This window comes from Cervus elaphus, chromosome 15 (assembly GCF_910594005.1).
Source record: "Cervus elaphus chromosome 15, mCerEla1.1, whole genome shotgun sequence".
Lineage (NCBI taxonomy): Eukaryota > Metazoa > Chordata > Mammalia > Artiodactyla > Cervidae > Cervus > Cervus elaphus.
Window position 1 is genome coordinate 35,609,735 of NC_057829.1, and position 124,385 is coordinate 35,734,119.

Consider the following 124,385-nt stretch of genomic DNA (forward strand, 5'->3'; position numbering starts at 1 on the left):
CTGCTGGTTGGTGTGCAGAAGTAACTTAAATCACTAATCACAGAATCCTCTTTGGCGAAAACTGTAGTAAAACCTGGCTGATTCATTGAAACTTTCCTCTCTGGGTTTGTTTCCACAGTGAGAATGCCTATCTCAGGATAGTAGGGGGAGAGCCAAGCCATTCTTCTTAATAACAGTTGCCAAGTCCTTGTCTGGGAGTGTGGCTGTGATGAACAGTCTCTACCCTCGAGGTCCTACTCCAGTGGGGAAGGCAGGGAGAGGTAGGCAGTGTGGGAACAGAAATAAGAACAATCCGCAGGAGCCCAGAAGAGTGGAATTAACTCAGACAGAGTGAGAGGAAAGCACTGCACAGATGACAACTGACCTGGGTGTTGAAGAACAAGGAGGAGTTTTACAGGCAGGAAAGCATAAGGAAGAGCAGTTTAGACTGGGGAAACAGCACACACGCAAAGATATCTTGATGTTCGGAAACGCATAAGAATGGCAGGATGGCTGAATAGCAGAGTTGAGGCTGAGGCTGAGGCTTGAGAAGCCTTCTTGATGAAGTGTGAGAACCCTAGAAGAGGGCCGCTGTACCCCTGTTGGGTGGATCCAGTCCCATTCCTGGTCTTTCTGGCTGCCCACAGTGTCTGACCATGGAGAAGGCACAGCTTACACTGTGCAGCTGTGTGCCCAGAACCAAGGATGGAGAAGGCATTGATTCATGGGTGGCACAAGCCTTGCTTTAATGGCCATTTGCAGGGAGGAGGCATTCAATCAGCAAAGAGGAGACTTTGCATGCTTAGAGGGGAGGCTTCCTGTGGTGAGGCTGAGGAGCTTGTAAGGAATATTCACCTCTTGGCTCTTTCCTGCAGCAGCCCTGGCCATCCCAGTCACTGACCTGATGCTCATTAACATTCCTGGGAGGCAGAAACAGCATCCGCTGGCTCCAGCCAGGTCCCTGGGTGTCTTGGCAGCGTGCCAATGAGGGGAAGCTGGTGACACTTTGAGATATTGCAAGAGAACATAAGGCAAGATGACTGCAGGCGGGGAGGAAGCTTTCATCCTCTCCCAGAAGGATTGGCTGGTGGCAACCTACTATTGTCCAAAACTGGTTATCTGCGGTTTGGGAGACAATGTTTTTTATCATCTCAACCATGGTTCTTCTTTCTGGGACATAGGCTATACTGAATGAGACACTAAGAAAAGAGACAAAAATTAGACAGTGTTAAGCCAACCTAGACTCCTTCTGGGATGCTCTTCCTTCTAAATGTGTTTAGGAAGAAACTGAGTCTCCCTGGAGAAACTCTAATGAATATGGAGCAGCCTGTCTTGCTACACAGGATTCTTTTTGCCTGGGAGTTCTGAGTATCTTCTCTAGTGTCCAGAAAGTAGAGGTGATTTTTTAAAATAATAATTAATAATTCAATGAGACACGGGAAGAGCTAGGAAGAACTATAGAAAGCTCCTAGAGCAGAAGAATGCCCAAAATGTGGAGTACAATGAAACTTTTTTTTTTTAGCAGTGTAGCTATTTTCCTTTTAATTATATTGCTTTAAAAATACCAACATAAGCCTACATGTTGAAAAGTAAATCTTTCTCCTTTCCAGAATGGAGCCATTGTTATGAGTTTGTGAGGTTTCCTTCTAGAACTTGTGCTAGACACATACAGCATCAGAGTGTATCAAAACAGACCTACATGTAGCTAGATGAAGAGTCAGAGAGACAGGACCAGACTGGGATACAGATAGGGACAAACACACAGCTGATGTCAGGTGTTCCTTCCTGTTCATCAGGAACAGGGAATAAGAAGAGCCTAACTCTTGGGAACAGAGTGAGGAATAGAAGTTTTCTGTTTCTAGTCAGTTAAGCAGAGTTACATCGGGAGAAACAAGCCAATACTTGGGAATAAGGAGAGGCCAGAGAAGCCAGATCCAGATTTATAAGACTAAAGGAAGAGATGGAATCAGGGTTACCCAACATGACGGAGGGCCTGAGCCCTCTCTGCCCCCAGATTGCTTCAGGATCTTTGTAGAGACTGGACTGTATTCTCTAAAGCATTGAAGAGTGGCTTCAAGGGTCTAATAGCAAGTGTGCTGTCAGTGGAGAAAACTACAGGGGTTGATTGAAAGTACCAAATTTGGTGAGGATGTGGAGCAGTTGGAACTCTTACACACTGCTGGTGGGAATGAAAATCATACAGGCAGTTTAGAAAACAGTTTGAGACTGTCTTATAAAGTTAAACATACACTGACCATATGACCACTCCTAGACATTGATCCAAGAGAAATGATAACAGATGTCCAGAGGTTGCAGACAAATGTTCCCAGCAGCTTTATTCATAGCGGACAAAAAGCCAGAAACAACCCAAGTATATCCATCAACTGGTGAATGGAAAAACAAAGTCTGGCATACATATACAATGGAATACTTCTTAGCAACAGGAAGGGATGAAGTACTGGTATGTGTGTGTTAGTTGCTCAGTCATGTCCAACTCTTTGTGGCCCATAGACTGTAGTCTGGCAGACTTCTCTGTCCATGGAATTCTCCAGGCAAGAATACTGGTGTGGATTGCCATTCCCTTCTCCAGGGGATCTTTCTGACCCAGGGTTCAAACCCGGGTCTCCCGCATTGAGGGCAGATTCTTTACCATCTGAGCCACCAGGGAAGCCACAAAGTCCTGGCGTACATAGCAACAAACGCTCAAAAGCATTATTCTAAGAGAAAGAAGCCAAATAAAATACAATGCATTGTATGATTCCATTTACACGAGATTCTACAAAAAACAAAACTATAGTGATAGAAAGCAGATCAGTGACCTCCTGAGGCTAGCAGTCTGGGGAAGGGATTGACCACAAAGGGACATGAAAGAACTATTGATTGTGGGTAACAGAAATGTTCCATACGATGATTGTGCAGGTGGTCGTAGACGACTGTATATGTGGGTTTCAACAGTTAAAACTGGCGAATTTTATCTCAATTCTTTAATAAAAAATCGTACTTTACTAAAGCTGATAAAACTGTTTTTAAAGAAAATTTTTGTGATTTTATTATATCATGAGGCATTGAAACACCTGAACAAATCAGTATCTGGGCGGTGAGGCAGCTGCTTTCTCCTTCATTTCTTTGGGTTACTAGAGCTTGTCAGTAGATTAGAAAGAAAAAAAAAAGACAATTTTTTTTTCCATTTATTTTTATTAGTTGGAGGCTAATTACTTTACAATATTGTAGTGGGTTTTGTCATACATTGACATGAATCAGCCATGGATTTACATGTATTCCCCATCCCGATCTCCCCTCCCACCTCCCTCTCTACCTGATCCCTCTGGGTCCTCCCAGTGCACCAGGCCCGAGCACTTGTCTCATGCATCCAGCTTGGGCTGGTGATCTGTTTCACTATAGATAATATATATGTTTCGATGCTGTTCTCTTGAAACATCCCACCCTCACCTTCTCCCACAGAGTCCAAAAGTCTGATCGATACATCTGTGTCTCTTTTTCTGTTTTGCATATAGGGTTATCATTACCATTTTTCTAAATTCCATATATATGTGTTAGTATGCTGTAATGTTCTTTATCTTTCTGGCTTACTTCACTCTGTATAATAGGCTCCAGTTTCATCCATCTCATTAGAACTGATTCAAATGAATTCTTTTTAATGCTGAGTAATATGCCATGGTGTATATGTACCACAGCTTCCTTATCCATTCGTCTGCTTATGGGCATCTAGGTTGCTTCCATGTCCTGGCTATTTTAAACAGTGCTGCGATGAACATTGGGGTGCACGTGTCTCTTTCAGATTTGGTTTCCTCGGTGTGTATGCCCAGAAGTGGGATTGCTGGGTCATATGCCAGTTCTATTTCCAGTTTTTTAAGAAATCTCCACACTGTTCTCCATAGCGGCTGTACTAGTTTGCCCACCAACAGCGTAAGAGGGTTCCCTTTTCTCCACACCCTCTCCAGCATTTATTGCTTGTAGACTTTTGGATAGCAGCCATCCTGACTGGCATGTAATGGTACCTCATTGAGGTTTTGATTTGCATTTCTCTGATAATAAGTGATGTTGAGCATCTTTTCATGTGTTTGTTAGCCATCTGTATGTCTTCTTTGGAGAAATGTCTCTTTAGTTCTTTGGCCCATTTTTTGATTGGGTCATTTATTTTTCTGGAATTGAGCTGCAGGAGTTGCTTGTATATTTTTGAGATTAATCCTTTGTCTATTGCTTCGTTTGCTATTATTTTCTCCCAATCTGAGGGCTGTCTTTTCACTTTGCTTATAGTTTCCTTTGTTGTGCAAAAGCTTTTAATTTTAATTAGGTCCCATTTGTTTATTTTTGTTTTTATTTCCAATATTCTGGGAGGTGAGTCATAGAGGATCCTGCTGTGATTTATGTCGGAGAGTGTTTTGCCTATGTTCTCCTCTAGGAGTTGTATAGTTTCTTTATAGGATCTTTAATCCATTTTGAGTTTATTTTTGTCTATGGTGTTAGAAAGTGTTCTAGTTTCATTCTTTTACAAGTGGTTGACCAGTTTTCCCAGCACCACTTGTTAAAGAGGTTGTCTTTTTTCCATTGTATATCCTTGCCTCCTTTGTTGAAGATAAGGTGTCCATAGGTTTGTGGATTTATCTCTGGGCTTTCTATTCTGTTCCATTGATCTATATTTCTGTCTTTGTGCCAGTACCATACTGTCTTGATGACTGTGGCTTTGTAGTAGAGTCTGAAGTCAGGCAGGTTGATTCCTCCAGTTCCATTCTTCTTTCTCAAGATTACTTTGGCTATTCGAGGTAAAAAAAAGACAATCTTTTGAATTATTTAAGTCTTTCCAAGGCATGCGCTGGTACAACACAAATCTCTCCTGTCAGATGCAACTAATTTTTTTTTTAATTCAAACAACAATAAGGAAGGAAACTGATAACTGGATTGAGAAATGGGATCTAACTAGAGGAAAAGCAGAGTTCTTTTAGAATATCATTAGGAAGAGAAGTGAAGTGAAAGTCACTTAGTTGTGCCCGACTCTGTGATCCCACAGACTGGGGTCAACTTTAAATACATATATCTTAAAATTTAGTTGAAATGGACAATGATTCAGAAAAATATAACTTAATAAAGTGAATCAATAGAAAAGTTCTTAGCTGGGTTTTACATAACCCAGATGCCACTGAAACTATCAAGGACAGTGAGGAGTTTGAGGGAGCAAGACTTCTTTTTTTTAAATATATATTTTTTATTAAAAAATTTTTTTATATTGGAGTATAGCTGATTAACCATGTTGTGAGTTTCAGGTGGACAGTAAGGGACTCAGCCATATGTATATATGTGTCCATTTGAGGGAGTAAGACTTTTGACACCAACTTCATGTTTAGTGTTCTTGAAACCACACTTAGGTTTGATAATTCACTTGGGGAACCTGTAGAACTCACTGAAAGCTGTTATGTTTACAGTTATATTTTATTATAGGGAAAAGATATAGATTAAAATTAGCCAAGGGAAGAAGTGCATAGGGCCAAGTCTAAGAAAGTGCCAAACTCAGAGCTTCCGGTCATCCTCTAACTGTGGAGTCACGAAAAGTGTTACTTTTCCAGCAGTGATGTGTGACAATATTCAGAGTACTGGTGACCAGGGAAGCTCACCTGGACTTTAGTGTCCAGCAAAAAAAAAAAAAAAAAGTGAGAAGGAAATTAATAGCAGGATGGAAAACTGGGATATAACTACAGACAAAGCAGAGGTTTTAGAAAACACTGTATTCACCTGAATGGTTTTATGGTGTATTTTGATACTTAGTAAGGTATATTTTGTCTCATTGTTCTTTCATGTAACTTTCACAACTACTTTCAGGCATTTGGGCTTCCCTCATAATTCAGTTGGTAAAGAATCTGACTACAATGCAGGAGACCCTTGTTTGATCCCTGGGTTGGGAAGATTCCCTGGAGAAGGGAAAGGCTACCCACTCCAGTATTCTGGTCTGGAGAATTCTATGGACTGTACAGTCCATGAGGTCGCAAAGAGTCAGACATGACTGAGTGACTTTCACTTCACTTCACTTCACTTCAGCCATTTATGTTTCCTTATAAAACTTGGATGTTATATTAGTTAAGCTGCATTGAGTTACAAGTGCAGGCTATTTATACTCCATGAGTTGAGTTTAATTGCTGTATAAAAATCTTCTAAGAGACTACATCATGACTTGGCACTAGAGTGAAAAAGTCGTTGTGAACACAGAAATTCATGGAAATAGCAAGTGAAAAATAAACTTATATTAGTAAAGGAAATTTTGTTATCAAAGGAATGACTTCATTTTTCTGTTTTCCTGCAAAGCAACAATCAAAATAAAAGAGGTTTACAGAGCCAAGAAATAAAGCTATCCCTCAATCACCCCTCACACACATATGAGGTCTATTATATTTCACAAGATCTATGCCAAAGGATTATAAGGCAAAGGAAAATTAACCAAATATCTTGATATAGATAAAAGAAATTCCAAAGCAATAAGAGATTATTATCACAATTCATGTGTTTTGAAGGACTGCCATTAAGATGTAAAACATCTATTTATCAAAACTTCCTGTTGATTTTGAGCAGAAGACAATAGTGGAACTCTTTTTAAGAAATGCTGCATCATCAGGGTTTCTAATAGCCCAAGGATAATCAGTTCAGTTCAGTCGCTCAGTCGTGTCCAACTCGTTGCGACTCCATGAACCACAGCATGCCAGGCCTCTCTGTCCATCACCAACTCCCAGAGTCCACCCAAACCCATGTCCATTGAGTTGGTGATGCCATCCAACCATCTCATCCTCTGTTACCCCCTTCTCCTCCTGCCCTCAATATTAATTTCCCAGCATCAGGGTCCTTTCAAATGAGTCAGTTCTTTGCATCAGGTGGCCAAAGTATTGGAGTTTCAGCTTCAGCATCAGTCCTTCCAATGAACACCCAGGGCTGATCTCCTTTAGGATGGACTGGTTGGGTCTCCTTGCTGTCCAAGGGACTCTCAAGAATCTTCTCCAACACCACAGTTCAAATGCATCAATTCCTCAGTGCTCGGCTTTCTTTATAGTCCAACTCTCACTGGAAAAACCATAGCTTTGACTAGATGGACCTTTGTTGATAAAGTAATGTCTCTGCTTTTTCATATGCTATCTAGGTTGGTCATAACTTTCTTTCCAAGGAGTAAACGTCTTTTAATTTCATGACTGCAGTCACCATCTGCAGTGATTTTGGAGCCCCCCAAAATAAAGTCTGACACTGTTTCCACTGTTTCCCCATCTATTTCCCATGAAGTGATAGGACCGAATGCCATGATCTTAGTTTTCCGAATGTTGAGCTTTAAGCCAGCTTTTTCACTCTCCTCTTTCACTTTCATCAAGAGGCTCTTTAGTTCCTCTTCACTTTCTGCCATAAGGGTGGTGTCATCTGCATATCTGAGGTTATTGATATTTCTCCCAGCAATCTTGATTCCAGCTTGTGCTTCCTCCAGTCCAGCATTTCTCATGATGTACTCTGCATATAAGTTAAATAAGCAGGTGACAATATACAGCCTTGTACTCCTTTTCCTATTTGGAACCAGTCTGTTGTTCCATGCCCAGTTCTAACTGTTGCTTCCTGACCTGCATACAGGTTTCTCAAGAGGCAGGTCAGGTGGTCTGGTATGCCCATCTCTTTCAGAATTTTCCACAGTTTATTGTGATCCACACAGTCAAAGACTTTGGCATAATCAATAAAGCAAAAGTAGATGTTTTTCTGGAACTCTCTTGCTTTTTCGATGATCCATCAGATGTTGGCAATTTGATCTCTGGTTCCTCTGCTTTTTCTAAAACCAGCTTGAACATCTGGAAGTTCACAGATCACATATTCCTGAAGCCAGGCTTGGAGAATTTTGAGCATTACTTTACTAGTGTTTGAGATGAGTGCAATTGTGCAGTAGTTTGAGCATTCTTTGGCATTGCCTTTCTTTGGGATTGGAATGAAAACTGACCTTTTCCAGTCCTGTGGCCATTGTTGAGTTTTCCAAATTTGCTGGCATATTGAATGCAGCACTTTCACAGCATCATCTTTCAGGATTTGAAATAGCTCAGCTGGAATTCCATCACCACCACTAGCTTTGTTTGTAGTGATGCTTCCTAAGGTCCACTTGACTTCACATTCCAGGATGTCTGGCTCTAGGTGAGTGTGAGTGATCACACCATCGTGATTATCTGGGTCCTGAAGATCTTTTTTGTACAGTTCTTCTGTGTATTATTGCCATCTCTTCTTAATAGCTTCTGCTTCTGTTAGATCCATACCATTTCTGTCCTTTATTGAGCCCATCTTTGCATGAAATGTTCCCTTGGTATCTCTCATTTTCTTGAAGAGATCTCTAGTCTTTCCCATTCTATTGGTTTCCTCTATTTCTTTGCATTGATTGCTGAGGAAGGCTTTCTTATCTCTCCTTTCTAGTCTTTGGAACTCTGCATTCAAATGGATACATCTTTCCTTTTCTCCTCTGCTTTTCGCTTCTCTTCTTAACTATTTGTAAGGCCTCCTCAGACAGCCACTTTGGTTTTTTTCATTTCTTTTTCTTGGGGATGGTATTGATTCCTGTCTCCTGTACAAGGTCATGAACCTCCATCTGTCTGTCAGATCTAGTCCCTTAAATCTATTTCTCACTTCCACTGTATAGTCATAAGGGATTTGATTTAGATCATACCTGAATGGTTTATGGTTTTCCCCACTTTCTTCAATTTAAGTCTAAATTTGGCAATAAGGAGTTCATGATCTGAGCCACAGTTAGCTCCAAGTCTTGTTTTTGCTGTCTGTATAGAGCTTCTCCATCTTTAGCTGCAAAGAATATAATCAATCTGATTTTGGTGTTGACCATCTAGTGATGTCCATGTGTAGAGTCTTCTCTTATGTTGTTGGAAGAGGGAGTTTGCTATGACCAGTGCATTCTCTTGGCAGAACTCTATTAGCCTTTTCCCTGCTTCATTCTGTACTCCAAGGCCAAATTTGCCTGTTACTCCAGGTGTTTCTTGACTTCCTACTTTTGCATTCCCGTCCTCTATAATGAAAAGGACATCTTTTTTGGGTGTTAGTTCTAGAAGGTCTTATAGGTCTTCACAGAACCGTTCAACTTCAGCTTCATCAGTGTTACTGGTCAGGGCATAGACTTGGATTACTGTGATACTGAATGGTTTGCCTTGGAAACAAACAGAGGTCATTCTGTTGTTTTTGAGATTGTATCCAAGTACTGCATTTTGGACTCTTTTGTTGACTATGAGGGCTACTCCATTTCTTCTAAGGGATTCCTGTTCACAGTAGTAGATATAATGGTCATCTGAGTTAAATTCACCCATTCCAGTCCATCTTAGTTTGCTGATTCCTAGAATGTTGACTTTCACTCTTGCCATCTCCTCTTTGACCATTTCCTATTTGCCTTGATTCATTGATGTAACATTCCAGGTTCCTATGCAATATTGCTCTTTACAGCATCAAACCTTGCTTCTATCACCAGTCCCATCCACAACTGGGTGTTGTTTTTGCTTTGGCTCCATCCCTTCGTTCTTTCTGGAGTTATTTCTCCACTGATCTCCAGTAGCATATTGGGCACCTACGGACCTGGGGAGTTCGTCTCTCAGTGTCCTATCTTTTTGCCTTTTCATACTATTTATGGGGTTCTCAAGGCAAGAATACTGAAGTGGTTTGCCATTCCCTTCTCTGTGACAAAAGCAGACATCAATGATTCTGAGTCTAAAAATGCAGAAGAGTTAAACTTTTGATGTGAAGATGTTTTAGGAATACCTTAACACATTAATTTCACTTCTATTTATCCTTTAAAGTGTGCATGCAGTGATGTATGAGATAAGCACTAACCCAGACTTAGACCAATCAGAGCACAGAAATACCCTGTCTACCATGACTGGCCAATCAGAGTGAGGCTCTCGACTTTGTTCCCTTCTTTGCCTAACTGGCCCCTCCCCATGCTGGGTTTCAGAAAGCATCCTTTGACCATAAGAGGAAACAGGCTTAACATGAACAAACTCAAGGCTAACAGAGCAAAGAAGCAAAAGGACCTGGATACTTGATGGCTATACTGAACCACAGGAGCACCTCAGGGCAGCATGAGTTGGGGTCTGTCACTTGCAAACTAAAGCTGTCTAATTGAATAAATGTGGATGGAGCAAATATCATAAGTGAGGACACCCATGGCAGCCCTGCTTTGTCAACCTAGGGACAGAATGATCGAGCATACCATCCAGCTCTGGGTTATTCATTGATCCATCTGGTGAACCAGGTATTGTCTACTGAGGGCTCCAGAGAGGTTTTGCTGGGAGGCACACTGTGGAGGAAGAGCATCTTTATAATACTTTTTAAAAAATAAGGAAGAGTGGAATTTGGAGCTATTGGCAAGTAGAAAGCTGGAGCTGATCCACACACATCTGTTTCTGTGGTTCATACATGTTTCCAGATTTGATTTGACTTTTATGCATCCACAGATTGAGAACCTGGCCTGAGAAGATGAAATCAAGCACCCATTTTTACTTTACTTTCATGTTGATGCTAGCTGCTTCCAGAACTGTTCCCAATGAGGCAGACACACGGCAGGACCACCAACTTAGAGCATCATGTTATGCTGTTGGCCTGGATTACTGCTGAGTGAACAGATGAAGATAGATCAGTCTACAGGCAGCTGTGACATTGCAATCACAAATTTTTACTTACAAATCTCTGCCCCCTGTTAGCAATGCTTTCTGCCTGCCCCAGGGGATTTGTGAAGGCTGGAACAGTTTCCCTGTCCCTATTGAGAGGGTAACACAGCTAAGTTGTCACAAAGCTTCTAGTCAACCTTCAGTTCTACTCCCCTAAATTCAAAATCTAGGTTATTTTCATGGTTCAGGACACCAGAACTACTTTTCTCTTTAAAGCTTGGCAGATTAGTGTTGGTGTTTTTGTTTTTAATCCTTGAGTTTTGTGAGTTTTCCTGTGCCTACTTGCCCATAACTTATTCTTCTGGTCTGATGACCACTTTTTAATGAGTTCAGCCTGTGCCTTCTCAGACCAGTTGGGAGTGTGAGGAGTGTGTTAATTAGCTATCAGATCTAGCTTGGCTTTTGAAATCCATAGCTTTGGAATGCTACAAAAGTGTAAATATAATCCTGGCTTCTTGCATTTGATAATTATCCAGAGCTGCAGCCTCAGGGAGCCTTCCACCTCAGGATTCTGCTACCCACAACCCCTGGATGGTTCTGTCATTAATGGTTAGTCTCCAGGGACCCATATACCCAAGGGAAGTTGTTTCCTGTTTTGCTCTAAGTGGCTCTTCTTCCCTGCAACCTTTCTCCCTGTTGATCAAATATCCTATTTCAGGATGGCTACAATAAGCCTTTTCCCTCTCCCCTTCATGGGATAAGAAGGTATTTATTATCAGGAGTGAGAAAGGCCCTCTGGGGGTAAATTGTCTTCTTATGACTACACTTAAATTGTACCAAATTATACCAAATATTTTCAGGCCTTCAAATACCTACTCCTGCAAGAAATCTGCAAGATCACTCAAACTGATCTCTCTCACCTCCAACCTAGAAACACCCTCTTTTTTACAACACTTCCCATCTATACCTCTGTGCTGGCCTTGGGCCAGGCTCTGGGTTTCTAAAGATGAAGAAAAGGAATTCACCATCTGCTGAAGGACAGGTCTCTTAAAGCAAGGATCTCCATCCTCTAGGATCTGACGATCTGAGGTGGGACTGATATAATAATAATAGAAATAAGTGAAGTTGCTCAGTCCTGTCCGACTCTTTGCAATCCCATGGACTGTAGCCTGCCAGGTTCCTCTGTCTATGGAATTTTCCAGACAAAAATACTGGAGTGGGTTGCCATTTCCTTCAATAATAGAAATAAAGTGCACAATAAAAGTAATGTGCTTGAATCATCCTGAAACCACCACCACCCCATCCCCATATCTGTGGAAAAATTATCTTCCATGAAACTGGTCCCTGGTGCCAAAAAGGTTGGGGACTGTAGACTTAAATGGCCCATAAATTTGCAAGATATTTAGAGTCTGAATTGGGAAGGCTGGGAAGGTGAACCAGACCTCTGGACTTTGCACACCAGTAGGCAGTGCCAGGTGAACGCAGGGGGCAAAATGCAGTGGGTGTGTCAGCCCTGCTATGCTGTTTCATTGTGCTACCTTGTGACTGATCAGTGGTCCCAGTGATACTTTAAGTGTTGTCCTGTGAATCAGTTCTTCCTGTCTCTGAAAAGGTGTTCTCTCAATCGCAGACTTTTATAAAATAGTGTGGACATTTAACACCTAACAAGTAAATGAATGTGTGGAAGAACCATTTGGGTCAGACTAGACCCTGACTTCAGAATCTGTGAGGTCTGGCAACATCCCAGGAGCCAGTGCGCCAGGCCGCCACTCACCACCCTCTACCCAACAGACAGCACTCTGAGCGCGAATGAGGCTACGGGATGGGAGTCAGAGGCTGGCAACTGTGAATTTGTTCCTAAAACTTGAAGGGACACTCACCACAATGAGTCCAACCTAAAGCTTCTCGCTCCCTATGCAAAACAAACAAACAAAAAAACCCCAAAGACAGAAAAGCCTCGAAAAATTAACTGCTCAAAAACGGTGAGGACTGAAACTCCAACACTCTGGCCACCTGATGCAAAGAACTGACTCACTGGAAAAGACCCTGATGCTGGGAAAGACTGAAGGCAGGAGGAGAAGGGGAAGACAGAGGATGAGATGGTTGGATAGCATCACAGACTCTTTGGACACGAGTTTGAGTAAACTCCGCGAGCTGGCGATGGACAGGGAAGCCTGGCGTGCTGCAGCCCATGGGGTCGCAAAAAGTCGGACACGACTAAGCGACTGAACTGACTGAAAGGGTCTGTCCTCGGGCTACAGGACTTCCAGATCCAAATAGGGCAGTCGAGAGCCTTCTTTTGCTCCAGAAGGCGCTCCTGACAAATGAGTCAGGAGTCTAGGGTCACTGCTCGCGAAGGACTGAGCTAAGCTGGAGCTGTGAGAACGAGGGGCCGTAGGAGAGCGGGTCTCGAGAGCCACAGAGGGTTGGACCGCGTTCGGGGTGCGAGACAGCGCCACAGCGTGGCTGGCACTGAGCCGCGGTGGGCGGGGCGGGCCACGTGGGCGTGGCGCGCGCGGCGGCGCAGGCGCGAACCTGCGCAGGCGCGGGGGCCACCCCTGGGACCCTTTGGGCCCGGGAGGGTTTTGTCAGTCAGCCCACCCGGCATCGACATTAGAGGAGGCGGGAGGCCGGGGAGCGAGAGTCCTACGTGCGGCGCTCTAGGGGGCTGCGAGACTCGTGACGTCCGCGAAGGCAGGTGAGGAAACCGAGGTAGGACGGGGCGAGCGAGGCCGGTTGGCGCGCGCAGGTTAGCTGGATGCCGGACTCGTTAGGTCCGCCCGGCGATCAGCTTTGGGGCCCACGGGAAGCTGCTTGCGAGCCGGCCGAGTGCGGCCGCACCTGCTGAGCCCCAGGGGGCCCCCACTCCCACGGAGGACGACGCCCCTCCCACCCCAGTGCCCCGCGCTCCGCGAAAAAAACCCAGCGTTTGCTGTCAGAAAACCAGGTTTCGGGACCGGCGCTGATCCGTTCCCCCCACAATCACCCATTTCACCGCCCCCAGGCTTTTAGAGAGGCTGATGGCACCGGCCTGCCTAGACTGTTGGGACAAAGAACTGAGAAACGGACTCTCTGTCTTGGCGCGTCTGTCCTGTGGGGCCGAGGCAGGATGGGCCTGGGGTTGTTGCCCAAGGGGTGGCGGGCGGACCGGCTGACAATGTGCAGGTGGAGGCCAAGAACCTGGTCATGTGGGGCTCTGTGTTTTAAGGGACAGCGGTTTCTCATTTTTTCATTATCTCAGAGGCACCTGTTTTGCCTCCCTCCCACAAAGGCAACTTTGAAAAGAGCCCAACCGTACGGATTTTAAAACATTGTGCTGAAGTCTGGGAATGAAAAATCAAGGCACTGATGATCAGACAGTCGCGCCCGGAAGTTGTTGCAGGGATCAGAGCTGAAGCAGTTGGAGAAGGTGGTTAAGGCCCAGCCTGGCCAGGGTCGTGGGGAGACAGCACCCCTAGGGAGGCCAGAAGCCAGCTTGGGATTTAGCCCCAGCTGACTCTGGGCTTCTTTTTCTTTACACAGGAGGCTATTTCCACAACCCAGCTCCCTACCCCTCCGTTTAGTTTTTTTTTTTTTTTTTAATGTATTTTCCTTTGAACTTGGCAGATGATTAAAAACAGAAAATAATTACTTCAGATTTATTTAGCTAAGCCTTGTCTGGGAGCCAGCTTGGGAAGTCTTGGATGCTCCTGTTTCGGCTCAGTCAGGCAGATGAGAAACCCTGTCTCCTTGTAACGTAACTGGCCATTAGGAACCCTCCATCTCATGTACAGACAACATTTTAGGGGCAATCACTGACTAATCTAGAAATGAGTAAGAATTACACCTCACATTCTGTCACTCTTTGTAAGATAGCTTACAAAGCACCACGCATACATTTTATCCTTCAGTTCTACAACTCTGTAGGTTACCTTTTGTAATTTGGGAATCATTCCTGTCTTACTAATTCAGAGCCTTGTCCAGGTTCTTACAGCGTGCAGCAATTTGAATTAGGTTTGAGTTATTCCTGGTGTGAACCTTCCTATATTGCCCTTCTTTATAAAGGCTTGCCACTTATTTGAGATCTCATGCAGTGTTCCTGAGGTGAATGAAGACATTTCTTACTTCATCTGCTCCTGTCACTTAAAGAGTGCTTGGAAAGTCTGGTGAGGACTGGAATTCTGGGGCTTGAAGCCCCAGGATCTGTTAGTATCCCAGAAATAAGGCAGCTGTCCTGCCAGCTGGGTACTTGCCTTTTTGTGAAATGTTGAGCAGAGACACTCCAAATGTCCCTCCGCTGAGGCGTGTGTGGCAAGAACTGTCTGGAGGGAACCAGCCTCACCCCTGAGCTCAGCAGCCTCTGGCCCAGGGAGATTACAGCTGGGCAGGGCCCTTTGCCTTTTCTGGTGCTGGCGGGCTGTAGAAGGGCAGCCCGGAGTATGCATTAGAGAGTGGGCAGAGGGGCCAGAGAAAAGCCAGGGTTCCCTCCAGACCCAGAACTTAGGCCCAGGAGGCAGGCCTGCAGTGACACAGCTAGAGCAGCTGTTCAGTGTTTGCTGTCTGTTCTGCTTCAGATCTCCTGCCCTTGTAGGAGAATGAGTGAATCTGAGCCCTGCAAAGAAGAGAATAGTGCTGCCTTGCAATTCATTCGTCATTGCTCTTCTCATATTTTCTTTCTGAAAGTGCCCTTATTTTAAAGAAGACACTGAGATTCAGAGGGACAACGTGAACTCTCAGAATCAAAGAGTAAGAAATAGGATTTTTGTCCTGAAGCCCAGTGTCTTTCATGGTATTGTGCTTGCCTTCCCATCCACACTCATATAACTGAGCCCAGACTGGAGGCTATGCAAGCAGAGGGCAGAATGGCCAGGGGGTGGGAGGAGACTTTCTAGCCTCAAGATACTGATGAGAGGAAAAGATGTCTCCCAGTCCTCACATTCCTCACACTGGCAGGTTTCCCAGTAGCTGAGATGTCCTCTTGTTCTGCATTCAGCATCTGATCAGAACTTTTTGAATCTGGCATCTGGGAGACAGTCACCCCAAGGAGCAGAGCAGGAAGTTGGAGACTGAGGCAAGTAGGTAAGAGCTCCTTGGACCTGGCTAGTTCCCTGGTGCTTGATGACAAGGGTGGGTGGGAGTGCATCCCCTATTGCTCCTGGGGCCTTAGGTGCCATGATACCAGGCTGCCAAATTGTCATTTTCAAGGCTATCTTTTTATCATCCAGAATTAAGAGGACCTTGTGACTGTGGGGAGGAGAGGTACAGAATGGCTTCTCAGCCAAGAATGGGCAGTGTGACCCTCAAGAAAACATTTGACTTTGAATTATAAACTGCTCGCAAAGTACTGGACTTGGGAGAGATTAGCGCTGTCTATGGCCGCATGATTTCCCAGGCTCTGTTCAGGAGCAGTTTTGCTTTCAGCCTTTTTCAGACCAGTGAGCCCACTTGAAGATCTGTGGGTCCCTTTCCTGAGCCCCACACTGTTCCAGCCTCTGCAGGTGTGTCTAATGCAAGCTAAATAGCCATGAACTGGGAGTTGGGAGCCCTGAGACCCAGCACAGCCACTAACCAGTCTTCCCCAGAAGTGACCTGGGACTAGCTTGTTCCATCTCTGGGCCTTAATTTCTTCTTTTACATAGTGAAAGAGGGACTGAACTAGAACTCTGAAGGAACGTGCATTAGCAAGAGCAAAGAAAAGAAGATGAAGCATACTTTCCAGCCTCCTAGTTTCTTCTGTCTTCCTGAGAACCCCTTTCTTCCTCCTGCTCTGTCTCTGCCTCAAGCCAGCTCATTCTGAGTAGGGAAGATTCCCTGGGTGGGGCTTGGCTGGGCAGGTGTACCCTTAATGTTTGGAATATGATGCTGCCTCTACTTGTTTTGGGCATGAATTAACCCACCCAGTGCTGATACCTTGTTTTAGTAAGACTTTTATCAGTTCCTGCCCAGAGGCAGCTCCTTGAACAGGCAGAATGAGGCCTGGGGAAGCGGAGGCTGAGACTGTACACACCCAGCAGCAGAGCAGTAGTGGCACGTGTCCCCATAACTTTCTGGATGTCAGAACCCTGGAGGTGCAGTCATGCAGTACTTCAGAGTCTTTGGATGTCAGAACTGAGACAACCTCATAAATTTTCTAGTTCCCTCCTCTGTATGGATGAGTAGACCCAGGCCCAGAGCATCTTCAGAGCTTGCGTCAGATCACCCTGCCAATGAGCAGAGGAGCTAGGAACCAACCTAAGGTCACCTAAGCCCCAGGCTCAAGTATTTTCTTTAAGGTCAAACGAGCTACAAAGTAGTTCCAACTCTGCCTCACTGTGGAATTCAAAGGGTAAAATTGAGATCATTGCATCCAGACATTTAATGCCTAGTAATTGACAGGATTTATGTTAAATGCTGAATTTGCAGGAATGGATAAAGATGGCAGCTCCTGCCCTCAGATTGATCTACCATATTGTGTAGATAGACTTGTAAATAACTAAATACACTAAATCCATCTGCTTGTGCAATGTGCAAAAGTTATGTGTATATTTGCACACATGCATGTAGTCTAACCAGAGGTGAGGGAGCAGTCAATTGTCAAGGCTTTCAGGAAAGGCTCTGGAGAGAAAGTGTTAATATGTACTGTGCCTTTACCTAGTTGGCCCGGGTGGGGAGGGCATTCTGGATAACAGAAACAACACGAGCTGCAGTGCGGAGGCCTAACAAGGCATGTTATAGTCCTTGCACATTGAGTGACCCAGGAGGGTGCGGAAATGGCTGGGAGTGAGGCAAGAATGGTGGCCTGAAGCTGAACTGTGAAGAGCCCTGGTGGTGGGTTGCAGAGTTTGTTGCCAGTGATAATCTGAAAGCAAGGGAAGAGTGTGATCAGGCTGGGAAGTGTAACAGTTGATCTGCCTACTGCATGGAGAATAAGCAGAAGAGGGCCTGGAGCCAGCCAACCTCAGATCTGTAGTTACTGAGGCCAGGTGCAAAGTAATAAGGGCTTCACTCTGGACAGCAGCAATGAAGGTGAGAAGAGGATGGGTAGTGAACCCATTGCATAAGATGGACAGAACTTCCTGACTGATTTTGTGTCAGTGACTAGGGAGAATGAAGAAGAAAATGCAATTCACATTTTCTGGATTGCACAGTTGGCTCCATGATTGTGTCATTCACTGAGCTAGGGAAAAGGAACTCTGGAAGAGAAACTGACTTTAATGAATGTCAGCTTTTGGTCACAGAGATAAACTATAGAACTCTCAAGTGGAAACTTCGAGTCCAGAGCAGCACTTGGAACATGGAAGTCAATCCCAAGGTGGTGGGTGAAGCACTGGCCATAGGTGAGGTCACTGAGGCACGGAGTGTGGGTTCCGAGGTGTCTCAAAGTGGCAAGAAAAGAAGGGAAGGCAGAGGGAGGTGAAGAAGAGACAGTAGGTAAGTGGCCTCAGTGGTGTAGGGTGGAGGATGGGGCGAGGGAGCAGTCTGCCTAACTTGTACTGCTCACTGCACAACAGGCCAGTAAATTGGGAGACAAGGTGTCAGGGGAAAGAATAATGATTTTATTCAGAAAGCCAGTAGACCAAGAAGACAGTGGACTGGTGTTCCAAAGAATCATGTTACCTGAGTTAGAATTCAGGCTTCTTTTATACTGAAAGGGGAGGGCTGATTGTTGCAGGAATTCTTTGTTCTTGCAGCTGTCAGAGTAGGTCTGGTCACAGTATTCCTATAAACCATCAACAAGACAATTGTTATTTTTAAAGATCAAAGCCTTGAGAATAGGCTTTCATGTATATTTCAGGTTCTAGGCAATGTTCTTTCACAAAGGTGCAGCTGACTAAGCACAGAGTACAAGGGTTAGAGCTAAAGGAATAGATCCAGCATGGAGTCGGCTTGTTTGTCTGTTACACAAGCAGCCATGGAGAAAGGGACATGTCCTTTTATTTCAGTTACTGTGACCCCAGGACTGCGTTAAGGGCTGCGTTAAGGACTTTGCTTCGTTAGCCTGCTCCAGAAAGCAGAGGAGGGAGTCTGTTGAGGGAGTCTGTTGGCACTTGATAAATGTTATAATCTGCATGACTGCAAATGACTCAACATTTGCTCAGTGTTTTGAAGGACTAGGGGGTCTTGGCAGCTGTCCATATTGATGTTTTCTGGAGATTGACTATTGGCAGCTGAAGGTGCCCCAGGGTTTCTGGGTGGCCTGGGTCCTGCCTTTGGAGTGAGTGAGCTTAGGGCCATAGGCGGGACTCCAGAGCCCCGCCTCCCGCCTTCTCCTGCCGCCTGCTCCCTGCCTACTCCTAGTGGGTCAGCAGAAACCGGGGTGTGCACACTGCGGATGGTGGATGGTGAGTGCCTGGTTCCCAGGTTTGAAAGGTTGGGGGTAAGGGACCATATGTGGGCGAGGGGAGGTGCCTTGTGAAGCTCTGGGCATCGGGGAAGAAATACTCTGAACTTGAGACGGGAGAGGGGGTGGAGGTACGATCAGGAACCCAGAATGCACAAGCTCCAAAGAGAGCTGTTCCTCATAGAATCTTGCATGTCACTGGGTGCTTTAGAAGCTTTGCCATTCACCTTATCCAACCCCCTCATTTTGGAGTTGAGGAAAAGGAGACTGGGGGAGGGATCAAGCCAGCAGGGCCTCAGGAACCCGGCTGTGTCTCCTGCTCCCACGCTCATCCCAGCCCAGCGCTGCCACTCCGAGCTACCCCAGCTGTTGTTGTCGTCTTATCAGGCTTCACCTTCTTCTGTGGGAGAGCCCGGATCAGATAAGTCCCACAGTGGGGAACCGAATACTGTGGTGGTGTCAGGTGGGTGCCGGCTCTTCTGTAAACAGCCTCGCTATTATCTTTCAGAGAAGCACTGACCCTTTCCTTAACAGAAGGGGGATAGACAGGGGAGGAAAGAGAAGAGACATCTGTCACATGGTGAATTTCCTTTCAACATGTTGTTTGACTGTATGTGATGAATGAAAAAATAAGTTGATCTTTTAAAATTCTAGGACAAAAGAAACCAGGCCCCCTGACCTCCAGAAACCCCACCAGTGAATGCTTTGAGAGGCCTGGGTAGTAGAAACATTTGGGGTCTTAGTGGTCTGGATCCAGGAGACAGTACTGCTGCCTGCTAGCTCTGTGACTGGAAGAAGGTACTGAACTTCTCTAAACTTGAGTGTTGTCAGCTGCATAACGGGAGACTATGTGCATCATAAGACTGTAGAGAGAGTGAAATTAAGGCACTCATTTTGGGTGGTACTAAGTAAGTGCTGCTTTACCGGCCACCCTCTCTCTCCAGTTAGTAGCCATGTTAGGTTAGGTTCTCTCTAGTTAGGTTCCTGTGATTAGTCATTGTTCCATGCAGATATTAAGCTTCCCTCTACCTCCAGGCTTTTTTTTGTGAGTGGAAATAGCTGTGATTCAGGTTTCAGAGCCAGCGAGTTGCATGGCACATGCTCCAAGGCCTGTTGGGTTGGGAATTGTTTTGCAACTTAGGGGAGCTTGGCTGGGAGGTGGATCTATACACTCTATAGGTAGAAGTCAATTTTCACAACTTTCCTCTGGCAGAAGGCCAGCTGCTAGAGGCCCATTGGGAGCATATGTTCATGGAAAGGCCCACCTCTCCCCTCTGGTGCTGATAACACTCTCACATCTTAGTGCTTTGGGGCCTGAGGTTGAGGATGGAGCTCTCCAAAGGGGTGACTGTGCTCATGCTTTCCAGATTATAGCTAGAGGTGCAGATGGGGTGCTGAACAAAGCTCCTGGGAGTTTTGAAGCCCATATCTTGTGTTCCAGCTCATGGACTTGAGGTAGGGAGTCAGGGGCCTGTAGGACATTCACACCCAGCCAGTCTGCTGTTTCCCAGGCTTATTGAGTCCCAGCCTGGCCTAGTTCTTCCATCCTGCTCTCTGAGTCTCTCCAAAGCCACTTCCTTCTAGATGCATCTGTGGCTACCCAGACCAGATAGAAGCGTTTTCATGCCTGCACTGCCCTAGCCCAGTGTTGATACCTTGCCTGAGGTGTTGTCTCTCATCTTTTTTTTTTCCCCTCACCTTTCCACTCTGTTACCGGTGTACTAGGCCTGTAGCTCCTAGAGGACTGGTTATCATTTAGTTAAAATTCCCAAATTGCCACTTATTAAACAGATCAGTGCTGAATAAATGTTTGGAAATAAATGTTGAGTCTATTTGAACCTGATTCCCTTGTACTCAGGAGCAAATAGGCTCAATGATGATTAATGGGCAGTGAAGAGATGGAGCCTGTTTGTCTCCAGGAACAGCAGTGGTGTGTTAGAAGGATGCAGAGCTGACCGTGAGGGTCCCCGGACTTCCTAGAATGCAATGATGTGTCCCAGGAATTGAAGCGAGTCCTTTGGAAGGGTAGGTGTAAGCTGGCCTTTGTGAACCGATGCAGAAATGGTATCAAATCTGTGATCAGAGACCGTGCCATGTGGATCTGAATCATACACACTTATCAGTAGTCCAAGGAGGCTTTGGAAATGCGTCAAGGTACAGAAATTGTACCACGCTCTGGAGAATCTCCTGTTTATAGCAGGCAGGTGAGAGCTGTGGTTTTCCCCCTGATTGTTCTATGAACCGTAATCCAGTAATGTATAACTTTGCCACGTAAAAAAAAAATTGGAAGTCGGCCTGTGGAATGTTCTTTCCTGCTTGGCCCAAGTGCTTTGGTCGTCCATAAATCACCATTTCCATCACTCAATCTTGTCAAATTCATTTCAGCACACATTTATAAAAAACCCACTGTGGACCACAAACAGTCCCTGTGCTGGCCACTGGGAATTCAGAGCTAAATTGAGGAACAGAGTCAAAAGAGAGACAGCTTGAAAACAGGTCCAAATGAGTGTGTTGAACACATTAGAAGGACCATGGTGCAATGTGGACGTGGGTTAGGGAGAATAATCCCCTCTAGAGGGAAAGTGGGGGTAAGCAGAGCATCCAGGAAGACCTCTGGAAGAGGTATTTGAGTCTTAGAAGAACAGAATGAATGAGGCAGGACATGCCGGGCAGAGGCGAGGAGACATGTCCTGGCTTTTGACTCTCATTGTCACTGTGGCTGCCCTCCCACAATGAGCTGAGGGAACAGAAGCTGGCCCTTGAGGAAGGCCCAGCTCTCCAAGGCCAGCCTGCCTTCAGAACTGCACTTTGTTCTGTGGCTTATGTCCAGCCAAGCACAAAACCTGAATTCTTTGTTCTAAGACAATGCATCTCACACTCCAATGTGCCTGTGAATTGCCTGCCACATCTGATGAAGATGCAGGTTATGATTCTTTAGTTCTGAGGTAAGACTGGAAATTCTTCAGTTCTCCCTGATGCCAATGCTGCCAGCCCGTAAGAGCACATTTTGAGGTTATACGATATGCTTCTCTCCCAGCTCACTCAGTCCCTCCGCCAACACACACACACACACACGCACGCACGCACGCACGCACACACACACACACAGCCTCCCCTTTTTCCTCTTCCCTCTGGTACAGATGCCAGATTCCTTTTTCTTAAAGGCTGTTTTCATTGGTTATTCCCAGTTCACACCCCACACCCACTGCCTGGAAGTCCCCTTTTATGTCTGAACTCAAGTCTGAACTTTGCAGGCTGGTCTAAACACTAATCTGGCCTACCCATTTCTGCCCAAAGCCCTCGTTATTCCCAACCTCACCTCTTGTTAGTGGATCCCTCCCAGCCCCCTCCTTTGGCTGTGACACGCGAATTTCTGGGCCTTTGCTTAAACCTTTGGAGAAATCCTCTCCTGAGTAGAGTCTTACAGCGGGGAGTCAAGTCTTTGGTCAGGTGGGCCACAGTGTCACAGACATATAGATACACACCTCAGGAGGGTACCCCGTGATCCTAGCAGATAAAGTCATGCTAGTACTTAGGGAGGAAGGCTCCTATAAGTCAGATTCTGGGATGGCTAGGGGGCCAAATGGAAAGACAGATACTGTAAGTGGTTGTCTGGAAAAGAAGGCTGGATAGGATATCTGCCACTCTTACAGACGTGGGTTGCTTCGAGGAGCTTGCACCCAGAAGCACAAGGCTTCCCAACTAGAGGAAGTCCTCGTGCAGCCCCTGAGCATGAGCTGAGGATGAGGTTAGATTCCATAGGACCTGCCTGTGCCTCCATTTCAACCGCCGAGCCCCCTGCCTGGTGCAGACATCTGTTGCCCAGCCCTCTGGAACAGCACCCCCAGCACCATGCTCTTACATGATGCCTACTCTCTCAGACTCTGACCCCGTTCCTTCAGCAGACATCTGTGTAGTTCTGTTCACAGGGGGAAGTGTCAGATTAATAGTAGCCATCTCTATTAAACTATACAGTAAGTGGTAGATGTTTAGAGAACATTTGCTTTGTTGTTAACTATGGTTTTATGTAATGCTCCTTTTTTGTTATTTGCTTGTTTTCACTTCGAGCCTGTTTTATTTGTATAATGAGCAGAAAATAAAGGTCTTCTCAGTTGGGAGAAATGTACTCAGATTGCCTGTCTGCCTTGAGTGAGGCCCTGCTGGGCACTCTTGGGGGCTGGATGAAATAGGAGGACTGGTCTCTCTGTGTCTGAGGGATTCACAGCGAGGAGAAAGTATAGGGTAACAACAAGGGGACTGGCACTCTTAAGTAATCTAATTACACGAGAAGCTGCTCCCTCCCCAGGGAGGTGGGAGCTGTGACTCCTGGACTGAAAGCATTGACAGGCATTGATGAGGAGGGACAGAAGTGCTGGGGGATGCAGCCTGGAGGAACACCATCAGACCAGGAGGTGACAGCTTTGGGCATGGGAAAGGGAGCAGCAAGAGAGGCTGTCACTTTCTTGTTCTGGCTCCTGACCTGGAAGTGAGCTCCCTGGGGCAGGAACCTCCACGTGTCCGTCATAACCCCCCAGGCTCCCATGGTGGCAGATCCTTTGATAGCAGCCCTTGTCCAGTTCCATCTCTGATGCTGCAGCTCCCCCTCCCTTGGCCTCTGGCACCCTGATTAGCTGCCCAGCCGGAGCCCTGTCCCGGAGATCAGATTACAGCTGTCCTGTGGGAGCAGTAACATCTTCTTCCTTCCTCTCAATCCCTAGAAATGTCTTTCCTCCAGGATCCCAGTTTCTTCAGCATGGGAATGTGGTCCATTGGTGCGGGGGCCATTGGAGCTGCTGCCTTGGCACTGCTCCTGGCCAACACAGACATGTTTCTGGCCAAGCCCCAGAAAGCAGCATTGGAGTATCTGGAGGACATAGACCTGAAAACACTGGAGAAGGGTAAGTGGTGACCCCACCAGCGTCAGTACTTTCCCAGGGCACTGAGATGCAGGCCTACTTATTTTTTTTCCTCTCTAAAGTAGTTCCTTCTTTTTATTTTCACTGAGAAGGCAGTGTAACATTAGGAAAAATTTAATAACACTTTTAAAATTACTGATAATTTAAATTTTAAATTACCATTACCCTAACACAATAATCTTTTTTATTTTTGCACATTCTTTTCCAGGTACACATGTTGTAATATGTAGTTATGATCTTAGTGTACATGATTTCTTTTACAATTTAGCTTTTTCTTATCAAAAGCATTGTTCATTTTCTCATGTTGTCTCTCTAAGTTTAATAATTGTTCCGTAATATTTAGTAACACTGCACCACGGTCAACTCAATCAAACCTTCCAGAGTGTGTTCTGAGGAATTCAAGGCGCCTGGGGCTTCCCAGGTGGTGCTAGTGGTAAAGAATCCACCTGCTAATTCAGGAGAAGTGAGACGTGTGTTTGATCCCTGGGTTGGGAAGATCCCCTGGAGGAGGGCATGACAGCCCACTCTAGCATTCTTGCCTGGAGAATCCCATGGACAGAGGAGCCTGGTGGGCTACAGTCCATAGGGTTGCAAAGAGTCAGACACGACTGAAGTGACTTAGCATGCTCACAGGCATGGATCTTTGAAAACAGGAGCTCCTGAGTCCAATAAGTTTGAAAAATTAAAAAAAAAGAAAGAAAAATATTGTGTGTCCAGTTCCATGTTCCTGATGCGAGCTCAGGGCTTTGCTTACTGAAATGAGGTGTCTGGATTGTCACAGGTACAGATGTGGGCAGCCTCGCCTGTGGCACCTGGGGAAGCACAGTCACATTTTAAAATAGACCCGCCTGTCTCCTTCTTCTTGGGGAGCCCACTGGAGTCCCTGCTGGATGGCTGAGAGCCACACGTGATGACTCGGCTGCCTTCCTGTGCTCTTGGCTTGGACCCGAAGTTCAGGGGGTGTCAGTCATGCCCATAGTGTGGGTTCAGTGGGCATGAGAGTTAGGTGCAAGTCAGGGCTCACTGACTGGGTTGTCTCCGGGTTGACCCCTCAAAGGGAGACCATTGATTCTGCTCAGTAAGTGAGGAAGCTTGTGAAGGGAAGGCAGGAACTGTGATTGCAGATTTATGATGTAGGTCCCCTTGGTAAAGGACTAAGAAGCCCTGCAGATGGAGAGCTCTGTTTCACTATGTTCAACCCTGAATTTCCCTGTATGATTTGGTTTCAACCCTCTCCCACCTTTATTTTGCTATGTAACATTTCACAGGCACATGGATTCCTCACCAAAATAATAAGGGATAGTGCTTACTCAGCCCTCACTGACTCTATTATGAGATGCTGCAGTGAGCTCTTTTATATCCATGTTTTAATACTCCCTGTGGCCCAAAGTGGAGCTGCTAGGCATCTGCATTTATAGATAGGGAAAGGAAGGTTCAAGGAGGAGACAGAGCCTGCCTGGGCTCACACCTAGATGCGACTCAGTCTGACCAGAGCCGGGCTTGAGCTGCACCACTCTGCTACCCAAAGCATCTCCTTGTTGGCCATTTTCTGCCCTCTCCTGTGGATAACACTGGAGTTAACATATTGAGGTTAAATTAAAAAAAAAAAAAATTCACTTGATGTAATTTCTTCAAATACTTCCTTCAGAGTTGGGATTTTCTTGGCCAAGTGCAAGATCTTGTTCAAGTTTTAGCCATGTATTATCCCTAAAGCATTGTTACAAGGTCCACTGAGACCAGCAAAGGAATACACTACTTTTCCAGAAATATTCCAGTTTGGGATATTCAAGTTCACAACTAGATTTTTATGGGGGAGGGGGCTTCTGATTAGGGAGTAGGACTCTTACACTAGATTCATTTTCCTCCAAAAGATGAATATTGCCTGTCTGTATTTCCTGTTTGATTTTTTTCTCAACGTGTGAAGTACTTTTCCAGGTCCTCTGTTAGGCCTGTTGCTGTTTATGAGGTGCTTAGAGGTTGGGGGCAGGTGAGAGGAAATGATACTGAATTCTCTTTTCTTCTCTTCAGATGCAGTAACTTTTAAAGCGAAGGCACTCTGGGAGAAGAATGGAGCTGTGATTATGGCTGTGCGGAGGCCAGGCTGCTTCCTCTGTCGGGAGGTGAGTGCATTTGAGGACCTGTTCATAGGAAGGGATCCTAGCAAGTGGGGACCAGGGCATTTCATCCAGGATCAACACTGGCCCAGTCTGTTATTTATTCCAGGTTTTTTTTTTTTTGGTCTAATTCTGTTTCTCTTCATGTAAGAGCTCACCTTACTTGACTTTCCTTTGGTAATCCCAAGGCTTGTCAGTCTTGTACTGTGTCCTGTACTAGCTCCAGTTCCCGTGTTCCTGATGCTCAGCACAGGGCTTTGCTTACTGAAATGAGCTGTCTGGATTGTCACTGGTACAGATGTGGGCAGTCTCACCTATGGTGCAGCTTTGGCACCCGGGGAAGCATGGCCACACTTTCAGACTAGACCCACTGTCTCCTTCTTCTTGGGGAGCCGCTGTCATTCCTGCTTGATGGCTGAGGGCTGGAGGTGGTGACTTCACTGCCTCCCTCAGCCTTGGATCCAAAACTCGGGGATTTCAGTCTTGCTGATCATGTGAGTACAGTGGGCATGAGAGTCTGTTCTCCTGCATTTGGCGCATATGTCTTTGCTACACTCTGGGCATGTAGGAGACAGTGTTGGCTGGCCCACACCGTCCCAGGAGTTCGTGCCCCTGACCTTTCCATTTTTCTGCAGGAGGCTGCAGATTTGTCCTCCCTGAAGTCCAGGTTGGACGAGCTGGACGTCCCCCTCTATGCAGTGGTAAAGGAGCACATCAAGAATGAAGTTAAGGACTTCCAGCCTTATTTCAAAGGAGAAATCTTCCTGGATGAAGAGGTATGTGTGGTGTGAGCCAGTCAGACACAGACTGCTGGGGATGGTGCTCGGTTTGGTGGCTCCAAGCCTGTCTGGCCAGGAGCTGAAGTTGGCCTCCATTTCAGCTGCCCCCAGCCCTCTGAGCAGAGCACGAGTGAAAAAAAAACACTTAAAAATTGTCCTTCAGATTTTACTTGAGCCCTTCCTGACTTGTGACCTGGGAATGGGAGCCTTGAAAATAGCTAAAAGCTCCACTGGGTCCCCCACCCTGTAGGGGGCTGCCCAGCACCAACCCCTGTCCCATAATTCACTGTGGCCCTTATTCTTTCCCCTACACCCCCCTCTGCAGAGTGTAGGACTGTTATCTCTTGGTCAGGCCCAAGAAGCCTGTACGTCTGTAGCAAGAGATTAGAGTCAGAGTTGCAAGCTGCAGGGTTCTGTTTGGTCCTGGGCAGTTTAGAGCACTCTTGGGTGGGAGCGGTGTGTGTGTCAGGTGGAGGATGTGAACCAGCAGAAGGCAGGAAGGCAGGCATACGGGCTACTCACATGGGGTCTGTCTTCCTCAATCCTGCAGAAAAAGTTCTATGGCCCACAGAGACGAAAGATGGTGTTCATGGGATTTGTCCGTCTGGGCGTCTGGAGAAACTTCTTCCGGGCCTGGAATGGAGGCTTTTCTGGGAACCTTGAAGGCGAGGGCTTCATCCTTGGGGGAGTCTTTGTGATGGGACCAGGAAAGCAGGTAAATTCCTAGCGTTCACTTGGGGGTCTATGAGTACAAGACACCGATCTATTGGTGGGAGGGTGATTTTCCCTAATCGGAGTCTCCCAGCCTTCCTTCCAGAAAGCCAGGGAGCATGAGGACGGGGAAGGGAGGGAAATAGTCCTGTATCACCCTCCTGCTCTCTCGGCACCTCACACGGGAGCCCCCTCCCCTGTCACAGTAACATCACAACATAGTCCGAACCTTGCAGGTGAGTAACTTGTGAGGGGGGTGAGTGAGCGCACCAACGAGGACAGCTCCTCAGTGGCACTGTGGGGGCCTGGACCGACCCAGGTTTTCTGATGTCGAGTTCTGTTTTCCACGTTAGAACAAAAGCAGAATCTTTATTCTGTGAAAAATTTACTCCCTTGCAGTGTTCCCTGTCATTTAGGATGGATAGTAAAGGGACGAGAGAAGGAATGGAAACAGACCTCGTTGGGGGAGCAGCTGGGAGCTGTGGTGGGAGAGGTGCTTTCCGCATGGGGTCCTAGTGGCAGGGCACACTTCTCTGTAAACTCTGGCTTGGGTCCCAGCTGTGGGGATCCAAAACAGGGGCCTAGGAGAAGGTGTAGAGAGATGAAGACTCTGTGGCCAAAGAGGTGGTGGGTAGATGTTCCATGTCAGACTCAGGGCAGTGCCAGCAGAGGCCGAGTAGGTACAGAGCCAGGACAGGGTTCAGTGGGTGCCAGCTCCAGGGCCTGGCAGGAGGACCCAGAGACTCAAGGTCTGACTTCTAAACTTCTAGGCCTGTCTCACCAACTTTAGGCATGACATTAATACTTGGGCTTATCTGTAAAAAAAAAAAAACGACAGGGTTGGGAATTCCCTGGCAGTCCAGTGGTTAGGAGTCAGCATTTCCACTGCAGGGGGAACAGGTTCAATTCCTAGTTGGGGAACTTAAGATCCTGCAAGCCTCGTGGCACAGCCAAAAAGACAGGGTTGGTCTTCATGGTGGAGATCCCTACTGACATTGCTAACTGCATACTTTTACCAGGTAGGGAGAAATAAGCTAGTGGGAACAGAAAGCCTTCAATTAAAAAAAAAACAAAAAAAAGCAACTTTTTATTTTGTATTGGGGTGTAGCCGATTAACAAAGGAGTATAGTCGATCAATCGTATCTCTTTGTGACCACATGGACTCCAGCACACCAGGCCTCTGTGTCCTTCACCATTTCCCAGAGCTTGCTTAAACCATGCCCATTGAGTTGGTGGTGCTGTCCAACCATCTCATCCTCTGTTGTCCCCTTCTCCTCCTGCCTTCTATCTTTCCCAGCATCAGGGTGTTTTCCAATGAGTGGGCTCTTCGGATCAGGTGTCCAAAGTATTGGAGCTTCAGCTTCAGCATCAGTCCTTCCAATGAATATTCAGGATTTATTCCCTTTAGGATTGACTGGTTTGATCTCCTCGCATTCCGAGGGATTCTCAAGAGTCTTCAACACCACAGTTCGAAAGCATGAACAAACAGTGTTGTGATATTAATAGTTTCAGGTGAACAGCAAAAGGATTCAGCCATACATACACATATATACATTCTCCTCCAAACTCCCCTTCCATCCAGGCTACCACGTAACATTGAGCAGAGTTCCATATGCTATATAGTAGGTCCTTGTTCGTTATCCATTTAAAATATATCAGTGTGTACATGTTGATCCCAAACTCCCTAATTATTCCTTCCGCCCATCCCCCCACCTGCACAACCATAAGTTCATTCTCTAAGTCTGTGAGTCTCTTTCTGTTTGGTAAGTAAGTTCCTTTGTATCGTTTCTTTTTAGATTCCACATAAGGGATATCAGACAATATTTCTCCAGAAAGCATTCAATTTTAAGCTGTATTTCATGTCTTTTTCTTTTTAACCTTGGTATCTGCAATTGCTTATCTGAGAATCGAGCATGATCTGGTGTCTGGTATAACATAAACCTGTTTGCTAACTTTCCGGTAAATGTATCAGCGTGTCTTAGTGACGGGGACTGCCATTGAGTACCTACCTTGTGCCAGGTGCTCCTCTACATGATCTCATGTCCTCTCTGCAGTCAGTCTGGGGTAGTCGGTATTTTTGTTCTCATCTACATGTAAGAGAATGGGCGTATGAAATAACGCAGCCAAAGATACACAGCTAGTATGTGGTACAGAGGAAATGAATCTCTCCTGCAGCAGAGACGCCGCCCTTCCCTTGCCCATAGCTCCTCCTTGCAGATGGTTCCCAAAGATCCCTTCCAGTACCCTTGCACTTGGGCAGGCCACTTCCTTAGGATCCTTCAGCCTCTCCCCACTCTGGACTCCTAGGATTCCTTCTCTTGCTATCTCTGCCTCTCAGCCCCCAGGGCAGGGCCCGGCTCCCCTGCCAGCCTCCTCTTGCCTGGCAGTGACTCAGCTGGTGCTCACAGGCTCCCTAAGCCTGGCTGGCTCGCTCTGATGTTGCTAGGTGCGTTGTTTGACTTTGTTAGTGCCCTTGGAGCTCCTGCCTTCTTCCTTCCAGGTGGAAGGTTGACCAGGCTGGCCCAGCTTCAGGACTCACCTCCGTGTTTCTTGAGAGCAGAGTTTTTGCAGTTCCACTGTGCCAAGTGCCACTCAGTAGGGATTTTCTCTGTAATAATCTTTAAAGCATACTTACTTTTAAAATAATGTGTTTTCAACGTAGGAAATCTGAAAATGGAGAAGATGGGGACAGCTCAGTTACCAGGGTCAACTTGTTAGAACAGAGCTGAGCTGAGGGGCCTTTTATTTTTTTTAGAAAATGATATCTTTCTAAATTAGATGTTCTTTTTTAACTTAACAGTATATTGTGAACATTTCCTCATGTCAATATATGTTCTTCCTGTGTTTCTAATGTCTGCAAACTGCTCTGATGAGCAAGTAAATATAATTTAATTTCCTGATCTCCTTCCCTGTAGTGGAAGGACATCACCCTTCCCACGGGGTGGTGGTACTTTTTTTTTTTAAAGTCTTTATGAATAATGGTACAAAGAACATGTAAAACTGTAAGTGTTTACTTTTCAAATTCAATCTGAGTTTAATTTATTAGTGTCAGAGAACTCTCTAACAAGGCTTCCTTGATGCTGATCTCAGCATATTGTTTTATCTTTTTTACCACTTTAGGGTACTTTAGGGCATACTGTGTCTTAGCGCATTACGCCTCACTAAATGCACTAAGACTTGTAGGTACACTGAAGAGAGGGTCACCCTTTTCAGGTCGTCACTGAGTGCCCATCAAGGTCTGACCTCGGAGTTCCACTTCCATACCATCAGGCTTTTCTGGGCAAGCTCATTCTGTTCTCTTCTGCCTGGAATGTCCTTTTACCTGCACCTCTCCCTTCACCGTCCACGTTGTAGTGTCTGTGAAGCCTTCCTTGATCGCCCTGTTACATTAATCACTCCTGACTTCCTCCTGCCAAAGTGCTGCATGTACGGTCCAGATTATTTCGAGGGAGTCTTCCTGATCCACCTTCCCCAAAAGATGGCACTTCTCAAAGGCAGAGCCCAGCCTGATTTGGATCTCTGTTCCTTGCTGCCCCAAGCATAGGGCTTAATGGACAGCTGGCGCTCAAGAGTCTGTCTCATGAGTTTCTCAGAGTAAGGACTGACGTACCCTCTTGTTTCCTTTTAGGGCATTCTTCTCGAGCACCGAGAAAAAGAATTTGGAGACAAAGTAAACCTGACTTCTGTTCTGGAAGCTGCTAGGAAGATCAAACCACAGACTTCAGCCTCAGTGGAAAAATGATTGTGTGAAACTGCCCAGCTCAGGGATAACAAGGGCTCTCACCTGTGTTTGCAGGATGTGTTGTGGGTCAACTGCTGTCCCTAAGGAGTTATAAACCCATCTATTATGCCATATTCTCAGTATAGACCATTAACATATTTTAATATTGTACTCTGTATAGGTCTAATAAGGCAAAATAAGGTCTAATAAGCCCCCAAACAAAACTGATAAAAATCTAAGACGCTAATAAGGCTTATTTCAGCTAAAACCTGGAAAATCTGAGGCTTAAAGTTGACTGTTACACTTCATCACAAATGTACATGGTGTTTGAGTGCTATTATTTGAAATGATTTTTATTTTCATGTCTTTAAAAATCTTAGAAAAGTTGATGATTGACTTGAAGATTAAAGATACAAGGTTTTAAAAAAAAAAAGATGCAAGGTTTTTGGCTCATGTTTTCACAGTAATAATGATTTATTTTATAATGTTAAAGTAATACATAAAAGAATTCATGTGCTTTGGATGACTTGATAAAGGTAAATAATAAAGTGAAATCTATTTTCTCATTGTCTTCCATTCTAATCTTGGAGATTTGATTTTCTAGAAGAAACAATCTTCTAGAAAGCATGGTTCTGGTTCTAATAAAATTAAGCATCAAAAATTGTCCATATATACACATTTCTGATAAAACTAACAATAAAAATATTTACCATAATAATGGCTGAATTTATTAAATCATTGGTGCCAAAGACACCTGAATGTGAAAAATCAGTACTCTGCATGTGTATGGGGTATGGTTGGTAAAGGAGTTCCTCTAGTTCTAATGATCTAAGAGGTTTCCAAATGACCAGAAAAGTTCATCCTGTCGTTCATGTGAGTGATTTTGCTGTCTTTTCTAGAGAAATGAATTGGCATTTAAAATTGGTAGTTGCTTTCTTATTGATGCTCTTTTAGCCCAATTTGGTAACTGAAGGGGAAAAAGGACAGAGAAGATGAAATGTAACTTAATTCATTAGTTTGTTATGTTTGAAATGTTGTTGTGTGAGTAAATATGATGTCCACAAGAGCCTGAAGGGGACTGTGCCCTAGGGAGTCTGCTCAGGGCACAAACCAGCCCAGGAGTAGGAAGGCAGGGACCGGAGTCCAGAGAAGAGGAGTACAGTGGTCCCTCTCTACATGTATATGTTCCAGGAACCCCTCTGGATGCCTGAAAACATGGAAGACGCTGAACCCTATGTATATTGTGTTTTTTCCTATACATGCATACCTATTATAAAGTATAAATTAGACAAGAGATTAAAAACAATAATAAAATGGAAAAATTATAACATTATACTGTGATAAAAGTTATGTGGCTGTGGTCTCAAAATATCTTCATGTACTATACTTATCCTCCTTGTGATGATGTGAGATGGTATGTGCTGAGATGAAGTGAGGTGAATGACGTAGGCATTGTAGGGTAAGGTGACCGCTGACCTGACAGTAAGAAAGAAGGAGGATCGTCTACCTGCTTCAGGTGATCCTGGGTCACTGAGCCATGACAGTGTTGGGGTTTGGATGCCAGAAGCAGATGATGTTGATGGTTGTGGATCCCACGCAGGACAGCGGAGCAGCACAAAATTTCATCATGCTACTCAGAACGGTGTGCGATTTAAAACTTAAGAATTTTTTTTTCTGGAATTTTCCATTTAATATTTTCAGAGGGCAGTTCACTTCAGGCAGCTGAAAGGGTGGAAAGCAAAACCATGGATAAGGGGGAACTACTGAATTTACCCAAGGGGCCAAGCTGGCCAGGAGGAAGGGAGTTAGTGCTTATCCGGGAAAGCAAGAAACGAAGATGGAGGGTGGACGTAAAGCTGGGAAGGTAGGCATGTTGGCACTGAGCGTACAGTGAGAAGGGGTGGCTAGTTCAGGACTAAGACCAGGACTGGGTCTGACTTCATGTGGTGGCTGTATGGTGTGCGCACTAGCCCATGAGGTGCTGGGCTTCTTGGAGGCAGCGCTCCTCAGTACTTGAAGAGGGTCAACACAGTGACTCACCCCTACTAGCTGTGATCCCTGGGACTCCAGCTAATGATAGGATTTTCCAGATGAGAATTCTTTGGTGCCTAGAAGACACTTGATTCTGAAAACAGTTCTACAACCAAAGAAAAGCAGAGCCTGCAAGATGTCGCTGAAATGGATGCCTGGAGAGGAACCTTCCTGTGATCTTCTTCATCAGCTGTTTCACTCCTGGGTCCTCACATGCATTGTGCCTTCTCTCCCCAATCAGCATGGCATTATGGAAAGAGCACTGGACTGAGTTACGAGGTGAGCTCAAGTTCTAGTTTAACTTAGTGTGACTTTAAGCAAAGCTCTGACCTTCATCTCTTAATCACAGAATGGGCATAATAATTCCTATCTGTCATTGAGGGCTGTTTATTAGAAGTCATTGAGGGAATGATAAATATGAAATGGTACTTCTCCAACTTTTGTATACATGCAAATCACCTAAAGATCTTGTTAAATGAAGATGGTTAGAGAAAAGCCAAACACTAGTTAAAGGCAGTGTAGATGGAGTTTACTTGGTAACCCCCACAGTTAGGGCAGAGGCTTCAGTATAGAACTGAATTCAGCCAGGCTGTGCACAAAGGTGACTGGAATTTTAAAGGGAAGATGAAGGAGTGGGAGGGGAGATGAGCCAGGATTTGAACAAAGTCAAAGTGGTGGAAAATTACAAACGGCAGGTGGGGGGACTGATCACTGTGATCAGGCTGTCTCTGCTAACTGGCTCGTTCAGCAGGTTAGATTTCCATCCTTCCACAGAGACTGGAAGATGGAGCCCTATCTGTCTTGCTGAGGACATTTCAGAGGGATGCTCACAGGTCCTTAAGGAAAATACTCCTGGGTTTCAGGAGATAACATACACATCTTAAAGGGACAGAGACAGCATTTACAGTTGTGAGGGTTTTTTTTTTCTTTTTTTTAAAGTAAATGCTCTAAGAAAAGGGAGGTCAAAAAAAGCAAAAGGAAGAAAATGGAGTCCGTTTGCTGTCCACCTGAAAACATCACAATGCTGTTAGTCAGCTATACCCCAATATAAAATGAAAAGTTTAAAAAAATAAAATATACATCAACTGAAAAAAAGAAAATGTAGGTCAGAGGCCTACGGTCAGATGTTTGGCTGGAGCAATGGGTAAATTCTTTTGACAGCCTTGAGCTTCCCCAGGCAAGGACTCAGGGGGCTGGGTCTCCCCAAGAAACAACCTTGAGTGCTAAAAACTATGCTAGGGAACATAGTTTTGTTCAGGTCTCCTAATATGGGGACTGGACAAAATCATTTGTACTGAAAGTTTCACAGTTCTCAAGATTGGGGGGGTGGAGCTTGAGTTTTCACACCTCTAACAAGCTCCTGGTGATGTTGATGTTCTACTGACCCATGGACCACATTTTGAGAAGCAAGAATCTAAAGGACCCTACAGATCAAACCTGTTAATATCTGTGCATTTCAGGCTTGAAGCTTCAGCAGCCTTTGACAAGCAGTAGCATGTTCCCTTTTCTTTTATTTTATAAACTAATCAAGAATCCATAATAATTTAAACTACCTGCAGAGAGAGAGAGTCCTTGCAGGAAAGCTGATGGTTCTCTAAATGTTTGCACGATAGAATTGCCTGAGGAGGTTGGAAAGATTCTGATGCCCTGGCCACACACCCAGGCCCATTAAATCAGAATCCCGGGGTGAGACACAGACAAAACATTTTGAAAGCTCCTGGATTACTCCAATATGCAACCAAGGCTGAGAATCATCTTCAAAGAATTTAGCATCAAGTCTAGAAGGCCAGCCCTCACACCTTAAAAGAGAATTTACCCAGAACCAGACTGCCCCTGGTAATCTCTGATGATTTTTGTAAAATAGTTTTTGGATGGCAAGGGTCAGGATGGCATGGACATGGATGTAGTGGAAGCCTGGGCTGGAACTGAAACTTTAGGGTGGAGAAGATTTGGGTAGGTAGACAGGGTAGTAAGGAGCTCATTTCAGATAGGATCAAGTCTCTGAACCTCAGAGGGAAAGTACATAGGCATGGGAAAACGGGAGAGCCTGCTTTATTTACCTGGTTCTTCATTCTCTTCCTCGATACACTGATTTCTTAAAAGCATTACCCTTCTCACATCGATGAGGAAACAGCAAATCCAAAGGCCCAAAGGTGGGGATGGGATTGTTATAGTCAAGAAATAAAAAGAAAGCAAGTGTGGCTATAACAACATAAATGAGGGGGCAGAGGTAGATGAGACTGTCTGAGAGAGAAAAAAAACCCTGACTCATTATTGGATCTACTGCTTCAGCTCCAACTCCTGTGCTCTTTGCCCGTGCTTAGTCACGCTGGTGCTGCACCTTTGTGAACGAGTGTTGCCTATAGCCTGAAAAACACAGAATAGTCCAATCTCAAGGCTCTGACTTTTAAAAAGTTGAAGAACAGGAAATAGCAACTGTCTTCTTGGAGGTTTACAGGAACACTGTAACCACACCCATGTGGACTGTGGCAATCATAAAGGATCCCTGCATCAAAAAATATGCAACAACCAGCCACCTGCCTTTCCTTTTAGAAGCCCCAAATTCTAACTCAGGTAATACGGTTTTCAGGACACTAGTTCACCATCTTCTTAGTCTGCTGGCTTTCTGAATAAAGTTGCTATTCCTTGCCCCAACAATCCCTCTCTCGATTTATTGGCCTGGCATGAGGCAAGCAGTATGACCTTGGCCTTGGTAACAAGATGAGAAGGTGGTGAGATAGATGGTGGAAATGTACACCATGTTCTGGCAGACCATGGTAAAACTTCTGAATTTTACTGAGATGGGAATCTATTGGAGGGTTTTGAGAAGAGGAATGATCTGACTTAGATTATTCTGATTGCGTTGCAATGATCAATTATAGAAGATGAGCCATGGAGACCACTTAGGATGCTACTGCAATAATCCAAGCAAAAGATAATGATCACTGGAAGCTGGTGGTAGCAGTAGAGGTGGTGAGAAATTGTCAGATACATTTGAAGCTTGAAGATGGAGCTAAGGGGATTTCCAAATGAATAAATTTGGGACATTATAAAAAAAAAAAAAAGAGGAGTCAAGGATGACTCCAAGATCTTTGACCTGAACAACTAACTGCTCATGAATTTTTCAGTAAAAGAGAGCAGAAAATGATGGTGTGGAAGTAAGGTTTTAATAAGCTGTTAATATAATAGTTGGGATGAATGAACCAGGGGTGTAAGTATCAACTGGGATGCATAAAAACAACCTTAGGTAAAAATCAAGCTTCCCAAGGCTATACTCAGTAGCACACAATTTACATAAAATTTTAAGATTGCCCAACAGTAATGTTTAAAGCTTCATACATACGAAGTAAAGTGTAAAAACACATATGGAATGTTAAACTGTGCAGCCAGGGTTGTGCACCATCCAGTTGCTTCACACTTTTAAAACGAATGCCCAGGTCACATCCTAGTCCAGTTAAACCAGAACCTCTGGGTGTACATCCAGGATGGATCCAGTATTTTTAAAAAAAGATTCCTACGTGGTTCTAGTATGCAGCAAGGTGGAAAACCACTGCCTTAAACTGAGAAACAACTGTGACATGTTAGAGAAGTATAAGGAATTTTCCCCATCTATATCTTAAGCCTTGAACAGAGTATCTGTTTGAGAGTTAGACAAGAGACACCCATGCCCTAATTACTATGTTGTTCAGTCCAGAAACATGAAGAATCTCTTCTAAGAGTCAGATAAGTCCACACTGTCATCTTCCAACATTGGAGAAATGGCTGATTACAAGCTTAGGGCAGAGAATGTGTACAAGATGACCTGGAATATCTTGTCATATCAGTTATCAAGCAAGTGCCCCCAAACCACCAAAGGCTTGTAGAAAGAAAGATCTACAAGATCTACCATGAAGGGTTCTTTCTTACAAAAGATGGGACAACATGAGCATCTTTAGTTAAGATGGATTAAAACATATAAGATATGTTTAAATTCATAAGTTCAAAACAATCCTTTAAAAATTTTTTAAATCTAAAAAAATAAAAATTAAAAAAGTCTTTGGATGATACTAGAAAATTAATTCATTTTAAAACCTGGGAAAGAAAAAAAAGAAATGAGCACTTATCCTATCTTTCTTGTTTCAAAGGAACTAAAGAGTTGATGAGAGAAGTTTCTCATTAAACAAGTACAAGCTCAGGGCTGGTCCAGCCATACTTAGAATGGGAGAGGTCATGGAGTAGCCAGAGGCAGAGGCCAGGTCCCTGGAAATTCCTCTCCTGGCAGAGCTTCTTTCCAACAGATAACACCTCAAACTACTCTCTACATCCAGCAAGACATGCTGGTTCCATCTCCTACTCAAAATACTCCCAGCATAGACTCAATGAGTTAAAATCTTGATCCTACTCCTCACTTTATGGGGTAAAACAGAGTTACAGAAATATGATGCTACAGGACCCCAAACAGGTCAGTACCAACATTTTGATGGAGACAAAAGAGCTCTGAATTAAGCCCCCAGAGCTGGGGCTATGAAACCTTTTGCTCATGGCCACAGGACTGGAAAAGGTCAGTTTTATTCTGATCCTAAAAAAGGGCAGTGCCAAAGTATGTTCAAACTATTGTACAATTGAACTCATTTTATGCTCAAAATCCTTCAAGCTAGGCTTCAGCAATATGTAAACTGAGGACTTCCAGATGTACAAGCTAGGTTTAGAAGAGGCAAAGGAACCAGAGATCAAATTGCCAACATCCATTGGATCATAGAGAAAGCAAGGGAATTTCAGAAAAACATCTTTCCTTTTCATTGACTACGTGAAAGCCTTTGTGTGGATCACAACAAACATTCAGTCCATCAGTTCAGTCGCTCAGTCATGTCCGATTCTTGGGGACCCCACGGACTGCAGCACGCCACGCTTCCCTGTCCATCACCAACTTCTGGAGCTTACTCAAAATCATGTCCATTTGAGTCGGTGATGACATCCAACCATCTCATCCTCTGTCATCCCCTTCTCCTCCCGCCTTCAATCTTTCCCAGCATCAGGGTCTTTTCCAATGAGTCAGTTCTTCTCATCAGGTGGCCAAAGTATTGGAGTTTCAGTTTCAACATCAGTCCTTCCAATGAATATTCAGGACTGATTTCCTTTAGGATGGATTGGTTGGATCTCCTTGCTGTCCAAGGGACTCTAAAGAGTCTTCTCCAACACCACAGTCCAAAAGCAGCAATTCTTTGGCGCTCAGCTTTCTTTATAGTTCAGCTCTTGCATCCATACATGACTAATGGAAAAACCAAAGCTTTGAATAGACTGACCTTTGTTGGCACAGTAATGTCTCTAATGCTTAATGTGCTGTCATAGCTTTGCTTGCAAGGAGCAAGCGTCTTTTAATTTCATGGCTGCAGTCACCATCTGCAGTGATTTTGGAGCCCCCAAAAATAAAGTCAGCCACTGTTTCCACTGTTTCCCCATTTATTTCCCATGAAGTGATGGGACAAGATGCCATGATCTTAGTTTTCTGAATGTTGAGCTTAAGCCAACTTTTTCACTTTCCTTTTTCACTTTCATCAAGAGGCTCTTTAGTTCCTCTACGCTTTCTGCCATAAGGGTGGTGTCATCTGCATATCTGAGGTTATTGATATTTCTCCCAGCAATCTTGATTCCAGCTTGTGCTTCATCTAGCCTGGCATTTCACATGATGTACTCTGCATATAAGTTAAATAAGCAGGGCAACAATATACAGCCTTGACGTACTCCTTTCCTGATCTGGAACTAGTCTGTTGTTCCATGTCCAGTTCTAACTGTTGCTTCTTGACCTGCATATAGATTTCTCAGGAGGCAGGTCAGGTGGTCTGGTATTTCCATCTCTTGAAGAATTTCCCACAGTTTGTTGTGATCACCACAGCCAAAGGCTTTAGCATAGTCAATAAAGCAGATGTTTTTCTGGAACACTCTTGCTTTTTCAATGATCCAACAGATGTTGGCAATTTGATCTCTGGTTCCTCTGCCTTTTCTAAATCCAGTTTGAACATCTGGAAGTTCACACACTGTTGAAGCCTGGCTTGGAGAATTTTGAGCATTATTTTGCTAGCATGTGAGATAAGTACAACTGTGTGGTAGTTTGAGCATTCTTTGGCATTGTCTTTCTTTGGGACTGGAATGAAAACTGACCTTTTCCAGTCCTGTGGCCACTGCTGAGTTTTCCAAATTTACTGGCATATTGAGTGCAGCACGTTCAGAGCATCATCTTTTAAGATTTTAAACAGCTCAGCTGGAATTCCATCACCTCCACTAGCTTTGTTCGTAGTGATGCTTCCTAAGGCCCAATTGACTTCACACTCCAGGATGTCTGGCTCTAGGTGAGTGATCACACCATCGTGGTTATCTGGGTCATGAAGATCTTTTTTGTATAGTTCTTCTGTGTATTCTTGCTACGTCTTCTTAATATCTCTGCTTCTGTTAGGTCCATACCATTTCTGTCTCTAATTGTGCCCATCTTTGCATAAAACATTCCCTATAGTAGAAAATCAGGAAGTGTGATGCCTCTAGATTTATTCTTTTTTAGGATTTCTTTGGCTATTTAGGGTTTTAGGATAGGTTTCCCTAAAAGGTTTCCTAAAAATGCCATTAGAAATTTGATAGGGATTGCACTGAGTCTGTAAATTCCTTTGGGTAGGATGGACATTTTCACAATATTAGTTCTTCCAATCCAGGAACATGGAATATCTTTCCATTTATTTGTGTCTTCTTTTCCTTCCCTTTTTATTTCTTGTATCTTCTTTAGTCTCTTTCATCAGTGTCTCATAGTTCTCAGTGTACAGGTCTTTTACCTCCTTGGTTCAGTTTATTCCTAAATATTTTATTTATTTAATTATTTGGATGCTATTGTGAGATTGCTTTCTTTTTTGCTATAATCTTTTTTATTTCTGAAAATAAAATAATGGCCCTTTTTATTGATGATTTTAATAAACTGAGTCTTTTTTTTTTTTTACTAGTCTAGCTAAAGATTTATCAATTTTGTTGATCCTTTTAAAGAATCAGCTTTTGGTTTTGTTGATTTCCTCTTTACATTTTTTTCTACGTTTTTATTTCATTTATTTTGGCACTAATCTCTATTATTTCCTTCCTTCTGTTTGTGTTGGGTTTAGTTTGCTTTTCTTTTTTAGTATCTTGAGGTACAAGGTTAGCTTATTGATTTGTGATCTTCCTTTTTTTAAAATATAGATGGTTACAGCTATAATTTTCCATCTAAGCACTGTGTTGGTTGCATAAACTTTGGTATGTGGTGTTTTTGTTTTCATTCATCTCAAAATATTTCCTAATATCCTTTTTGATTTCATCTTTGACCTTTTAATTATTTAGGAGTATGTTGTTTGTGTGCTAGTCACTCAGGCATGTCTGACTCTTTGAGACCCCATGGACCCATGAGACCCACCAGGCTCCTCTGTTCATGGGATTTTCCAGGCAAGAATACTGCAGTGGGTTGCCATTCCCCTCCAGGGGATCTTCCCAACCCAGGTCTCCTGTACTGCAGGCAGATTCTTTATTGTCCAAGCTACCAGGGAAGCGTAATATCCACATAATTGTGAATTCCTCAAATTTCCTTCTGTTAATGATTTCTAACTTCATTCCACTGTGATCAGAGAATAAGCTTTTGTATGGTTTCAATTATTTTAATTTTTAAAGATTTATGTGATTGCCTAACATATGGTCTATACTTAAGAATGTTTTTTAGGGAGACTTCCCTGGTCCAATGGCTAAGAATCCACCTTGCAATGCAGGGGCTATGAGTTTGATTTCTGGTTGGGGAACTAAGATCCCACATGCCACAGAGAATCTAAGCCTGCATGCCATGTGCTGCAACTAAGACATGATGCAGCCAAATAAGTGCCCAGAGCGTTTCCTAGGCACTTGAGAAGAAGGTATTCTGTAGCTGTTGTGTGGAATGTGCTTATAGATGTCTACTGTGTGCTCAGTCACTCAGTTGTGTCTGACTCTTTGTGACCCCATGAACTATAGCCTGCCAAGCACCTCTGTCCATGGGATTTTCCAGGTAAGAATAGTGGATTGGGTTGCCATTTCCTTCTCCAGTGATAGATGTCTATTAACTTAGCTATCTATTATAAACTTAGAAAGCTTAGATTGCTTTCTTGCTCTTTCAGATAGCTTGTTAGTGTATAGAAATGCAATTGATTTTTATATATTGATTTTATATCTGCAACTTTACTAAATTCATTTATTAGTTCTAGCAGTTTTGGGGTGGCCTTCAGAGTTCTCTATATCATGTGATCTGTAAACATTTCATTTTGATGAAATTTTGATTGGATGTCTTTTATTTATTGATTTTTTCCTGCCTAATTGATATGACTAAGACCTCCAGTCCTATGTTGAATAAAAATGGTGGTAGTGGGCATCCTTGTCTTATTCCTGATCCTAGGAGGAAAGGTTTTTAACTTTACACCATTGAGTATGATGTTAGCTGTGGGTTTATCACATATGGCCTTTGTTATGTTGAGGAACAATGCTTCCATATTTAATCTGTTTGTATGGAACAGATCCTTCCATACTTAATCATACTTAATCCTATCATGAAAGGATGTTGAATTTTGTCAAAGGCTAAACGTACTTCTTTCCCTTAAAGTATGACCTAGAGGAAGCACATATCACTTTTGCTCACATCCAGGCCAGGATTAAGGGCTGCACATGCATTCCTCGGAGATATCATGGGTTCAGTTTCAGATTACTGCAATAAAGTAAATAAAAGCAAAATTTTTAAAAAAGCCAGTCATATGAATTTTTTTGGTTTCCCAGTGCATATAAAAGTAATGTTTACACTATACTGTAATTTGTTAAGTGTTCAATAGTATTATGTCTAAGAAAATAATGTACATACCTTAATTTTAAAAGTTTGTTGCTAAAAACGCTATCATCCGAGCCTTCTGCAAGTCATAATCTTTATGCAATAGTAGCATCAGAGATAACTGATCACAGATCGCCATAGCAAAATTAAGAATGATGAAAGTTTAAAATATTATGAGAATTACCAAAATGTGACACAGAGACACAAAGTGAACAAATACTGTTGAAAAAAATGGTGCCTACAAACTTGCTTGATGAAGAATTACTACAAACCTTTAATGTGTAAACACACACACACACACACATAAACAAAGCAAAGCTCAATAAAGTGAGGTATGCTTATACTTACCTGTAAGAGTGGCTGGGAGAATGTAGTCTTTCTCATGGATGGGTTTATAGCTTGCCAAATTTTGGTGACTCTATCCCTAGAAAAAGAAAACAGAATGGATTTGAGGACTCAACCAACAGTGTCTTCTATAACATACTGATAGGAAAATACATGAACAACCAGTAACAGTATTTGCCTCGAGGAATAGGGTACTGGTGGCTGGGGACACAGGTGAGAAGAAAAGAAGGGTCCGTTTCAAAGCCCTTTAGAACTTTAATACATGTGAATGTATTAACTAATTAAATATTTTTTAATAAAGTAATAAAAATAGCATTATCCTATCTACTTAGTAAACCTCTGTATCTGATTTACTGACCAAAAGTTTTTTGCGCCCTCACCCTCAGCCCCTCAGAGAGGGTTATAGATGTGGCATGAAGCTCAGGGCACATTAAATTGTATAGAATCAGTATGGCTGGGGAAGCCCAACGGGCCTGCAAGGGTAGTGGAGGCCTGGGGAGGAATGCAAATTCAGACAAGCACTTGGGAGAGCTGCTCTGCCTGTCAGTGGATCCAGCTGGCACTGGGCCTTCCCTGTGCCCTTTCTGATTGTGCCTGTTTACGGGGAGAGAAGACTAGTCTGCTGCCAGGCCTTTATCCTGGCACCGCCCACACTCAAGAGGAGGAGGCGGCCAGGGCCCTGGGGGCCGGAGGGACTGGGGAGCTGGGCCTAAAGACATAGCCAGCTCCTGGGGTGGGCTGTGCGGCTTGCCCTTTCAAGCAGGAAGCCTTTGACAAGCCCGCCAGGCAGAGACCTCAGCTGCCCTGATCTGGCACTCATCTCTTCCCCAACATTCATGATTCAAAAGAACCTTGAATCAACTTCAGGCCTGTGTTGGGTGAGGGCTGCGGGGCACCAGCAGTGAATCCCTTACCCTAGCGCACAGGGTCAGCCCCTTTCACTGGCCTCAGCTGGGCCGTGGGGCAGAGCACTGGACAGACACCTTCTCACCTGCAGGTGCACAGACAGTGAGTGTCCTGCTCCCTGAACGGACCCTCAGCACCCCTTGGGCTCCCCACAGCTTACTCTTTAAAGCCCAAGGAACTCTGTGTACACAGAGAAACACAGCCAGCTCCACACATTGTCTCACATGCAACATGGGAAAACTGAAACAGTTAACATTTCTTTAAATATTCATATACTATGTCTGACTCTTTGCAACCACAAGGACTGTCGCATGTCAGGCTTCCCTGTCCTTCACTGCCTCCGGGATTTTGCTCAAAATCCCGGAGGTAGTGAAGGACTTTTCTGAGCAAAATATGGGAGGCAGTGAAGGACAGGGAAGCCTAGCATGCTTCAGTCCATGGGGTCACAAAGAATCAGACATGACTTAGCGACTAAATAACAACAAATTCTCACAGTTAACAAATTGACCTTTTATAATTTTAACAAAGTATATTGCCCTGAACATTTGAAGTTAAGTGTAATCAATGACACTCTTCCCAATTCTGATGATTCAGTCTCATAAATGTTTTAAACACCTTTAAAAATTGACCAATAAGACTATAATCATCACAAAACCGGATCTGCATACTCATACTCAGACTGGTTACAAATGCTAATGTGGAGATCTAACTTTGTTCATTTTTATCTGAGTCAGCAGCCCTAGCAGCACACCAGAGAGACACTATGCACTCATTTGCCATGCATCACTGCCCTCTCCTGGGGCTCTCACGCAGCAGCTCCACTGGAGTCCCCTCAATAGAGCTCTGTACCCCAAAACTGTCCTGGACAGAGTGGCTGGACCAGGGGTGGGTCCTGGACTCTGAGTTAGGACCCCATGGACTGGTCAGGTATGCAAGGCAGACCAACCTGCAAAACTAGCACAAAAGTTTTGTCCAAGAAGTGATGTAGAGGGTGACAGTTAACCAAGGCAATCAGCTTCTCACTCTTGGGGTACACAAATGTGCCTCTCTGAAAAAGGAAGAGGGCAAGGGCTGAAGACTCAGAGAGCAGCAGGCAGAGCCCCCCCCCCCAAGGAAACTGGGGACCAGTTGGCCAGAAGTAGCTGGAGCAGGAGAAACAAAGGGAGACACCAGGGCCAGAGTGTGAGTGACTCTCTGGAAGCTGGTGACATGGGAACATCCAGGCCCATTCTTCTGAAGGACCTGGCTGAGTGATGGGGCTGGCTGGTTTCTTCCTTCTGTATTCTCACACAAAGGGAATGGGCAGAAGTTCTGAGTTGCGGTGATAACATGTGCTGTGGCCGAGTGCACCGGAAACAGAAGCTGATCCAGAGACCTGTTTGCAGGAAGTAAGGGAAGCAGGACAGGGTGGAGGGAGAAATTGAACTCAAACTGAACTCTGGCTTCATCTGACCCCCATGGGGAGGCCAGAGTCAGGATCACTCATCACTTGTCCAGAAATGAGGTAAGAGGGTTTGGTGAGCTCTGGGTCTAAGAACTCTGGGTGAGGCAGCTTCCTTTGGCCAGAAGCAATTCAACAGATCCCAACACTAGGTCCTGAAGGGAAGATTCCAACACTGGGTCCTGAAGGGCTTGCTGTGCAGCCACCCCTGAACTAGAGGTGACAGACTGGATTACCGAGTGTGAAGAAGGCCTGTGGTCAAAGCCGTGGTTACAAGGACCTGCTCAGATGTGGTTATGGGGACCAGGCTTGTTGAGCCTCTGCACAATGTTCAGTGACATGAACTTCTCAAGGCCTGGGGGGAGGGAAGCATGGAATCAAATCCTCTTTCTAGATTGGGGCTGGGGCTCATGAGAGAGGGCAAGTCTGGTGATAAACATGAAGTGTGGCCAGTGCATGGAAGGTATCTAAAGTCACATGAGCAACAGAAACCTCAGAGAGCCTGTGGAGACGGTGGAAGCAGGGAAGAGAAGAAACATTTACAGGGAAGAGAGATCCGGATACTCAGAGGAGGAGGTGCATGGCCCTGTCTGAGTGGGTAACGAGGAGAGGGGAGCCAGGAGAACTAGTGCCCCAGGAAGGAAGCAGCATCAGACCCGACAGAAAGCCCTTTTCTCCTGCCCCAACACACAGAGCAGTGGTTCGTAAAGTCAGTTCAGCTGGCTGCCCCTAGATGGCAGTGTGAGCACGTGGCAGCAGCGAGCACGCACTGCTCCCCAGGGACAGCCAGCTTCTCCCAGGGAACCAGGGGAAAGTCCCCAGAGCTGTGAGGCGGCCGGCCAGGCAGAAGCGCTTGTGATGGGTACAGCATCCACCTCTGCTCTGCTCTGCTTCAGGCAGGTGGGGCAGGTGCCTCTTTGTCCCCTTCCCTGGGGTTCCTATCAAGGGTCCCTCCTGGCAGAGCCTGAGCATAGGGGTTGCAGGTCTCAGTGAATCCCCAAATCCATGTGATCATGACTCTCCAGGACTGGGGTGGAAGATTGAGACAGAAAGGTCTGGACATAAAGCTAACAGTTCTGGTTCTACGTCTTATGGGGTGAGTGACTCACTCTGAGCCTACCCTTCCACGTTGTTTCACAAATGCACAGCTTTGTGAAAGTCAGTTCACATGAGATTATTTCAGAAGGAATCATTCTTCACTGTCAAGTGATTTTCACATTTGCACACAGTCCACAGTTCCCCTAGTGGACAGCTTTCAGGGGCAAAGCTGGGGTTGATCTTGCTCTTAATCTCGCTGATTGGCACTCTCCCTCTGACGTCTTACTGGCAACATCTGGACCTTCCTGCTTTGGCAAAACTGTCTTCTCCCATTTGGAGAAATTACAGTAGGGTTGACTCACAGGCAGTCAAGGCTGGAAGGGCCCTGGGAGGTTACCTACTAAACAACTGTCCCCTTTCTCCCACCCTCAGTTTATAGGTTGGACAACTAAGGTGAGATAGGCAGGACTCCTCGTCACCATCATCTATGACAATCCTGGCCTCCATCATTAAAGTATGCTCCACTGTGTTCCTACCACAAATCTCTATAGTCTGGTAGGGATACTGTCTGAGGAGAGAAGACCCACAGCCAAGGTGGCAGTTGCATATAGGAGTAAGAAGCCCTTGAAAATTTACAAATTCTTTAAAATAGATATTTGGGTAGGCATTGGGTGACAGGCTAAGAAATTACTTTTTCTGTTAACCTTTCTCCATGGCTCCCTGATCTTTTCAAGAAAGGCAATCTTAATTCAAGACAGCTCAGAGTGAAAGATGTTAGTGCCCAACTCACCTGAGTCCTGCCATACTTGACCCTGACTTCCTTACTCCAAGGGTCACTGATTCCTTCATTCCAGCGCAATCATTCCCTCCAGTGGATACCTCCCTCTGAGTGGATACCTCCCTCTGTCTGACCGTAGCCTCGAGCCACCACTCCTGTCTTTTGTAGTCAATGAGGGCCCTCCAGCTCCACTCCCATCTTCTCCTTTCTCTCCACCTACTGGCCCTTCCAGCTATCACTTCTCTCCCCCAACACCCACAACTCCTGATACAACATTTCAGTGCTTTCTCTTCGATTGTCTTCGACCCTCTGTACCATTGTTTTCTGTTATGCCTTTCCAGCAACTCCCTCCAAACTTTGATCAATTCTCCTGTCTCTGCTCTCTACACTGGGACATACCCCAGTCGCTGAGGACGGATGAAGGCTGTCTCATTTGAGCTGTGACTCTGACTCTGGTTCACTACCCTCAAACCTTCCTGCCTGCCTTCCTCAAAAGCTTCTCTCATTTTCTACTAAGTTTCTCTAAAAATCCCTGGATCCCACCAAACAGCCACTTTCTTTTAACAGGTGACCTATTTCTCCTGTTTTCAGAAGAAAAAAAAAAAAAAAAAAAGGCTGCTTTCACTCAGGGACCCCCACTAAACCCACAAACATCTGCATCCCACTCAGCTATCCCCCCATCCTCTTGTCTCCATGGAGCCCCATCTGTCCTCCAGTTTTTGGTTGCCCACTTGTCCTGAATCCCAGTCCCTCCCACCTTCTCCAGCAAGCATCATCTCTTTTCCTTCAGACTCTTCAATCTCTCTTCTACTGTCTTTCCTGCATCATTTAAACATCTTCAAGTCTCTCTCTTCTTAAAAAATCCAAACAAACCTCTCCCTCAGCCTCTTACCCTCATCATCTTCCAGCTAATGATCTCACCCCGAACCTCATTTAGTCTCCAGCCCACTTTTGACTCAACTACTCCAGCTCTGTGAAGCTACCGACCCTGTGGTTACTCCTCAGCCTTGTCTTGCAGTCCTCCTTGCATCACTGGAAACTGGGGGCCAGCCCTTCCTTCCTGAAACCCTCATTTCCCTCGACTTGTATACATACCACCCTTCTGGCTTTGCACCTGCCTTGCTGACTGCTCTTTTTCAGGTTAATTAATCCCTCTTCTTTTTCTCTTTCTGGTTGTCTCCATGTTCATCGGGATTCGGCCTCGGTTATTCTCCCTTCTCAACTCCCAGTCCCAGGGTAATTTCCTCTACTTTCACAGTTATTAATCACCATCTCTGTGCCGCTCTCTCAAGAACCATTCTCCTTTTCTTTCTGTTAAACAGGCTCGGGACTTATTTTTTTAAATTACATTTCCCAGCCTCTCTTGGAGCTAAGGACTGCCATGTGACCAGACTTGGCCAATGAGTCATAAGCAGCAGGCAGTGGGGATTTCTGGGGAAAGGTTGCTTTCCTTAACACTGGCGCTGCTGCTTCATCCTTTCTGCTCTTTCTCCTGCATATGTGGAATGCAGGTGGGAAGCTGGAGTTGCAGCAGCCATTGTATGACCACAGCTGACTCTGAGGATGCAAGTTTCCCAGTAAGGAGAGCCAGAGCAAACCAACAGGGCAGACCTGGCCCTGAATGACCAGTCTTGCTCTGCTTACCTTCAAACTTGGCATTATATCAGAGTTTTCAATAGAGCAGCAAAGAGCAACAAATACCATTTAGTTAAAGCAGTGTGGTTGGGTTGATGTTACAGGAACCGAACACAAATTCTGATTAATACAGCTCTCAAATATGTAATGTTGCTTAGATGTCTCTCCAAACAGCAATCTGAACATCTTTTCTCTATCCAGAGATCTCTCAAATGGAAGAGGTCCAAGTTGTGACCCCCTCACCAAACACACAGTCACTTGGATTCCTGGTCTCAGTAAATAGCATGACTGTCCATGCAGCCAGAATCCTATTAGTCACCATTCTATTAGCCACCCCTCAGTTCTACCACCTAAATGTATTTTGAATCTGTTCACCTCTTACCATTTCCTCATTATCAATTTTTTGAACTACTGTACAGGTTCCTTCTTACCTATTTTAATATTTTGCTCCCTCCAATCCTACTGCAGCCTTACGATCTTCTAAAAGCACAAGTGTAATAATGTTACTATTTTGCCTAAAACCTTTCAGTGACTGCTTAGGGCCTAAGGAACACCAGACATATATATACTATAAAACTCTGCCACGAATTATCCTGGTCCTGTACCCACCACCTCTTCTTTGGCAAAGATGTTGCTCTACTGACCACAGGGATGGACATGTTGACCTATACCTGGTGGAAGTAGGGAAACCTCTCTCCCTTGCCACAGTGATTGGCTCAAGAGTGGGCACATGACCAGAGTTTGGCCAGTTAGAGGCCTTCCTTGGGATTCCTAGAGTGTAGAGTTATTTGGAGTCACATCTCCAACATGGGGCAAGCTCTGTGCACTAGGAGAGACAGAGAGAAAAGGGCTCCTGGTCTGTGTATCCCGCATGATCAGCCCCTAGTATCCAGAATCGATCTGGTTTCAAGTTCTTCTTTTGATTTTGTGAATGACTTGACTATCCTTCTAATAATTTTCCCTCCTTTGGCCTAGGCTAGTTTGGGTAGGGTTTTGTCACTTCCAACCAAAACATCCTGACTAAAGTGAGGATCCTTGGTCGTCTGGCCCTAATAAGGCATCTTTCCCAGAAAACAGAGTTTCTTCTAGCTTATAGGATGCTTTACAAACATTATTTCATTTGATTCTTACTATAAGCTTGTGAGGTGGGTTCTACTACCTTGACTTCACAAATAAGAAAAGTAGGGCTCAGAGATGGAAAATATTTTGCTCAAGATCAAGAGGCTGAGAATTAGAAACACTTGGACACCAAGTCCCTCTTATATTCAAGGTGTTTCCCTTTATCCTCCACCTCTTTGTCTTGTACACACACACACAGAAGTGCTAGAGTGGAGCCCAGGGTGAGCAAAAGCAGCACTGGGACAAGGACCAGACTGGGAAGGGGGGGGGGCGGGGGAGGAGTGGGGTTAAAGGAGGAAGTCAGAGGATGGTAAAGCCAAGTTCCTCCATTTAAATTTTATAGTCACTCCAGGTCCAGAAGAAGAAAATACTCTCAGCTTCTTTCTTTTACCCCTCCTTGTACTATTTTCTGTTCCCATAATCTATACCTCAGGCTTGCAGTAGGTGCAATAATTCAGTTATACTCTTGGCAATTACAGTTCTAGGGGCTAGCCCGGAAATTAAATCACTGTTTATAATACAGCCCTTTTATGAGTTGGGACTGTCCATATCTCCATTCTTCTGCTTTAGGTTACATGGTACTTTTTTTTCCTTCTTTCAGTTCTATTGAGATGTAACTGACATATGGCACTGTATAAGTTCAAAGTATATGGTAAAATGATTTTATCTGCAAATATTATAAAATGATTACCACAATAAGTTTAGTGAACAACCATCAACTCATACATTAAGAGATACAAAATAAAATTTTTTTCCTTGTGATGAGAACTCAGGATTTACTCTCTGAACGACTTTCAAATGTAACATACAGCAGTGTTAATTACATTCCTAGTACTTTATCTCACAACTAGAAGTTTGTACCTTTTGACAATCTTCATCAATTCCCCCTCCTCCCCAGGCCCCACCTCTGGTAACCACAAATCTGATCTCCTTTTTCTGTGAGTTTGCTTTTGAAGTATATAATTGACCTACAACACTGTCAGTTCTTGGTGCACAACATAGTGATTTGATATTTCTGTACATTTCAAAATGATAACCACTGTGATTCCTTTTAGTTTTTAAAAAAGGAAAAGAAAATGGGCCTGCTCTGTTTTGAGTGTCCCTGATGCTCTCTGAAAGCCACAACAAATTATTGTAAAATTGGGTCAGGTAAAGCTTGGTGGGTCTCAAAGGGCAGCTGGGAATGGCAGGCGAGTGTCACAGTAACTGTCAGTGAGGCCTGGTGGGGGAGGGGTGGTGGCCTTGCTGGCTTTGTGGGCACTTCCCTCAACCCCTTCATGCTCTGCAGCAGTGTGGCCAACTGTGCCAGGAAGCAGCTGTCTCTGAGGCTGCTCAGGCTGGCAGGACCTCTAACATCATCGGGTCCATGATTCACAAAGTTGACTTTACTCTCTCCTTGTTCTAGGCTCATGCCCTTCTTCATCATCCAAGGTTAAGCAGAAATCATCAGGTGTGGATGATCACCTTTCCACTCCCAACTTTCACTGGAAACATATTCTCTGCCTCCACATCCCCCTTAATAACAGTGGGGGCATCCCTTTCCAGAGGGGACAGCACCATTCCTGCCCACATCCCATCTCCTTCTACCGCTTCTTCCGAACCATCACTCCTGCCATCTCTCCTGCATCATTCCTATCACTCTGCAAGGCTGTTCTAGTCCTTTCCATATTTTAACAAAACCCTTTATATCCTAACAAAAATTAAAATTAGATATGGCTATAAGCACTGGAAAACAAAGGATGAAGTAGGTAGCCCAGAGTAGATACAGCAGATCCCTAAACATCAGAAACCCAAAAACTTGTTACTCTAACATCCTCAACACATGGCTTCCACTTCAGCAATGAATAAGCCTGCGAACATATTCCACTGGGCAGGAGAAAACAATGGCTGAGGACAGCACACCACCTCCCTTTAAGGCTACTTATCCTGTATTGCACATGGTCACCTCCATTTACTTCCTGTTGGCTAGAACTGAGTCGTGTGTTCATGCAGAGCCCTGAGGGAGTCCTAGAAACTTGCTTTTATTCAAGGAAGCTATGTGGCCAGCTAGAACTGCAAAGTCTATAATAAAGGAAATGGGGGAGAATGGCTGATAGGGTCATCCAGCATTCTCTGCCAAAGCCTCCTATGATTCCACATTCCTTCTAGATCTCTCCCAGTTCTGTGTTCCCTTGGATAAGCTGTCCAAACACGACAGCTCTACCATGGTCTGGCAGCCACCCCACCACTCCAGGAACACTGCCCTTATCATGTGCACCAACAACTTTCATGTTGCCAGAATCAAAGGCTCCTTCCCTTTCTTCATTTTATCTGATCTGTGAGCAGCATCTACCACAGCTGACCACTCTTTTCTGGAAACACTGCTTTGTCAGTCTCTGGGATATAGCGTTCTCTGGTTCTCCTTTCGCTTCCCCAGCCTTCTGAAAAAGAAGTCTTTTTCAGTCTTCTTTTTTGCTCTGGCTCTTCGGACTCCTCTGGGTCTCTCTTGAACCCCAACCTCTTCTGCATCTACCTCTTTGGCCTAGGTGACTCCCTCAGATCTCAAGGCACTTATCATCTTTAAAATGATGTCTCTCAAAGCCTGACCTCCAGCCCAGGCCTCTCTTCTGGGTGTGTAGTGACTGGACAATTGAACTGGATCTCTGATGGCATCTCAAACTCAACATGAACACAGAATTCTTGACGTGCCTGCCTGACTTGTAGTCCCTTTCCTCCAGGCTACCCTATCCAATAAATGAGGCACTGGTCACCCACTTACTCCAGCCGAAAACTTGAAAGTTCTCTTTGGTTTCTCCATTGCCTCCCCCACATCCATCCTATTGATGTCCATGTCCAAAATAGCATCTTTCAACTACTGATCTTAGTGTGACCATCAGTTTGGTCCAAACCACCATTAGTTTGGGCCAGGGCTGCCATAAGAGTCTAATTGTCTCCTTGCTTTCATTTTTGCCTGTCACCTACCCAATTTATTCTTTTTTTTTTTTTTTTTTTTTTTTAACCAATTTATTCTTAACACAGTAAAAGATCAGAATACATTAGCCTTCTGCATAAAACCCTTCAATGGTTTAATAACAGGTCTCCAACCTAGACACAGTCTTACACGTCTTGGTCCCCGCCCACCTCCCCATATCATCCTGATTCTCTTTCCCAGGCTCCGCATTTTGGCCATACTGTTTGTTTGTTTTCTCCCTAGCTCCTTGTCACATTCACAGCTTACCTTTCTCAGGACCTTGGTGCAAGCTGTTCTTGATTTGGAATGTCTCTGCCTTCCTTTTCCCAATGCTATCTCCTCATTCTCTTGACTTCAATTCCAACGTCAACTCCTCAAAGACATTTTTCCTGCTGGCTCCACCTAAAGAATGAATGGCTCCTGTTTTCTAACCCAGTCCCTTGTTCTTCTCCCAGCATTTACTTCAACTTGCAATTATGTCTCCACCACCAAAAATCAGCTTTATGGAGTAAAAGGCTTCAGCTGTCTTATTTACAGCTGTATCCTCAGCATCAAATCAGGGCCCGGCACTCAAACACCCACTATCTGCTCTAGATGAACGTATGGGCAGTTCTCCAAGGAGGTCTCTGAGCTGTCCGGGTGTCAGAGGCTGGCTGCATCCCCCTTAATAAGAAAAAACTGGGAATGGACCCAACAGTTCCTTTACAAGATCTCCTCCTTACATTGCACTTAACCTGTTGGTTGCTTTTACTACAATGTGGTGCAGCCAGTCTCTTGGCCCAGTTATAATAGATTCGAATTTCCTGCTGTCCAGCAGAACAAATCGCCTAGTCCTTCCCCACTGAATGAGTTCCAGGCTCAGTGGCGGTGCCTGGGTCTCATTTTTCAGACAGGTGCGTTGAGACCCCAGAGGTCAGCCTTTTTAACACCAGAGCCCAGTCGGCATTGTGAATCCCTATCTACCACAGGCTGTACCTCTAGTTCCCCCTTCCCCCTCAAGAACCCTCTCAGCCATCTTCTCAGGATGAAGGTGAGGAACAAATCTCGGCAGGTGATCCAAAGAAAGCCCAGTATTTTTAGCACCAAGGCTACCAGGAGCCAGTCTTTACCTGCCGGTGGGTGTGTGAAGAAATAAACGTTAATTTACTACTCTAGGTTGGAATCCTACCCCCACTCCCAGCCTCTGAGGCCCGGCAAGAACGCCTTTCATATTTCTAATTCAGCCATTTTTTTCTAACCCTGGCTCACCTCTCTACCCAGTCACCCTCGTCGTACCCCCCGCCCCCCACGAGACGCGGCCCCCACAACTCGCGCTTCTCAAGCCTGGGTTCCGGTCCGGTCAGTGACAACGCCGACGTGGCGTCCGCATATTGCGGAGGCCCCAAACGTGGGGTGCGGGTCCCCACTAGGCCTGAGCCACTAACCCAACCAGCGAGCGCCGGCCAGGGCCGCCTTCGCCTCTCGCCCCGCCCAGAGCGGTTCGAAGGGGCCCCGGGCCCCGCGGACTCAGCACAGGCGCGGACTGGAAGGCCGGGCGGGGCGGGGCGGGGCGGGGCTATCGGCGGGGGCGGGGCTATCGGCGGGGGCGGGGCGCGGAGGGCGGTGCCGCGCAGGGCGGCCCAGGGAAGCGGCGCCCCTTTCTCAGCAGCCACCCGGCGCCGCGCCCCCGGCCCCGCCCTCCGCGCCCCGCCCCCGCGCTCGGACGGCCTGAGTCGCGCCCTACCGCCCCGCGCCGCCGAACTTGCTCTAACTTCCTTGGCCGAGCCCGGCCGCGTCGCTGCTGTCGCCGCCGCCGCCGCCGCCACCGCGCCCGGGTGAGTAGAGCGCCGAGCCCCCGCTGGAGCGTCGCGCCCTGCCCCCCTCATTGTCTGAAGCCTATCCCCCCCTGCTCCCCCCAGCGCCCTCTGGGGACAAGGACTGATCCCCTGGTCCAGGGTCGGTCCCTCCTGCCGCCCTCGCTCCTTCCCCGGGGCGGCCCGGCGGCCAGCGCTGGCTTTGTCTGCTCAGATCGCCCGCGACGGGCTGAGGCCTTGGTCCGGACCCCGCTGAACCGAACTCGGGCGCCGAGCGGAGTGAGAGCCGCAGCGGTCGACCCGGCTGGCGCTCGAGGTTCTGTCGCCCTCACCCTGTCCGCGTTGCCGGACGGGTGCCTGCTGGGGCGGGCGTGGTGGGAGCACTCGGGGAGGGAGGGATCAGATCGCCGTGGTCCTGGGTTCTGCTCCCCTCCCCAGCCGCGAGCCTTGGGATGGGCACTCCTTTCGGTTCCGCCACGGACCCTCGGCCACCCGGAGCTCGGGCTAGAGGGTGGAGGGTGGCGCCGACCGGGGAGGGCGGTCCCCTCCCCTGCCCTGCCGCAAGTGTGCTCCCAGTCGCCCACCCTGGCCCTAAGTCCCATTCTGCCCGTCACGGATTTGGGGCGGCCGGAGTTTGAGTAGGTGGTGATCCTGCTTCTCCGTGTTGGTCGTTTGGGGTTGTGCTTGGGAGCAAACCCAACTCCTGATATAACTGGAACTTCGGTCGAGTTGGGTCTGTGGCTGTGGAGTTCGTCCGTCCCCGGCCGCTGCTCCTTCCCGGTAGGGGTGGTGGTATTGGTAGGTAGGGTGTGTGCGTGTATTTGTGTAGGGACTTGTGCATCGGGACCGCTGGGACACGAATCCGGGGGAACACGAAGTTGGTCTCTGGCTGGAAGCAGTCAGTGCTGTTGGGAGTCGTGGGGAAGCGACTGGCCCCGGTGCTGGCCTGGCAGCTGGATCCCGCAGCAGTGTACCACTTCCCAGGCTGTCCCTGGTGGTGGGGTCTAGGGGCATCAAGTCAACCTGGGCCCTGAGTGCAGGGCATTGCACTGGAGCCTGTGCAGGTGTGCTCTCTGAACCACAGTCAGCTCCAGAGGATTCCTCCCCTCTTCTGAGAAGAGGGTTGCCCTCCCGTTGATAAAAGTGGGTGGAGCTGCTTGCCAAACCCTTCAGGGTAAGCTTTACCCTTCCCTTGACCTCAAGGTAGAGGAACTTAGTGCCTGCAGAGTGCTTGGGTCACCCTACCCTGTTGGTGAAGCGAAAGCTGGCGCCTTGGTCATCAGAGCACCCCAGCACCCCTACATCACCTCTGTCGTTCAGTAAGCCCTGTGGAAGGCCGAGGGCCCTTGTTTCCAGGGATCCTCCAGGCATCCTCAGAATGAAACACATACCCCTCTGTGATGGCCCCACATGTCCTTCCTGCTCCTCTCTCTGCTATCTCCAAGCTTTGTCTTATCTTGAGGATCCATGATGCCTGGGGGTCAGGCCTTGGAAGCCCAGGCTACTAGATGGATTTCCCCTCCTGTCTTCCTGCGTCCTCACATCTCTGAACTCCACTGTTTGAACCACTAAAGATGGTCTTCAGTTCATTCAACAGAGTGTGGTTGAGAATCTGTGGGGTGCCAGGCGTTGTTGCAAGCACTGTTCTAGGCTCACAGCTCCCTGATTGGCTGTCAGTTCTATGAGGTCTTAGAACCTAGGCTGGACATGTAGTAGATGCTCTGTAGTGTTTATTAATCTGAACTTAACCTCAGCTTAGCAGCACTGTTCAGGCACCCGAGTTCAAGCCCACTGGTGTGTCCTGAGGTTTGTAGCTGCCTCTAGCAAGAAAGGGCAGGGAAACGAAGGAACCACAGAAGGGTTGACTGCTTAGGAAAGTTCCATCCTTTACCAGCTGGGTAGCTGTGCAAATCTCTGAGGACGGGTGAGGGTGCCTCCCATCCCTCCCATCCCACATTTGGGAGTGGGAGGACAGAACACATTCTCCATGGGGGAGGGGAGGGAGCTCTGCCCTGTAGGTCCTGGTGGTAGTGAAGTTTCCATAGAGGCTGGGAAACTGGGAGTTCTGGACGCTCTGGGTTGTGGAAGCATTTCCTGAGGCCTCACGCTAGGTTACCTTGTGCTAAGGGATTTGACTTCAACTTTTACCGAGACAGAATTCAGCTTGGCAATGCTTACAAAATGCCATTGTGCCAGTCCTGGGAAACCTTTGCCGGATTTAAAAACTGGAAGAGTTACGAACAAGCTTATAGCAATTACATGGAATGTTTAAATGTGTAGTAATCATGTGTATTAAGACTTAGTGTTCATTGAAACATATCACATACTATCCAAGAAACTGTATTTGTATTCATTCATTTAATCCTTGAAACAACACAGTACAGTGGGTAATGTTAATGTCCCACTTTACAGATGGTGAAACCGTGGCCCAGAGTGGTCACCGAGTGAGTAACTTGCTTAAGGTCTGAATGTAAACTGGGTTTTCTCATATCTAATTAGATAAATTAGATACAGCATCCTTTCAGGGTGATTCAAGTTGATTGGTACACTGAAGAGCCTGGCCCACAGAGGAGCTAGTAAATTCTTCAGTGCATGTTCCTTATATTCTCTGCTTCTGAAGGCATCTCATCTGTCTGGGCACAAAGCAGGTGTCTCTGAACCCCTGCTGGTTGACTGGCAATGTAGCTTTTATCTCCCTAAGGCCAGGGAATGGGAAGACCAGCACTACCATGCACAGAAGATTGGGGAGTGAGTCATTGCCTGTAGCTGTCTAGATAGATCAGGGTTTGCCGTGGTAACAATCCTCAAATCTCAGAGGCCTAAAGCAATGAAGGATTATTTCTTACTCACACCACATCCATCGCATATCTGCTTTATGTTGTTCTCACCATGGGACCCATGCTGATTAATTGGAACGTTCTTGGTCATTTGCACCTGGAGACAGGGAGCACCGTGAATCTCACCCTGGCTCTTAAAGCTTCCACCTAGAAGTGGCATTTCAGTAGCCAAAGCAGTCATATATGGCCATACTTCCCTGCAGGGTGGGGAGCAAAAGAGGACGAAACATTTGGGGAAAAGCACTGATGCCTGCCACCTGCCCAACACTGTGCAATAAGTTATCTCTAACTTATTTCCAAGGTCTAGATTTGAGTGTCCTATGCTTCTGTCACCAGGAACATCAATCATGAATTAGTCAAAGAAATGTCATTTAGGTTAGAGATGAGTTGAGGTGTCACATTTGAAGGGCAGAGGTATGGTGAACAAAAATGCTTATTAGCATAGTAAGAGGTGGTCTGCAGAAGCAACTTGTTCCTCTGACCCTGGACAAGTTATTTTGAGTTCCTTGGGTTCTTCTTTTGCTTATTCATTTATTCAGTCATCAGTTTGTGAGCCCAAGGACTGGTGCAGAGACCCTAGCCAGAGATTCTCATTAAGCACTTGTTTAGCTCCTTGCCTGGCACTTGAGGCTGTGAACTGGGTTCCGGGATCCCTGTTTCCTGCTGCTGGATCCTGTGGCCTTTAAGGAGGGATGGTATTACCTATGGGATGGGAAGCAGGCTCCTGCTCCCTGTCTCTGCCCTGACACATCAATCCTTGGATTTCTTGTCTTCCTCATATTCTGTATGTGGTGAGTAGGGGCAGCCAACTTTCTTGGAAGCAGGAGCAGGCAGAAATACCCCTATAGGCCTTGCCCTTCCCCTTCCACCAATGAGATTCCGAGGCTGAGCTTGCAGGCCTCGGGGTGTGGAAAGGTAAACTGGTGACGTTACCTAAAGGATGGAGTCACATGACGTTACCTAAAGGATGGAGATCAGGCTTGGATGTGGGGTGGTTCTCTGGCCTGTGAAGTGGGTGGAACCCCTTTGTTAATTGCATTTTCCCACCTGGGCCACCCTTGCAGGGTGTCCAAGAGCCGGCTACACTTTGGACCCTGCTTTTGTGCTTTATTGCCTGCTGTGTCCCTGGTGACTTCCAGCAAAGCCAGGAAACACTGGTGGAGGTGGTGAGACCTCAGGTTCTTCTGCTTGTGGTTAACTATCTTTAGGCATGTTTCCTCCTTTTTCAGGGCTTCTGTTTTCCTATCAGGAATACAGGGAGAGGTAATGGTGGTCTACAGCAATGGTCTTGTTTTTGGCTGGTCATTAGAGTGCTCAGGGGACTACATACACAAGTTTTTTGAAAGTCTTTGGGCTAAGTCAATGCCAACATTCCTGGTTTGTCTTATCTTCATTATAGCAATGGGGGTAATTCATAATGTGTCAACATCTGTTTTCTCCCTTAACAGCATGTTTTTTTGGTTCAGACAGGAAAGTGGTATGTTGGACTAGCAAAGGGTCTGACCTGGCCAGTGGGAAACAGTCAGTGCCTTTGCTGGTTAAATGTACCAGTGAAGAATGTTGTCCATCACATAGAGTGGACAGTGATGAGACCAGCTTTCGAGTTGTACCTACTTTGTAGCTGAGTGACCTAGACAAGCCTTTGAATTTTTTTTCTCCCTTTCTTGGACTTGGGTTTTTCATCTGTAAAGTGAGAAGAATCTGCCCTCCCTGTTCCTGGTGGAGTTACTGTGAAGCATACACACTTCAGGTTTGAGATGCAGTATGTGCAGCTCTTGAGTTAGGCTGATATACTCTGTTTTGGGACTGCTGCCATGACTCTGACAGCTCTCAGCAAAGTGCTCACCAGCTGCGGGTTCTGGGAACCCCACTTCCTCCATTCTTGGGCCTGGTGGGGATCCAATGGGGCTGGGCAGGGCTGGGCAGGGCTGTGGTTTTCTCTTAGGAGGCAGCAGGCCTGGTAATCTGAGATACGATGGGCTTGGGCAGGCTTCTGGAGGTCTGTTCTGTCTCCCTCACTCAGCAGCCAGAGAGAAGTTCCTGGAGCCCTGATGTCCATCAGCTGGATAGCTGGAGGGACCGGCCTCTGCCTTCTTGGGCTCTGTCCACCTGTGCCTAGTGGCTGTGAGCTGTGGTGGTGGGGCCTTTGGGATCCTAGTCAGAGGTGCATTCCTGGTGCTGCCTGTCTGTGTCCCCCTGGAATTTGGGAGAGCAGAGGCCAGGCTTTAGTGCATGGGTAAGGTTGGGGGAGAAGTCACGCTGTGGGACTGAGCAAAGGTTGACTCCGAGAAAATGATTGATGAACCTCCCCCTCTCTGGGTTTTCCCTGTCTACCGGTACTAACTACTGGGGCCTGTGCCAGTCTATTTTGCAGGGCCCAAAAAGCTTAAAAAAGAAAAAAAGCTTTGAGGAATGTGTTGTGCTGATACTCAGGGGACGGGCCCTCAAACAGCAGTTGGAATTGCATGAGTGTTCCCTGAATCTCTTCAATCCATACCCTGAGGTCCGAGTGGTGAGCCTGGGAGGGCCAAGGGCAGCAGCATATCCCTGGACACAGTCCTAAAGCAGGGTCTGCAATTATGCATCAGAAGCCCCCCAAGGCACCGTGGGAAACTCGGGCTTATTGGAAAGTGGCAGGTGGGAGTAAGGAATATGATCGTACCAGCTTCAGATTTGGTCTCCCATGGAGGGGCAACTGGACCCCACACACCCTGCTCCAGTTCAGGCCATGGTGTGACTTTCAGCTTTGGGTGTGTTTTGATCCCCAGTCTGGGGTGCCCACTCAAGCTGTGCTCAAAACTCAGCTCTTTCCAGGCCTCCCGGCTGCAGCCTCCAGCTGCTCTAAGGAAAGGCTCCGATTGCCCACTGAGTGACGATTGCTGCAAAGAGACTCTGTTTCCTCTCCAGGTGACCTCCCTGATGTCTGGCTACCCTGTAGCTGGTTTCAGCCCTTTACTTCTGGGCCAGGCAGACAGGATCTGTCCCTGGGGCTTCTTAGGGGAGGGCAGGGTCCAGCCCCAAATGCCAGCCCCAATTGTTCTCACACTCCAGGTCCAGGAAGACTTAGAGCTCCATATTGTTAAAGGAAAAAAAAATATTATTCTGAAACTGTGAACACAGTAAGGTAGACTTTCTTCAGGACTGTCATGATAGGTGTAAAGACTATAACAATGGGGTTTTGCAGTAAGGGAGAGGGATTGGGCTCAACCCCAAATATTACAGGGAAAAGTGGGAATTTACAGCCAGGGAGTATAGTAGGGGGAAGGGTGGATGGATGGAGAATTTATGAGAGGGTAGGGTAGTTCTTTGTTAACAGACCTAACAGAATTCTTGCTGAAGTCAGGCTAGGGTGATCAGATAACATGTGGGGGATGCTGCACTAGGAGGGTGAGGATTTGGTCAGATGTGCAAGGTGACCAGCAATGGAGGGTAGGGGATCCTGGCTAAACTGCCTTAGCAGGATTCTTGCTAAAACTGGAATCTACCAGGACAGAGACAGAAGGGGCAGAGGGCTCAGAGGAGCCTGACTAGCTTGGTCAAAGAGACTGTCAATGTATGAGGCTAGCTTCAGCCTTTGTTCAGTCTTGCCCACGCTTCTCGCATTGGCCTGAGCTCATCACTACTCATGCTTGTCACTCAAGAGTGGTACCCTCTTTGTGGGCATCACTCTCCTGTTTCCAGAAACCCTAGTCTTTTACTTTTCGCATTTACTGGCTCCTTGGCCCCTGGCTCCCTCACAGTTGGCCCCTTGACCACCTTTTGCACCCAGGAAACAGCCCTGGGTGAACCCTCCTCGGCCTTGGTTCCCTGTGGCCCACCAGTGCTGGCTGCCCTTATTTCCAGATCTTTTGGGAGCCTTTTGACTCTGGACAACCCTCACTACTTGACCCTCTTTCCTTGGCCTCTGTACCTTGTGTTTCCTGTTCTCCGCATTCTGGACAAACCAGTCCGACAACTTTATGGATCTGTTTCTCTCCCATAGGCCTTGGATACAACTATCTCAACTGCCTGACCTGGGCCAAGGGAGGTGCCATGGGTGACTCTCCCCTCCCCACCCCCTCCACTGCTGCAGCTCCAGGCCCTTCTGGCCGGATCCCCCCCTACCCCCAGCTGCTTCCTTCTGCTCTCTGTGGCCTTCCCATCCTCCTGGTTCTCTCTGCCCTTCTTGTCTCTTTGCTCACACCTGCACAGATGACCCTGTTGGGTGTGTCTGCTACTCTTGGAGGTGCTCGTGTCTCAGTAGCCAGCTTTTTAGGAACGAGGCCACCCGCTGTTGTGAGAAAAAAGGGGAGTGTGGGGAAAACCTCCTGGCTGCGGGGTGCGGAACCTTCTGCACTTCCTGAAGGCTGGCTTCCACCCCAGCAGGGAACAGTGGCTCTGTGCACCCGTCCTGCCTCTGCTCTCCTTTGTCCTGGTTGCTTCCTGTGAAATGCAAGTAATGATGTAAACAAGGGGCCTGTCAAAAACTAAAGAGCCGGTAGTTGCGCTGAGGTATTCATTCCCAAGGGAGTAGGGAGGAGCCAGTGGCTTGTACCCTGGTGCAAGGGTGCGGTGCGCACATCTCTCTGGGGCTCCTCTGGGCTGGGGAGTCCTGATACTCTCTCCATGGGAAGACAGATGTTGAGGGGGCAAGGGGGAGGTGCCAGCTGGGATTCAGTGTGTTGAGCATCAGTGCCTACCTGGACCTCAGCTCCTGAGGGCCCTCTGAAGGGCCAGGAACTTGTTTCCAGTAGCTGAGGTCTGAGGGCTCCAGCTGCCTGCGTGATCCTGCTTGTCATGAAGTCTCATTTGTACTCCTTTATTTCCAGCCTTCCTGTTGAACATTGAACACTCATCAGAAAGCCTCTTACAGAGTAGGGGAGCCAAACTTATACTTCCCCCATGTCTAGCTACCTTTCTCTGTGGCCTGGGCACTCTGCAAATCCTTAGGGGATCTTTGTGGTGGGCTGGGGGTGGGGCAGGGGACCTCTGCTAGGTAGAGACAGCTCCATACAGGAAGCACTCACTCCCTGCCTTCTAAGTGGCCTCACTCCAATGGTCTGGCCCATCCTGGTTCTAATAGGCATTGTGTCATACCCCTCAGAAGCCGGAGAGAGACTGAGATGGTTATTCTGTTGTCCCTTAGGGGGAAAATCACTCGGAGGAAATACATCAGTGCTTCTGAGTGCAGAGTATTTATTGATGTGTCAGTTAAAGTAGGCTTTTAAACAACATGTATGTATCCCTTTAGTAAGGAGCAAGTGTGCACACCCATCTCATAGCTCCATTTTGCAGCTTGCATTTCCTGAAAGGTACAGGGAGTTTAGTGGTTAAGGGATTGGAGTTTAGAGCTGGGATTTTGGAAAAACTGTTTTTAGCCTGTCCTTGGAGTTGGGCCAGGCCTAGAAATCTGTTGAAACAGCTTTCTTCAGCTGCTAAAATTGGGATGGGTTCGTAACACGAGGACCTTGAGCCTCACTGATGATTGGGGAGGGCCCTGAGAAGGGTCCCTGCCTAGGCCTGGGATGCCTGTGACTCAGCACCCACTGATCCTGGGGGTCTTACAGTCTCATCACAGACTGAGTGGACCTGGCTACAGATGGTCCTCTATATGGAATAACTTAGGTTTCCCTTCTGCCTTGGTCAGAATCCGCTCTTGGTCTTCCTAGGAAGACTTTCTATTTTGGGACCTGGGGAGGACTTGTGAGCGGGGAGCTCTATGAGTTGGTATGTCTGTCTTTATTTCAAAGACTGACACCCCCCCACCCACCCCCCAGCCGCTTCTTGTTCTAGGGAACCGCCTGCAGAGAGCTACAAGCCAAATTTTTTGTGCTATAAACAAGGTGTCAATTCAGTTTTAACTTTTTTTATTTTTAAAAATACATGTTTTATTTTAAAAAATACATATTTGTTTCAAAGATATGATATGTAGTGAAAATTAATGTTTCCACCCCTGACTCCTTCACTTCTGCTCCCCTGAGGCCAAATAAGCATCACCAGATGTTGGGTGCCTAGTGGAGCGTGTCTGCCCTCCTCTTGTTTGTCCCCAAGCCGTACACACCTAATGGTGTTCCGATTTCTACCCTCAAGTTTATCTTGGGATTGTTTGATTTCAGCACACGCAGTTCAGGCCATTCTTTCTAACAGTGGCATGGTATTCCTCTGTGTGGTCAATCATGGTTCACTTTATCAGCCCCCTATGGATGGACACTGAGCTTGCTGTCAGCATTTGCTGCTCCAAGCCACGCTGCAGGAATGCCTTGCATGTACACGCTCAGAGGTCTGTTGTAGTGATGGCTAGATGGGGAATCCAGGCATGGGATGCTTGACCAGAAAAGAAACATGCCGTTTTGATTCCAAGAGGGAGAATGAACATTTCTGAGTTTTCCTTGTGGAAGGATCTTGTGTTTATGCCGTCAGACCCTAGAGCTGGAGGGGCTGTGCTGCTGGGTCGTTCCCATGTGGTCTGAGCGTTTCAGCTCAGGTCAGCCTGCCTGTGGAGCCCCTGGTGTGTGTAGCTTTTGGGTGTGCCCCGTGGGCCATGCAGCCTGTGCACCCAAAAGTGTGATTATAAGAGTGTGAAGAAGGCAGTCAGTGCTGGGGAGGGTCTGGGGAGGCTGGGAGTGGGGAACTTCTCATATGTGGGCTTGAGTGACCCCAGGAGTTTGCAGGAATTGAGCCGGGTATGAAGCCTGGAGTCTTGGAGAAACAAATAAGGAGCTGCGAATCAGTTTTTAGAAGAAAAGATCCTCCTTAGGTTTCAGGGGTTGGTGTGAAGCCTCTTGTCCAGGTCTCACTAGACCATCCGCTGCCCTGAGATCCCCCATCTCCTACCTGCCCAGCAGCCCTGCCTGGCTTTGTGCAACTTCAGGTTGCTCTGGAGAGGACTGCCACCTTGTGATTTTAAAAGCCGGTCTAGAAGGCACCTGGTGTAAATAATAGATGAGTTTTTCTGTTTTGAGCAGGCAGCTTCCTTGAAGAGTAGATGCAGGGGGTGAGGGCAGGTGAGGTTTTCTTCCTGGGGTGGGTGTGAGGGTTCATGTCTACTGGGAATCCTTCTGGGGGTCTTGGGAGTGCTCTGGCAGTTTCTCCACCCCTGTGGCCACCGTGTGTCCCTGAAATGACCATAATATTCCCCCGTCTGGCTCTGGCGACCTCATGCCTAGACAGGACAGGGCAAGAAGGGAGGAGATTTTGGGACTGGCTGGCAGATAGCTCCCCTAAAAAGCCATGTGCTCGGTATGACCCTGCCCTGGTGAGTCTGAGGCCTGCGTCTCTGCCCTGTCTCTCCCACCATTGCCCTTACATGCCGCCCCGTGAGAAGTCCACAGCTTCCCATGCCCACAGCTCTATTGTATGGGGCCTGGAGCTTGGCGGCATACAAGTTTCTATTGTGGCCGGGTGGCAGCTAGGGCTGACCTGTGGGGCTGAGGAGGTGGGGCCTGGGGCCTGACAGTGGAACTATTCATGGGCTCTGCCCCGTTTCCTACTGCCTCCCATTGTGGACAATTTTGGGGGGAGGGGAGGGGAGGAGGAGAGGGGGTGGCCAGTGCAGCTATTGTTCCTGGCAGTGGGAGCCCATTATGCTTAATAGAAGTCCTTTGGTGAACAGATCTTAGCCACTCCAGGGCCCCTCTCCTGTTCTCTGATGCTGGGTGAGCTGCCTAGCCCGACCCTGCCCTCTCTCAGCACTCCCCATCACCGGAAGTCTGGAAGGATCCTGCCCTTTGGGTACCTCTGTCAAGACTCCCCTTCCTCCCTCTCAAGTCCCCAGGTTCTGCCTGGAACCTCCCTGGGTAAGAGTGCTGAGCATCTGGGCAAGGAGTGGGGATGCCCAGCCACCTGCCCACTGCCTCTGGGAGTGGGTTTCTGCTTGAGCTCTCTCGGCCCAGCTGCATCCTTGGGTGGGGGCCAGGCGTGTGCCTGGGTAGCTGTCAGTCTTAGGCCCCCACTTTCCTTTGTACCTCAGCGCCCGGTGTCCCTGTGCCTGGCTGGAGTACTCAGCTGCAGAAAAGCCTGCTGGCTGGCCGGCCGGCCTGCAGCCTCCTCGCTGCCTGAGCCACAGCCATTTTTCTTTGTTCTGCCATCTCCGGGCTCTTGAATCTTAGGCAGGCGGTGGCAGGCTGGGCAGGCAGCAGGCAGCGGGCACACAGCACCAGCGGAAGCCCTTGTGACATGAATCTCCCCACTGAGCCGATGCTGTGCGGTCTGCTTGCTGTACCGTCACTTCCCCCAGCTGGACCCCCGGCTCCCCAGTGGTGCTGAGATTTCTCTTTGTTTAAAGAGGGTCTTGCCATCTTATTGGATCACAGTGCTGCTGGCTTGTACAGTGGGGACAGAGAAAGGGCTCGCCTGTTTGTGCCACTGAAGATGTGTGAGAGAAGGAGGACTGAATTCACGGACGCCTTTGGGAGCACTGTCCTTCTGATCTTTGGCAGAAAAAGCCATTCCCAAGTGCAAAATGTGATCTTCCTTTACCTCCTGGTCCTTCTGCATGAAAGAGTCATGTCAGGACAAACTTAGCATTTAGTGGCAGGGGTAGTTGAGAAAACAGTGATTTTTGTTTTTTGGGTTTTTTTTTTTTCTTTCTTTCTTTTGAAGGGTCTCTATGTTTGTGGTATTCAGTATTCTTGCCTGGAAAATTCCACGGACAGAGGAGCCTGGCGGGGGCCGCAAGAGTTGGACATGACATAGCGTGCACGCGCCTCATATACACACACACACACACACAGAGCACGCGCCCACCCACACCCACACACACATACACACCCATCATCCCCTGCCCCTTTGCATCTGAATATCTCTTATCCTCAGTTTTTGGTAGGCAAATTGAGCTTCCTCCTGGGGGGTCGGATTTTACCCAGTGTGAGGTCACAGCCCAAGCTGAGGGTTACTCTGGAAAGAGGGTTACTCTGGAAAGAGGGTTACTCTTTCTGAAAGTGTGCCTGCCCCAGCTCACAAATCTCCAACTTTCTTAACTGCAGCCGAAGTCTGTAATTGTCCCCCCGCCTTTGACATAGAGTTGTTTGGTATGAGAACTCCTGAGCTCTCACTGCTTTCTGTGTTTAGCATTTTATTTTATCTTTCCAAAACCCATCCATCTTGAGATCAGCCTGGCTGTCTTATCTGACTCTTTATCAGCCAACCTTATATATTAGGAAGCAGGTCCCAGGCCTGGATAGGGTTGCCTCCTTGGAGTGCCCTTATTGCAGCAAATGTTGAACCAGACTCAATAAAAAGAGCTAGGTTCGCTGTCATATATGTTGAAACACAGATGCACCTTTTAGGGTTTTTTGTTTGTTGTCGTTCTGTCGCTAAGTTATGTCCATCTCTTTTGTGACCCTATGGACTGTAGCCCACAAGGCTCCTCTGTCCATGGAATTCTCCAGGCAAGAATACTGGAGTGGGTTGCCTTTTGCTTCTCCAGTGGATCTTCCCAAGCCAGGAATCAACTCCCTGTCTCCTGCATCGGCAGACGGATTCTTTACTGCTGAGCCATCAGGGGAGCCCAGTGTTTAGGGTAGTTGGGCCCAAATGAGGGTGGGAAAGGCCATGAGTGAGGCAGCATGCTGCTCCGGGAAAGCACAGGGAGGTAAGGTGAAATGTTGTGTCCCAGCTGTGCTGCTGGCCTTCCGGGTGACCTCGGTCACTCATTTCCATGGGCAAAGGTCTCTGGAAAATGGAAAGGTTGCTCAGATGAACTTTGGTTGTTTTTGAGCCGTGACTCTTTTTGAGTTCTATGAACCTAAGTCCAAAATGCTCGTTCACTACACTGAGCCCCTCTCGCCAACTCTGGGTACTTTTTTGGGAGAAATATCATTGGACGGGGTTAATGGAGGGCATCTCTTCCCAGGGTTTTTTTTCCCTCAGGTTCTTGAGGGGCTGGTAGTGGTGATGATGACCTCCCCAGATGTCTGTGGTTTTCACTGGGAAACCCACCCACCGTGAGCCCAAAAGCACACGGCAGCCCTCGGGGCTGAGTGTGGCATTGGGAGCCCACTCAGACAGACAGTCCTGCCTTAGACAATAGCATTGACCCTTTTCTTGGACGTACCACACTCCGTCTCTGGTAAACCTGGGAGGGGGGAATGAAGGCTGTTTATGTCCTGCCAAAATGAGGCCAGGCTGTTAAAAGTAGAAATAAAACTTATAAGACAGAGATACCCTCTGTATTTAAATATCCTCTTTAGTTCTGGGAGGTGGGGATGGGAGTTAGGGGAGTAGGGGGTAGGAGGCTGAGGTTACATTTTGTCTCTATTTTGTTAAAAATTCCAGGAGGCAAAATGGGTTTCTGGCTCTTCATCTGCCTTTCCCCACCCAACCTCTACCCCCTGGGGGGCCTCCTGTGTTCCCTGGCTTTCCTGTCTTTGTCTGCTGGGCTGGGATTGGCCTCCTTGTCACAGCTCTGGGCTTTGTGCTTCTGCCCTGCCCTGCGTCACAGGAGGCCTGTGCTCTTGGAAAACATCCAAGGGGCAGGGAGCCCAGCTTTGATAAACATTTGGTTAGAGTAGCTTCCACAGCTGTGAAATGGGAATAAAAATAACCTGTGAGGATGCACTAAAATACCAAATAAATTCCACAGTTAAAACATCCCTCCAAGAAAGCTGATGACATCCCTAGTTAAGATGGGTGAGCTTGCCCCTGTCACTTGCCCTAAAGGTCCTTTGGCTCCGTCAGCGCTGTTTCTTTTCACTCAAGGCCTCTTACACCCTCACGGTTCAGAGTATTGCCCGCAGGCCTGTCAGTGGGCCGGGCTGGCAACACCTGGGAGCCTGTTGCCCTGCCGACTCACCCCACAGCAGCTGAAGCAAAATCTGCATTTAACAAGATTCCTGGGTGATTTGCATGCACTTTCAAGTTTGAGAGGCTCTGTCTCAGACACCTCCATCCTGCCCTGCCCCACCTTCAAGACTGTTTTCTCTCTTTTGTGGTTTAGCTGTCTTCACCCTCCTGCCCTGCTTAAAGTTGCCAACTTTAAAGGGGTCTGGCAGCTCCTTCTCTGGGACACGAAGATCGCAGCAGGTAGCCCAGGGCACTGGGGGTGTCTGGGAGGTGGGTCTGGGAACCGTGGAAGCCGCCTGAGCTGGCAGCTGCGGGTGCCTCCTCCAAGCCTGTCGACGAGGTCAACTCTGGGGCACCGGGCCGAGGAGGTAATTGGAGCCCTTCTTTGTGAAAGGGGGCTAAGAGCCTCCCTCGGCCATCTGGTGCCACTTGCCCCACCCCATCCATCCCAGCTGGGCTACAAGGAGATCAGAATCAGGTTGTAAATGTTGTTTGCTTTTTGTAGACACACGAAGCATCCTATAAAAAGATTTTTGGTATATGTTGACGTTCAAATAAATAGTCCAGAAAACAGACTGTAAGTTTATTTTTTTGTAGTATTTTTTTTAGCGGGAAAAATGCTTGAAATGATTTTCCTGATTTCGCTAAGATGGCCTGCCCTCCCCCTGCCTTTAGGTAGAGGTGGGTGGAGGGCCTCTGGGGGTGAGTGTGGGGCCCCAAGCCTGGGGATGCCCCTGGCTGTCTGGAACTGTTTTAGGTACTAAGCTTCTAATCTCTTTGCAGATTTTTCTCAGCTTTTTTCATTAGAGTCCCACCATTGATTTGTGTTTTTTAAAAAAAACATCTGCTTCTCCCTTCCCCTCCCTGCTTATTCCTCTTCTCTTCTACATTTTCAACGCATTTCATTTTACTTATTTTTGTCCAGGAGGCTTCACCTTTTATAGCTTGTTGGGAAAGTTTGCTTTCTTCCCTCTGTGAGACTGACCCCAGGCTCTTTGCCTTGCTCAGAGGCCAGGAGCCAGGCTCTGCCCTGGCTTGGCAGCCTTGCTCAGAGCTTGGCGAGCCCTGTCAGCTCTGGGCAGAATTAGGGGGTGCCCCCCGAGTGCTTGTGCCTTGGTGCCATCCACAGGGCCTGACCCAGAGCTCTGTTGAGACTCCTGGCTGCCACCATACTGGCTTGTAGTGGTTAAAGCTGCCGCTCTAGGGAACATTTCCTGACCAGCTTCCTGCCGCCTCTTCCCTTCCTGGGCCCGGTCCTGCCCTCCTGCACCTGCCTGACACCATTTAGCAGGGGGAAGCGTGTCCTGAGCCCCTTGCGTCAGGTGCAGGTCTCACTCGAGTTCTCGGTCTCCACAGCCCCACTCTAGGTGCCTGGCAACAGCAGCAGCAGCCAGGACATGTAGAAACAGGTCCCGAGGTGTTCATCTCCCACAGTAAAAGCCTTTCCCCCCAGGGACTCGCAGAGCGAGTTAGTACACTCATGGGTTGCTGGACACTTGGCTTCATTCATTCGTGACTGTGGCCTTGCCTCAAGCCCTTTGTGGAGAACCTCAGGGTGGACAAAAGGCCCAGTCCCCTGGGTCCTGAGGTCCAGAGATCACAGCATGTAGGGTTCATGGGTTCTTGTCCATGTTGGAGATGTCACTTTAAACTGGGCCCGGATTACCACATCTTGTGTGCATCTGCTTGTGAATGTAGACATTTCATGTACACATAGGGTTTTCAGAAACAGGCTTGCTGTGGTTACCTGGGCTCAGGGCTCCCCATTCTCATTTAAACAGGTGGTTTCACATTCAGCGGCAGAGGGAAGGCCCCTGGGAGGCCAGCACGGTGCCAGGCCTCCTTCCCCACAGTCCTTTGAGAGGTAAAACGGCAGCAGCTGTGGGTGGCCTGGCCCTCTCTCACCTGTGTGGGCAGGCAGGTGAGGCATGACTTGCCTGATGTATCATTTTCAAGATCTCTCTTTGGGCCCCAGGATTGTTTGTTGCCCAAATGTTTTCTTCTCTTTTTTTAAAGAAACATGGCCACTACTTCTACATTTTACTTGAGGCGAGTTAATTTTGTAAACTCTTTCTGCATTTGTTTTGTTTGTTTTTTGATCATTCCTCAAGGTAAGACTCAGGTTATGCATTTTCGCCAGGAACACCACAGAAATGACTTGTCCTCAGTGCATCCTGTCAGGAGGGACGGCCGTTGGCTTGACTCATTGCTGGTGATGACAGTGGTGGTCATTCCGTTAAAGGTGATATCTGCAGGTTTCTCCACTGCTAAGTTACTATCATGCTCTTTGTAATTAATAAGTGTTCTATGGGGAGATACTTTGAGACCATGTAAACATGCTGTTTCTAATCAAACTGTCATTGACTAGTTTTAGAGCCTGTTACGGTCTAAATGTTTTTGTGTGTTTCCCCCACCCCGCCCATTCACATACTGAAACTCTGTCTGGTGCCTGTCTTGATGATGTTAGGACTCGGAACCTTTGGGAGGAGCTTAGGTCATGGGGGTGGAGTCCTCAAGAATAGGATTAGTGCCCTTGCAAGAGACCCCTCAGAGCTCCCTTGCTGCTCCACCATGTAAGGAAGCTGTGAAGAGGTGCCAGCTTTGAACCAGGATGAGGCTTTCACCCCACCCTGTCGGTGCCTTAATCTTAGACTTCCTAGCCTTCAGAACTATGAGGAATAAACTTCTGTACTTTAGAAGCTGCCTGGTCTGTCAGTTTGGTCCAGTCTGGTATTTTGTTATAATAGCCAGAACAGACTTAAGAACCCATTATCAGTTATTTCTGTCATTCTGGAATTCCCCAACCTCAAATTCTATGGTTACTGAATGGTGATGATTTAATGACATGAATTTTTACATTTATCCTTCTGCTGTAAAGAACTTTCCCTTCCCCTCCATTTATATATTATTTGTCCATTTATATGTATTAAAATGGACTCATGGGTTCCTACTTTATCCAGTGAGTTAAAATGCATTAATATTATTTGTTCTGATGCACACACAGTTGCAGATTGGGCCAATGGGGAGTCCCTTCAAACTGTCTGCTGTGAAGGACAGCTCTTAAAAATGTGGCTTTTCAGGTCTGTCACATTCACTACTGAACGAGTCTCCATGTGCAGTTTGGAAAAAGCTCCTTGAGTGATTCCCCTGTTCTGTGGAATTTGGGATCAGCTGGGCCAGACCCATCATTTTCAAGCGTGTATGTCATAGAGCCTCCCCTTCCCCCTAGCCACTTAAAGAGAACTGCTCTGCACACCTCATGCTGGGTTTCTGGGTCAGAGTCTCTTTGTACAAAAGCTCCTGTAGCTTAAAAAGTAATAAAAATAGTAAGTTTGAAAATCGCTGGATTAGGTGACCTCCATTCGAGGCCCAGCATGTCTCCCGCTGAGTCCTCGCCTCACTGCTTCCTCTGTCCCACGTCCCTCCATCCCTTGACTTCTTTCCTGGTGTCAGCACTGAGGGAGACAGATGTCTCCTCCCCAGATCAGCGAGGGGCCCCTTGGTGCTCCTCAGACTCAGCAGGTCTGGGGGTTGTGGGGTTTTGGTGGTGGAAGCTCATAATGCAGTGTTGGTTAAAAACAGAGTTTCAGACAGGAAGCCAAGCTCTTAGAATCCCAGGCCCATTGGAGAGCCCGGTGGGGCTCAGAGCTGGCAGCCCAGGTGTTCCTGGACTTCCACCTGGAGGCCTTCCCAGGTCCGGCGGTCGAGGGCCTGAGAGTCTCTGAGCTCGGAACCTCCCTTCCCCCACACCTGTGTGGCAGGGCTTGTCACCCGGTGATGAGGGATGGTTGGGGGTGGGGGGCAGGGGGTTGAGGGGCCCAGCCTAACTCCCGGCTGACTTTGTCGTGTTTTCCCATGGTGAAGAGTCAAACTTCCGGACCCCTGTGGTAGTTGCTGCCACCATGTCCATTTTTGCACTGTTTGTGGCAGACCCTGAGTGTGGAGACTTGGTCCTAAAGGGTATGGGTTAGAGTAGGACTTAGACACTTCTGACTCTGAGGGTGAGTCGGAACCGAGTGGGGAGCCTGTGGACTTGAGGCCCTCTTTCCCCTGTAAGAGTAATAGTGCCCCTAGGCTGAGGCACGACATGACATCCTTCCTGTGTGTGAGATTCCCTTGGGCAGTGAGGCAGCCTACTGGCCTGCCTTTATGACCATCCCGTTTACCCATTTCCCTTGAAAGTCACCTGTCTCTTCGTAGACCTCTCACCTTGGGCTTCCCTGTTCTTTGGCCTGTGAATGGTCCCCAGTACACAGTGGGCTCTGAGGACCTGGAAAGTCGAAGGCCTATGGTGCACTGTTTGGAGGTGCAGCAGGGCCCCCAACTCTGTTGGGAATATGGCTGCCCTTCCTGGGGATCGGCCTGTGGGCAGATACAAGTACTGGGAGCCTCAAAGTTCAGGTGGAAAGGTTGAATCTTGGTCAGTGGCCAAGTTTGGAGAATGAGGCAGGGAGGAGCCAGCAGAATAACTTGGTAGAGTTTTAGCTCAGGATATGGGTGGATGGTGTTGTCAGGTCAGCACAGTTCAACTGGGTTCTTTGCTTGGGGCTCTCACGTGGCCCAAATCAAGGGGTTGGCAGGGCTCTGTTCATTCCTGGAGGGAGGATTTGGGGCAGAATTTAGTTCCTTGCTGTTTGTTTTAGAACTGAGGCTGTGTTTCCTTGCTAACTGTCAGCCAGGGCTCCCCTGAACTGCTGGAACTTCTCTCTGCTCTTTGCAGGTAGCTTCTCTGTCTTAGATCCAGCAACAATGCATTGCATCCTTCTCATACTTGGAATATGACTACTTCTACCCTCAGCTGGGAGAAAGCTCTGCTTTTAAGGGCTCATCTAATTACATTGGACCCACTCAGATAGTTTCCCTATTTTAAGTAAATTGATTATTCATCTTGATTACATCCGCAAAATCTCATTTGTCCTTTTATATGGTTATAAATTATACTTCCTGTTTTTTTTTAACTTTGCTCAGTAAAAAGATGGCAACTAAGATATTTTTGAAATCTTCCCAGAGATCTGTGTATTGAGTGAGCACGCCTAATTTTACTTTATCCTAAAACCCCACAAAAGTTAAGATAAAGGGAATTTTCAAAAAGGAATCACTCTACAAGGACATGGAGAATGGCAAAGGAAACAAAAGCAAGAAAAAATGTGCAAATCAGGAATTGGATGGGTGAGTGACCCACTTTGAAATGTAGGAATTGGTGTCACCATATTATTGTTTTAGGGTGGCTTGAAGGGGAGGAGCCTCAGAGGTAGCTAAATATAAGAACTGTTTGAAGGCAGTTCATGTGGTTAAACCCCTTTCCTTTCTCCATGGTGCTTGGTGACTGCCTCTTCCCTTTAGCAGGACATTGGAGATTCCTTCTACTGAAGGAAAAACCAAGGCCTGGGAGATTCCAGTTGTTCTTAGTAGTTCATATGAAGAACATCTCCATTCCCCAGCCTTCTATCCCACTTGGCTTCTAGAACTCTGACAGCCAGCCCCTTACCTTCCAAGCAGGAGATTAAGAGTCCTCACTGAGGAACCTGACTGACCTAAAAGGAAAGAACTAAAGATGCTGACAACAGGGACTTTCTAGCAGATAGGCCAGCCAGATCGCCCTGCACAGAAACTCACCTGCCCAGGGACTCAGGGCTTCTAGTCAATTCTTAGGCATTTACTTTTAGTCATGAGGATTACTAATGATTGCTAATACCTGAAGAAAGTACCTAACGTGAAAGGAAGCAAAACAAATGAGGCGGGGGAGCAACTTGAGATAAATATTCTACTTGGAGAATATTTTGAAAAAAATTAGACATTTTCTCAGAGAGATAAAAGAAGTACCTATGAAATAGGAATAGGATATTATACAAAAGGAACATTTAGGAAACAAAAAAAAATATTAAAATTTTTAAAGAATAAGGGCAGAGCAAAAATATCAAATCATTAGAATAATTATAAATTTGAAAGAGTTTTCTGGAAAATAGACAAGAAAGATGAAGAAGAGATGGAATATAGAGCAGAAGAGGTAAGGTAAAGAATCAGCTCAGGTTCCCTTATCCATTAATAGGAGTTGCAGAGAAAAATGCAAGTGGGAAAATCACCCAGAAAAAAATCTCCTATAAGGATATAGGTTTCCATATCAGATGGACTCATCAGATGTTGAGCTGAGTAGATGAAGATAGGCCAGTACCCTGACCAGCTAGAGCATTACCTTGAAATGTCAGTGTGCTGGGAAGAAAGGGATGGTCCTACAAGTTTACAGAGAGAAACAACTAGGTTAATACAAAATCAGGAATCTGAGTGGTTTCAGACTTCTCAATACCCTGGAATGTAGAAGATGGTAGGGCATTGCCTTTAGTGTTCTCAGTGGAAATGACTCCCAACCTAGAATTCTATACACAGCCAAACTTTTATTCACAAATGAAGGTAAAATAAAGATGTTTTCAGACATACAAGGTCTGAAAATTTTTCCTTTTGCCTTGAAGATTTCTTCCACAAAGGTGAGCAAAGACTGGCTCTTTCATAGGCTGTATCCCAAATGAGGCCAAGGGAGTTCTGGGCACCAGTCCAGATTAAAGTAGCTCAGAAGGTTCCAGGAGAAATTTCTTCTGGAAGAAGAACTAGAAATAGAACATCTGATGTGAGTGAACTTATTGAGAGGAGATTTGGACAACTGACAATTGAATTTGGGATTGAATATTAATAATTCATAGAAAATTAAACAGAAAAAATGAGGATTATTAACTCTAGAGAACAAAAAGTTGTCTAGGAAAAGTAATCGTGGCTTACATGGCTCACTGTGATGACTCACGTGGTCCTAATAATGTAGACTCTGAAAATTAGTGTCGCAGTGGGTATGATTGGAATGGAGATATGGGAAAGGAGTGTGAGGGGAGTGGTTTGGGACAGGTGGCTTGTATAAGAGTAGAGTTACATTTTCGTCTTCCAGGGCAGGAAGTGGAGAGGTAACACCTAACAATGAAAAACCAGGGAATAGTAATACAAGCATAGCATGTACTGAATTTTCTAAGACATTTGGAATGTTAACATCAAGATGAGCTAGAAGTTAAGGGAGGCCCTGGAAAGGGCCTTCGGGCCAAGGATCTGTTTTTGTTTGTTTGTTTTTGTCTCAACACAGAATTTACAATCATTGATTCTTGCAGGGATATGTTCAGGAATAATTTTGAAAAAAATGAAAATAGCAAATCTAGAACACGTCGCCTGTGATAAGGGCAAGTATTGTTTCACAGAGCTCAGATGTGCATGGGAGTATGTGTGCACTGGATTGATTGTTCAGTGTGCTTCTCGTGTGTGCCAAGCTGCTTCAGCTGTGTTTGACTCTTTGCGGCCCTGTGGACTGTAGCCCACCAGGCTCCTCCGTCCATGGGACTCTCCAGGCAAGAATACTGAAGAGCTTCTTACTGTGGGGCATCGTAAAAAATTTGAAAGCCATTGTCATTGGCTTCTCACTGCCAGTTCTCTTTGTACACTTCTGAATTGTCTAAGTATTTTACAGTTCAGCATGTGCTACCTTTTTCATTAAATAAAGCAGAGAGATGGAGGAAGAAACAATCTTACAAGTTAATATAATCCCAAAGTAGATGAGCCCTATTTACAGTGATTGCAGAGGTCATCACACTTGTGGGCCTGCATCTTCCACCAGCAGTGGCCACAGTTTACATTTTAGGACAAAGGTGGTCATGGTAAGTGCCACAATAGAAGCCTTTTTAGAAAATCACTTGTAAGCCTACCGACCCAGACCCACGGAGCCATTTTCATGGTTTTAGCTTCCATTTTGACCTTTAGCCGCATGCTTACAAATAGTTTCATAATTGCAAGCTAGGATATTTAGATTTCGAATGTTTAACTCATTCTTTTTCTTCTTTTGGTTTCTTTCCTTGAGGCAAACTCTGAGTCATGAGTTTATTGGATTAAGGGTAGGACTTCTCTCTCTCTCTCTTTTTTTTTTTTTAATTTGAATGTTTGTAACTGTATTGCTTACCAAAGGGTAGTAACAGCTTATTCCACTCCCAGCAAGGTATGAATGCAACAGCCTCACCATGGGATTGCCAACAATAGTGGTGGTGATTTTGCTAAAATGTGTAAAACACTATCTGTGAGTTGTCTTTAATTTCATTTCCGGTGACTTTGAATAGTTTTCCATCTAGGAATTGTTTTGTTCTTCAGTTTTAGTATAATGCCCATATCCTTTGTCCTTTGGTCTAAAATCAGAGTCTTTTGTTAAGTATGAATTTCTATGTGTTGGACATAGTATTTACCCTTTGTCATAATCACTACAGCTGCAGATAATTTATCATTTGTTTCCTTTTTAATTTTATGTTACTTTTAATTATTATATGGGAATTTAGAAGCATATCTGTTTTATATTGATGATTTTGTACTTCAGTTAGCTTAAATGTGGATACCCTGTTCTTGCGTGTGTGTGTGTGTTTACTATTTAGATTGACTTTAGTGTATTATTCAATTCCTCTCAGATTGCTAACCAGCTGTCTTAACACTTAAATAATTCTGACTTTCCCCCTTGTTTTAAGAAGTTGATGTTTGGACAAACACAGTGCTTCCTACTTGCCATGTAAACGCTTTATTCTGTTATAATAACTTCTGGAGTTGAGACAGTTTGAGCACTTGGAATTAAATAATTGTTTTCTCTGCAGAAAACACAACATAGCTTTTGGAGAGTTTTCAGTTGTGGTGGTCATTAGTAGCTGTGAAAATTTATTTATCTTCTGTTAAGAAGCAGAATTTTTAGTCTGTGTATGTATTTTAGGGTAAATGCTTTTGGTGTTGATTGAATTCATTAGCTGGTACAGAGCTGAGTTTTGCCTTCCTCTGATGTGACTCTACTCGGATTAGCAACTATGGTGAGAAGTGAGGGACCATAGTCACTCTGGAGTCATTTTGGCTGACTTCTGGGTCGGATCTGGTTCTAGTTTCAGCACCACCATCCTCGTCACCTTCTGGGGTTCTTTGAAATGTGGGTAACACTTCAGGCTGGTGGGGGAGCACTCATCAGTCTTTTCTCCTTCCTTGAAGTTCTGAAGCTGCCAAGCCAGACCTCAGATGCTCATTGCCTTCATTCTGCCCCAAACCCAAGGCTTTGTGTTGGAGGATGTGGCTTAGGCTGGGGTCCAAACAAATCTCACTGTTACCTCCTTCCATTTAAATTCAGAACTTGCCTATGCGGGGACCTCGATCTTCTGGCTGAAGCTTAAGACCTGCTTCTCTACCCACCCTGGTCCCAGGACAGAGCTGGCGGGTCGAGAGCAAGAGGCAGCTTTTCCTTGCTGCTCCTTTGATGAAGTGTGGTATAGGACCCCTCTCCCCACCTCCTGGTCAGTTGAGTGCCTTCTCTTCCCCTGGGGAGGAATAAACAAGTGGGTGAAGAAAGACTAAATGGCACTGTTTCCCTTCAACAGTTTCCTCTTCTGTGGGTTGGAATTGGGAAATAAGTGCCATTAAAACACCCTACCTCAAGACCTCATAAGGTTATTTTGGTCCAACAAAAATGGTGCAATGTTCAAGCAAGTGTTCTGGGGGTGAGTGGCAGGCATGTAAGGTGACTTATCTGAGTGTGATACATCATCTCATGGATGATTAGGGTGTTAATTTCTGATCATTCCCTAGCATGGACCTGGCTAGTATAGTTCTGAGTGTTTAAGTTACCATGGAGTGAAGGCTTGGGGTTTATATCACAGTTGTTGAGATTCTTTGGGTTTGAACCCTGACATTTATAAAGGCAGAGTTATTTCCTGGTTGAGTCTTTGTGGGGTGAGACCCTGGGAGCCCAGTGGAAGGGGGGGGAACAGATGGTGAGAAAACCAGCCCCCTGCAGAGAACCCACACTCAGAGCACTGGCTTCCTGCAGCCTGCCTGTCAAGGAGCTCCCTCTGGCCATTCCATGTTCTCCCCATGTACCTGGCCGGAGCAGAAGGAGATCAGGGATCTCCACGTGGAGAGTCCATGTGTCACCTCAGGGTCAACATTTTTCAGAGGCCCTGGGCTAGGGGGCAGGAATGAGGTCTGCCATGCTATGGAAAGCATACAGGCCAGTGCTAATTAGCTGGTGTCTTTGTGGAGCCAAGGTCCAGGAGAAAGAAGGGAGCCTGGCTTTGTTTACTGCTTCAGAGCTTGGAGGAGAGTTCTTTACTATGGTTAGGTTAAATGACTCCAAGGAGCACCCTTTAGGATTCCTAAACTTCGGGGTATTGTGCCTGAGCAGCCCTCCCCAGTCTCTGGGTCCCTTAGGGATTGGCCCCATTTTAGCTGAGGCCCTGAGAGGCAGACCTTGCTCAGGGTCAGGTCATGTGGCCAAAGGAAGGACTCTGCCCAGGAGTTCCTGTTCATCTCCTTGCAGCCATCCTGTGTGGCCCAGGCTGTGTTCAGGTCCTCTGTGTCCCCGGGTTCAGTATCTTCCCTTGGTATGTTATGCATGTGTTCACATGCATTCTGGGAGGGGAGTGTTGTAGAAATGCTGCTCTGCTGGTGGGACGGGGAGGTGGGGATGGGCTGCTGGGTCACTGCCCCCTCCCTGGCTGGTTTCAGGCCAGGCAGGTTGGGTACTCCCAGCTGGGTCTTGACCATACTCCCGTCCGTCTGGGAGGGAGGGGGCCAGTCGGCAGTGGTGTCCAGTCTCTGCCTGTTGGTTGGGTCTGCTCTGTGGGAAGGATGGTGGAGCAGTCAGAGTAGCCATTTCCAGAGGGATGTGGTTTCATGTGCCTGCCTGGCAGCACTTTCTCAGAACATTACAGACCAGGGGTCAGGCCGCCAAGGCTGCCTCAGCAGGAAGGGATTCTGTGGTGGCTGCTCCGTGGCAAGGCGCAGAAGCTGGTCTCTTACTGGCAGCCGTGGGTGGGGTGTCTCCCCACTGCCAGAGTAGCCTTGTTTGTTTTTGCTCTAGGCCCTGGGTTACCTCTTGTTCCTCTCCTCACCCTGGGAAGTAGGGTGAGTTCCGGGGCTAGGCGTGGGCATTTCCAGTGAGCCTCAGATCCCACCCCGAGGGTCAGTTTGAGGCACCTTCCCCACCATTCAGCCACTGTTGGGAGCAGCGGATAGTGGAGGAGTTAAGGGTCCCCCTGGGTTGCCGTTGTGGTTTATGAACACAGTGAAGGTGGACCAGGCCCTCGGAGTTCACTCCTTTTGAGTGCACCCTCCTTTGTAGGCTTAGGACACAGATAAAGGAGAGGGCCCCACCCTTCACCCTGTGCAGTTCAGTGTTCTATAATTAAGCTTTACTGTAGCCCAGGGAGGCCAAAACAGTGGCCCTGAAGGGTGGGAGGTTAGGCAGGGGAAGGGGGAGTGGGGTGAAGACTGGCTGCTGTGGGTTCACAGGATCTCTCCACCCAGGCCAGGGTGCTCCATCTTCCTCACCTCTTGAGGGCTGAGCTTGAGAGGTTGTCTCAGAAAATACTAGATGAACAAATGTGACTTCTCCTGACTGGCCACTGTTAGGTCATGCCCAGACTTGCTCTTTCATCTCTTCTTCCCAAACTCGACTCTGACTAGTCGAGCCCTCATTTCTTTGTTTTGTTCCCTCAACTCCTGGTTGCTTAGCCCCAGGTAGCGGTGGGCGGGAAGAACGTGGATTGTGGGGACCACTGTCTCCACCCCCATGTTGCCTTGGTTGGGGTCCTGAACCCTGGGCTTTTTGCCTTGCTGTTGGGGAAGCCACATGACCTTTCTGAACGCCTATTTCACTGTTGTGAAGTGGGGGAATAAATACCCAGTGAAGAGGTGATGACCTAAATGTTTGGGAAGGTTCCCAGCAGAAGTCCACAAGACACTTTTTAGAAATTGCCATTCTCCATTCTTTCAAAATTTTCCTCTTATTCTTTCGGCTGTTTATGGAAAGTTGACTTCACTGATTTTTGTCTAACCTGTAGGTGGCATTGATATTAAACCTATGTCTGGACTACTGAAAAAACACAGGGGGCAATTTGGGAATTTCTGGAGTCTGAATCTGTATCTTGCCTTTGCTCCTTCCTTGGGGAGCAGATTTTGGGGAGATGGTTCGAAAAATTGAACCTGCCATCTCATCACTCTTCCTCTCTCCACAGATCCTGCTTCTCAGAAGATGCACTATTATAGATATTCTAACGCCGAGGTCAGCTGCTGGTACAAGTACCTCCTTTTCAGCTACAACATCGTCTTCTGGGTGAGTGGCTGAGAGCAGCCATGTTCTCTGTCCTTAATTAGTAAACTGTGCTTCTTTACATACTTTGGGTTTACCTGGCCCCTCCATGAAGTGGCAGTCAGGGCCCTACCCTCCTGAAGCCAGTAACAGGTAAATTATAAAATAGACCATAAAGTGCTGTGATGGGGAAGGCCAAGGTGATTAAAGACCAGATCAAGGTGCCTTTCTTCAGCCTTGGGGGTTCAGGAAGGCTTGGGGCTCTGACCCAGATGTGTGTCAGTTTCCCTCCACCCACACTCCAGGAATGCCCCAATGAGACATCAGCTGTAAGGTCCTTTGTGCACACTGGACTGTGGGCCAAGCCCTGTCCTGGTTTCTAGAGATAAGGGTGGACAAGGGTAGTAAAGCCCTGCCCTTGTAATGTTGGTGTTCAACTGGAAGAGGTATTAGCTTAAGAGCCTCAGAGCAGGGAAGGAGAAGCCACTTGGCCAGGGTGCTTGGGAAGGACAGTCAGAAGAGAAGGCTTGTGGGCAGAGACCTGAATACTAATGAATACACAGCCATGTGGGGTCTTGGGAAGAAAGCACTGGGTAGGGAGAGCAACATGTGCAAAGGTCCTGAGGCAGGAATGAGCTTGGCATGTGCAAGAAACAAAAGGAATGCCATGTGGCTGGATCTGAGTGAGTACAGGGCATAGGGGACGGAGGTTTGGACATGGGCACAAAGAAGCCAGGTCATGTAGGACTCAATGGTTCCCAGTAAGTAGCTGAAATTACTTTCTGCTCCTTTTAATAACACTTAGTAGGTTATAAGTTGGATGGTGTCATCTGATTTTGGAAAGATTCTGAAGAGTGAAGGGGTGGGTGGTGGTCCCAAGTTCTGAGATGAAATTTGGGGCAGAAGAGCTAGAATGATCTCCTAGCCAGACACATGGAGTTGTCAGTTTCCTGGAAATGAAAGTCTTGGCCACCATCTGAGGAAAGGGTGACCAGATTATTGAAGGAGAGTGTATTGACTGAGGAGAGGAGGAGTCTGAATATGGAGGTGAGGATGCTAGAGGTGGGACTGAGGAGGAGAGTCCACTCCAAAGTTGGCTGTGAGTGAGTGGCCTGAGATCAAAGGAAGACCAGGAGATTTTTGTGTCATGGAAGTCTCGAGAGGAAGCCCTTCATGTAGACAGGAGTGGGGTGAGAACAGAATATTGACATTGGCTTTGACAAGGTGGAGGTTGTGACCTTGACCAGATCTGCCCGGGAGTGGAAACCCACCTGGAGTTGGCCCAGGAGCTAATGGGACATGAGAGAGTGGAGACCAGTGACTCATGACAGTCCTTTCAAGGACTCTTGCCTTAATGAAAAGTAGAGAAATTGGATACTAGCTGGAGATGGTCAAGGGGTTAAGAGAGATATCAGAGCATGTTGGTGGGATTGGTTCAGAGAGAGGCAGGCAATGATTTTGTACAGGAGAAGGAGAACAAGACAACATGACCATATACAGAGACTTTTTAAAACCTCCCTTTAATATAAGCACTCTTTCTGGTGTCTGGGTCTGCAGCTAGTGTTGGGGGGGACCAGATGGAGAAGGAGGGATGGGATGAGTGGTCATGATGCCACATTTGCCTCTACTGAGGATTTTGACATTTCCTATTTGGACTGGAACACTTGACAATAAGGCAGACTTACCACAACTTCTCAGCCTTTTGCCCTTGTTTTCCCAGCATCATCTCCTGATGATTTATCCCAAATTTTGGGCTGGGGTTGGGGGGGTGAGGTTCTGTCCTGGAGAAAGAGGGTGGGATTCAGTGGCTTGGCTGTTTACCCAGGACTTTTCTGGTCCCAGACAACCTTTTGTTAGCAACCACCTCATTGCCCCTGTAGTAGAGCAGTGCTGAACATTTGAGGTGGTTCCTCCACCTAATGGGAGGGCTGTGGCTGCCCCTCCCTGAGATGTGTGACATCCGGACCTGCATCGCTACCTGTCTGGAGGAGAGCCTTCTGGCCCCACCTGGAGTCCCCATCTGCCAGCCAGATGCACAGTTCAGGGTCACCTGGTTTAGACAGGTGGTTTGACCGTTTCGGCCTTGTCCACCCAGCTGTTGTAACCATTAGTCAGCTGGCCAGCTGTGCTTGTTGGCCTTACATCTCGACCTCCGACTCTCATCCTGATTTTTGCATCTGGAGTGAAACTCTCCTGCGGCCGCCGTGGCCGAGGGCCTGGGAATCTCTGTTTCTTCAGAGCCTCTTCAGAACAGATTCTTTGCTCTTGGGAAGTTTTACTAACCTATCCAGTATAATACATTGGCAGCAGCAAATTCAAATTGCAGAGTTCATAAAGTCCAGAATTGTAGCAGGTCAGTTTGGTTATTGAAGGGGGCTGCAGTGTTATCAGAGTTTTGCAGAATTGGCAATGTGTGTGGTCGAGAGCTAATCATTTTTCAGTTGGTGTCCACTGGGGCAGAATGGGATGGAACAAAAAGGAACAGTCAGGAAAACAAGGACTGAGAGCTTGGTTGGGAAAATGAGAGGGGGAGGCTGCCTGGCCCCTCCCTGCTGAGTTCTAGGCAAAGATTTGCTGTCTTCTGTGCAGGGTTTGGAAATGTGGAGTGAGGTCTGAGAACTGGGGTGTAAAGCCCTTCGAGAAGTACATGGTTCATGGGGGGCTCCTGGGTGCCAGTCTAGACTCCCACCTAAGCTAATTTCTTTATGAATTGCTCTCACCTGCCTGCTGCCTGCTTCACAAGGTTGCTGAAAATGTGTAAATGGTATGCCTTCTCAGAGGAGTTTTCTTTTTTAAATGGAGAAAATACAAAAATAAAACAATATAATGAAACATTCCCCAACCCCATCCCACCACCACCACCATGCTCCCATCAACTGGCTTCCAAAGTTACCAACTCAGCCAATCTTGTTTAATTTATATCTTCTTCCACCTTGGATTATTTTGCCAGATCGTTTTGCAGAGAGTTTTTGTTTGATTTTGATGAATTAACACTGAGCAGTGGAGCAGGATGACAGCCTGAATGGTGGACTTGGGCTCAGTAGGCGGGTTTGAATATGAAGAAGCAACTTGTTGATTCTTTGAGCAGTTCTAGGTACTGGAACAAGCAGAGGTTTTATTTAGCAGGTTGCCCCATCCAGAATTATTTTCACAGTAACATTCTTTGTAGCAAATACCTATAGTACTCTTCTTTAAGTTGTCTCTTTCCAACTTCAGGACCAAGATTTTTCCATGGAAAAATCTTACTGGAGGCAAGAAACATGGATGCCCCAGTATTTGTGTCTGTTCTGAATTGCATGTTTTACCAGGTGAGCATGGAGCTGGGCTTCATGGTGTTTTCATCACAGGGATGTCAGGGAAATGCTGCCAACACAGCATTTTAAGGACACTAACATTTTTTACCCTTCTTTTGGTTTTTTAAAATTATAATCATTCCTTGGTTGTGTTAGACCTGTTCCTAGGGTAGAATCTCACTTTGACATAGGGAAATGCAAATCAAAACCACAATGAGATACCACTTCTCATCCCTTAGAATGTGTGTTATTAAAAATAAGAACATAACAAATGCTGGCGAGGATGCAGAGTGATTGGAATCCCTATGCACCATTGGTGAGAATGGTGCAACTGCTGTGGAGAAAAAGTATGATGGTTCCTCCGGAAGTGAAAAAACTTACAATGTGATGCAGCCATTCTCCTTCTGGGCATATATCAAGAAGAATTGAAAGCAGGATTTTGAAGAGGTATTTGAGCACCCTTGTTTATAGTAGCATTATTCACAATAGCTAAGAGGCAGAAGCCACCCTGGTGTCTACCGAAGGATGAATGGATAAACAAAATGTAGTCTATACATGCCATGGAATATTCAGTTTCAGTTCAGTTCAGTCACACAGTCGTCTCTGACTCTTTGCGACCCCATGGACTGTAGCACGCCAGGCCTCCCTGTCCATCACCAGCTCCTGGAGTTTACTCAAACTCCTGTCCATTGAATTGGCGATACCATCCAACCATCTCGTCCATGGAATATTACTCAGCCTTAAAAAATGAGGGAGATTCCTACATGTACTCCCACATGGGTGAACCTTGAGGACATTATGCCGAGTGAAATGAGCCAGACACAAAAGGACAAACACTCTATGATTCCACTAATATGAGGTACGTAGAGTAGTCAGAGACAGAAAGTAGAATGATGGGAACTAGGAACTGGGGGAAGAGAGAGTGGGAAGTTATTGTTGAATGGGGACAGAGTGTCACTTTTACAAGATGGAAAGATATCTGTGGATGGAGGTGATGGTTTGACAATTCTGTGAATGTACTTAATGCCACTGAGTAGTCGTACTTAAAAATGGTTAAGATGGTTAGTTTTATATTATGTGTACTTCACTACAATTAAGTTTCCTTTTTAAAAATGTATTTATTTATTTTTGTCTGTGCCGGGTCTTCATTGCTGCACGGGCTCTTCTCTGGTTACAGCAAGCGGGGGCTACTCTTGGTTGCGGTGCGCAGACCCCTCATTGCGGTGGCCTCTCTTGTTGAGGAGCACTGTCTCTAGGGCTTCAGTAGTTGGGGCATGTGGGCTCAGTAGCTGCTCACAGGCTCTAGAGCACAGGCTCCATATTTGTGGCACACGGGCTTAGCTGCTCTGTGGCATGTGGGATCTTCCCGGACCAGAGACCGAACCCATGTCTCCTGCATTGACAAGCAAATTCTTTACCACTGAGCCACCAGGGAAGCCTCACTATGATTAAAATTCTTGAAATATCTCACTTTGACTTGCAGAGGAAGGGAAGCTGAGCGAGGCATACAGCCTTCGTCTTTGTCCATTCTCACCCCACCCGATTCCAGAGAGGATTTGGGCTTCCCTGGTTTTACTGAGTGTATCCTCAATGATGGATGATTCCGATGATGCCGGCAACTCCAGGACTGCTTACCAGCACAAACACTGAGTTTAATCTGCAAAGGTTCTAATGAAGCCCTTGCCTGGATCTGTTTCAGAGATGGATTAAAAGTGTAGAACTGAGGCCCCTTGTAGGCACAGATGATCAGCCTGTGTTTCACAGAGAGCCCTCTGCCTGGGGCCTTCTCAGTGACATGAGCCACAGCTTCCTTGCTTGTAAAATGCAGGAATTCGCTTCTGAGCCTCCTGTGCAGCCTGTTTCTGGGTGAGAAACATGGACATTTGTGTTCTGTGACCAGCATGGCTTGAGGCCCCTTCCTTCAAAGTAACAGATGCCTCCCATGAGTAGGGTAAGCATGTAATTTGTGGTCCAAGTCGGGAAACTTCTAAGAATGAAAGAGAGGTTATTAAGAATTTTGCCGAAACAACAGATGTGCCCCAGGCCTGCCCCAGGCAAAACAGGACAGTCCCTAATCCTAACCCTGCCCAAGAGAGGCAAAGCCAGTCTAACGTGGAAGGACCTAACAGCAACTCCCTGCCCTCACTCCTGTTTTGGCATCTCTGTGGGTGGACGGTCTCTTTGTCTGACCCTACAATGGGCTGTTGACTCTGGATCATTCTAACTACTAGAGAATTGCCCTTATTTGAGCTGAACTCTGTCCACGTGATTTTGGACCCCAAGGCCTGATCCCCATGCAGATGGTTTCTCTGCTTCCATTTCTTGGTTGTTTAATGCAATCAGAATGGAAAAGTCTAGTGTTTTAATAATGTTTGTAGAATATTTAGCTTTCACTGCTGAGAAGTAGTACCTTTTCCCCTCCCAATTTTATATACTGAACTTTTGTATTTGCTTGGAAGTTCTAGGGAACTACACAAGGCATCCCCAGCTTTACTGTGTTCCCTTCTACAGGCTCCATTTTCCTGTCTGCAGTCACTCAGTTTCACTTGGTGAAAGTATCTTTGTCATCTTGCAGTCTGCATTTTCATATTAGCATCACTTAGGATGGAACATTCCAGGTTGCCAAATAGACTCTCTGATCATATTTTTGAAAATTCCCTTATTGGACATTTAGGTTTTTTCCAATTTTTCTACTATCCTAGATAACGATGCAGTGATTAGCTTTTGTAACACAGATTCTTGCCTTTGGGGAAAGGACAAGAAATTATTTGCTGGGATAGGTTCCCAGGAGTGAGATTAAATGGGTCAGAAGGTGTGTCCATTGTTGTGACTGGCCTGACACATTTATATAGTCATATTCACCAGAAGGTCTGCCCCAGTTCATAGGAAATAGATCGCCTTATCGTTTGGCGCACACAAGTATGTGTTTGTCTGTGTATTTTTCCATATTTTGGCTTGCCAATACAGAGGGCAAGGATTGCTTAATTATAGACTCCACTTGAACTGGGAGTGGCTGATCCTTGCAGGCCCTCAGCTCCTGATCTCACTGGTTCAGGCGCATCTGAGGCTGGGACCACCAGGAGGAATTTGCAAGGATGGGCAGTATGTGTACTATGATTATTGCCTGGGACATGTGATTATTACACACTCACAGGGTGGTGTCAAGTCTGAGTAACTGGTGGTGTGTGTAACTCTGCTTCCACCAAATAGTCAGCATGGCCCAGTCTGACGGGGTGATTTGTCATCTGTGGGGGAGTATCCTACTCCCACCTTGTTTATACCTTTCCCCTCCCAGAAAGGTGTTTTTAAAAAATCACGTCTATTGAGGTGTAAATTAAATAGAATAACGTATACCCATTTCAGATGTTCAGTTCACTGAGGTGGCAGCTGTATACTCTGTATAATCACCATCACCACAATAAAGATATCAAAGATTTCCATCACTCCTGAAATGGTCCTTGTGCTTTTCTATAGTCATTCTCTCCCCACCCTGCCCTTAGGAACCATTGATCTGCCTCCTGTCACTGTAAATTAAATTTCACTCTCGGATTTGGCTTCCTTTAATTTAGGGGATGCGTCTCTGTTTTTTGTTTTTTTTAATTTCATGAATTTCTTTAAAAAGTTAAAATTTTTTTTTTAATTTAAAAATTGTGGTAAAACCTATGTAACAAAACTTAGAATTATAAATATTTTTAAGTGCTCAGTTCAGTGGTATTAAGTGCATTCATGTTGCACTTCATCTATCACCACCATCCATCTCCAGCCTGTTGCATGGATTTCTGCTTTTTATTATTTTCCTCTCTTCTATGTGTTTTGGGATTATGCTGTTCTTATTCTGTCTTCTTGAGGTAAAAGGTTAGGTCATTGATTTTAGATCTTTCTTCTTTCCTATAGTGTAAGTACCTCATTTTATTGTGTTTCCCAGACACAGAAGTTTTAACAAATTGAAGGTTTTCTGGCAACCCCGAGTCAAGCAAGTCTGTCGGCACCATTTTTCCCAGTAGCAATGGCTCAGTTCATGTTTCTCACATTTTGGTAATCTTTGGAATATTTCAGACTTTTTAATTATTGTATTTGTTCTGGGGATCTGTGATGAATCACTATTGTAAAAAAGATTATGAGTTGCTGCAGGCTCAGATGATGGTTAGCATGTTTTAGCAGTAACGTATTTTTAAATTAAGATATGTACATTTTTTTCTTAGTCATAATGCTATTGCATGCTTATTAGACTACAGTATAGTATAAAGATAATCTTTATATGCACTGGGAAACCAAACAATTTAGTGTGACTTGTCTTATTGTGGTGGTCTGGAACCGAACCCAAATATGTCCAAGGTATGCCTGTGTTTGATGATGCTCCATGGTTTTTTGTATCCCACACATTTTGAGATGTTTTCATTTCATTTGGTTAAATGTCTTGTAAATGTAAACTGTTTATACAACGTGTCTTTTCTTTCCCTTCCTGGCTTACTGCAGGAGTTTCTCTTTTTACTGGGTTCCAGCGATTTTATCATGATGTGTGCTGGTGTGTTTTTTTGTGTTCTGTTTGAAGTTCATTGTGCATTTTGGATTTGTGGGTTTATATTTTTCATCAAATTTGGGATGACTTTAATTATTATTTCTTTTAATATACACCCCATCCCCCCTTGAATTCCTTGTTGTCCCACAGGTCACTGAGATGCTGCTCAGTTTTGTTTTGTTTTTTACCCCCTCCATCATTTAATTTAGATGGTTCCTATTGCTTTCTCTTTGAGTTCACTCATCTTCTGTAGTGTCTAACTGGAAGTTAAACCCATTTAGTGAATTTTTCATTTCTAATGTTGGTTTTTCTGTTTCTAATAGTTCCATTTGAATCTTTTTTTTATTTTCTACTTCTCTCTTTGCTTGTTTTCCTGTAAATCTGAGCATATTTACAGTATCTGTTTTTAAGTCTTTGCTGATTCCATCTTCTCTCTCATTCCTGTCTTCTTTCCAGTTACTGATTTTTTTTTCCTTTTTATAGGTCATGTTTTTGTTTTACCTCTTGCTTATCTGGTAACTTTTGTTTGGATGCTAGATACAGTTTTTCTGCCCGAGTATTCTTTCTGTCTTGGTCAGCTTGGGCTGCCATTACCACATGCCATCGCTTTTGTTGCCTGAACAATCAAAATGTATTTTCTCCCATTTCTGGAGGCTGGAAGTTTGAAATCAGGGTGCCAGCATGGTCAGGTTCCGGTGAGGGCTATCTTCCTGGCTCGCACGTGGCTGCCTTTCTGCTGTGTTCTTACATGGCAGAGAGAGAGAGAGAGAAAACACAAGCTCCAGTCTCTCTTCCTCTAATGATGGAGGCTCCACCCTCATGACCTCATGTAACCGCTCTTAACCTCCCAAATACCATCACATTGGGGCTGCGGCTTCAAGATGTTAATTTTGGAGCAACATAACTTTCAATCCATATCAAGTCTTTTCAGTTTGCATCTTTTGTCTGAAATTCATTCTTTCTGTGGTACATAGCTGTAGATCGTTGATTCTCATTGTTGTGGGATATTCCATGGTGGAAACATATTATTTGAGTTACTTGTAGTTTTAGGCTATTAAGGCCTGTTGAAGTAATATAGAAACATATCAGGGTTGGCAACCCGAATTATAGGATGTCCTGGGGTTCACGTGGCTGAGCTGAAGGAAATCCTGTCTAGGTTCATATGGTTTCGGTATGATAGTTTAGTGCAGGACGTGGCTGACTATGACTTGCACGCCAAACCTGGCTCTCTGCCCATTTTTGCACATACGCCTTTTTTTGGAACAAGCCCTGCCCATTTGTTTGGGTATTATCTGTGGTTGCTTTCCTGCTAAGACAGCAGAATTGAGTAACTAAAACAGAGACCTTCCACCCGGCAAAGCTGAAAATACTTCCTATTTGGCTTATGGAACTGCCGACCCTCAGCTTAGTATCTTGTTTTCTACTCACTGTAAATCATCCAACTGTGCCAGCAATGGCAGGGACTGGGGTGGGGGTGAGGCCGGTTTGGGGGTTCCTTCTCGCTGCCGCCTGGGGCTGCTGCCTGTAACCTTCCTCTGTCTTCCTTCCTTTCAAAGGCTGACCAGAGTCAGATCCCTGGGCGGGGCGTTGTGCGCGTGAGCCCCTGTTATCTGGGAGTACAGAGTGTCTGTGGAAGCTGCCCCAGAGCCCTGAGGCATGTCCTTCCCCATCCCGGAGGGGCCCCTCGCAGGGGTTCACAGGCTCTGCGGGAAGGGCACACATGCTTCTGGTTTTCAGAACCGCCCTTCCGGCAGGAGGAAAGGCTGGTGTGTGATAACTGTGTGACCCAGGACAAGGCCCTGACCCGCCCCGGGCCCGTTTCCCTCTGAGATGAGGAAGCTGGGCTCCAGCGTCCCTTCCGGCCCCCAGAACTTCCAAACTCCCACCCAGAAGTGGCTGAGTTTAACCTTTTTTTTTTTTTTTTTTTTTAAAGAAGCAGACCTTTTATGCTTCAGAGTGGATGCAGTCTGGAAGGGCACCTCCTCATCTTGACCTCAGTGCACTGGCTGTCAGGGCCAGGTTGGGTCTAGGGTCTGTGCCATCTCTGGCATCCTTTCACATGACCACAAGCATCTCTGGTGTTCCCTGGACTTGCCAGGCCAGGATGTCCAGTTCTGGAGAGTGAGTGCCAGGACCATTGGGTTTCCACCTGGCATGATTTATGGTGGCGGAGCTTAGGCAGCAGGAGAAGCAGAGGTCTTTGGAGATCGTTGGTCTCCTCTGAAGTCGAAGAGAGCGATGGTTTTCTTAAATCCACAAGGTGAGTTAGGAACAGAGCTGAAAGTTTTATTATCGCTTTTTCTACTCCTGCCCTGTTTTATTTCCATCATCCTTTCCCCACTTCACTTGAAAAGTGCCTCTAGGAGGCACCTATTTCCTTAAACTCTACTCTTGTCTCCAGAAGCCCGGTAAAACAGATGCTTCTGACCTTGTGTCAGGACAAAGCTGTGAGCCATTGGAGGGTGGGGCACAGTGTCTTCAATCCTGCAAATGCTGGTAAGGTCTCAAAGGTCCCCCAGGACTCTGCTCTGCCTCCAAGGCAAGGCAGGGCTCGCTCAGTGCCCCAGAGACCCTTCTTTGACCCAGGAGGGGTCACCTTCATTTTGCAAAGGAAAACAGGTTCAGAGAAATTTCTGGACTCACACAAGTCCTGTCACAAGGAACTTGTGGGCTGGAGCCGGAATCAGGACCAACTGACCCACGCTGTTTGTTCAGCGCTGCTCAGGACTCCTTTGGGTTCCAGTGCTTCTTCCTGGGTTTCCTTCTGGTTCTTTTCGGAGGCTCCCTCAGGTGGCCCAAGGGAGCCTGCCTCAGCTAAAGGAATCTACAAGAGTCAGGGGCCAGCAGGCCAGCAACCTGAAAGCATTTCACGGCTGCTGGTGGTTTGTCTTGATCCTGTGGAGGAAAGGCTCTGGTGTCTGCAGGAATTGCCTGAGCACTTTCACACTGAAATGAAATCTTGCAAGAGACCAGGGCCACTAAATTGTGGGTGATGAGGGGCTGCTTTCAGCCTGTTTGGTGTTGGACTCCTCCTCCGGTCTGGCGGAACCTAGCCAGGTGTCTACAATTCCATCATGTCTGGAACCTGCTGGGTAAGGGCTTGCTCACTTTAGCAAGTTGACTCCATGTGGGCTTCCAGAACAAAGCAGGGCTGGACCAGCCCAGAATGCCCCAGAGGAAACCTCTCGCCTTCTTACACAGGGGGCCTTTGCCTCAGGTCACTCCTGAATCTTCACAGTGACCCCCACAGGGGCCCTGACTGGACACAGAGTGATCCTCCATTGGCTTTACTGTTGCACAGCCTAGAAGCCCCTTCTGCAGCCTCCCACGCCACCGGGCACTGTGACTGCCCCTTGTGGTGGAGGGTGTATGCTGGTGCCCACGATTCGCAGCCGCCCTGTGCAGTGAGATAACGTGATGTCAGGACAGTCAGAGACACGCAGGTCTGTTTCTTGACTTCTCCACCAGCTCGCTGTGTGAGTTTAGGCAATAACCAAGTCATCCTACATCTGAACTTTGCCATTTGAAAAATGGGGGTAATAGTACCAGTGTTGTGGGTGTGGAGGGCCTCTTTAGGTGTATTGTGTTTAACGTAGCACCAGTTACCCAGGAGAGGGTGGTGCTACTTGCCCTGGTGACCACCACGGCGTGCGAACCTGATGGTCCAAGGCTGGCCTCTGTGGGCTTGGCGGGAGTTAGATTCCGTTCTTTGAGAAGGAATTTAATCAGGTCATAGATGAGAAACAAAGGAGGTTACTCTGAGGCTGGAAGGCACTCCCAGATGGTTGGCAGCCAGGAGGACAGCCCAACTACACAGACCATCTGTCCTGGGGAGGGGGGTGGGGGGCAGGGAAGGGGCTCCACAGGGAGCCATGCCAAGCTGGCCAGAGTCCTGGCTCATTCAAGAGGTTGCTGTGTGAGCTCCCAGACAGGTCACTTCCCCTGTCTGGTCCTCCTTCAGTCTTCTTTTCTCTAAAACAATTGTTGGTCCTTGAAGTTCCTGCCTTGGGCCAGTGTTCATTGAACCCATGATCTGGCATGTGACACCCCCCCACCCCCACCCCCCACCTCAGTTCCTGTCTTTCTGCTGCAAGTTAACTTTAGTTCTTCCTTTGAAACAGCATGGAAAAAAAAAACATGAGCTCTTATTCTTGGAGCCCCATTGTTTTGAGAGAAGGAAAACTGGGCTGTGGTGGTGCGGAGCTGGTGTCTCAAGCTGACTGTGTTCAGCGAGAGGGTTGCAGGGGGCAGACCTCCCTCACCATCCCATGTGGTACCTGGTGGTGGGTGGGCTGTCCTGGAAAGTGGTCAGGCAACCCTAAACAAAATAGAAAACATCTCTGCCCTCAGAGGGCAGAGGAGGAGACACAGTAGACAGCTCACGTGGTCTAGGATGAGTACCATGAAGATCTAGCAGGGAGGGAGGTCAGGACTGACACGTGCAGAGACAGTTTGCACAGGATGGCAAAGGGAGGTGTGTTTGAGGAGGTGAAATTTGGAGAGACCTGAGTGGAGTGAGGGAGTAAGCCAGGAAGGGATGTGGAGGAGGAACATTCTAGGCTAAGGGATTGAGTCAAAGTTCTGAGGCAGGGATGAGGTAGGTGAGTTCAAGAAACAGTCACAATGGTGGGGAGGGATGTCTGTAGGATTCAGCAGAGATGGCAGGGATCGGGGGTGGGTGGGTGGGGGGGTGGGACTGGGGCCGGGGAGCTGGGTTGGAGATGGAGATAATGTTGGAGATGCGGGCTACAGCCTGGCTACCCAGGCCCTTGTGAGCCACAGCAAGGAGTTTGAATTCTATTCTAAGTGTAAAAGGAAAGCATCGGAGCATTTTGAGGAGGTGGGTGATCTGATATATGTTATTAAAGGATTGTTCTAGTTGCTCAGGACCTGTGGGGAGACAGTGGGGAGGCCCCTACAGGGGTGATGGCATGGACAGGTGGGAGCAGAGAGGGTTCTCTATGTATTTTGAAGGTAGGACTAATAGCAGGTCCTAGTAGGTTGAATGTGGAGTTGAGGGATAGAGCAGTCAAGCCTGAGGTCTAGGTTTTCTGTCTTAAGAGTAGATGGTCAGTGGTGCCATTTAGTGAGAACGGGAGAGTTGGGAGGAGCTGCAGGGGAGTTGGGAGACCACAGCTCCCTTTGGGGGAGTGTGAAGATTGAAATGTTGCTGGTTGTATTCAGAGGACAGATCAAATAGACATTGGGGTGTTTGACTAGGGATCAGCTGTGGCTGGAGGTTGGGGTTTGTGCGTCAGCTGTGTGAGTTATGACATCATCCAGAGGGTTGGGGAGGCCAGGGGTCAGGACTAAGCAGTGAGGTTCTCCAGCATTTAGAGGGCTCTGAAAGAGGAGGGTAGGCCCTCAAAAGAGACTGAGGCGGAGTGACAGGGAGAGTGGAAGACAACCATGTGTGTATCCTTCGTGTCCCCAAAGCTGAGTGCCTCAGTGGAGGAGGGAATGACTACTGTGGTGGATGAGGGTGGATAAGCTAAGGCAAAAGACTTGACCTCCCAGCTTGGAAAGAGGGAAGTGAGTCATCAGAGACTGTGAGGAATGGTGGGGAGGGATGTCTATAGGATTCAGCAGAGAGCAACTGGTCACCTTCCAGCTTGCTTACCACACAGTGTCAGACACTCAGGAATGGAAGGTCATGCACCCCATCAAGGAAAATGAAGCCCTTTATCGGCTGGCTAATCCAATGGGAGGACTGAAAAGTGGGGGATCGGTGTGATGTGGTGGAAAGAATCTCATGTCAGCTCCATGGCACCCAAGTTCCAGCAGCAGAGGGATCTTTGACCACGTGATGCAGTGCTGTCTCCAGTGCTTGAGATGGTACCTAGCATTTGCTCAATGTCCATTGAATGAATGAGTGAGTAAATGAATGAACTAAACTGAGACTTAGGATCTGGGTCTTCTCCCTCACTGCTTACTGAATTGTTACTGACCTGAACTTGGGTTCACTTGCCCAACTTGCAGCAAAGCCAGTTACTTGACACAAGGTTATGGTGAAGGGAAGTACAAGGTTTATTGCAGAATGCCCAGCAAGGAGAATGGGCAACTCGTGCTCAAAAGACCCCAACTCCCCGAAGGCTTTCAGACAAGTGTTTTTAAAGGCAGATGTTAGTAGTGAGGGCCACAGGGTATGTGGTTAGCTTGTGGACTTTCTTCTGATTGGTTAGTGTTGAGGTAACAGGTAATGTTTCAGGAATCTGAATCATCAGCCTTTTGGTTCCAACCAGTCTGGGGTCCACACTTCTTGTGGTCAGTGTGTAATCGCCCTCCTCCACAGGGTGGGGGTCTTATTTCTGCCGAACAACTTAAAGATAGTGGCAGATTGTTATCTAAATCCCTTCCGGAGGAATCGGGAGTCCTGTGACTCCTGTGTCATTATTCTAATCATTAACTGCTTGAGTCTGCTCTTTGGAACAGGCAGGGGGAGGGGAGGCCAGCAAGAAGCAGGGGCCACGGAGGGGCTTGTTCCCGGCAAGGTCCCTCAGGGTTCTGCTCCGTTTCAGTCTCCCCTTTTCTTTGATATTCCTTAATCTTAAGGAGAACAGGGGCAGACAAGAAAGGGAATGAAGCTGTGGATAGAGAGATTAATCATCAACTTGTCAGGGAACTTGGTTTCAGGGGGACTTGGGTTCAGAGTTCTCGACCTGGCCTTCTTAGTCCCTGTGGTACTTAGTCAACTTGAGGGGCCGGGGGCGGGCGGATCAGGTCTTGGCAGGACTTTTTCACTTGAAGTCCACAGACTGCTTTGGGAACCTGCAATAAGGAGTCTGTGAACCCTCTGAAATTCCCTCCAAAATACGGGGCATGTGCACATTTTCTGAAAGTGGCCTGTGATCCAGAGGAGGTTGGGAACTCCCGGGCTTTCTCCGAAGGCCTTTCTTCCGAGTCCGGCCTCCTAGGGCTTGCAGTGGGCAGGGAGGCCCTGAAGCTGGAGAACACACTTGGGAAACGTGCAGTCACAGAGAGCCTTGCCCTGTTGTTTATCACCAGGTCCTGATAAATGGCAGCGAAATGCCAGCAGAATATTAGGCAGTTAGCAGAACAACAGGGGGCCACTTAATTTCTGAGGCCAGGAGGTGTTTGCTCTGGAAAAACCCTCCCTGGTGTAGGAAGCTGTGGGGTGTACATGGGGGGGTCTCTTTTTGTCATGGGGCATGTGGGGCACCTTGGTGCCAGTGGGCTCCTATGGATGAGAGGTCAGGGTTGGGGGACACAGTTCTGGGGTTAGCACATGGCTCAGTGCAGGCCTCTTAATTCAGTAACATAACCCAGCGTTCCCTAAGCACAGGTGTGTCCCGCCACGTGGAGTGTAAGTATGGTGGGGGAGGAAGCTCAGCCTGGCAGCTGCTTGTCTGTGCTTGGAGTCTGTCTGCAGGGCTGGAGACCCAAGGAGGGTGGCAGTCCTGTGCAGAGCCTTACCTGCACTGGGAGCCCTTGCAGGCATCACAAGGGATGATGTCCTCTTACACACCAGACAGTGCATTAAAGTGAGTAGGGGGCTTGTGGAAGGGGAAAGAAGCAGGGTGTGGCTCAGTGTCTCTGACCCCAGAGACTCTCCTGGTCAGACACTGTTCCGAGATCTTTGTCTCTGCTCTCCCAAGCATGGGGCCAGCTGGGGTTAAAGAACTTTGTTCCAGCAGTCAGGGAAAACAGGTGTGAGTTACCTGAAGAGCCTCACTGTCCCACCGTTCTGCTGGAGTCCCTGTCATCTGCAGGGACCAAGGGGCCGCCTTGCTCTGCCCAGCGTGGACATGAGCCAGGAACGCCCTCTGACACCTGCAGTCCGGCCCCTCCTCTGAGAAGCATGTTCATGGAGCTGGTTTCTGACCTGACTTTCTCTCTCTCTCTTTCCCCTGCCCCTGCTCAGCTGGCTGGAGTTGTCTTCCTCGGAGTTGGACTTTGGGCATGGAGCGAGAAGGTAGGTGTGGCTGTCCCTGGAACCCTGAGCGGTAGTCCACCAGGTTCATTCAGCTTTAATTGTCTTTTCCTCCAAACTCCTCCCCAAAGAGCCCCTCCTGTGCAGGGCAATGATTTGTGGTCATTAACCTTTACAGAGCCGGTTCTTGGAAGTTACTTAACTTGTGATGAAAACTCCTGGCTAGCCTGGCTTCCCTGTGGCAGGGTTGCTGCTAGAGGCCAAGGCTGGGCCAGTTGGGATTTTGAGCCCCATGAGCATGGAGAGCCGTCTCTTCTGTTTCCAGAAGCCCCGAGTCATCCCGGGGCGTGTCCACGGCTGTGTCCAGGGCAGGCCTGGGGCTACCTTCTGGAGTGGATGCTAACTTTGCCTCTGGAGCCGGCAGCTCCCTGAGCACAGATGTGGTGATTCCTGAAGCTCTCGTTCTCGCCCACGGATAGGACCCCTGAGTCAGGGAGTTAAGCTCTGGGTTGTGCCCCCTGGGTGCCCTGTGCTGCAGGGGCACATCTTTAGCACGCCTGAACCTCATCGCCCAGCCTGTGGAGGACAGGGGAGGACAAGGGGCATTTGGGACTCCTAGGAGGGGACTAGACCGGATGTGAGCAGAGTGGACCTTTGGTGCACCTTTTGCACTGTGAGTTGGGGGGCACTGGGGAGGTGGAGAGGCCAGGCAGGAAACAGTGAGAGCTAAAGCTTTCTCTTAAGCCTAAGGCCCAGGGGCCTCTGTTCCGTCAGTGGAGCCTCTCTTTGCTTCCAGAAGAAGGAGGCAGGAGCACTTAGGTCTGTGGGCTTTGTTGCCATGGCCTTGGGAACTGGATAAGGTCTACCTTTAGGTTTGGGCCCCTTTAAGTGCTTGCGGGGCAGTGTCCCTTTGCCCTAGTGACCGAGAAGCTGGTGCAAACCATGACTCATAGCGCCACCGTGTGACCAGACGGAGCAGCAGCATCGCAGCCGATCAGACCCGGAGCCTAGGCCTGGCGACCCTGGCTGCCCGGTTCCCGCTGGGTGTCTGGCCTGGCTGCTGTTTGCTTCTTCCTCCGTTGAGTCCTGTAGAGCTGCTCTGTCCATTCTGATTGCCATTAGCCAGATGTGACTGATTATATCTAAATTAATTAAAATGAAACAAATTAAAATTCACTTCTTCAGTTCCACTAGGCCTCATTTAAAGTGCTCAGTAATAGTACGTGTGGCCAGTGGTTGCCATTTTGAACAGCGCAGATATATATAGGACATCTGCATCATCACAAAAAGACAGTGAACAGTGCTGTCTTCATCTGTCCTTGGTGCATGTACTGTTCGCAAGCCTGTTCAAGTTGAAGCTGTTTCCATCTCAAGATAATGGCGTTCTCCATGAATAGCATGCGGGGTCAGCCACCAGATGACCAAAGGCCAGGGCCTTTGGGTGCCTTGACTACAGGGTCCCCCAGGGCCCCTTTTCACCCCATCAATATCCTACAAGCTACAAAAGAAGCATGGGGTCTGCCTGTGAGGAACTGACAGCCTAGATGTGATGCAGGAGGGCAACTGGGAGCTGAGGGAGGCAAAGATCTGCTGGGCCTCTAAGAGGGCAGCTGGGTAGGGGCCATGCTCTGGCCTGGCATTTAATGAGAAGATTGAGCCCCAGAAGGCAGGTCCCTGTCCTCATTTAGTTGCAAAACAGCCCCCCCCCCCCCCCCAGGGCACCCTCGACTCTTCAAGGCTGATGTTACCCTGCTTTCTCTGCCTCTTTCAGGGGGTGCTCTCTGACCTCACCAAAGTGACCCGGATGCATGGGATTGACCCAGTGGTGCTGGTGCTGATGGTGGGCGTGGTGATGTTCACCCTGGGCTTCGCTGGCTGCGTGGGGGCCCTGCGGGAGAACATCTGCCTGCTCAACTTTGTGAGTGGCCCGGACGTGGGGGTGGGAGGAAGTATGGTGGGGGAGGTAGGGCTGCGGGCTCTGTAGGACAGGCTTAGCCCTTACCTGCTGGAGTGGGTGGGGTGAGGTAGCCACTCTTATAAGCCTGCCCCAGGATCCAGCAGTGAGGGGAGGAGGCAGCCCTCTATACCCTGCTGCCCACTGAAAAAGATAAGGTTTCGGGAGACAATCAGATGAAGTAGGTTCTCAGCGGGGGAGACGTTGAGCCCTTCTAATTTTCAGCTCCTAGTGGGCAGAGTCACCTGTGCCTCCCTCACCTTTTATCTCCCCGCTGCAGTTCCAGTTGTTTGTTTGCTAATCACCTTTGCCCTTCCTGGTTAAGATCAGAAGATGTCAATCATCTTTTGCCTCCTCCAGGGGGTATGAATCTGTTGGATATACAGTGCAGAATCCTTGATTTTATGGCAGAACTTTGAGTTACTAAGAGTTAGTTTTATATTTAGATACACATTCATTTTGAAATGCATTCAGCTGAAATTAAATAGCACCTGGTGGGGGAAACACATAATCATGTTTTGCAGTATATTATTTGTTGAATTTATTAGGCCAAGCCTTTTTTTCTGGGCTTAATTTTAAAAGGAAAACACGTGGGGGTTTTTTTTTGTTTTTGTTTTTTCCCCTGCTTTTCAACTTTGTTTGGTTATCTTGCTTCTCTGTGGATGGAGATTACATTCTGGGGGGCCTTGTGTGTATGTATGTTTGTGTGTGTGTGTCTTATTTTGGGATACTGCTGGCTGTAGCATAGATGCTTAGTGTGTGGTGTGGCCCGTGCTAGTGGCTGTGATAACATGAGCTCCGCAGGCCGGAACCCTGCCTTGATCGAGGGGTGTGGACCTGTGGCTGCAGTGGCCTTTCCAGAACTCCACCCCAGTGCTGCCTGTGCCCTGCAGATGTTTTACCGCAGTTGACTATCGTATGCACACAGAGTAGGTACTGATAACATTAGCAACTCCAGAGTTGTCAAGAGCCCGCCAGGGAACTCAGATGGCCTGCGTCTCAGGTATGTGAGCCTGAGTGAGCCTGTTTCCTTATCCCTAAAGTAGGAATGACAGGTTTTTAGCAAGTGCGCTGGTTGTAGGTGCGAGGAGAGAGGTCAGATAGGGTGTCTGGGGCACAGTCTCTATGCTAAAGGAGCTGACAGCCTGGTGGGTCAGGATAGCCATTCATTCCTGTGGGGGTGTTTCCTTGTTGGAGGGGGCACTCCTTCACAGGAGATGGCTGGCCCATTGTCTTGGAGCTTGCTCGTTCTTTCACTTATCTGACTCTAACCAACAATGCAGCGATGTGAGCAGGGATGAGGTGCCCAGGGTACCCAGCCCATCACGTGGGATTCCCCAGCTCCAGCGCGGGTCTCTTGGCTGCCAGGCCCGTGCTCTTAGAGGGAGGCAGAGGTTCTGGGTCAGGTAGGGGTGCGGTCTGGCCGGGAGGCTGAGGTGCAGTGACGCCCGCTCTCTGCATGTCCCCCCCTGCAGTTCTGCAGCACCATTGTGCTCATCTTCTTCCTGGAGCTGGCCGTGGCCGTGCTGGCCTTCCTGTTCCAGGACTGGGTGAGGGACCGGTTCCGGGAGTTCTTCGAGAGCAACATCAGATCCTACCGGGACGACATTGACCTGCAGAACCTCATCGACTCCCTTCAGAAAGCTGTAAGTACCGTGCCCGCCTTCTCCCTAAGACAGCTTAACTGTCCTGACTTTAGTCTGTGTGCGCGGCTGGGGGCCCAGGCTGGTGGGGAACATGGGACCCTCCCCCCTCAGCTCTGCCGTCGGCAGGGAGGCCGGGACGGTGCCACCCCTGCCTCTGTACAGGTTAGCTTTGTCCACGCCTGTGTGCTGACGGGCCAGGCTTGCTCTCAGGGTGCTGTCCCCCAGGTGCTTCAGGCAGGCAGTCTAGCTTCACTCGTGACCACCCCCACTCCCTCAGGCCTGGACCACCCAGACAGCCACCTTCCCTGGGCCCTGTGGGCACTGAGGGGCAGAGCTGGGCACATGACTCGCTGTCTGAGGCTATTCCTGTCCCTTTCCTTCCTGGGACCTTTTCCCCTTCCTGTTTGAGAGAACAGAGCCGCCTGGAGCAAACTTCTTCAGACCAAGAGGAATGTAACCTCCCTGGAATATGTCCCCGGAGGTTAGTCTAAGCAGTCCCAGGTGGTGACCTTTTCTCTATCTGACCTCCATCCCCGTTGTGTGTGGCTGCACCTGGAGGTTGGGACCACAGCTGTCCCCCATCCCTTGCCCCTCTTCCCCCGGGAGAAACCCACTCCCCACCATGCCGGCCTCTGCAAGGCTGTTGTTTGATCTCTGCTCTGCCAGAAAGCCTAGCTTCCTCAAAAACTTTTTATTGGGAACCTTTTGGTTCTGAGAAGAAAATAGAGAGCATTAAAAATAACTGTGATCTGTTCTCCTTATTAAGCAGAACTTGTTTGCCCCGTGTTTCACGTATCCTGGGCTCGATCCAGCAAAACCCATTTATGTGATCAGAGATCCTTCCTGTGTTGTTGGTAGAGACCCACGTCCATCTGTGAAAGTCGTCACCCCACCCTCTCCTGACACTGCTGCCTGCTGCGGCTTTTCCTTTTCTATTCAAGGCTCTTCAATTCCACATAGCCTGGGGCTTGCTGGTGTCAAGGATGCCGGATCTCTGCATTGGCCTTAAAGACACTGTAGTCTTTCTTCAGGGGTAGTCAGTAAATGATGGAGCTTTCTTTTTCTCATGGTGAAATATTGGATATTCGTTAGAGCACTTGGAACCGTGGAGGGTGGTTGGCGGGGAGAGATGGACTTTTATCTCAGAAATGAAAGTGAAGCAGAAATCCTGGTTGTGGGCTTGTAATTAGGGCTGTAACTATGTCAGCTTTAAGGACAAGTGCAAAAACAACATCTGGTTGGGACATTGCTGATGTCACAAAGCTGCTCTCAGTGCATTTGGTTTTATGAGTTTTTAGACAAAGGGAGGTTTTCTTTGCTGCTTCACCAGATAGAGAGGGGTTGTGGGAAGGGAGGACAGAGATCCAGGGTCAGGGGCAAAGCTTTGATTGCGTTACCGCTCACCCCAGTTGTAACTCTTTCCTTGGGAGTAGGCGTTCAGCAGCTGTTTTCTGTAAAGAGACACAAAAGGTGACTGGGGTCAGCTTGGCCTTTTCTTGGGGAGGAAGGCGCACTGACCACAGGAGGTATTCTCTTGCGGGGTAGTAGAGGACCATATAGGAAGGAGAACCAGAAGCCTGCTCTGGGCTGCTTGGGGGGCAGTTGGGGAAGAAGGGGAAGTTCCAGAGCGAGGAGGGAGTGGAGCTGAGGCCAGGGCGCTGCTGAGCCAGCCTGGGGTGTTGGGTCCTGGACACAGTTCCCTTGTTTAGGACCACCAGGGTCATCTCGGTTACGTCTCTGTGATGGCAGGTCCATTGGGTGGGCCTTGATTTCTCTGTGTGGTACATGGAGGCACATCAAACCCCGTGTCCCTAAGACAGACACCCACCCTGTGCTTGGATCTCTGATGGTTCCTGCCTTTATGATTGCAGAACCAGTGTTGCGGGGCATATGGCCCTGAAGACTGGGACCTCAATGTCTACTTCAACTGCAGTGGCGCCAGCTATAGCCGCGAGAAATGTGGGGTGCCCTTCTCCTGTTGCGTGCCTGACCCAGCAGTAAGTCGGCCCACCTGTGGACAGTCCCTCCGGGGTGGAGTGAGCAGTTCCTGCTTCCCTGAGGGCTCTGGCCACTTCTCTCCTGCAGACGCAATGAGCGCCCGGCTCCCCTTCCACTTGCCGGGGGCTCGTGCAGCTCTGAAATCCTGTATGTAGAAATTCCAGGAACGTTTTCACACGGCCCACCCTGGCTCTAGTGGGCTGGGTGAAGCAGGAGAAAAACAATGTTTCCCCCTGCCGGGAGGGGCTCTCACTCAAGGAGCCTGAACAGGATACTATGAATGTAATGAACCCAGGTGTCCCTTTCTCTGGAGAAAATGCCCAATCCTCAAAAGCCTGGGATGGTGGTGTACATTGCCATCTGGGGTGACGCAGAATTCTTTTACCGTTCTTTCTTTTTCATGGGTTTTCCTCTCTGGTCTGCAGACCAACATCCTTGAGTTCCAGAAACTGAGCTCTTGGGTGATCTTTTTTGTTTTTCTTTTGGTTACACTGCGTGGCTTATGGGATCTTAGTTCCCCAACCAGGAATTGAACCTGGGACCTGGCAGTGAAAGCTGCAAATCCTAACCACTGGACTGCCCAGGGAGGTTCCTTGGGTTCCCTTGAAGGAGCACTGAATGTTTCCCTGAAGAGGGTCTGAGCCGAGAGGACAGTCACGCCGCACCATCAGCGTGGTCACACTGTTTGGTGCTGGGCCACAGGCCCTGGGTAGGTTCCTCAGCCCGGGAAGCGCTCAGATCAACAGAGGCCACAAAGCCAGCATCTGACAACTCCACAGTGACTGTGAATTCTTCAGCAAGTGTAGGTTTTCCCTTTTAGCACAGGGATTGGCAGACTGCAACCCCCGTGCCAGAGCCGGCCTGCTGTTGGTTTTTGCATCATCTGTGAGCCAAGAATGGTTTCAGTCATTGTTAAGTGGTTGAACATAAATCAAAAGAAGAAGAATATTTTGTGACATGTGAAAATCATGCAAAATTCAAATTCCATTGTCTGTAAATAAAGTTTTATTGAAATACAGCCATGCCCATTCATTTACATATTGTCAATGGCTGTGTTCATGCTGCAACAGCAGAGTTAAAAAGCAGCCACGTAGGTGGGTGAGAAATATTTACCGTCTAGTCCTTCACACAAAAGGTTTTCTGACCCTGTCCTGGCATGAAAGGTTAGCTGGCAGTATGCTGGAAGGGCGTTTGCTGTAATGGAGTTGGTGCTGGTGTTTGGTTGTGACTTTTCTAGAGCTTTCTACCACCAGCTTCTCAAGAGTACAAAAATGACTAATCTTTTCTGTTTTTCTAACAGCAAAAAGTTGTGAACACACAGTGTGGCTATGACGTCAGGACTCAGGTGAGAGCCCCAGTGCATATGAATTTTGAATTCTTCAGGTCTGTTCCCCAGGGTCTGACTCCCTGATTTAGCAAAAGTGCAAACTGGATGGAAAAGCCAGGGGAGACTTAAGGAGCCAGACGTGCCTCCTAAGCTGGAAACCAGGCAAGCAAGGGCACACACGTGGTCACGCATACACCCTCCCAAGAACAGTGATGGCTGTGATTTCACGCTCTGTGAACCACAATCCTAAAATCTAGCAGTTGCTACGTGAGTGGAAAGAGGTCAGATGGAAGTTTGGGGGAACAAAGGCTATAAGTTTGAGAAGAGGCTCCTTGGAATCCTAGGAGGCGTCGTTATCTAGGGGTCCAGGATGGAGCTGCAGGAGCACATGGCCTGGTCCAGCTGCCACGTGGAGACAGTGGTGACAGGGCAGGCGGGGCTCAGTCCTCTAAGGGCTTCTTCAGGCTGCAGGGAGTGTCCACTCGGATGTGAAGAGGCGAGGCCTCCCCCAGCCCTTGCTCTGATGGCCTCTGCTGCTGTGAATGACAGCTGGTCTGAAAGAGAGGGGTCTCAGGGAACCTGCAGACAACCCCTCCTATTCGAGGTGGACACTGGGGATGTGACCCTCCTGTTTGGGAAACCTCAGCCCCCTCTGCAGTGAGCTCCACTTGACAGAGATGGGCCTGTGTCAGCATCAGCTTCTCCAGCTAACGAATTTTGTCACCATTTGTGTTAGTCGCTAGGGCTGCTGTAATGAAGCGCTTGGGCTATGTGGAAACAGAGGTTTATTTTCTTAGTTCTGGAGGTTAAAAGTCTGAGATCAAGTTGCCAGCAGGGTTGGTCCCTTCTGAAGCCTCTCTCCTTGGCCCGGATGATGTCTTCTCCCTGTGTCCTCAAATGGGATTCCCTCTCTGTGTCCTGACCTCTTCTTAGCCTCTTCTTAGGGGACCCCAGTCATACTGGATTAGGGCCCACAACAGGGACCTCATTTTAATGTATTTACTTCTTTTTTTATAAGCCTGTCATCAAGTACAGACACACTCTGAGGTCTTGGGGGTTAGGACTGCAACATACAAATTTTAGGGGGACATAATTCAGCCCCTAACACCGCTAACAAATGAATGTTCTGTCAGTGTTTCATGGGTGATGCTGATAGGGGAGGGGGCCCGGAGCTGGTTGCTGTGTGGGGAGGTGGGGGGACATAGGGACCAGCTCCTGGCCCATCCCTATGTGCTTCCTGAGCCTCCACTTGGGGTCAGGATTAGAAAGAGCCGGCTGGCTTGTGACCACTTATGCAGGCTCTGCTTCCTGGAACTGGTCTCCCATGGGCTAGGGCACATGATCTGAGAAGCCCCTTCCCTTCCCTCTGCTGACTCAGAAGACGCTGAATCCTCTTCTCCTAGTTTCTCTCTTTGAGGCACATCTTCCTTCCCGCCCACCTCCCAGCCTGCTCCCCTTTCTCCAGATACAGGCTGTGGAGTGTGTTGATCTTGAAATCTGTGGAGACTCTGACAGAAAAAGTTAAAGATCACAGTGAGGGAGCCTTTACTTAGGCAGGTTATAAAGTGCAGACTGTCCAGGGAGGGGCAGAGGCCAAGGCCAGTTGATGTACTTCTCCCGGAGAGTTCTGTCTGTCCGTCTGTCCTTGGCGCCTTCCTCCAAGATCCCTCATTCCCCACTGAGCTTTGCTCTGCCCTTGGCGGAAGCCCTCTGGGGAAACAGGGTGGAGACAGCCTGCATGTCACAGGCTCAGGGCGCTGTCTTTCCCTGCAGCTGAAGAGCAAATGGGATGAGTCCATCTTCACGAAAGGCTGCATCCAGGCCCTGGAGAGCTGGCTCCCACGGAACATCTACATTGTGGCCGGCGTCTTCATCGCCATCTCACTGCTGCAGGTCTGTTCCCACCGCCTGTGTGGCTTGCTCTCCCCTTGAGCCAGATTTCACATGGGGAAAGATGCTGGTAGCTGGGGGTGCCCGAGGCCTGGGGTGAGTAGGCTGGCTAGTGTCTGCCGGGAGAAGAACTAGCTAGAGAATTTAGTGAATCAGAGAAACCAGGAGTTTTCCAGTACTACCCAGGGCTTGGAGAAGCTGGCAGCCTTGTAAGCAACCTCTGAAGCAACTGAGGCTGCTGCTCTATGGAAAAACACACCATTTAGAAAATGTACAGCTCTGACCTTTCCTGGAAGGAGGGTCACTGATGTGGACTCGGGGTCACCAGCTGTCCATGCACTTTTCCCTCCTTTGCTCAGTGGCTGGTTGATCTCAGAGGAAGGCCGAGAGACAGAAGCATTGGGAAAAGGAAAGAAAAAAAATTTACTTGCAAAGCAGGCAAGGACTCAGACTTAAGAAGGAGTGGCTCATCGAATACCAACCACAAAAAGAACTTAAAACTGGTGAAAAAGCCAATTTCCTCAGGTCACCGAGTTTACATTAGTCTGTTCCTGGTAGAAAAACATCATTCTTCCCACACGGTTATCCCGGTCACTGAGGTCAGAAGTGTAGCACAGCCCAGGCCGGGGACAACCTTGTGTTTATTATAGAATCCAGGTTTACGGGAAATGTTCAGATTTTATTTTGGGAATCAGAACCAGTCAGTGACCCTGTCATTTCCGGTTTCACCCAGGGCACAAAGCGTGTCGTGGTTTGCAGTCTGGGACGTGCAGGGTCATGTTGCGGGCAGGCCAGAGCATCCCTTGTGCTTCTGTGGTGCTGCTATTCGCCTCTTCCAGGCTCTTGGGACCTGGCAAAGCAGACCCTGGGCTCCTTTGTCTTTACTGTGGGTTGGTCTCCTTCAGCAGGTGCCCATGTGCTGCTCTCTGTCCTCAGCCGCGGGCAGGTGTGGGGGTGATGGGCAGTGTGGGCTATCCTCTCCACCATGCCCTCTGGGCCCTGATGCTGACAGCTGCTGCCTCTGCTGCCCTTTGTTTCCAGATATTTGGCATCTTCCTGGCGAGGACCCTGATCTCGGACATTGAGGCGGTGAAGGCAGGCCACCACTTTTGAGGAGCCGGAGGCAGGCAAGCAGAGCTGAGCCACACCATGGGGGCGGCAGCCCTTCGCCACCGTTAGCGTCATGTCCACAGGCAGAGAAGCAGAAGCACCTGGCCAGAGCCAGCACCCCGCCTTCAGCATCCGCGTGATGTGGCCTGTTTCTGCTTGCCGATGCCGAAGACCGAGGGGCCCCCTGTCACCCACACAGACTTGTGACTGACACCCCCACGGGGGTCTGCCTGGAGTCAGAGGCCCCGTCATTAAGTGGGGGAGGTGACTCTGAGGGACCAGCGGCTCTGGTGGCTGCACCCAGGCCTCCATCGCACATGTGGTTGGTGCTGGCCTCGGAGGCAGCCCCATCTTCTGTGGACCTCCGAGTGCCCATGGGGCCTGTGGTGTCTGCACATGTCAGGGGTGTGGGCAGGATCCTCAGCCACATCCAAGTGAAGTAAGCCTGAGCCAGCACGTGGCTGGTGCCACGGGAGTGCCTCGTCCCCTGTCTCCCCCACCCCGCCCCCCAGGACGGGAACTGCTCCAGCCTAACAGCATTATGCCCTGATGGCACGGGGGGTGGGGTGGGGGGGCGGTGGGCATGGCTTTCCTCTTGAGCGTCAGCTCTCCTTTTCCTAAAGTGTGTAAATAGTTTATTTATAGGGGTAAGAATGTTCTCACACCACGTCTTCATTTCCTCTGGCATTCTCCTCTCAACAGCCTTACGCGGTGTCTGGGACTGACGCCAGCCCTCTGAGTTCCCTTGAGTGTCTCACGAACCAGCTCCATCAGCTTATCATCCCTCATCACCTAGCTGCACTCACAGACTCCCCCTTCGTCTCCGTGCCCCCAACACGCATACCATCACTCCCCTCCCCACTTGGCCTCACTGACTCCTGGTCTTGGTGCTACTGAAACTGTTACCCAGAACTTGAATCCTGACCCTCCGCTACTGCAAGGCCAGGGAACCCTAGCCAGAGACAGCCAGCCGGAGACCTTTGGCCAGGGCTCCTCTCCAGGCTGCATGCTAAGGGCCGGCTGGCCGGCCTGGCGTTTTTTTTTGCCTCTCCTTGGACAGAGAAGCCCTGTAGCCAGCCCCTGGGCTGAGCCATGGACCCCAGCCTGCAGCTGGATAGAGGCTCATATATTTCGTTGAAGACTTTCGTGGTGACCCTCCAACCCCTGAAGGGGATATCTGTGGTCATTGTGTCCACCCTTTGGGTCAGGTTTTACTGGGGGCTTGCTTTTGGAAATGAAGTCTGTCTGATGTCCTGAATAACTTCCTGGGGGAAGCTGGGGTGTCTGTGCATCTTGGCTGGGCTACACTCTAATGCCTCTCTGGATCTTGTTCTACCAGTTCTGTCCTCCTCGTTCAGGGATGGAGCACTACCTTTACTTACTTGCCGAAGTGTACATGCTAGCGTGGTGTATACTGGTGGGTGTTTGTTGATGACGTTGGTTTTGTTGTTTTTTACAATTTTCTCTGTAGATTAGGGGAAGAAGAATGCTTGTGTTTTTAGGAAGTGTGACGCTTTTCTTTGACTGCCAAACTCTTTTATGGAATATATCTTTATATTAATGCTGCTGCTTTGGTTGTTTTTGTTTGGGGTCATATCAAGATGGCATTAAGCACCTCGGTGGTAAACTTGGTTGCCAAGGGAACCAATGGGATTGGGTGTGGGTAAGCACCACAGGAACGTAGCCAGTTGACACAATCTGAAATAAATTTCATTGGGTGATTTTTTTTTTTTAAGATTCCACGTGCCACTTTCAGCGATTGCTTGGAGGTTACGATAGAGCAAGCTGGCTTGCTCAGCTGTAAGCGCAGGGACTTTGACTCTGTAGGCCCAGAGGAAATGTTATTTTAGGTCATTAAGCATACAGCCCCAGGTGGTAAGGTCCAAGCAAAAGAGCCTGGGAACACTGGGCTGGAATCTGCGACTGTGTGAGCTGTGTGTCCTAGACCTGCTGGCCCATCTGTGGAGAGGGTCAGCGGCTGTGCCCACCTCGCCAGGTGCATCTGATCCAGCCCGCCCTGGGGGGTCAGTGTCTGCAGGCTCTCATTGCTGGTGTGTGCACCGCGGCTGCTCCTCGACAGCTCTGCCGTCCATCTATTCAGGTGGACCTGGCGACCCCTTGCAAATATCTTCACAGGTCCCAGCCCAGTTCAGGGTGAAGTCTACCTACCTGTGACTTATTTAGAGTTGGCTTTGTTTCTTAATTATTTTACAGAATTTGCTGACCACTTTCAGCCATCTCCTCTGACTCTGAGTTGTGTTGAGGATAGAAAAGAAATGCATGCCAAGGAGTGCTGACGTGGCATCTCCAACGCTCTGGCCTCTCTCCACACAGCCACAGTGCAGCCCTCCCGGTCACGCCCTGCCCAGCCTCCTCTGAGTCCCCAGCCACTCCCAGTCCTCTCAGACTGAGGCAGAGGCCAGCCTGTGGCTCTGCATGTCCCCTCCTGCACTGCCCCCCCCCATACACTCTAGATTGAAAGTTTCAGGGTCTTTGTTTATCCTTCCTGTGACTCTCCTGTCCACCTCCTCCTCCTGGAACTGCCATGCTATTATCTTTCCAACTTGCTCTCCTTCTTGTCCCATCCCACATATCCACCTCCCAGAAAGCCTGCCTACCGACCTCTGTGCTGCCAGGCTCCAGCTTTCCTTCCCAGGAAGCTGCTTGTCTGGCTCTGGCCACCTCCCGCCACTACCCGCTGCTTTTCTCACTTGCCTGAAAGCCGCTCGGCCCAATCACCAGACTCAGTGCCTCTCTCTTGGCCCCTGTGGCTCCTGACGCCCTGGACCAGCCCATCCTCAAAGTCCTCTGTTTCTGCCGCCCAAGCTCCCAGGTGCCTGACCTCTCCTGCCCACGCTTGTCCCGCCTCTAGGTGCACCTGCCAGCACTCACCAGCCTCCTTGGGCTCGCTTGACCCCAGGGCAGGGCTGTGGGCGGGGCAGGAAAGCCATCTGTGCTGCTGCACTGGGTTTCCCCACAGGAGTAACAATAAAAATGAATGGATCCAGAACTTCCTGGAACAAAGGAAGTACCCAGAGTACTTAACAGTTAAAAACTGATTCAGTCACCAGGACAGCTCTGGAGGAGCCATTTTGTGTCCAAAACACGAAAAAGGTAAGTTACCAGTTGAGATTTGGAAAAGGTGGATTGAAACTCTGGGAGCCTTGCCCCTGAACCTGCAGCTGCAATTAAAATAGATTTGGTGCCTGTGAGCCTTGCTTCTGAACCACTGATTGGTGCCTGCTGAGCAAAACCAGCACCAAGGACAAGGCTGTGAAAAGTATCAGTTTCCTGATGATGATCCAGTTACTGAGCTCTATGGGAGGTTGACAACCATCTGGAGAAAGTGAAGATCCCCAGCTCTGTACCTGGATCTGGATGCCTGGTTGGCTTTGGTGGGCCTTTGGGAGAGCATGATGTCATCCCTAAGGACCTCTGTCCCACCCTGGGCTAGAGGCCCTGGTTTTGAGCAGGAGGCTCACTTCTGACCTTCATGACCAGAGCTGAACATCTGGGCAGCTTACTTACCTTCATGAGCAGCAGCCTCACTCCCCTCCATGACCAGAGCAAGCCTGCTATGCAGTAAGGAATCGGGTATAGCTTTCTCTCCCAGAGATACTACTTGGGGCTGCTACTAGAGCAGTAATGGGCATGTCTGGGAGTGGGCATGTCCCTGGCAATCTCAGGGACCCAGGGGGAGAGCTCCTCAGAACAGGAGGCTGGGTCAGAGGCAGCGGAGGAGGGGTTGAGTCTCGGCAGTGGGGACCACCCAATTGCCTTTTGGCTGGCAAGCTCAGAGTGTAGACTGCAAAAAACGGGGAGGAGATAGCCCAGTGGTCCCAGGACATCCTTCTGCCCAGGTGTCCGGAGCTCAGCCAGGCCACGTCAGGGTCCAGTGCCCTCAGCTGTCCTGGGTGAGTGGAGTAGCTGTATGACCTTGGGTGGGTGTTTTCTAGCTCTAGGGTCATCCACAGGGTTTGTAGGCTGTCTGCCCCCAAACTGTGGTAACCTGTCCCCGGGGACCCACCTTGGTATAGACCCTTGCATGTGCTCATCTGCCATCCAAGAGGATGCTGCCCAGCCTTCCAGGGCAGACTGGGCCTCCTGCAGCACCGTTCTTCATCTGGGCACTCACTCCAAAGATGCAGAGAACTGTACACTTTTAGCTCCTATAAACTCAAGACCTGGTTTATCCTCCTCAGATCAAACCCAGGTCTCCTGCATTGCAAGATTCTTTACAATCTGAGCCACCAGGGAAACCCAAGTGTTAGTCACTCAATTCTGTCTGTCTCTTTGTGACCCTATGGACTGTAGCCCACCAGCATCCTCTGTCCGTGGGATTCTCCAGGCAAGAATACTGGAGTGGGTAGCCATTCTTTTCTCCAGGGAATCTTCCCAACCCAGGGATCAAACCCAGGTCTCCTGCACTGCAGGTGGATTCTTTACCATCTGAGCCACCAGGGAAGCCCTCAAAGACTACAGTAAAGATATATTCATTCTCAGAATGCTTTTAGGGTCTCCAGGGCACCTCAGGACAACCTGACAATGGGCACTATAAAACAGCAACTGTGATACAACTTTGGGATTCAAATGGATACTGTACTGGTGAACTTGCCAGTTTTAGAGATTCCAGCTTTGGAGAAGGAGGAAGTCTGTCTCACACAGGTCTGGGAGAGTTCTCTCTTCCTCTGTTTTCTTGCTATGCTCTGCGTTTTGTATGTCAGCAGGGGCTTCAAAAGCATGGTTTAATAACTACTAAATTAAATTATCACCTAAGAGTCTTAATTTTATTACCTCATATGACTTTTAAACTAATCTCTTTTTCAGTATAAGTCGAGACAGTCCAAGCATAGAGTGTAAAGTAACAAGTATGTGTTCTGTTCCCCAGTGACATCCACCACGAAATACCCTCCTCCGAAATGTGCGTGCACATTCAAGTATCTTTTCCACACAAATGAGAATTGTGTTTTGCAATTAATTCTACTTACTGTATCTCAGAAATATTTCTCCGTGGCCGAATACCCATCCACAACGCATTTTCACAGTCCACTGCAGGACTGCCATGAGTGAATGAACCTAGTTTTAGAATGGGGATTGTGTTTACAGTCACAGGTAACAGAAAACCCAATTCAAACTGACCGAAACAATGAAGGGAGGTTTTGGCTCCTGAACCTGGAAAGTCCAGAGGAGGGGTGAGTTTCAGGGTTTGATCTGAGTGACTCAGTGATGCCAGCACTGAGGATCTGGTTTCCTTTCCTGTCTGCTCCACCTGTCACCCCATTCCCATCACCCCAGGCAGAGGGAGGCAAGACCCTACCCATCCTCAGCACCTGGAGCCTCTGAAGAGGACGACATGGTGGAAAAGCCATGAGGGGATCCCCCCCACCAGCCCCCTGTAGGGGAGATGGACAAGGGAAAGGCTGCCAATCACCCCTATTACACTCCTGTGGATGAACATTATGGTTACAGGGTGTTTGGTTCTTAGAAGTGCTATTAAGAACCCCACTGTATCTTCTTATTAGAATTACTTCCAGGAAGGTTTTTGTAAGGAAAACATGTTTTAAAGAAGTTCTCCAGGTAGGTGGGCTGGCGGCGTAATGAGCGGCTACTCAGGGCTGGGGTGTGCCTGTGCTGCCAGGCTGTTGAGTGGTAGGGTGGCCTGAGCACCTGGGATGTATGGACTAGTTCTAGGGTGAGGGGCGGTGGGCAGGGGGATGGGTGATATGTCCCCTAGCAGCCTGTGGCCTGCGACAGCACAGCTTCCACAGGAAGGCTGAGCAAGGTGGCCCTGCAGTCCACCTTTGCCTTCGGAGATAGCTCGTCCTGTGAGAAAGGAGTGGTTTGAATGGCATCCTTGTGTACGGATGAGGACATGTGCGCTGGAGATCCAGGGCCGCCCTGAGGTTGCCAGGGAGGGAGCTGCAGAGCCCAGCAGACAAGCCTACGGTGGGGCTTTGGGGTCCAGATGGCTCACTGCCTGACTGCTGGGTTGACCCACCTCCTGGAGAAGGGCAGATCACCCTGATGGGCTCAGCCTACTGGTTCAGCCACTTCCCCAGACAGGCAGCTATGTGCCAGAGGCCAAACTAGACAGTGAACCCAGGGTAGGTGGGGAAGCAGGCTCTGTGAGGGTGTATTCCCATGGAGACTGAGTAGGGTTGCATTGATCTGTCTCCTTTGTAGCACCAGCATCACTGCTCTAGATTAAGGCCTGTGCTTCAGTCAGGTTGGGCTTGAAAACAAACACCACAAACACATACAAACCCCAAACACCTCAGTGCCTCAATTTCTTCGTTTCTCAGGTGGAAATAATTTGAGATCTTGACTTCATAAGGTTTCTGGGAGTATCTGATGAGTTTGCGTAGAGAAGAGACAGTGAGGTAAACTTGAGAGGTGTTATCAGCTCCCAGCCACCTACTACTCACTATCCTTGTAGGCTTTGGCAAGTTATTTAACTGCTTTGAGTGGTGTTTTTTTTTTTTTTTTGAGTGGGTTTTTTTTTTTTTTTTTTGTGAAAAACACCAACATGAGGTTGTTTCAAGGTTTAAATGAGATGAGGTGGCTCATCTAAGCATTTTGACGTAGGTTTAGATGGATTACTTAGTAGGTACCCCTCAAAACCACTGCTAATGCAATTATTGAAGAAATTCTATCCTACCAGTCCCCACTGGGCTCAGCTGCCTGGGTTATGGGAAACACAGCTCAAGCTCCCAGCCAGGCTGAAGTGAAAAGCCCCACTTCCTTGTCCTTTCAGGAACAAGACTTAGGTCTGTAGGGGCTCAGCCAATGTTTGGAGTTCAAGGTCTGTTAGCTTTCTGTGTCATGGTGGTGGGGAGGCAGAAGACGGGGTTTCTTCTTGCCGAGAGTGTGGCCCTGCCACAAACCAACACAGCCTGAGACGTAGCTCCTGAAGCTCCCAGAGGAAGCAGTGTTCCTCTCCAGCCAAGGGGGCCAGCAGAGGGCCACACCCTGCCTTCAAGAGCTCCTGAAGGGATGATCTGGGGGAGAACAGGGAAGGAGCCTGGGTTAAAGGAGCTTGGACGAGAAAGAACCTGAATAGATGCTCTGAAACTAGCAGGATGACATGTGTGGATGGAATGGGAAGGCTCCTGTGGTTGGAGACCTCATTTGGTTCCATTCCAGGCAGGGAGAACAGAGACCAGAGAAGTGCTGGGACCCCCCACCCCCACCCCCAGGCCTCAGAGAGAGGGGCTGAGTCCAACGGAGGGGCCTGGAGCAGGCCTGAAGCCAAGGCCAGGAGGTGGTCTGTGCACCTCCCACCTTGACAAGCGAGTGTGTCCAACCCTGACACAGGATGGCCGCACCAGGACTGGAGGCACCCGTATGTGTGTGTGTGTGTGTGTGTGTGTGTGTGTGTGTGTAAGACATGCATGCAGTCCTGGAGGCATGTGTGTGTGTGTAAGACATGTTCATGCAGTTCTGGAGGCATGTGTGTGTGTATATATGTGGGTGTATATATGTGTGTCTCCATGTGCATGCACTACATGTGCATGCAGTCCTGCTGTGCTAGCCCGGGTCCCCTGGAGGAAATCTTTGTTTCCAAGACCTTGTGGATTTTATTTAGAGCCCTAAGGTCAGGAGGGCATCTGGTTAACAGTGTCTTAAGACAGTTCTAAGGCACATGAGCCCAGCGGTCTCACCTCCAGGCTCCACCTCGTGGCGGCACCTTCTTCTGGGCCACATCATCCCCTCTCTCCTAGCCCTCACCGCCCAGCCATTTCAGCCTTACTGTGCCTCTGCAGGGAGCCTGGGGTTGCAAGCTTTTTTTTGTAGGTGATTCTGGGGATCCAAGCAGTCTGAGGCTGGGAGGAGGGCTGTGTTTTCTTTTCAGTTTTAGGTCTGTTCTTGTTTTGTTCTACTTTTAAAAGTCAGCACAGCTGTGATCATACATGTGGAGGACTGACCTCGGGGAGGGACCAAGCACCCTGTTGCTGGAGGTGGGCAAATCCAGGCTGGACACTTCCTGTTGGGGGTGATATGGATGGGGCTGTGGTGGCGGGTGGGGGGGGGTTGCAGTGCATGGCAACTCTTCTCATCCCTGAGAGGCCCTCTTTCCTGTGTATTTTGTCAGAGATTATTTTTTAAAAATGCAGCATCACTCATCTAAATGTTAAACGTGCACATGTGAAAGATTTAACTCATTAATTAAATGATGGATCTGGTAAGATTAACAAGCAGTTCAAAGGAGAAACTGCAGTGGACTGTAAATCTATACAGAGTAAAGGAATGTTGAGACTGGCTTTTTTTCAGAGGGAAAGGGTCAATGGTCATTCCCCTTTACTGAAGGATCATTCAAATATACTATATGCATGTCCATAGACAAGAAGTGTTTTGCATTAACTACAACTTAGAGTGGTAAAACGGCTCAAAGGCAATGAAATTGAGAATCAGGATCAGATAACTGAAGGCTGTACTCTAAACCATGCAGAGTTTTCCACCCATGATCTCTTGCTTATTCCAAATTTCCTCGCACTTCTTGTCTCTCTGGCAGAGTTCACTTAAAAAAAAATAGGACCCAGGCAGGGAGTCCAAAGGAGCCAACTTCTCACTGTGAAGTGGAGCCTGGGGGTGAGGGTGTCTCCTGGGTGTCCTTAGTCAGGGACAGCCACTGTCAGAGGGGTCCCAAGGGCACTGGCTGCCTTCTCAGTGGGGACTGGATGGCTCAGGCCGTTTGCTGCCCAGAGAGCCCACTGTCAACAAAGCCACTTTAGACCCACGGGGCCACCCGCTCCTGTGAACACGTCAAATTTGTCTTCGTTTCTCCAATCCTAAATCTCAATCATATCCCAAGCTACTCCTTCCAGTCTCGCCCATTTAAGCTGCGGCTACTGCTAAGTCACTTCAGTCGTGTCCGACTCTGTGCGATCCCATAGACGGCAGCCCACCAGGATCCCCCGTCTCTGGGATTCTCCAGGCAAGAATACTGGATTGGGTTGCCATTTCCTTCTCCAATACATGAAAGTAAAGTCGCTCAGTCGTGTCTGACTCTTAGCCGCCCCATGGACTGCAGCCTACCAGGCTCCTCCATCCATGGGATTTTCCAGGCAAGAGTACTGGAGTGGGGTGCCATTGCAAGGAGACCACTATTGCCCGTTGGCTAAATCCAGGCCACAGTCTGGATTTGAGGGCTCCTGGAGGGATGATCCGGGAGTGTGGGGTCACCAGGGCCCTGAGGATGAAATTGGCTCCTCTACAGTCAACAGAACATCCAGTCACCTCTTCTAAAAGTTAAACATCTCACATGCATCTGAGTCTCTTTCCAAGCATAACTGCATTTTGAAGTGACCTTATCTGCCCTCTCTGCGGATCTTAAAACCATTCTTGGAAGCTGCGGGGGTTGGGGGGTCTTTGCAGGATTTTCATATAAAAGAGACTCTTTAAAGATGTTCTAAGAAATTGGGGTGTGGGGGCCCAGTCCCTGGCTGGTGAACTCCCCTCCTTCCTCCCAGCAACACAATTCTTACACCTGGCAAAGGTGTGCATTTAAAGTTTTCTACTGTGTTTTTGTTTTCTCTTTCTATATCCCACCCCCCACCTTCCTCCACCCCAAGACTGTACAGGGACAAATGTCAGTCACTGGCCTTGGAGGCAGCAATACCGGTGAACGTCCACATGGTTCTCAGGAGTGAGGCTGGAATGGGCTCATCTAGGACCAATATTCGTTCTTTCTGTTCCAAGTATCTGCTGCTCAAGGGCAATAGTCATATAGCCTCATTAAAATACCTACTTTGGGCAACACTGCTGGGCAGCTGGGGTATGTTTGGCGTTACAGGAAACTGACCACACAGGTGCCACGCATGTTGAGTAGCAGAGCTGGGTTTATAGCCCAGGATGTCTACTCCAAGGACTGTTCTCACTCCGTCTGAAGACACCAACTCCCAGGACACAATCAGTGAGCATAGAAGGGGTAGATGTGGGGGGCCACACACTGATGTGGCCTAGTGTGAAGGCAGCACAGTGCCAGTGAGACAGACAGGAACTGGGGACCATTTCCTCTGTAAAGTGGGGATACTGAGCGTAACACTGCAGCTTCGGCAACAGTGCAATGGTTCTCAATGTGTGTCCCCTAGACCAGCAGCTGTGGTATCACTTGGGAACTCATTAAACATGCAAATTCTGTGGTCCCACTCTGGGCCTGTGGTATCAGAAACTCAGGAATGGAGCTCACCAGTCACTGTTTTAACCAGCCCTTTGGTGATTCTGGGGCTTCCCCAATGACTCACATGGTAAAGAATCTGCCTGCAATGCAGGAGACCCAGGTGTGATCCCTGAGTCAGGAAGAGCCCCTGGAGAAGGGAATGCCTACCCACTCTAGTATTCTTGCCTGGAGAAATCCAAGGACGGGGGTGTTGCAAAGAGTCAGACATGACTGAGCAACTAACACTTTCACTTTCACTTGGTGATTCTAACACAGGCTCAAGTTAGAAGACCACTGCCTTAGAGTCAGGATAGACTAACCATTATGGCAAATAGCCCCTAAACTTCGATGGCTTTTAAAAATAAATGTTTTTGCTCATGCCACAGTCTCTGGGGGAGGGCTGAGGGTTTAAGGTGGCAAATACTCTGCTCCACACAGTCTTTCAGGGACCCAGACTCCTTCCATCTTGTGACCCCACTCTCTGATAGGGCTTTGAAGGCTCTAGTCTAGTCAGCTGGTGGTTGGAGCGGGGAAGAGGGTGAGGACCCAGTGAGGGAGAATCTTAGGAAAGAGGCCTGGATGCTTGTATATCACTTGTGCCCATGTTCCATCATCTGAAGCCATGTCAAGCTGCCAGGTCAAGGTCTCTCTGTATGCCCAGGAAGAAGAGGCGAGGCTAGATATTGAAGGATACCAGCCATCTCTACCCTAAGTCCCACAGATTGGGGAAGTGAAGATTGGGGCTGGAATCCCCCTTTGTAGGTAACCGAGGACCCAGCCTGTCGGGGGCTGTTTGCCAAGCTCACAGCCTCTGCTCAGCCTTCTCACTGCTCCCAAAAGCAGCCTGGAGGTGGCGAATGCCTCTTCAAGCTGAATGGTATGTGGGATCCCACAGGGACAGAGATGTGGTCTGTGGGCAGATGGTGGGTTGGGGGTGGGGAGCAGGAGGCACATGTCCATACCCACCAGGAGTGAACACTGGGGAAGTGACAGACCACTGCATGGCTCCAGAAGGACTGTTCAGCTCAGAACAGGAACCCAGAGGGTGGAGGTGGAGGATGGAAGGGCAGGAACCTGTTAGGGCTCACTAAGGCTTAGGTTTAGGTCTTGGATCATTAGCAGCTGTGGACTTTGACAACAAAATTGGCCTTGGAATAATAAAACTGCCTGCCTCATAATCTTATTCTGAGAATTAAAGAAGTCAGGAGAAGAAAGGCCTTAGCACAGTGCCTGTGGCCTCATAGTGGGCATGCAGGAAGTATTAGCAGTGATCTCTGCTCGCTCTTCCAGGTCCGGATGGGAGCCCAGCTGCTTATGGGGTGAGGGCACTGCTGCTCCTCTCCACTGGGTGGGACGGCCTAGGGGCCTGGTGGCGCCAGGCCTGTGATTTGGAGGTGACTCTGTCTGCAGCTGAGAGAGGCAGCAGGCAGGGCTGGCTGACGTGTGGTCTTTAGTAGATGCCAGGGGACCTGGGGAGGGCTGTGCGGGCGGCTGCCCATAGCACAAGCCTGTTTGCCATCTGCGGTCTCAGAGTCGCCTCCTGCTCTTTGAGTTAATAAGAATCAGTCCTGAGCTGACATTGAGTCAATCTGTTATACTTGTGCTGAGTGGCCTGGTTCCAGGGGAATTCGGATGGAGTTGAGCGTTTTCTAATTAGCAGGACCAGGGCTCCTGGAGAGGTTTAGGGAGCGGGAGTGCAGACGAGTGTAGGTTGTCTGTCTGCATCAGACAGCCGATGGAGAGAGGGCAGCCAACTCAATACTCCTTCCACCTGAGGACCCAGAGCTCCCTGCCGTATGAGCTGTGTGCAGCCCCAAAGGACTCGGCAGCCGATGAGCAGAGGACCGTCTCTGGAAACCACCTTTTCTTTGCTGTGTCACTGGCTTCCTGGGGGAGGTGATGGAAGGGGGGCTGGGCAGCAAGGAGGTGGGATGGCTGCCATCAAAGAGCAGAGCCTAGGAGGGACCTCCAGTGGGAAACGGGCCATCAGAAAAGGCCCTTAGAGAGGGTCTGGTTCAAGTTCTTAGTGTCATGTCCAGTCTACCCCTGTGGCATCCTTGGCAAGACAAAGGCAGGGCTAGCCAAATAACACACTGGTCGCAATGACCTTAACAGAGAGGAGGCGAAGCAGAAGGGGACTCTGATAACAGGGAGGACGGTGGGACGGTCTCAGAGAGGCATGGGACCGTGGGACACGACCAGCCTTCACAATGCCCCGTGTTTTCTCTCCATCAGTCTCTCCATCTCGTGGAACGCTGGCCCATCCCCAGACTCCCTGAGTGCTGGCAGCCACAAGTTCAAACTGCAGTAGAAAATCAGCTGATTTCTCCTTGTTTTGTGTATCACTCCCAGGCTCAGGAAACATGCCTGTGCAGGACTCAGAACTTTTCCTGTAAATCTCTGTCCTGGGGACAGAGAATTAGCTCCCAACACCCACCACCCCTGCCTCGTATGTTGATTCACTAAGTTAGTGAGGAACTCAGTCCCATATTAAGGAGCAGGAAACAACTCCCATTGCCACTTACTGTGAGCCTGGCCACATGGCTCTGACATAACTTACCGCCCCCAGTGAATGCTGATCAAAGCCTTGTGCAGAGACCTGATTACTTAAGAAGCTCTGCCCCACTGGAAGGTCAGGTCTGGCTGGCTGCAACCCTGGGCTCTGAAGCTATAATCACAAATGTGTGTGTCTGTGCTTTTTATTTAACATCAGCATTGGTGTCCTCACCCTGCACTCCACCCTGTACTCAGACCCCAGCAATTCCACGGTGGGGAAAGCCCCGAGCCCTCCTCATGAACTCTGCGAATACCAGGCACTCGTGCCCACATGCCTCCCACTACTATGTCCCTTAATGGTTCCTTTTTGTCCCTCCTCTGTCCTGGCAGAATTAAAGTTCACTTTTTTTTCTCTTGTAAATAAATCTCACAGCAAGCGCTTTGCGAGTTAAATCATTCTGATGAAGATCTGGGGCAGAGTGGTCCACCGTCTCGGTGTGTGGCCGTCCCTTTGCTTCTTTTCCCCTGCCTTCTCTGGGCTCAGAGATCTTGGTTTTCAGTCCTGTGTTACATGGAGCAACTCAGCTCACCACAGCTTGGCCTCCCAAATGTGCATATCCAAACCTAGCACGGTTTCCAGAAGTTCATGGGCCATTCCTTTTTTTTTTTTTTTTTAGGATTTATTATTTCTTTCTGGGTGTGCTGGATTTTCTTCGCTGTGCACGCGCTTCCTCTCGTTGCGGAGAGTGGCAGCTGCTCTCTAGCTGTGGTACTCGGGTTTCTCACTTGTGGTGGTGTCTCTTGTTGCAGAGCACAGGCTCTAGGCACACCCGCTTCAATAGCTGTGGCACACGTGCTTAGCTGCCCTGCGGCATGTGGGATCCTAGTCTCTGGACCAGGGATCAAACCCATGTCCCCTGCATGGGCAGATGAATTTTTAACAACTGGAGCACTAGGGAAGACCCTGGGCCTTTCCTTTTACTAGGACCTATTTACTCTCTTTAGAAGGCACCGGGGGTTAAAGTACTCTTTTTCCTGATACATTAAACTGGGAGCATCCTACAGATGCTTTTCCCCACTAGTAATATATCACGATTACCCTTTTATGCCAACAGATATGCTCAACATCAGTTCTAATGGCTGTATAGTATTTCATTCTATAGACTCACCATGATTTATTAATCTAAGCCCCTTTTATTGAATCCATCTGTTATTTGGAAATTTCCCATGATTATGACTAATGATGCAGTAGTTATTCTTTTGTATGTCACAGAACCCCTAAGGTCATGACCACTGAGGGCTATCCTGGTATAATCACAGGTAACAGGCAAGGATCTAGCTAATTATCCCAGCTCTGTTTATTGAATAAACATCCATCCTCTCCCTCACCCCGTTATTAAGTGTCATTTGGATCACATTCTAAATAATTACATATGTATCTGGATCTGAGTATGGGCTTTCTCAGGCTTCCCTGGTGGCTCAGTGGTAAAGAATCCGCCTGCAATGCAGGCGACAGTGGTTTGATCCCTGGGTTGCGAGGATTCCCTAGAGAAGGAAATAGCAACCCAGTCTGGTACTCCTGCCTGGAAAATCCCATGGACAGAAGAACCTGGCAGGGTGTAGTTCATGGGGTTGCAAAAGAGTCATACACAACTTAGTGATTAAACAACTGGGCTTTCTTATTTCAATCTATCTGTTTTGTGTGTGTGTGTGTGTGTGTATGTGTGAGAACTGAAATGTTTGTTTTAGAAGTCTGAATACTGGCAATATAGAGTTCAACATTCCACTGTATTTTCTAGACTGTTCTCATCTGTTCATTTTTTTTGGCTAACTTGGGAAACACTTTATCAAAGTGCCTTGCCCACATACCAGTTAAATTTCAGGTTTGGCTTGAAATTGTAGAAATAGATTAATTATTTGAGATTGTATTAGTTATGCCTTGCTGCATGACACATTACCCCGAAGTTTAGCAGCTTGAAATAGCACTTATACATCTCACACTCTGTCTGAGGGTCAGGAAACTAGGAACAGCTTGGCTGGGGAATGCTAGCTCAGGATCTCGTCAGGTTGCAGTGAAACTGTTGGCTGGGGCTGCAGTCTTATCTGACCAGATCCTCCGCCACTCACGTAACTGTTAGCTGGAGACTTCAGTTCCTTGACATGGAGGTTTTGTAACATGGTCTCCCCAGAGTGAATGCTGAGAGAGAGAAGAAAAGAGAGAGGAAGGGAGAGAACCCGAGGGTGAAGCAGAAAAATCTTTTATAACCTAATCTCAGAAGTGACAGATGATCACTTCTGGTGCATGCTATTATTGATTACACAGACCAAGCCTGGTATGTGTGAGAGAGGCCACCCAAAGTCATAGATACCAGGTGTCTGGGATCATCAAGAACCATCTTGAAGGCTAACTGATACAGAGGTGAACTGAACATGTTACGATATTGCAGCTTTTCAATTGTGAATGCAGTGTGTTCCTATACCAACTTAAATCCTCGGTGTGCCCTCAGCAAGGATTTTTACTTTTTTTTCACATAGGTCCACACAATGTTTGTTAAATTTATTCGCAGTGTTTCATATCTGGTTCCTATTGTGAACTGGATGTCTTTCATATTGTATTTTCTAAATGGCTGTTGCACTCATACAGGGACCCTATTGATTTTTATGGCCATGATTTTTCAGGGGAGCTTAACGGGTAACAAAGCAGAAATTCCTCTAGACTGTCACTGAGCCTTTGGATCACAAAACAGAGACCAGATAAGATCCTAAATGTGCACTTGGGACCAGTTTCCCCAAGTGACTGTGTGCCCGGGAGGTGGGAGGAAAAGGTAAGGAAGGCCTTCCTGCAGTCCGTCTTTATGTGGTGCTCAGGGCTGCCTGAAGTCAAGATGATGGGGTTCCCTGACCATGACTTGACCCTGCCTTTTAGGGAGCCCTGTGGTCAGGGCCTGCGGGGATAGCCAGGGCAAGTGGCCAGTCCACCTAATGCCCCAGAGACTTAGCCCATCTGCCCACGACTTCCAGGTATGAATCTCCAACAGCATCTCCCCAGAGCCCTGTTCTGCAGCATTTACACAGCCTCTGGTCAATTCCCACATGAATGTTCCATCATCCATTCTCATTTCTAGTAGCTACAGTCTTTATTCAACACCTGCTGCACACCCAGCAGAGCTCTCAGCACTGGGGATCAGCAAAGCACCTGTCCTTGCAATGCTTGTTACAAGTCGGGGGAGAGAGACCACACCAAACCAATTGTAAAAGAGTCTCTTACAGAGTAAGTGATACGTGGATAAATAGAGCAGAATAAGGGAGGCTTCCCCGGTGGCTAAGCAGTAAAGTTTCCACCTGCAATGCAGGAGATGCAGTAGACACTGGTTCAATCTCTGGGTTGGGAAGATCTCCTGGAGGAGGAAGTGGCAAGCCACTCCAGTATTATTAACTGGGAAATCTTATGGACAGAGGAGCCTGGTAGGCTACAGTCCATGGGGTCACAAAGAGTCGGACATGACTGAGCATACACGCAACCAAGGAGGGATCGGGAATATACAGGAGCTAAAAGTTTGAGCAAAGACTTACTTGAGCGGGGTAAAGGAGCTAGCTGGGCCCTGGGCAGAGGGAACAGCCAGTATAAGGGAGGGAGTGTGTATCTGTGGAAAGGTAGAAGGGGAGTGGTGGTTAACAGGGACTTTGGGGGGGGCGGGTAGCTGGGAGGAGGCAGATTCTGTAAGCCTCGGACTTTGAGTGACACAGGAGCCACTGCAGGGTTTCAAGTAGAGGAGTGACGTGATCTACACTTCAAAATGATTTTAGATGTAAGCAGATACCTGATAGGAAACTCTGGGATAAGGAAATGCCCTCTCTTGTGCCCTTGGTCCCCACTGGACATGCTGCTACAGTCCTCACCACCTCCCTCATAGACTTTGGCCAGAGTCCGCTGACTTCTCCCAACCTCCTGCTCTTCTGTCTCAGAGAAATGTCTCCAAGCCCTTATGCAGCTTAGGAACCTCTGGTGACAGGAAGGATTATCCCTGCCAAGGTTCTAGCCTTCCTGCTAGGAAGGTCTGGCTTTGTCTGCATGTCCCTCTTTGGGGGTGGGTGCCAGTGTGGACAAGACTGTGCATGTCCTGTCCCGTGTCCAGAGGCCAGTTTTCTTGGGTCACATTTCAGCCCTTCTGAAATATATTTATTTCACTCATAAGAATTATCTATCTTACTCACTGTATAAAGCAATACATAACGGTCTAAAGTGGGCTTCCTCCCCCTTCCAACAAGAAAGCAAGAAACCATGTGTGTCTTCTTTCATATTCTTCGTTTATACGAAAACAAACATATAATTTTTTTAATGGATTGCCCCATGCACAATCCTCTGAGTGTCACCTTTCCATTTTTCCGCCCTGGACATATTCCTTGGCCAAAGCAGACATATAGACTCCATTCTTTGTGACAAGCGTCAGTGTTCCTCATTAGGCCACTCCCCACCCCACTGAGGGACATTCGGGTGGTTTCCAGTTACTTGCGTAAGAACATTGCCTGCGTGCACCCTGCCCCCAGAGAGAACTGCGTTAGCATGCAAAGTTAAACATCAGCCGATGAAAAATGAAAACAAAATCAGTTGGAAGGCGGTAAAGGGCCATGTGTAAATACCTCTGGGACTCCTCACCTTGTTCGTTTCCAGTCGCGGGGCGCTGCCTCGCCCGCAACTGCCACAAGCTCCTTTGGTCTGCGCTGCCTCCGCCTTTGGCGTCCGGGCCCTGACCGCCGTCGTGTACTGTCGCACCGCGCCAGCGGCGGGAAGCGGTCCGCCTGCGCGCAGATCCCGGGGCGTCCCGGCGCGCTTGGCCGGCGCTAGCTGCTTGTTCTGTAGGGCTCTCCCACGGGCAGGCGCGCCCACTCCGATTGGCCGTCAGGGGGCGCTCCAGGCCGAGTCTAGCGGCCTCCTTCGCCCGGGGACCGCGACTGGCGGGCGGAAGCCAGGCCAGAGATGGAGCGCGGAGCCGGGCCAGGCAACTCCCACCCGCGTCGGCCCTAGCACGTCTTTCCGGAAACCCGATACAGCCCGCGCCCAGGCTGCGCTCCACGGTCGGTCTCCTGCCCTACTGACCTGGGATTGCCAGGGAACTCTCTGCCCTCTGGGGCACAAAACGGGGCGCTAGCGTCGTCCTTCCCATTTGGCTACCACCCACCCTCTCTCAAACGTATCACCACCACGAGGATGACACTATCACCGCCCTGGCCAGAGGACCAGACCTCATGCTGACGGCAACCGGCCCTTTCCAGCAGCCCTGTATTGTGCCCTCTCTCTGCCCTCCCTGAGTGGGGAAGAGAGAGAAGAGGGTGGGTGGCATCCAGGACCACAGCGCTGCATGGCAGGAGCCTCTGTGTGGGGCCTCCATGGTCTGGGTCAACCTGGGACAGGCCAGCCAGACCTGGGGGAGGGGCAGCCTGGCCCTCCATACTTCTTGTGACCCCCTGGGCATAAAGAGCACCCACTCACACCTGGGTTCCATCACTCTGGGGTGCTTGATCCACCTTTAGTCCTCTTGGGGAGGGAAGAGGATGTGAAGGTTACCATCCCTCCCAGGCCATAGTGCCAAACTCTGTTTGTTTTCTCCTGCTCAGGCTACAGACCATCAAAATATTCATAATATCTAGTGGATGTCAAATTTGAAAATTAGATGAAGTTCCCGGCTGGCAGCCTGTGGAGTGGGTAGCCAGACGCAAGTCTCTTACCTTCTCTGAACCGGTTTCCTTGTCTGAATACAGGGACAGCTGGGAGTAGCTCTGAGTGCCTGTTAGGGTGAACTTTGGAACTCAGCATGAGCAACACTACCCATCTTCATGGCCAAAGACAGGTGAGTGCCCTCCAAGCAGAAAGCAACATCCCCCTCCGTCCAGGACGCTTCACATTCAGGGCATGAAGAGGACAGAGAAAACACACTTGTATTGTTTGTGATCATGTCCAGATACTTGCAACAACAACAACAACAACAAAAAAGGATCAGCAGTGACCACAGTTGATCCCAGACTGAGCCAGCCCATTACAGGGGAAAAGGAGAGGATATCTGCTTCCTTCATGTCCTTGAATCCTGTGATCAAGCCCCTCAGGTGTCCCTACTGATTCCATGTTGCTTTCTTCCTTAACTGCAAGCCAGAAAGAAGGGCAGATCTCTTTTCCTCCAAGGCAGAGTGTTAGAAGCATTATCTCAGTAGGCCAACGTCCTGGAAAAGAGGTAGGCTGGCAGTGATGGAACAACTAAAGCGAAAGACTGAGCAGCCTAGAAGCTCCTGCCTGGCTCCTCTGGCCTGTTTGATACTGACTCAAAAGACATGGAATTCATTGGCAAACCTGCCTCCTCCGCCTCCTCTTACCTTTGGA

At 48.0% G+C, this 124,385-nt stretch overlaps 2 protein-coding genes and 1 long non-coding RNA gene across 13 annotated transcripts; 2 read left to right on the top strand and 1 right to left on the bottom strand.

Moving 5' to 3' along the window:
- The first annotated feature begins 13,117 nt into the window (after nt 1-13,117).
- Nucleotides 13,118-31,853, top strand: PRXL2A (peroxiredoxin like 2A). 9 transcript variants are annotated; one of them, XM_043925110.1, is made up of 7 exons: nt 13,118-13,296; nt 15,571-15,656; nt 23,616-23,795; nt 25,842-25,933; nt 26,563-26,703; nt 27,257-27,421; nt 31,046-31,853. In XM_043925110.1, exons 3-7 carry the CDS (start codon nt 23,618-23,620, stop codon nt 31,157-31,159), a joined length of 690 nt encoding a protein of 229 aa, XP_043781045.1. In that variant the 5' UTR covers nt 13,118-13,296; nt 15,571-15,656; nt 23,616-23,617; the 3' UTR covers nt 31,160-31,853. The 9 variants fall into 9 exon arrangements, with proteins under 9 accessions (XP_043781045.1, XP_043781048.1, XP_043781044.1 ...); XM_043925113.1 differs by having other exon boundaries at nt 23,633-23,795; XM_043925109.1 differs by lacking the exon at nt 15,571-15,656 and having other exon boundaries at nt 13,118-13,310.
- Nucleotides 28,828-53,731, bottom strand: LOC122708712. 3 transcript variants are annotated; one of them, XR_006345275.1, is made up of 5 exons: nt 52,476-53,472; nt 42,345-42,420; nt 29,957-30,084; nt 29,427-29,504; nt 28,828-28,871 (listed from the first exon to the last, which is right to left on the bottom strand). It is a non-coding gene; the product is annotated as an uncharacterized LOC122708712 (long non-coding RNA). The 3 variants fall into 3 exon arrangements; XR_006345277.1 differs by lacking the exon at nt 28,828-28,871 and adding an exon at nt 53,514-53,731 and having other exon boundaries at nt 29,151-30,084; nt 52,476-52,610; XR_006345276.1 differs by lacking the exon at nt 28,828-28,871 and adding an exon at nt 53,517-53,730 and having other exon boundaries at nt 29,151-30,084; nt 52,476-52,610.
- A 159-nt stretch (nt 53,732-53,890) lies between these two features.
- Nucleotides 53,891-106,923, top strand: TSPAN14 (tetraspanin 14). Its single transcript, XM_043925115.1, has 9 exons — nt 53,891-54,022; nt 79,656-79,753; nt 95,424-95,474; nt 97,204-97,350; nt 98,862-99,032; nt 100,904-101,029; nt 102,331-102,375; nt 104,131-104,250; nt 105,289-106,923. Exons 2-9 carry the CDS (start codon nt 79,673-79,675, stop codon nt 105,358-105,360), a joined length of 813 nt encoding a protein of 270 aa, XP_043781050.1. The 5' UTR covers nt 53,891-54,022; nt 79,656-79,672; the 3' UTR covers nt 105,361-106,923.
- Nucleotides 106,924-124,385: the final 17,462 nt, after the last annotated feature.

Bases quoted from the DNA above. Each gene is read 5' to 3' on its own strand.
- PRXL2A (XM_043925107.1), top strand. The intron at 25,934-26,562 runs GTGAGTGCATTT...ATTTTTCTGCAG, and splicing joins GCTGCTTCCTCTGTCGGGAG to GAGGCTGCAGATTTGTCCTC. The intron at 26,704-27,256 runs GTATGTGTGGTG...TCAATCCTGCAG, and splicing joins AAATCTTCCTGGATGAAGAG to AAAAAGTTCTATGGCCCACA.
- TSPAN14 (XM_043925115.1), top strand. From the start codon at position 79,673: ATGCACTATTATAGATATTCTAACGCCGAGGTCAGCTGCTGGTACAAG. The intron at 79,754-95,423 runs GTGAGTGGCTGA...GCCCCTGCTCAG, and splicing joins GCTACAACATCGTCTTCTGG to CTGGCTGGAGTTGTCTTCCT. The intron at 101,030-102,330 runs GTAAGTCGGCCC...TTTTTCTAACAG, and splicing joins GTTGCGTGCCTGACCCAGCA to CAAAAAGTTGTGAACACACA.